Raw genomic sequence first — 144179 nt, forward strand, 5'->3', positions numbered from 1 at the left:
CCTTTTCTGTAGCTCAGTTTTTTGGGGACACTTTAAAAATATATCCTTCATATGAAATTATATATATATATAAGAGGTATGTAGCGCCGACAAAAAAGAGAATTTTGCCAGAATAGGAGTGACTGGCAGCTTAGCGAATTTCCATCCACGCAAACCTCCTGTTCCTGTCAAACATTCCAAGATAGTGCAGTTGATGTCGAATCCCTTGCCTTCAGACGGAAACGAAAAAACAGATCTCATCCGTCCAGAACATGTCACATCCGACATGGGAAGCGACTGACCGCCGCCACGTCCTTAGCAACCGTGGTTACAGCATGGCAACAAAGGGGTGGCCCCGGTGGCGCAGTCGTCATGTACTTGCCACCACTGCAGTGACAGTCGTCAAGTCCAGTGCTGATCTCTCATCTCGAGCACATGTATGCAACTCTTGAATGTAAAGTCCTCACATCTGACAGCCATTTATTTTCGGTTTTCACCTCCTTTATCATCGTTCCTTCTTTCTATCTTCCCAATACGAAATTTAGGTCTTCTTTTCCTCCGAATGTAAAATCACCGCTAGGGAAGCACGTCTCTGACATATAAACCGCACAACTATAGAGCTGTATATTATGGGGCTCGGCGCTTGTTCAGTGGTCGATTTGACAGCATTCAAAACAGAATACGTGAATGCTGATGATGCCCTATTGATGGAAATATTACATACCAAGTCTTACATGTACAGTACATAACAATGAATAAAACAATTCAGTAAATACATAACAATGCATAAGGCAATAAATTCATGTAACCTATGCATGACAGAAGTCAATAGAACACCCTGCGTGATCCAGCAGTGCCATGAATGGTAATACGAGTATGCAAAGCACACAAAATGCTCGCACAAACACAGACTGCCTGCAGTGTATTGTATTGACCAAAGCCACGTGCAAGCGTTTCCATCCAAGGTTAACATTTGTTTATTCACTGGTGAGGCCAGAGCTTGTCCTGTAGTCACAGTCACGGACGAGAGATGATGTGGAGAAGGGAAGATGACCACGCATTGTCAGAGCTTACATTTGAGTCAGTTTCGCACGAATGAGAAAATGTAGTCTATGTTCTGTATCTTCCTGACTAACAGCAGAAACTGTGCGGCTTCTACTGTTTTCTGTATTTCACGGTGGTCGCTCATTTCTTAATTAGGGCTGGGAACCTTACTTAATTAGCCATTACTTAATTTTTCGATCCATCCCTCTCCAAAAAAGAGAATATTTTTGGCCAATGTATTTTAGCATATCTCATGCATCGCAAATAAGGTTAGCGAGCACTAAATAGCTACAGAGATCTTGTTTCAAGGGACACAACTTCTAAGCTGTCGATAATATTGCCGCCTGTCACCGAGTGGTCTCCCATTACATTAATATTGACAGGATACCTATTTTATAATTACAAAATTGTTTTCTTGAGGTGTCGGGTCTGTCATCTGATAAAATCAGATGTGATGTGATTTAAGCTTTATTTTTTAACATAGAGAAATGTAATGCTCTAAGGTTATTAGAATTCGGAAAATTATATCTTTCTGCTCTTGTCTTCATAATTATAGGAAAACCATTTTTGTCGCCTTCGTGCTGCTTTTATTTTTATCAAAGATTGAATATGTTGGGGTGTTTTTTTGTTTTGTTTTTTTTGTTTTGTTTGTTTGTTTTTTTTTTTTTTTTTGTTTTCTTTTTTTTTTTTTTTGTTTGTTTGTTTGTTTGTTTTTTGTTTGTTTTTTTTTTGTGTTTTTTTTTTTTTTTTTTTTTTTGCTACAGCAAAAGTGCTGTATCTCGTTATTCCAGTCATTCAATTACATCTGCTTCTTTGGATTCGATTTTATCTTTCAAATGGTTCTAAAATGAGAAGTATGAAAGGGGAGTAATGCTGCTGTTTCTTCGTGACATTAACAGTTACCTCCCGTAGTACAGGCTGACAACTTATTGAGACATGAACGAGTGTTTGTATTTGTGTGCGCGCTCGAGTCCCGTTGATGTATGAAAACAGCCCGCAAACAAGAGAGCAGCAAACCAAGAAAATAAGATTCATTAGCAGTAATGCAAACATCAAATAGCCTAATGCTTTGCCATGTCCAGAGCAGAGGGGAATAGGAACCTATCTAAGAAATCAGCTGCCATTTCTATGTAAGGTGTCGAGTTTTTGCTTCAAAGATAAACACTCTAATCAGCAGGCTTTCCAGCTTTCCACATAATATTTAAATGGACTGGAGCAAAGCAAAGACAACTAAAAAACAAATATGAAAAACATAGCTATAAAAAGTTATACAAGAAATGAAAATAATCAATGAGAACCAGAGATCAAAGTTCAAGCCATGCAACGTGACACTAACATCAACAGCACAAGGCAAATTAGAAATGAGAAGCAAACATAAGAAAAAATTATTTCTATGAAACTAAAAATCGTGGCATAGCGATCGAAGCTGAAGGGACGAAACAGCAAAGTACCAGGCAGAGACAGAGGCAGAGACAGAGACAAAGATGTTAAGAATTACGCCCCCCCCCATATGTGTTTATTAACTTCAGAGTATTATCAATAATTTTATAGACTTCCAGAAATATAGTTAGCCATTTTTAGTGGTAGTGTCTGAATTTATATCTTCGCACACATTTCCGTATACACATCTCTATCGACAGACAAACAGACAGATAAAGTATACAAATATGTGCCAAATAAACACAGAAAACAAGATACTAAACTGTTTGCATGAGTATATTTGAATATAGGTATATATATATATAGCTTGCAGACTTAAAACAAAGAGGCAGCAAGCGACTGTAGCTGTTTCTCAGTTAATCCAGGCGTACTGGTAGAAACCATTGCTCATCCAGAACTCGCAGCGGTCCTTGATGTAGTCATCTGCCACGGATATGACGTCAGAAACGAGCGCTACACTGCGTCGGCCTTGACGCGGCTTCCGGTCAGGGACATCGAGGCGGCCGTCGTGAGCAAAGTTCACTATCATCTGACGGAGAACTTTCTGGAACTCTAGGTCCGAGGCTGAAGGGTAGAGGCCGAATGATGTGAAGGTGCCAAAGAGGGCGATGGAATCGAAGCCATGGAAGGCGTACTTGCAGGTGAATTCGCCATCCATGCTGAACGGGGTGGAGGGGAGGGCGTTGATGACCGCTCGGTACACCGGGGACGAGAAACTCTTCGCGGCAATGTCGCTGATGACGTCAGATGGACAGCTCGAGCGCAGGTCGGTGATCATGCTGGTGTACATAAGCTCCGGGGTGTGGTCGTCCCCGGTTGGATACAGTTGTATCGCTCTTTCTGCGATGCCGGGTCCGAAGGGTGACAAACGGTTTCTGACCTCCTGCTTGTAGTCAGACCAGGTCCAGTTGCCGATGTTGATATCATTGGGGTGGATGTCTGCTTCTTGAGCTGTATTGGCTGCACGGACAAAAAAGGATGAGAGCTAGCGGTAAGGACAAATCATTGGCTTCGTCACCATCGTCGTCATTGACATCATTGACATTATTTATTTATCCTACTTTACATCACCTTTGACCTTGCAATATTTGCTGTCGTTGTCAGTGTCTTCTAGAAATATATTTTTGGATTGTATTAAGGTTTTCCTAGGAAGGTATTTATAGAAAATGACATCAAGAAGAGTGACTTCAAAGATCTCAACAAATTTGTAGCCTTTCCAGAAATGAAACGCTCAAGAACATTCTACAGGCGACAAATGATGTTGTGTGAAACTAAGTGATTTTAAGTACAGAGTGTCGATAAATGTAACCACGAAACATTGGCACACTCAACTTACTAATAACAACTGGTACATCGTTGGCCAGTCCCTTTTCCCAGCTCTTGGTAAGGGAGTCAGGAAGAACGTAACCTATTACAATGAAATAAGATAATTCAAATTATCTAAACATCAGTTTGGTTTTATTCGAAAGCTTTAGTTAGAGATCATAAGAACATTAAGCACATATCTGTCTTTGCTGAAATAATGTTTCAGAACTACTAGCAGAAGTCCAAGTTTTTTTTCATATCTGAGAAAGTCAATGTGCTTCAACATTTACATGATACCCCAAGAAATTGTATAAGATACTGGTGATTATGATACTAGCGTGCCTACTGCCCTCAAAGCAGTTTTCTTCTGAATATACTTCCGTTTCCAGCCCGCTAAGAAGAACAATGAAACTGTATGAAAAATATGAAATATAGACAATTCTCTTACCGTCGACAACAATCAAGGCACCGTCTAGTCTCCCTTTCTCAGGGAGTTCCAAGAGGTCGTCCATCATCCAGTAAGGGAAGACATACCAAGGCGTGGAGCGTAAGAGCTCAAGGGGACTTAAGCCACGCAGACAGGTGACGTCACCACAACCCGTTGTGTTGAGGAAGACCAGGTTGTCCTTCGAGGCTTGCTGCATGGTTTTGTTCATGGTGGGCGAGCCACTGGCCGCCCAGGCTCTGTGGAAGAGTCCAGCAGCCAAAGGCGAGGTCAGGAGGGCGAAGATGGAGGTACCGCCTGAGCTCTGTCCAAGAAGCGTCACCTGGCAGTAGAGGATAGGTTAAAGGTCGTGTCACATATAGTATCGTTTGGATACAAACTGCAGGACTGCCTGCATGTAGAACAAAAACATTTTAACCCATATTACGTCTGAAATATTCCTTCGGAGAAATCTTTAGGACAATAGTATTTAGCTGTGAAGTTTGCTTAAACAATTTAGCAAAACCAAACTGAAAGACAATAGGCTTACTTACAGTTCATTGATGTCTGAAGCAATGGTTTTGATAAATTAAAGAATAATAGCATTTCCTACAATGAGCTATGAAAAATTAAGCTGGATTAGGCTACAGGATGAGAGCGTTTCACGATGGATGAAATATTTGGATAAATACCTTGCCAGGATCGCCACCAAAGTTTCTGATGTTGTCTCTCACCCATTCCAGCGCCAGTATCTGGTCCATCAACCCATAATTGCCGGACCTACCGTCCGGGGAGGCTTTGCTCAGCACGTCCAGCGTTAAGAAGCCAAAGGGTCCCAGTCGGTAATTAAAACTAACGAACACAGCATCCGTGTCCTTCACGAGCTCCGGGTTGGGACTGTACCCCGGATAGTGGCCATTCATGGCCAGCAAGTATCCGCCATGGATCCAGAAAATAACGGGTAGCCTTGCTCCTGGATCCAGACTCGGCGTCCAGACGTTCAGAAAGAGGCAGTCTTCGCTTCCAATGGCCGAACGAAGGGAATGGACATACTGTGAGCAGGTTTTCCCGAATGCTGTGGCATTGAAGACAGGCTCGCTCCAGCACGTGCCACGATCTCGCGAGAGTTTTTCTGGTCGAGTCCATCTTCTGTCGCCAACAGGGGGCACCGCGTAAGGAATACCCTTAAAGATGTACACCCCGTCCTCCGTGACACCTTTCACTGGTCCGCAGTGGGTTTGCACCTGTCAGACATTATTGAGCTGCTGCGTTAATGGAGGATATTGCAGAAAATAATAAAAGAAGGGTGAGGAAGGGGTTGATGGTGATAACATCTGAATGACTTAATCCCTAAAGCACGTAGTATTAGGTTAGCCTAGTGTCTAGTAAGCTCGAGTTAAGAGTATGAAGTTTATTGGGTCAAGTTTCCCTCGACACTAGCGACTGCAGAACCCCACCATCTCCTGCCAACCAAACCGGATCCACCAGGTGAGGTAAAAGATGGAATTGTATCTATGGCCGCTCGGCATTTGCTTTTCTATCCTTTCATCTAACTTTACTTTTACCGTGTATAACGAAAAAAGACAATAAGTTATAGAAATCTGGTTTATGCCTACTTTATAGCAAGTAGAAATTTTGTCCTGTCAAAAATTTATCGCTATCGCAATTCATCCTTTTATCACTCAGACAGTGGCGTAGGAAGGCGCTCGGCTTTGTTGGGGTGGTGGTGATGGTGGTGGTGGGAAAATCCATGCAGTGATCAAATTTTGTACTTGCCTTTTCAATATCTTTTTTTAGGGGGCGTCTGACCCCATACCACCTCCCCACCCCTGATTCCTACGCCACTGTTGGAGAGAGACCAGCAAGGCCTCTGTGTGGGACAACAACAGATATGAGTCTTTGTTATGCGCACCTGTGGTTCGCTAGAAGCAATGTGATCCTTGACCCCAGAATGCCGGTAAGGCAGTACCACGTACATGTAGACAACTGGAACGAAAATGGCCAAACAGCCGGCGAGGCAGAGAAAGATACTGGACGTGTAGCACGCCCAGGTCAAGGACGTAGGCCGGGGTCGCTTGCCGGGTGGGTCACTCAGCGACTCGCTGTCAATTAGCGAGTATTTAACTGCTGTCCTCATCTGTCGGGATTCGTAAGACTGACAAGCTGTTTAAACAGAAAGTGGGCCTGCAATGCTGTGCACAGTACGATGTTAAAAACGATCTTTGATGTCGTCACTGAGAAATCCGATCTGACACCTGTCCGGGCTTATCTTTCTACCTGAGATAAGATAGTGCAGTCCTCTACTGTTTGCTGGCTACAGGGTTGTGGCAGAATAGACACGACTTAGCTGCCAATGCAGAAGTGGTTTGTAGAAAGATCTAGAACATTACATGTCTCTCAGCCCGGTACAGGTACTGGACTGGTCCACATGTGCCGGACACCATCACCATTCAAAGTTTCCAGCAAGTGTCACCGTATTTGAAAAAGTTGTCGTTTCCCAGCATCCACTGCAGTTGTTAATTGTGCTTATTAAGACTTCAGTCAGAATGTTTGTCACAGACTGTCAGGTGATTCGACAACTTCCAAGAACAGGAACAACTCACAAGTCCACCTGCTGTTCGGCTCACTCACCTTCGCTGACTGTAGTTGACTGTATGGCGGCTGGCTGCACTCCCGTCTCTGGGGCAACAGGTGGCGAGTATGATTTTACTCTTCATGTATAAAGCCAATATATTGCTATCTATACACAGTTAGCAGATCAGAAAAAATAACAAATGATTCGTGGACCCTAATATTAATTATTTTTCTTTTGTATTCTCATCGATTGCAGTAGGGGATGTGCTCACCTAAATATGTGCCATCAGGAGGGTGATGGTCACTTCGAGAAAAGAACCTGAGCAAAAGAGAAGATGGGATGAAGCTCCCAAGTGCTGTGAATTAGAGATAAACGTGTTCGTACGGGAGTGTGTACGAACTGTCACTGTTTATGCAGGTGGCAGCACTGGTAAAGTCTGTGTCTGTACCACACAGTAGTCCAAATCGTGTCAAGTGTCTCAGATGTGTAAACTGCAAGAAATGTAAGTAAAAACAGCCAAAACATTTTTTTTTTAAATTTGCATTTATCTCTGTAAAAAAATCGTTGGAATAATATTTGAGTTGAGATTATTCGTGCACAGGTGTGCCTATTATTATATTCTCCTTTTTCAACCGATGCGTCACATGACGAGAAAGCTGTCTCGATGACAAGAGTTCAGCAGCTGACCCAGGCGATGGGCTGAACTGATAAAGAAATCACAACAACAGTTTTTCTATCCAAACACAACGATCGCATAATCAAAACCTTTAATGTCAACAGTCATAGGCTTCCTTTCCCAAGCTAGAGGTACGATAGAAAAGCGCATTGTATGCACTTTCACACTATATACATTATTTGTGTGAGTGTTTAACTGTCAGCGCGTATGTCTGTGTCCATGTGTTTGTGTGTGTATCAGATACTGCGTCTTATGCAGCAGGTAGAAGTTTTACCTAAAAGAAAACACCTTGGAAGAGTGTGTGTGTGGATGGGTGGGTGGTTGGGGTAATTGATATTTTGCACCCAGCCAGCATAGCAGCCATCCCTGTAAGCAAATGTCACAAGTAGAGAGAAAAAAACAAACAACTAACCCCCCCAAAAAAAAAAAAACAAAAAAAAACAAACAGTATGCCCGAGACGAGATCGGAACCCATGGCACCCAGTCCTCATTGTATTGATGACAGGCGCTAACCGTCGCGCCACCGGACCGTCTGGGGAAGTGTGAGAAAGGTTGTAAGGCTAGAACGAGTAAAGAAATGAAGGTAAGACGGAGATACAGTTTTAGTTGTTTGCGCTTCACTGAGGGCATTCCAAACATCTTCAGTCTGTTGAGCTCTAGTTGTGTTCACTTCCACTGCGAGGCAGCCCCAGCAGGTGCGACATCTTCGGTTACTGCCTACATACGTGTTGCACGTGGGATAAAGCGCCCCCGCGTGGATTACCCCTCTTGTCCGTGTGTTGGCGGTTGGGTATAGTAAGCAATGAATGTCAATGTTGTATTTATGGCCGGCCTACATCTGTCAGCGGAACTGAGATTCGAACGCTGTTAATCTCATTATGTCGGTCAGACGGTCACCACATTATTCAACACTTTCCTCCTACCTTTCTGACCTTCACTTGTTTCCTTTGAGACAATGTTAATATGATCTGACGAGTGTTCCATTGTTAATGTATGATCTATGAAACATTTACATACATTGATGACTTGATGATGCTAGCTTTTCGAATGTTTCTGATTGTCTTCTCAACCCTTAGATTACATTAATATGTTCCGATACTGCATTCGAATTTCGTTAGCAAGAGGATTTTTAATGCCGTGTTTATTATCTTTACCGGTATTAGCCCTCATCCTGGGATTTTATAACCGTTATGTCTCCAGGGGAGAAAACTGTGTATTTCTATGTTCAGGGGTTGCCGCCCTTTTGGCGAAAGCTGTGTAGCATACTGAAATTCTGCTGTAATCATGTTCCACATCGCATTATTTTTTTCTTTTGTATTAACAAAAAAAACAAAAAAACAAAAAAAACCTGAAAATGTAATTTACAATTACAATTTTAGAATAAGCAATAAGTTCAAGAAAAGCTCTTTATGTTTGGTTTGTGAAAGAACACGGACTGTCACAGACATATGAGTGCATAGAAAAGTGCACCGCGACATCAGGCAGAAAAAAAACGACCCAGACTGAACTAAAAATGGAAGGTCAATAGCTGATTACTTCTCCACTTAGTGGCTATTAAAGTAAAAGTATTAGCCGACCAACAAAGAGTCTACATCATGTCTGCAGCACAGAGTTTTAGCAAATTGAAGCAAAAGTCTCTAATGAAGATTGAACAAAAACATGAAAAACGAGGGAGACTTAGAGCAAGTAGCTATGACCATTACAATTTAAGTTCTTCAGGCACTGGGTATTATTATTATTATTATTATTATTATTATTATTATTATTATTATTATTATTATTATCATTATTATATGGTGACGAGAATCGTTATTTCTAGAACCTTCCATTGACCTTCAATACCTTTGAAAGCCTCCAGCTACAGTTGAAAAATCAGTTTGACATATTGTTCTGTCTTTTCAACTAGATGGATTTTTTTTTAAAAACTCTTCCATCAGTTTGACAAGTCTTGTTTGCCCGATTACCTCAACTAGGAAAGAGCAACAAATTAAAAACTAAGCCTTCCTGCACACTGCTTCGTGTTTTGCTCTGGTGTGGGTTGTGTGAGCCTCCGATCGTCTTTCCGTAAAAAAGTCATAAAGTATAGAAGGAAGACGATGTTACAGACACTTTGATGTACCGAAAATACCCGTGAATACTCGTAAAACCAAACTTAAAACATTCTCTAAGCTGCATCAATGAAAAATGAGCTTCATGTGATCTTGTTTACATGTCCATATCGTGATGTCTTATTACAGATGGCAAACTAATATCAGGAATACAGTTTTTTCAAATATCTTTCAGATTTTCTGATGCAATATATGCATGGCTTATCTAATTTGAATATGAGCTCCATTCTGTGTAATTTAAATTGTAAACAGTAATGCTGATAACTGAAGTGTATTTATCCAACTAAAAAGTGACAATGCTGACAGTTTAGGGTTGGAAGGAACTACTGTTAACTACACGGCGAGAAACTTTTATTCCCGCTTTCTTTAATTTTCTGTCACTCATATTAATAACACGGACAGACAGACAAAGCCAAACTGTCAGACTGGAAGAGAAAAGGACAGAGACTGAAATAGATTCTTTTAAGTTCTCTGATTCGTCATTTTTTAACGGCATTGTTGAGCTAATTTCCGTTGTGGCAGCACATCCGAGGGCCGGCCACACAGGAAACAAGCCTAAGTGCCCAATGAAAGCTTCACCTCAGGAAGGCGGAGGTGGAATATCCATGGAAATAACTGGAAACATTGCGTGGCGGCGCAGTATTCAGGCTTTGGGTGTTGGCTTCTCGCTGCCTTTCATGCCCACCGCAGTTCTCTCTGCTAATTACGCCATTCCACCACCAGACGGCGCTGTGCTGCCAGCCTTCTGAGGACCACAATGGCGCCAAGTCATCCACGGAAAACGTTGGACATGGCGTGTAACTCTGGCAGTTATGTTTTCTGGACATGATTATGTCATGAATTGCTTCCCGTAAAGGAGATTTCAAAATAGCGACCAGGGCATGGCGGTTGGAACATTACTACACGCATGCGTGATCGAAGCATGTTTGTGCTCGTGTTTCTCGCCCACAGGCGCCGTGTCCGCCATGTCCTGCGTACTTAGCAAGACCAGGACTGGGACTATTTTCTGACACGTTGTGGAGGGGCGAAACTCCGATTAAACTAAAGGCACAGAAACTTTGTGTACAACATGAAGAATTTATGCATGTAGGAAAGGAAACCTCCCTTTCAATTTGCATATGACTTGTCTGCAATTGTTAGAATACTTCCTGAACTTTCAAACTCTACTTAGTCTTATATCAGAAAGCATCACCACACGTCTGCTCATGCGGTCTCGACTGTTAGTGATAAGTAAGGAACAGTTTGTAATCTGATATACACACACACACGTCCCATAACTGTGACCAGCCGTTTGGATGGAGGGAGGGGACCTGATGAGACACAGATCAGCAATAATCACTAGAGAGAAATCTCTGGAAACAACAACAAAATTTTTTTATGAATGCCTTTCCGCTGCAACAAAATGAGAAGAACGGATTTCCAGAACAGTGACATGTTGAGCACCCTTGATTTGAAAGTGTGTAGTATCATGTCGTTTTTGTGGCCGGTGGATTTCAGTCTCCAGAAATTTTTTTTATTAGGTTGCATTAACAGTTTAAGTTGTCCAGCAACTGACGAGAGAAAATCCAAAGGGTGATGCAAGACATCAAGTTTATTACAAATCAAGGAAAGCAGTAAAACTTTCTGTACGAAAACATGTCCATGTGTGATAGAACATGATATATCCGCATAACACAACGATTAACCAGCTATCTCATAAAACAGTGATATAACAGGGAACAAAATACAGGTTGTTACCTTTTATAGACAGTCTCTCGTGTATATACACATACGTACAAACTCATACATGTATACATACAAATACACATGCATATATACACAAGCGCCCGCGCACACACACAAACACAAGGTTAGAATGATTTATGTATGCGAAGTACTTCAACACTGTCTCATTAGTGTGGAAACATTTTAGAGATGATCGCACCCCGCTCTTGTACAATTTGGATATAATAATAATAGCATATCAAATCTTTGTCTGCGCATGCGTGCGTGTGTTGCTTTGTCTCTCTGTTTATATACACATTATTTTATCAAAATATTAAAGTTATGACAAGTAATTACAAGACCCAAACAGATATCACAACACTTACAGTCATTTTAAGCTGTATTATAAATGGATTTCAGCCCGCATATGATAACAAAATATATATGTATAAATATTCTTTGACTTGCCAGTTATGTTTTAACATTTTCATGTCTCCTCTCCTGCAGGACAGAACAGTAATTTCGTGTGAAGATGGGATAGCCAAGATGTTGACAACAACAATTTTCGTCACCTTTGTAGTAGCTAGCATCTTTTTGCTTGTTTGACCGCCAGTTCTCTTCCAGAAATGTCAACAAGCCTGTCGTGATAAGGTAGGGAAAAAATGAAAATACAAACAAAATCCTCTACCACTGAAAGATATCCTTTTGGGCGAACAAAAAAGCAAGGCTACAATATAATGGTCTGGAATCTTAGATGATGCTCAGACCCTAGCAGAAGAAACCCGAGTCTGGCATTATGGCGGACAATTGCAGGCAGTGTGAGAACTTCCTTCCTGCGCCGCTACACAAATTCACTCGGTGTTTTGTGGAGTTGAGGGGACTGCCAGAAGGCTGAGGGAAGGAAGGGCTGGAAGGGTACAAATTCAGTAGAAACAAATGTCTTGTCTTACATACAAAGGAAAGCCAACACTGCAGCCATTTTCTGGGATGGATGGAACGGTTGTGACGTCACTGCAAACAACATGTCCAAGCCTCGGAATTTTAAAAAAATGTCTTGTTCAGATTTATTTACGAAAAAATGGGGGAGGGCTAAGAGAGAAGTGCTTCGTGGAGAAAAACATCTGCTGGGTGGAATGATTGGTGACTTCATTGCAAACACGTCCGACCATTTTGTTTTTTATTTTTATATTTATTTATAAAAGAAAGATGGGTGGAGCGCAAGACAGAAATGTCTGGTAGAGAAAGACACCAATGCTTTGAAATCTCACTTTGCATTTGAAGAGTGAATGTAACATTTAGTTGCCATCAGAGCGAGGCAAGACGCCCTTTTTCAACCAGTAGCTGCAGCGGTCTCTGTTGAAATGGTCCACCGGAAACACGTGATCGGATAATAGCGCCGTGCAAGAATGGAATGGCTGCCAGACAGGGGCTTCCGGCTGGCCGTCGCGAGCCAGGGTCATGACCTGCTGCCGCAGCACGCGCTGAAAGTCGAGGTCCAACTTCTCGGGAGTGAAACCCAGCGCAGCGAAGTCGCCGAAGAAAGCGAGCAGATCCCAAGAGTGGAAGGCGTAGGTGGGTCGCCATAGAGAATGCAAGACGGTGATTGGGTGGGAGGGGAATGACGTCACCACTGCCCTGTACACGGGCGCATGTGACAGGGCGGCCGCTGCGTCAGCCATGGCGTCGGTCGGGCAGGTGAAGCGGATGTCGCTGACCATGCTGGTGTACTGGTACTCAGGGGTCAGCTGGTCCTCGGGTGGGTAGAGCTCCAGCGCCGTGTCCGCCACGTCCTCGCCGAAGGGCGCCAGGCGTTTTCTGACCTCGCTTTCGTACCGCGACCAGGTCCAGTTGCGGATGTCCAGGTCAAAAGGCATCAGGTCAGCTTCTTGGGCCGTGGTTGCTGTTCACAGAATTTTTAAAAAGCCAATTACCGCTTAATAAAGGAAACAAGATATCTTATTTTTTGAAAAGGTAAGTCTTTCTGAAGCCGGGAAGTTAAACAAGATGTGTGATGACAGTTGAAGATAACGACATAGTAAGGATATTTTTAAAACTAAGTCGACATTTTGATACTTAAAATAAATAAAGGTTATAACAAACTAAGTAAAAGTATCATCAGATAAAAGTACCATCACATTTGTGTACAGAACAAAATCATTAACTTCATTTAGTAGTTTTCTTTCCAATACTAATAACATGTACCTATTGACCAGCAGACGAGGCGAGTTGTGCTAAAAAGAACCCTCCCGATTCAACCTCAAAAATGTTACTAAAAATATCAATAATCCGAAATGCCAACAGTAATGAATAGTGTTCACTCACTGAACAAAGTCGGAACGCTGTTTCCTCGCCCTCGGTGCCAGGTATCTAACGGCGATGATGTGAGAACATAACCTGCGAAACACACAAGTACATTGTGAGAAAGACACTGTCTCAACACTGAGCTTATGTGACACACCTGACCACAGGTACATTGTGAGAAAGACACTGCCTAAACACTAAGCTTATGTGACCTTTGTAAGACATTTGTAAAAGGTATCTCGCCGTGCACGAGCATCTCAGACTTTACCAGCAGTTGTCTCTCACCAGCAGTGTTCTTACAGCAAAACCTAAACTGAGTTTCTCACAAAAATAAACATCAAATTTTACACACAAGTTCTCACCATCAATAACAGGAGTGAGACCGGCGATAGGGCCCGGCTGGGGAAGGTCGAAAAGGTCCTCGGGGTCCCAGTACACCTTCCAGGGTGAAGCTCGAATAAGGTCTGAGGCGGTGAGGCTCATGAGACACTCCAGGTCAGCACAGCCGGTCTTGTTGAGAAGGACTAGGTTGTCCTGCGAGGCTGACCGCATGTCCTTCGGCAGCAATGGAAGGGGACTGGACACCCAGGTCCTGTGGAACAGGCCGGCGGCCAGGGGCGAAGCCAGCAGGGCCGAGATGGACGAGCCCCCTGAACTTTGACCGAACACTGTCACCTGCAAGCAAAGGCCCGAGAGATGAGAGGTGAGATTTCTAGGTGCCGATATCTCCACCGGTGACTGAGTCATGGCGGTCAGTTGGATTCTTGATTCGACCTGCTTCAGATGTGTGTATATTCTTGCATACGCGTGCGAACAAACACACGGACACACTACAAACACACAAACGCACGCGCGCGCTCACTCCTACTACGTTGAGGTTTCACCTGTCTTTAACTCCAGGTTGCTCTTACTAGTGATCCTGAAAGGAAGTAGTAAATAATCTCAATTCTACATTTTGGTACATAGCAGGTTCAGAATTCCCCACGGATTACTTACTCTTTCCTAATTCTGCAAGGGTGTCATGGGGCAGTTACATTCAACCTCATTACAGAAAAATGTTAGTCCCCTTTCAATGCGACACCTGCCAGCGATGATGCTCTTCTAATCCTAGAAGCGATGAAGCAGATAATCTTGACCTGTGGGTGTAGAAGTGGGTGTGGGAATGAGAAAGAGGCGAAACATCCGACAGGACCAGGACTCGGTATCGTGGTCTTTCCTCGGCTAAGGCAGGAGTCTCATAGCATCTCATCTTGTCTTTGATGTTTTCAGACGACACATGAAATAAGGGAAAGATAATTTCATCAGCTTCCGCTGTTTCCAAGTTCCCCGCTAAAACCCACATTCCAGGCAACCAGGAGAATCCGCACAAAAACATTTAAATTAAATAACCGGCTTGCAATGGCAGCGTCTGAAATCCTGATTACTTCATGTTTGCCAGCCTCTCAATGACGAGGGCGGAATATTTTACGCATCTGTGTAAATAACAAAGGTTAATATCACTCACAAACGTGATGGAAAATTAAAGGTTATCCAAAGCAGGAGTATGACTCGATTAAAAAAAAAAATCACTATAAATATTAGCGGCGATGGTGTCAACGATTGCAAGGAGGATCAGTCATTGGCGAGCTACTTTGTGTCAAATGTATCTGTGGCCCCTAACTCGTATATTTATAGAAACAGCGAAATGAAGCGAACTTCAGGCTTTGTACAAGGGATTAAAGTGACTTTTCACGGAGACCACTCAGTGATGTCTTTTCTTCCTGTCATGCCTCTTGCTGTCAGCATCCCATGACCTCAGGACTAACATCTGATCAGATTTTGCCGAAAGATGCCATGCTGGCTTCTTCGTTGAGAAAAGTTCGATATTTTGAGAAAACCCAAGCAAAACAATCTAAAAACCGACAATGTTAATGTTCGTCTTATTATTTTTACTATTATTATCTAATTTATTATTGAGAGAAAGAGAAAAGAAAACCAAGAATGAAACTTCTTCATTTTTAAGTCATCAGACATTACTGACCTTTGCATGCTTACAGCCAGTCACCAAATAACCTTTTATTTCAAAAAAAAAAAAAAAAAAAAAAAATAGGGGGTCCTCAAAAATGTAATATTCTCTCTATAACAAACGTATCATCTGACTACAAAAACAGTTATTTCTAATGGATTTCTTGTTAAGACTTTTTATAAACGGTAATGGACAATACCAATAGACTTCCTTTTGGAAGAACAATCATGCAACAGGACAATAATCACGCAGTCTGTTTTTTAATCCCAAGATATTTCAAAGGACAGTCGGCCGAGAAACACGAAAACAAAAATTTACAAAAATAATAATAAATCACAGAAGTCTGTGTCACGCTAACATGAAAGAGAATGAGCGATGGGAAAGCCAATTTTCTAGACATACTTTTTTGTAAGAAAGGGATATTATTCCCCCCTCCTCTCAGGGGAAAAAACTAAATTACCAAACATTCTGCAGGAGGACCACCAGCATGACGAACATTGCGTGTTTTATATGTCATAATAAAATTCAACCATATTGCTCCGCTTAAGTTAATACTAGTGGCGGGGCAATCAATATATCTTCCTCTCTATTTCACGGTTGAGAAGCTTGTTCCTGAATGCTTAGATGTGACCAAAATAACTAGAGGAATTCATTGTGCCTTCCCCTGTCTGGAAAAACCTTATTCCATCAATGTCATTATTTCTAGTCGATAGGAACATAACTGCTACATTTTTTGTGTTCAACAGAACGATGAAATGAATTGGCAAAAAAAAAAAAAAAATCACAAGAACTATCAACCGCTCTCCATCGCATCCAGTATGCTATTGGTGTTCACAGGAAGCAAGGTGCCGTAACCTAGTAACGAGTTAGTTATCCTCTAGCTTGCTCAGTAGTTTGAGAGGGATGTCGTACTTCAGGACTCTGAGAACTCAGGATGAGCAAATAAGATAAAGATCACAGGTTTCTCTCTCCCCTACTCCCCTGTTTGTCTTCCTCTCTCCAACATCTCAGATGAAGGTCTGTGTTAGTGACAGACGGCTAACTGCATTATCCCCACACTTCCCCTTGAATTAAGAAATATTCCTTCGTCCAAAAAACTTCTGAACACTTTCGTGAAGAAATACCATATATCAGCCAACTTGACCCCGCAAGGGTAGCAGATCAAAGGCCATGTCCTGTGGGTTTGCGCCGTCTAACGATGCAATCTTCAACAAAATTATTTGGGTTCCGGCACTCACGTACAAATAGAAAGAATTGAGTAGGGGAGACAGAGACAGAGATAAAAAAGAGAGCTTGAGAAAGATCTTAACACATCGTAGGGCTTTGAACCCGTTTTTCCAAACATTCACAATTTTTTGCCCGATCTTACATTGAAAAACAGTACACTGTACTATACAACTATTTTACAACTCCGATTACCTTATTAGGGTTGCCTCCGAAGTTCTTGATGTTGTCCCTCACCCATCGTAGTGCCAACAGCTGGTCCAGTAAACCGTAATTACCCGACCTCCTGGTGCCAGAGGCCTTGGACAGAAGGTCAAGGCTCAGAAAGCCTAAAGGCCCCAACCTGTAGTTGAAGCTGATATACACAGCGTTTGTGCTGGTGGCCAGTTCGGGGGTAGGAGAGTATCCGGGAGTGTTTCCACTAAGGTACACGAGAAAGCCGCCATGTATCCAGACCATGACGGGTAGATTGGCCAAAGGGTCCAAGGTCGGAGTCCAGATGTTGAGATACAGACAGTCTTCGTGGCCAACGATGTCCGAGTAGCTGAGGTTCCCTGCGGGATGCGGACATGGGCTGCCAAACCTCGTAGCAGAAAAGGTTCCCGACCAGCAGGTGCCTGCGGAGTGGGACATATGCAAGGGTTCCTTCCATCGCCGCTCTCCTGCAGGTGGTCTGGCATAGGGGATGCCCCTGAACACGTGCACACCTTTTTCGATGACACCGCGAACTGGTCCGCACAGTGTATGAGCCTGCAACGGGTGACAGTTGTGTTAGAGCGACAAACACGTGACCTGGTCTAAGCAAATGAATGCGCGCGCACACACACACACAGACAGCAACCCTCACCTCGGGGTAAGCGTGGTCCTGGCGGTCCACCGCTAGGCGGCCGTCCCACGACAGCACCGTGCCCTGCCAGGACGGGACGAGGACAAAGACGTAGACGAGCGAGACGAGCAGCGACACCATGCACACGACGAGGATAGAGATGACGACGGCGTAGAACTTGCACGTGCTGGGGCTGGTGTTCAGCCGGCGGCGCACGCACACATCATGGAAGGGTCCCTTCTCCTTCAGCAGCAGGTACTCCACATCACTCGACATTGTTTGCTAAGGGGCGGGGCTTCCGTGAGGGTCGGGTGGTGGTGACATGCGCAGTCCAAGGCTACTATCAACAGGGTATCAGTCCCCCAATCTGTTGAGATGATCAGGAATATTATTAGCGCCAATGCCAACTTTTGGCAGAAAGAATGTTTGCTAGTCGCAAAACCTACAAATAACACAAAGAACTAAAATTTTTATTCTGCAGGAAAGTACAGATCTTAATCAGAGACATGAGGAATATGTGACTATGACAAATACATATTTGTTGGTCATGTTTAACATATGTGGAACACTATGACTGGATCTTTCCGTGAAAGTCACAAATTCATTAATACTTGTCTGGTTAATAAGTTTCATTTTGGGACATATTTGAGAATGTGAAACTGTGAAAGCTGGGATATGGTGTGTCCAGTAAAAAGACTATTTTTTGTCCCATACGTGTGCAACATTCACATTATGTTCTCCTTGCAATTAAAGCACTATACCTAAAGAATATACAGTTTTCCCAAGTTCTGACTAAGTACCCGTTTGAAACTATCTTTCTCACAGAAGAGTGATACAAATAAAGCCGTCACTCCCACTATTTTAAAAAAAACAACATGTATTTGTAAAAGCCCGTTTGACTGCAATCTTCGGATGTGTAATCCATATTACTGAGCTCAACATTACCCAGAATTGCATTTCACGCTGATGGACCGTCCCTAATGTCCTATCCACCCGCCACATGTCATCGCCAAACCCACATGTGACGACATTAGCTACTTGCAATATGTTCCCGTCTCGAATCGCCAAAGCTCGTAAATTGGGTCTTCTTCGCAATAACAAAGACATTAAGGTCAGACGAAAAACAAATTTAGTCGTATAATCGCTCCCGAAAATGGCCGTGCTCGGTGCATCCAAATGGATTTCATTTCTGGCTGACGCTCGCCACAGAAGTAACCGTTAACCTTCGGAGGTCTCCACAAAGAGAACTTTTTTTTGCAGGCAAGAGCTGCTACTCATTCTGACAGCAGACAGGCTCATGGTAAATGGTACTGACAAGAGACACACAATCGTCAAAGCCGAGAAAGCGGTGCCCTATCGTCGAGCCGCCAGAAAAACCGAAAGGAAAAGGTGGAATGCGAGGTGAAGGAGTGCATTCTTCCTCCATTCGAGGAAAATCTGCTTTAGGAACTTTCCTGTTTCTTTTATCAAAAATGATAATAATAATAATAAATAAATAAAAATAATAAATAAACTAATAAAAAGCTTTGAAGATATTTTCTCTCACATGCACACATCTTCGCCCAGACACAATTTAATATTAAGCCACAGCCAGCGGTGCAATATGAACTGCTCTATGTCATTAGGAGGCCGAGGAAAGGAGTGTTTTTAGATAAACATGAAAGGCGAAATGATTGAAAACGGAGAAACCGAGAAACGGATTAAGGAGACGTTGAAGCAAATAACACGCAGGGTAAGAAACATTTATCCAGATATTTTAAAAAACTTCAAGAGAGTGAGTATTGCACCCAACGAGCAGCTGTGTAATGAGCAGAGCATCAGTTTATCAGACATTTTCTAGGCCACCTTCAAGAACTTCCTGTCTCGAGCTCTTAATTTTAAATGTCATGACGGCATTGGCAGTTGAAATGTTAATCCAGTTAACATAAAAAGTTCTAGTTCAGAATTTAATAGACTTAATTTGAAAACCTTAAACAATGATAACTCCACATGAGAGAAAACGCAGTCCATCCTGTCAGGCTTCGGCAGTTAGAAAACTGTCAGCAAACAAGTTACAGAACAGCGCTCGGCATTCTATTCTTTTTTTCAGCGAGCTTGGTGTGTAGTGGCCTTGTTAGTGAAATAGTCAGTCTTATTTTCGAACTGGATGAGGACACTGTCGGCGAATAGGTCATGGATCTGCACTTGACTTACTGTTGGAGGCCAACTGCAGACTGTGTGGTGTGACCTCTGACCTCATTTCTTACCATTTTCAGCTCTGGCTTTGGACACCAAGGCTTGTAAACGAGTATTCGAAATCACCTGAAAAGGTTGGAAAGAAGGGTTGGATGTTGGGCGTTCGTGTGCAAACAGATGCTGATGCGGTCAGACCACACAGTCTCTAGTGGCCTGGCAATGCAGACACAGGTGGCGCTGAGGGACTTTGCTGTGTGGGGTGTGCCAGTGCCCGCAACAAGACGCCGGTCTCGTAATGTGGCATGTCAGTCTTCATGAGAAATTCCTTTTGCCTGCTGTCCCTAAGCTCTAAGCTAGCCAATTGTATTACTATAAACGCACGCATGCACGCACGCACACACACACATACAGTTAATGAATTTTATGTATGAAAACTAGGTATAAACCCATACATTGCCAGCATTTAAATAAACAATAAATGCAACCGGTTCCCATAAAAAGTCACAAACACTGAAGTGAACTTAACATTGTCAAATATATTAGCAATACTTATAATAACAGCAATTTATTCTACGTTTCATTTTAAATGTCAGTAACTTATTTTTTATCAATGAATTCCTGTTAATTGCATCGATTAACGGATTTTAACACTAAACTTTACTTGATATTTCCATCCTTCTCGTCAGGGTTTTCATTCTGCCGATCGAACCCAAACCTAAACCGTGTATACAACAGGAAATAATAATCTTGTAGAGGTTTATGTGCTCGCTTTAACTTGTATGATTCCTCGACGGCCTCCTCCCTCCAGAATTGTAGTTCATCTTCCTGTCTGTTTGTTGTTGTTTTTTATTTTGCACCAAAATCCACATCTACTTCATCAACTCATGTAGATTCATGGAAGCCATTCCCATCCCCAGTTGTTTTTTATTCTGTTATTTTTGTCGATTTGAACCGCACGAAAAGAAAATAGCTTCTTCAACTTCTGCAAAGTGGCCAATAAGAATGGTTATAAATATGTGGCAAGACCAATGTGAGAATTTAAAATGGCCAATCAGAGCCTCTTTCTGGTTTGGTTGCGACGTTTGATTGCTCGTAAACTAACCCCAAGTCGAACTTTAAATTTCAAATCCTAACAAATGAAAACCCATCACCGCCCCTACAAAAAAGGCAGGAGAAATAAAAACTCGGATTTCCTCATTTGACAAATTCGAAAGATTGAGGACATTCAGGATTCCGTTGTCTGAAATGACGGAGGGATGGATGACCTTTCTGCCCTGTATTTTCTCTTGCTCTTTAAGCTGATGAGAACTTTCAGAAGTACACTCTTTCTCTGTATGTGTGTCCCAACTTTCCAGCTTTCACCCATGGAGATCTTCAGAAATTTAATAGAGAGGACAGCAATTGGGATATTTCATAAATCGACCTAAGTTAATAGAGACGACAGCAGGTCTTTATAAATCTCTGGAAATTTAATAGAATGAACATTAGTTTACTGGTAAATTGCGCGAAATCCATGTAGAAGAATTACACTAAGTGCACTGATGTTTTGGATGTCTGAAGCAGAAAGAATGCAGGAACTGCCAAACATGGCGTGAGTACCGTGCAGGCGGTTGTTAAGAGCAAGCTAACAGATATAAACAAGTCGTAAACTTGAAGCGATGTTGCCCAGTCGAGGAATATTGATAATCGATAACAGGATGTCGGGAAGAGACCACGGTAGTAGATCGTTAACAGAAGCCTTACCATCGGCGCAATTTTCAGGATTAAATAATACATGGGGCATTTGACGGTTAGTATGCGTTAGTACAGTGGGAGGAGCGTTTGGGGCGAGTGACAAGACAGAAAGGCATACAGAGAGAGTCTATGTATGTGTGCGTGTGTGTGTGTGTGCACTCTCATCAAGTGAAAGCAAGAGAAAACAAAGGGAAGATAAGTCGCAGTCAGCCATCCCACAGCCATTCCAGACAATTGAATCCTGAATGTCTCCTGAATTATGCATTTTCTGACACCATCGCGGCTCGGCTAAAGGCGAGGACAGGCAGAAACTATTTCTCCTGTTTGATGATAAATACAGTAGGAGCAGAGGATTAAAGGGGTGGGGAGGGAGGAGAAAAGAGGGGAAAGAATGGAGAAAACAATTCCTGCTCAATATTCCTGATCCTACCAGCACACGCGACGACTGCGGGGCACGTTTCATGCCCTCGGTGGGTGCGCGCTGTCCTCATTGAGTTCCAGAGCACGTGACACTGTACGCCACCCCGCTCTCGTGCCATGGGTCAGCCACGTGACAGTGCCGGGGCCAGGACAAGCCTTTTTGAGATGCATGCACAATTCCCCTAAAAGCTGGTCATCAAACACGCTCATTACCAAACAAATTGCAAGTTACGGATGTTACTTAAAAGCCTCAGTCATGAGTTACTTCTGTCTGCGCTTGAAAGGAAACAACTGAAATCGATCTTTGAGATTGATTCTCCTGTTTCACTTCTCTTTTTCTTTTCCCGTGCCCCCACACACGCACACACACGCTGCTTATTCAACACTTCAGGACAGAAGTCTCAACGGCCACTTTGATCACAACACCCAGAATGCCACGCGGCCGCCTGACAGTCATTCGGACAACAGGGCGATGTTTAATGATGCGATAACGGAAGACGACCAACGAGTACGCGGACAGAATGCAGACAAATGGAAGAAAGTCTGCAATTAGTACTTCACTCCTCGTTGCAAGAAGACAGATTCGGACTTAGAAGCTAGAGAGCAGGTGTCTCCATAGAAACAGTGGTGCGAGTAATGAGAAACAATTGTGCAGCCTGTTCCTTCCAGCACAAGCCCGCATTTTCTAGCGATTGCACCTGCAAGTGCCTGATAGCGCCTGCCAGTGCCTGAATGCATTTGCCTGCACCTGCACAGATACTGGATCACATTTAAACCCACACTTGAAAGTAATAAATGTAATGGACCTTTGAATACAAACAGATTAACGGTCAGGTCGAGTCGGTCTCAGTGTGGTGGTGCACAAAGAACTCTATTGCCAAGAATCGCATCTTGTTGCTATGGTAACAAGTGCCAAAACAAAATTTTCGCATTTTCGAGACAGTGCTTGTTGACGCCTGACACGCAGCACCCAACATCTTTCGCTTGCCTCGAATCTGCCACAGACCAGCAAATTACTTGCCACAAAAAAACCAAACTTCCAGATGGCAGGACGACCAGCCAATAAAATGTCCTCTGAGATCTGCTGTCCTATCGGCTAGCTATGACAAGTTTTTCGCATCATATTAAACCATGGCAATCACGAACCTCCCAGCTACCAAGCTGATAAAATCTGATTATCTCATGAAATGGAGCTTTCACAAGACAAGAAGTCGCCAAAGTATCGTGGAAGCAAATATTCCCAGAAAGAAAATTCACTTCTACAGTTAGTTAACGGTTTTTTAGCCATTTTGATATTTGTCTGATATGTATTTCATTGTGTTTATCTTGGCACCCCACAACTGACCAGCTTAGAGACTGTCATTATGTCTTTCAGGCGGTCGAGAAACAAGACCAGAAACTCACCAAACGGAGTTCGGTGGCAGCACTCGTTGGAGGAAAACGAACGGAGGGACTTTGTCATTCTACATCAGTGACAAGACAAAACGACAGCATATCATCGGCCTAGTAATGCGAATTTTTTAAAACTTTTGTTCTCAAAGCCATAAAAATGGTTTCTCTATTATTCTTCGCCCTTTTTATTAATCTTTCTTCTCCGTGGCTGAAGGAAACAGGGAGATCGCCAGATGCCTTTCAGGAAAGTCGGCAAAGTTGTTCATTCGTCTATTTTTCATCCGAACATTTTTTTTGTCTTGCTTCTCTGGCTCGCGAGGCTGAGGGTGAGTTTGCACAGGCGACAGTGTGGGTGAGACTGGTCGTACGGTGAGTTTGCACAGACAAGTTGATGCTGGACTCCAGGCATTACTGGAAATTTTTCTGATGATGGACTTGAAAAAATGTGCTAGTGATGAAGACGACTTTCAGCTGTAGTAGAGCCTTTAGTCGAGATAAACTATAAAATACAGCCTCATTATCTCACTTCCGTCCATCCAACATATTTCTCTTGTTTTATTTTTAAAAAGATATAAGACTGGTATAAAGAAAGCAGAGGATTCACGGGAGGTTGATGTATATGTATATAGAGAGAGGGGATGTGTTGGGGATGGGGGAAAACCATTCTGCCTCAAAGCAGGTGGCAAAAAGCGGGTAAAAGCGAGATTTTTTTTTTAGTTTATGTACTCGAGTAGTACAAAGCGAGATAACAAGTGAGGATTGTAAGAGTCTTCTGGTCAATTTCACTCCACACCTTCATCTGCTTGCTGACCCATCCCTTTCCGGCAGCCCCCATTTGGCCAGTTTTAACATTTCATAATTATAACACCGATCTGAATTCACGGGCTTTTCTTAAAAAAAAAAAAAAAAAAAAAAAAAAATCAAGAATTAAGTCTCTCCGGTCATGTATCACCTACTCGGTGACGACTGTAGCTTCTCTTGTCTCCTTCTAGTCTGGTGACCCTTCACCTTCCCCTAGTCGTTAGACAATCGTATTCCTCAGCTATGCTCGCTCCTCTTTCTTGTCAAGTATGCGTGTTCTTATTCCTTCGAGGGTCTCTCGAGGAATGAAGAAACATAAAGCCTAGCTAAGGCGAGGGCAAAGTCAAAGAAACATACACATCTTTACCCCTGGAACTTGACCTAACAGTTCCATCCTGTGCCTTTCACAAACTAAAAACTAAAACTATCTCCACGTGGGAGGTTCAAAACAAATCGACGTTCGACATACTTAACTGTTTTCCAAGACTATTTTTTAATATTTGTTTATTTTGTTGAGATTCCTTTTGGAAATCAGACCTAGTTCAAGGCTTTCTCTTTTTTCCTCTTCATTCTTTTTTTTTTTTCGCACCATCCCCAGCATCAAATAAACAGGAAGTCACTTCATCCTCAGAGCGAGCCTTTACAGGCAAAGAGAAAAGACCGAGGCTCCCTACCACTGCATTCGTTTCTCCGAGAAATGCAAAAGAAGGAATAAAATGCCCGTGCGCGGCTCCAATGAGAAAGATCACACATTAGTCTGCATCTCCTTATGTCTCGTGGCTCTGGTCTCGTGACCATTGTCGCCATGTTTATTGCCCTCCGCACAGTTCCCGCGTCCTCTCGAAGATCCCTTCGCGTCGTAAAGATGCCCGATGCCTCGTCTCTATTCACTCTGCACCACAGCTGCGAGCCCCCGCCAAAGCTCGACATAATGGCGATCCACAATGTGTTGTAGTCCACAGGCAAAGAGCACTTGCAAATGACTGTACTGTCTGAATCCCTTCTGTCTTCTCGGTCTACAGACACGGGTTGATACTTTATCTCGTAGTGTTCAACTTCTAAAATGTCCTTTGGTCACATGCGTGTAAGATTCTCAGAGTTCAGATATCAAAAACTTTAATTCGCTCGCGCGTGCGCGTACACACGCACACACAGAACTATGTATCGCTTATCGAGAAATGTTTTGAGGAAGGCACCGTTAGGCACTTTCAATGTTTGGTGATCATAGATTGTATTTTACACAGAGCTACATGGTATTGTTTATCATCATCATCTATTATTCATAGATGTATGTTTTTATACGACTGGCAGGCATTTCAGTACGACCAGTCGGACTACCGTTGTTTATGCGGTCTGTCCTTGCGGCTAATGACTGTTTCTTTAGTACTAAAGACAAAAGCAGAAAGACAGGAAAGAAGAAAGAACTGTGCACACACACACACTGATTGGAAGTCCGCCCGTTACGAAAGACTGGCAATGCAAACTACCCATATTGTGATAAATGCCAGCTTAGATGAGATCTCTCTTTTTTTTTCTTTTTTTTTTTTTTTTTTTTTACAAAGCACCATCAGCATTGTGGTCGATCGCAATAAGTTCCTCTTAAAACTGTCAACCCGTTTCAGTGAATCGACAGTTGGCGAATGTCAAAGGAAGCCTCCCACACACGCGGACGTGTTTCAAAAACGGGGAAATAACTCGCATCATAAATCTCAGCCTCGAAGAGAAACAGTTCCCACCACCACCACCACCACCACCACCACCACCACCACCACCACGCACTAAAAGCCTCTCCCAGATTTATTAATAATCATGGGATGACTGGTGTGAAGCTGCCAATGGAAAAGAAATTCTGTCTTTCTTTCTTGAGATTTTCCAGCTGACTTTTGAAATTATTCTTTTTTTTTTTCACGAAATGTCGAGAGGAAATGAAGGCATCGACATCTAGTTTTAGCATAAATTTAGTATGATGTTTTTGCGCAAAACATAACCGAACATTAAGATACACCATGGGTTCAGAATTTTTAAAAATGGTCGCGAGCTAAAATTCATTTGCTTCTAAGACGACTACTACTAAACACTATAGTAAGTGAGCAAAAGTATTAATAATTTATGAAACTGCAAAGAGTAATTACTGAGAAAGGGCGGAGGATAATGGAATAGATAAGGAAAGAAGAGATAGCAAGGAAGGAGATGGGAGGGAATTTGGAAACAAAAGTGAGTAAAAGAGAAATTATTGGGAAGAAATAGGAGGATGCAGGTGATGATTTGTATTATTATTTTTCTCAGGTTCAGCCCGAAATCACTCCTCACATCGAAGGAACATCGTGTGGTGCTTACTGACAACATCTCATGCACAGCAGTCCTTACAACAACTCATTTAGCTACACGGTCTGTTAGCAAAAGAGACTACGATGACACAATCAAGCAAACAGAACGACATCTTGGCAAAATACAAAAATAATCAGAACACAGAACAGACACCAGGCAAGGAAATCCTGAGAGAACTAAAAGGCAGAAAACACAATCAGACACATGGCAATCAGACAAATCACAATGACAACCACACATGACAATAACAATCAGACAAATCACAATGACAACCACACATGACAATAACAATCAGACACATCACAATGACAACCACACATGACAATAACAATCAGACAAATCACAATGACAACCACACATGACAATAACAATCAGACACATCACAATGCCCCGTCTACACACCACCAAGCACTCCTCTCCCTCAGTCCACACCACAGCTTACCTCCGATGCGCTCCACTTTGATCCTCAACCTACCACCTACTCCAAGCCCCACCTCGACCGGTAAAACAGTTCCGAAAAAATGTCCTACTACCTCGGAGACACCAGCTGTTTAAACCTCTTTGCGACCGCTGCAAGCCTCGCTTACCTTCGGGACCACGGACTCACTCCTAGTGACATCGGTGAGCAGATAACTGCAGCAGCGCCCACACAGAGTTGTGGCGCCTGTTGCAACACCAGAAAGAAGCACAAGACTGGTTGGCACTATGTAAAGCCAGGCGGCGCCAGCATCGGCCTTTTTACTGGACATGTCGCGAGCGCGCAACAATCTGTCGCTCAATATTCAGAATACAAAACAGTTTGAGAGCTAACATCATGGACCAGCAACCGCTCTGATTATGTCAGACATTATACACAAAAACACAAGGATTTTTTTTTTTAAGGGGGACAGGTCGTAAGCGCGAGATAACTGCCCGGTCTGACAAAATTACTCCCCTTGGAAAAGTTTTAACGAGTAAAGCAGAAGTTGCTCTCTTGAAACTCTTTACCATTAGAAGTTTCTTGCCCATCCTCCAAGTAAATGTGTGTTTTATTTTTTACCGCGATCCATTTTCCACAGACTGTAAAGAGTGAACAAGCTTTTACGTAAATCGACTTTTTTTCTCAGTTGCTTTCTTACTCTGAAAGAATGAAAATGGCCTCTTGTGTTGAGAGATATTCCCTTGGTACCGAACCAACGAAATGAGATGATTTGCACGCCTGCATTTGGACAGTATGTATTTTCCTGACTTACCTGCAAAGAACATGCAGGTATGTCACGCATCAGGTATCAATATTTAAACACTTGACAGCCTAATCAATCAACTCATATTTTTTTTCTCAGAAAAATCCTCATGCACCGCATGAGTAGTGGGGGATGGAGAAAGACAGAAAGTGCCAGAGTGACATCGGAAGTCGCAGTCGCGAAGTCGCACATCTCTCAGCTATTTCATACCCCGGGTATTCCCATGATAAAGGCTCTCCAAGTCTCTGGGGCTCGCCCAGTCCCACCCATTGGCTTTGATATCGCCCGGCGCCAGCTTTTTCTCACGGTGCCCAGCTAAGCTGCAATAATGAGAGAATGATGAGATTGCTGTTAAGGGCCCGGCCTCCCCCGTGGCCAGCTGGTTAAGACCGGGGCTGCAGCGAAATTTACCGCGCACCTCAAGTGGCCGGGAACAAGCGCGGACAAAGATTGCGACGAGGCGACTGGACGGGAAGTGATTAGTAAAATGACCGTAAGGTTTTCATGGACCATGGCTCTTGTGTGATGAAGATGCTGTTTTATGAGAGTCTCAAGACTGTGCTCACGCGCAAAAGCGGCAGCATGACCGATTGGTTGATTAGGATTTCCGCGAGTGATGGATAGACAAATCTTTCTGGACGTGAAAGAGGACGTGAAAGATGGAATGGTGGAAAGGGAGGATGGGGGTGATGATGGTGGCAAAATACTCAAATATTACCCCTACGAAATAAAGAGGAAATTTTTTTTTCCTACGTGAGGATATTTACTCTGTTCCAGTTAAAAATTTTAATTCGCAGGTGCCACAGTTTCCCGTAGGTGCTTCTGGAAAGCACACGACCTGTCAGTGTTCAAGTTTTTAATCCCCGGTGTCATTGTCGCATTAATCTAATTAACTTAGTATTTTTTTCTCAAAGCTACTAAAAAAAACTAGAAGTGCAGACAGCACACGAACACCCACCCTGAATAGTTTGGCAAGATGCCAGTTTGGGGCGGAGGGAGAGGGAAACTATTTTTTCCACATCTTTGACCTGCAGTTGGAGAGGGCACTTTGGCCCAACAAATACATTCAATGCAAACAGTAATATGATGACCAGGAAGTCGATTGATTCGGTTAATATTGCACACGACTGTGTGCATGCATGCCAGCATGTGTGCTGAAAGTGTGTGAGCGCGTGCGTGTGCATGTGCATGCGGGAGAGGGAGAATGAGAAAGTTCAGCAGAGGAGACGAACTAATTTTTTTCCCTCATTTTTTTTCTTCAGTTTCTCCCTCTTTTCTAGTCTTGGATTTCAAGTTTAAAGTTTATTTTTCTCCAAGGCGCGATTGAGAGGTGAAAGGCTTTCAACCATGTGACATGCTAAGTCAACAACATTCATTGCGCTGAACGATGGCAGCTCTCGTGCAGCTCTCGTGCAGCTCTCGGCAAACATGCGATGTGTCAGAGTGTTATGACGGAACTGTTCGATCTCTTTCCAGGTAGGGGAGAGCTGGCTGCTCTTGCATTATAAAACATTGGGGTTATTGACTTGCGAGCACACTGCCGCTCAGGTTAGTGCAATAAGCTCATGCTTCCTGCTGGCGGCCCCCAAAAAGTGAATGCTTCGAATTAAGTGAAAATTATAAGACCTTTAAGCCTATTGCCAATATCCTGCACTGGCCAATTTCCTTTGCTTTATTCGATCTCAGGAAAATACTTCCGCCACTGGATTGCAAACTATCGAATCTGGTTTTAAAAACAGCAGTACAATGCTGCTTAGGAAGGAAATAAAAACAAATCCTAAACAAAAGAAACGACCGACTTTGTTTTAGCCATGTAAGGGTCCGTACAAAAATTCTCCAGCGATTACAATTTTAAGGGTCTTTAAAACTTAAACAGGGAATAAAAATATGTAAATAGGCAAGTCCATGCCTACAAACATCAGTCAAGCAGGCAGGGCAAAGCATACAGGTTAAGCTTGCCTTCTTTGACAACTGCTGGCGAATGAGAGAGCTGATGATGTTCGAAAATAAGAAGAGGAATAAGGTGGGAAGAAGAGAGGAAAAAGAAGAAACGAACGAAAGGAAGATGCTGAATTTTTTCCACAATGTGGCTCTACTAAAGATTTAATGCTGGGCTAAAACTACAAGGTTGTACTAACGACTAGCTTTACTGAGATATAAGGCTAGACTAATGATATGATGTTGCACCGACATTACAGGGCTTGACTGTATGGATCTGACTGGAATGATGAAATAAGGCTCGACTGGTGATATAAGGATCTGGCTATGTTAATAATACAAAGTTTCACAAAATCCAGAAAGTACAGGAGATATGATTTCTATTCGTACACCTCGGGTACTCGCTAATAACGCTTATCTCCATCCGCCAAATGTAAAAATCCGCGTTTAGTCAAGATAAAAAAAAAATGAACAACAAAGTCTGGATCAACAAGCACTCGTCAACTGCTAAGAGTGCGACAACACAGAGAAACAAGCTTGTCTTCCGGTTGCCTGACCACGCCAATGATGCCGAAGACTCCCTGCGAAAAGCTCTGGGGACAGCCGCAACATTTTGTGTAGTTTTGGACACTTTCAGGCCTAATATCTTTTAAAACTATTTTACAAAAAGCTCCTAAGCGTGTCGAATAACACAATTATAGGAGAGGTTTTTTTTGGACGAAAATCTTCTAAATAAGATAAAACAGATTCAGCTGGACTTAACATTCCATTACAACATATTAATGTAAAATGGCGACTCTCATGGAAAAGCAGCGAAAACAAAGTTTTCCATACGAAGTGGGAGCAGAACAGCTAAATGGATTATTTGTAGAATTCAAGACAACCATAATAAAATCGCATGCGCGGGCGAGGGGAGGAACACAGTGGGTATGGCGGGATGTGAACACAGAGATCACTACACTCGACTATACAAGTCATCTTGACAACGACCAGTAGACGACCACAAAGATGGCACCACTCGATCGCTCTTTGGGCAGTCGATAATTTTTTTTTCCAAACATTCCATGGTAATGAATGCAAGTAAATGATGTGTTCTGCTATAGTTTGTAAATACAAAAATTAACCAAGATTAACAATTGATGAGCATTCAAAATGTCTCCTACTACATTTTAAAACTTTGTTGGCCTGAGCGCTGTGATATCATTTCGATTTCTTCAACAACTTTAGAGATACATTTTTGTTGAAATCCAAACCGCTCAAACAATTTGGTGTTTTATTTTATCATAGGGTGTTGTGTTTGCTTTTAAACACCTGTCCCCTAAGTTAATTGTGATATCCACAGCCATCGATGGTAAGAAAACCGTTTTAGCCTGTCTACAACAGATTTACTTCAAATTTAGAAGTGAAAACCACTATTAAACACTGCTAAAGTACTCGTTCAACGGATTTTAATCAGGTAGGAGCGATTTTTGAAAAGAATAAGGTTTCAAACAGTGCTTCTTTATAACAATTTTAAGATTTTTGGTTGAATGCAAGAAGCCTCAACGCTCCATGCATACAGACTGCATCAGGAGATAGGTATATGGTGAAACGAAGTGTCACAACTATTCTATACACCTGACCGGTAGATAGCTCCGTGAACACAGGGCTCGGGAAGTTTAGGGTAGGATGTAGAAAAGAAGTTCGGAAGCTCTTAGAAGGAAAATCGCAAGGTTGGCAGCATCTCAGCAAGACTGCTCATGCGCAAAGGAAGAGAGACGGTCCTCACCAACCTCAATCACAGAAATACTTCCGAAGGTCTACTACGTCCTCAGCAGAGCAGCCATCCTGTCCAGTCCCCAGGAGGGGCTTATTTCCACAATCAAGAGAAGGGAACTGTAGTGATATGACAGCCTTGTGACATGCGTGCCACAGCAGCCTCTTCACAACTTCCCTGCCAGGCACCTCGACAATAGGCGGAACGAGCGGGTCCCCAAATATCTCAGAATGGACTGTCTAAATGCACGCACCGCCGAGAGGACAAACACACCCTGTCATCTGTTGGGTCTGCCCCTACAAAACACAATGCGTGTGCACCGAATCCTTCTGAAATAATAACAACAGCAATATATAATCATTTTCATCAGCACTTCTACATCATCGCCATGTTTTATACTAACTGTTGGTTAGGCAGATCGGAAAACGGACAATAGCTACTGTGTGGTAAATCAATGAGAATGTTACTGACATTGACGGAGTGAAATAACATTTTAAGTGGATATTACACCCTTTATACCAGCTACACTGTTACCACAAAATCTCGAATCATTAAGTCCCGAAACCAATCTCGCTGGCCTTAAATGGAAAATTGCAGAGAAAGCCTTTCTGGAGCTGTCTGATCGGTCGGCGCTTCATCCCCTTCCTGTGACAGCCTGCAGGCCTTCCACTGGACGGCTGTCCAAACTTCTTTTTGCATAAGTAAACGACTTTCAGCGCTTTTCTCTAAATAATGCGTCCAGATTTACGATGAGAACTCCCAGGTTCCCTTGGGAACATCTCCTCAACAAGACAGCTGTCTTCGACTTGAAATCTGCCTGGATTTCGTGCGCTGCAGGACAACATGAGATGTCATCTTGCAAACTTTATCCTTTAGATGAGGGTGAAGAGCTTCTTTTGTTTTGTTTTATACTTTCTTTCCTTTTTTGGTCAAGAGAAGGGATGTTCTCCCTGTGTCTGACTTTCTCACACCAAGCTTGTAGACAGACGATTTTTTTGACTGGTTGTGGCAAAAAGAAATCTTGAAAAATAAGCCTTTCAGAAGGTCTGCAAAAACAAGTCTCATTTTCAAAAAAAAAAATCCAGTGAAATTAGGTCTCGTTTTCAAAACATTCTCTCAAAATAAATATCGCTTTCAAAACGTCCACCATCCTTGGCCATTTATTGTTACTGCTTTCAAGCGGAGAGCACAGAGGGAAGGTTGCTCTCAGTATATCTGCCAACATGGACGGTTAAAAAAAAGTCCACTTAAACAAGCCATTTATCTTCACCATAAAAAGTGCTATGGACAAAATGGAGTTGTAAATGCGCGTAGAAGGGCTGCTGGTATTAGACCCATACCACTGGAAAAAACACCAGCGAAATTGCATGCAATACTCCTCACGATCCTTCGAGAAGTCTCTGAAAATGCCAACCGGTAAAAGAATCGCTAAAGGATTTAAAAACCGCTGCTACCTCTTCTCTCTCTCGTTGACTTTCACCTCTCTCTCTCTCGCTCACCCATAAAGGTGTTTTAAGTACTTTGTGTACAAACTGAACTGTCTGAGTATCTACTGCCCTGTTTTGTCTAACCTAACAGAGACACGGTTACCGCGAAGGGGTCAATGGATCACGGAAGTTGTATCGTCTCCGTATTTATTTGCGACAGACATTCGTGATGCTGCCAGTTGTCTGCCCACCTGATGGCTATAAATCTCTTGCTTCCGTTCTTTTGCGTCGGCCATTTTGCTTTGAGGTGTGGTGGCGACAAACGTCCCGCGTTTTGATTGGTGATTGTGTTCCACAGGGCCCTCTGGTACAGATAAAGATGTATTGTATTGTATTAACACATGGTAAATGACCGGTTTCCAGTAGTTATACATCTTGTTATGTTTGAACCTTAGCGCCTTATACCTTTGTCCATGAAATGCCAGTTTATGTCTCGCAGTCTGAAATAGCAAACCTATGGTTCGATTCTTGACATAACAAATGAATCGCCTGATTTTGAAAAAGCAAACCTATGGCTCTATGCAACAGGCAAAAAAGCGAATTTCTAACTCAAGTACAGCGAAAAGAAACAGAGCAGAAAAGACTGGTGTGATGGATGCCTTTCTTGTCACGTGGTACCTCCTATTTCCCGAATTAGGATTGATTTATTTTCCTTAGTGAAAGTGTACAAAGCATGGCGGCCTTGAATAATTGGCATGTAATGTTTACATTGTAACACATCAGTGTCTATCAAGTCCAACTTGCTATTTCTGCAATCTTTTCTTTTAATATCCAAACTACGGCTTTCTCCTAGAAATAGCAAACCAGTATGGTTTGTGTCTTCACGAAACAAAAATTCTACTCAGTCAGAGATTGATATTTCGATATTTTTAAAAATATCAGATAAATAACCTAAGCACCAGATAAGCATCCATTATTCTTATTAAGCCCATCATGGATGAAACTCGGGTTCGCCGAGCCCTGAGAAATGCTTCAATAATCGCGCCAATTACCGCCCTTTCCCGAAGATGCTGTTTCGTCAGCCCACGATGAAAGGTTCATTAGACTTGGCCGACAGGTTGAGTCAATGAACCGTGCATTTGAAATTCCCCGGTTCCCACTGTAAGCTCGCAGTTTAGTGAGTTTGGCACCCGCAGTGTCTCGCACCGTCTCGCGGCACTAGACGAGAAGGTGCCAAGCAAGCAGCACAGGAGGAAGTGAGAGAGAGAGAAAATGTCGGGATGTGACTCAGCTAAGCATGCAATACCATAATGTTGTGAAACTGGCAATAAAAGATTGCGACTGTTGGAATAAATGCATCGATGGCAATGCACCCATCTGGCGCTGTATTTGCGGAAATCGGGGTCTTTCCATTTATCTCTCTTCCCAATCTCTGGTCGATCCTCTAAAAGGGCCCCTGATAAGGCAAATCGATATTCTGCTTCATGGAAATTCTTTTTAACAGAATAAAATAGCGGATAATCACCTCTTTACATAGATTCCGATAGTCGGCTTGTCTACCATGTGTACACTGCTTCGTGAGATACTTTTCATGAAACTGAAGGAGGCTTTGAATCAAGATTTTTTTTCTCACCTGTTGTTTATGTCATCCGAATGGCCACAGAAGAGGTCGATAAAAGGTCTTCCTTCCAATTCTATACTTTATCTTGATACAGCTTTTTAGCTCAGTCCTGTGTTTTCTTGCACCATATCCCACCGACAAGGCCCGTATTGGAGCAAGAAACACCACAGTTGAAGTGGGAGTTGCTATTTCCCAGCTGTAATCACAGCTGTAATCACACAGCTGTTGCGGGGTGATGTTCTGACGGACTGAGGTCTGAAAGATGCAATGAGTCTACTTCCTATGATTCATATTTGGGCGGACAGGGGCAATGCAGGAGGTATTTTTGCCTTCCTGTCCCGTAATATGAATGGATTTAGGTTTAGCAGTCAGTATCCGACACTGTGTCCATCGCTTGCGATCTCTAAACACCAATGGCTGCACAGCAAGGTTGCAGTGTCACGTGGGGGCCTTGCTGTGAAGAAAAGTTCATTTCCGCCTCCAAGGTTCCGATCAGTTCCTATGGCTCCAAGAAGACGCATTAGGCTCTCGCTTTGGGACCAGGGTACAATACGATAAAACATGAGATATCTCCAGGCCTTTGATATGAATGTTGATCTGCACCACCCAAAAGACCGATTTCCTTTCAGTCCACAGCTACTTGACCGAGGGAAATTCCCCCTATTGGTGTCCTAAACCCGTAATCGCCACACTGATGCAGAGTTTGTGAGACACAGGGCAAGCAATGAAACTGTGCTACCCGGTTATAAACTTTATTAAAAGGATTAATCAAATTTTTTCTAGTAATTAAAAAAAATGTTGAGGACAAAAAAAAAAAAAAAAAAAAAAAAAAAAAAAAAAGAGGAGTTACTGACCGCCCTCGCCATTTGCGGGTTTCGCTTCTGCGGTTCTAATTATTTGCAGGTTTTCCATCAACAATTAAATTAGTGATGTCCCTTTGCCTGTCTTGAGGGACTCCTTTTATTAACTTTTTTTTCTTTTTTGTCTCGTCTCCGGGTCTACGTCGACTTGGTGTCTCCTCCTCCTCCTCCTGTTTTGTGTGGTTTTTTTGTGTTGCATCATAACCCTGTTTTCTGTTGTTCTAGTCCTGTCCCAAGCCGTTTCCACCTGTCGACCATTCTGCCACTATAATTCTATGTAGCCGATTGTTCATCTGCACTATCTTGTTTTAATATAGGGGATTACTGTCTCCATTTTCTGCAATTCTAACTTCTTTTTTATCTACTTTCCATGCACTCTTAACATTTTCTCATCCTTGTGCTTTCGTCACTACATTTTCCATCACATAAATGAAAAGACAAGCAGAAAAAGAGAAATATTTAAGAAATTTACAATTATAAACCTTGTCAAACTGCATAAATTACTATGCGGCGGCATTCTTTCTCAATCCATTCTTTCTCACCTTGCAGGGCGCATGCAGTCAACTCGCAAAGACGATGATTATCATCGCCTTTCACTCCATTGTTTCTCCACTATGGCAAGATCAACACAAATCGTTGCAGTGCATTATAAGTAAATTCGTGCAGGTATCTACCCTGAAGCGACCTTCAATGCTTACTGCATTGAATTGGTAGATGAATGGAAACTGAACTAGAGACATAAAGGTTCACTGGGAGTCAAACCTACATCACCAGTCTTATAAAGTCGCTATTTCCCTTTCAGAATTTTTCTCTTAATTTACTGGGTTAACCTGCGGATGGGTATCACGGAGAAACTCACGCGGAATAACGCAAACACAGCTTTAAAAAAAAATTTTAAAAAACTTGTTTGCTCGTTGCTGTCTGCACTCTATCCTCACCGCTCGGCTCTGACTGCGATAGGCAGTGCAGATGAACAGGTCGCTTGCTCAAGATAATCCTCGGAGGAGCGAGGTGCCATTACTAGTTCTCCGGGCATCACACGTCCCTTTCACCTCGGCTGATCCCTTCGCGACGTCTCCAACTTCCGGTAGCAGCTTCCGCAATTTATTTTCACTGCAATGCGCAGGCGTAAATTCATGAACACGAGATCCTGATGAGAGACTCGAAGCGCCATCTACCGAATTGCATGTGCTGTTGGCATGAATGGCATGCGACATCCTAGGTCTGCGCATGCCCTAATTTTTTGGTAAGAATTATGCAGACAGACCGCAGTTCCTTATTAGATAAAAACTATAAAAGGGAGAGGAAAACCCATTGATAAAATGTCACCTCGTTACTAACTTCAAAATTCCCTTTGAAAATAGGTTAGATGTATCTGTGGCATCTGTTGATGTGTGCCTGTGCATGTGGGTGTGTGTGTGTGTGCACGTGCAGGCACACCCAGGCCAACTCCCGCAAATGAAATTCCCAGGAGAGACAGCGGTTTTATAGACACCGAAATCCACTTTACACTCAAATTTAAATTCTGCCGAGCGCTGGGAAAGAGAATAGTCTCGGTTAGAACACTGGCCTGCCTTTAATTCAGAGCACGCGTGGCCTAAGTATGAGACATTTAACTTCCATTTTATGTGTACCAAAGCCGCCGAAGCACTTACACAGCGATGACTGACCTTTACGATGACCTTTTCTGTCTCTTGTGTAAAAGATGGATTGTAATGCGAGAAGGAGACCAGGGAAAATGAAAATGTAAAATGTACTATCTGATGCAAGGGCACTTGAAGAGAGTTTGTATCTACACTGTCTACAATCACGATGACCACAAAGAGCTGTTTGCTTACAGAGATGTTCAGTGGAAAATCGATGTTCCTGACCTGAACAAACAAGTAGCTTTGTCCTGTCCTCACTGAACTACTACACAATACCGGATTTTTAAAAAAATTTCTCTCGTCATGGACACATTTTTAAAAGCCATTTTACACAGTTTATATTTTTTACTTTATTACGGTTTGCCTTCAAATAATTCTGCAAATCACCGAGTATAAAAAAAGACATTCTGAATGCAATCTGACAGCAAACTTTTCAAACATGACTTTTACTGGAAGCTTCTTGTAAAGTGAAATTATTTTGAATCCTTTTTTAAAATTAGTTTTCAAAATAATCAGCGTTAATGCTTAGTTTCCCTCGAATTTCGGCTTTGAAATGGGTCTAATAGAAAATGTCAGAGAAATACTTTTTAAAAGGCAGCTACCTTCAATTAGATTAGCGAACTTTTTTCTAATTTATCCACGCCTCTCGGCCAGTGGAGAAGGTCTGGACATAGCTGACGGATAATAACTCTTCAACATGACAAGTTTTTTCCGTGTCATTTACCTCTGCTTCGGTTCTTCACTCTAAGCACTGTCTCCTTGGGTTTTGTCTTCTGGACACTAATTGCAGTCAAATGAAGCAGAAAGCTGGAGGATGGCTTGGGCCATGAGTGCCTGCTCTTCATTTTCTGATTTAGTGGATGGGACGTTGTTCAATGCCAGATTCGTGCGAGACACAGGTCATTATTTTTATTATTATTATTTTTTTGCGAACCGCGAAAACTGGCCAAGCGAAATATTTCCTCACATTGGTTAGATGCAGGATAGCATCTGAAAAAATAAAAAAAAAAATTTCATGAACCTCTTTTTTACTAACTTACTCTGGCACAGCACACATCGATCCCCATTTGAAATCAGCGTTCTCTATATTATATCGATTCCATGAGAACCCTGAAGCTTCTGTGGCTTCAAAACATGGACAAGAACAAATAAATGTGTGTTGAGATGTGTAAGGCACCCGAGACATGAACTTTGCCTTACAGGAAACATGGAGTAAGAGGAGATTACCCAATGTGCCCCTAATGCTGCAGCTGTTCGTGTTTGTTTCCCAGGAGAGACTTAACTCTCTAAATATCAAGATTAGAGCTGCTGGCTAAAAATGAAAGATAAGTATCCGCTTAAAAACAGACATGGTCTTTTGCAAACGAGCAACTTGGCATGAGTTAAACCCAGAGTTTTCTGAAGAAAGTGTTCTTTAAACCCTCTTGAAATGGCTTCATTAATGGTCTAGTGATGCAACTTTTACCTAATAACTGGAGTGATCTTGGCACAAAATAAAATTTCCAAAACTCTGGGTGAACAGTGCCCATCTACAAACACCACTATGCACAGAAAGATATCAAATTCTCATATATGTATATAAACGACTACTCAACATTTTTGAAGATCCTCCATAGGATGAACTCTGTTTACAATCCTGATGTTTGTGTTGTTGACTTCTTTCGGTTTTGGATGTTAGTGCCTGTGTATATCTCCTTTAGAAAAAAGGAGAGGTCGTGATACACAGATTCTGGAAAGTAAAGTTTACCACTGAGCTTTACTCAGTGGATAGAAAAAAATGACCTTTAAGTCGACTAAAATGGGGTACAAAAGTAATCGACCCTGGCAGACATTTTATTTGAATTTTCTTGAAGCTGGACTAGATAATTTTTTTAAAGATTTTGAATACTCAACTCCTGATACCGAGAGCACTGTACTGTTCTACTAACGGAGCTACAATGAGTTGCACACACCATCCACCAAAACAGCAACAGCACAACGAACCAAGCACCAAGGCCTGTGATATATCATTATATCTTCTCATACCAAAAACATCTCAACTACTTGTAGTAGTACTAATTGTTTTTGTCTGTTTTTTTTTTTTTTTTTTTTTTTTTTGCAGCTGTAACCAGTACCTTTGTCAACGAATAATAAAAAAAAAACTTGTTTTGCATCGTACAGCACCTGAACTGTCTTTTACTTTTTGAAATCTCTCTTTTCCATACATCTAGATAGTTCTTTATTTTTGTATAGCCTTTCACTTCAAAGCAGAAAGGAACAAAGCAAAAATCTGAAGGATTGAAGCTGGAACAAAGATACTGTCAAAGAGGCTCTATCAGATTTTTTTCCCATTTTTTTTCCTCTGGCAGGCCAGGCCAGGCCGCTACAAGAGAAAGTGAGGGAGACAGCAGCATGGCGAGAGTAATGCAATATGATGACCACTGGGTCGAGATAACGCTTGCAGCCAAGCGACCAAAGACTGACAAAAGTTGTCCCGGCACGCGACGAGCAGACACCGCGCGTGCCCCGCACGTGCGCCTCGGCCTCCCTGCATTCAGCACGCCTACCCTCACGGCGGGGAAGGTAGGGAGGCGAGGGGAGGATAAAGTCACGTACCGTACACATGGTCACGCAAGAAAGTGGGAGACACTGTGAGAGACGGGAAAAGTCATGGCAACAATGAAAGATGAAACTTCCACAGAGAGGAAATAACGACGGAAAGAAAGCGACAAAAGTCAGGACACCTTAGTTTGGAGTTCCTCTGTTGTTCATTTTTCGCGAGACTATTTTGTCGATTTTACTGTTTCGTTCTCCCAGAATGTCTGTCTGTATGTTGTTTGATATCTCATGTACGCATTGCTCCTTTTTTTTTCTCTCTCTCTCTCTCACACACCACGCACTCTATGCACAAACACATACATACACACGCGGAGGGAGGAGAGAGAAATCGCGCGCTGGAATTGCAAAAGACAAAATCTTTTTGTCGATTTACGAGGGAAAAAAAATCTTTCTCAAGCCATTTTATTATTTTCAATTTTGACAGGACTTTAGCCGATCCAATCCATTAAATAAAAACAGTACTTTGAATGGTAAATTTAATGCATCCAAATTTCTTTTCTTGTTCGTTTATCGAGTGGTGCATTTAAGGTGGGTTTATACGGTACGACAATCTCGAAAAAAATAGGTGGCCAAGATTCAAGCCTGAGCATCTAAAACAAAAGGGTCCCTCCGATATCAGACGAACGATACCACTTGAAAACTTCTCCTCAAAGAAGTGTGAAAAGCACGTGGGAAAAGCCGGTAGCAATGACCCGAATCACCTGTCTGGCCAGTCCTTGGCCACCCGCCTCTTTATATACACCAACTGTTCAAGACTTGCCTAAGTGTCTTCATCCAGACGCTTACTCGACTTTCTTCTTCCTGTTGTTTCTTTCATCGTCAGCCATTTTGGTCCAAAGGATACCACAGTCATGTTGTGTGCACGGCTGATCTTTGAGTTCATCTCACTCAGTTCTGTTTTATGGATTTTTTTAATTTCCAAGTTCAAAAAAATTTGTAGTAGTTATTTACGAAGCCACGTGGCCGCCTTGTCGCTTCTGTTCCATCATTCTTTGCATCACTTGGTGCCCGGAGCGGTCGATAGGGACGCAGAATCGAGTATGGCGAACGAAGTTCGTAGAGGATGCAGAATGTATTCCATTGTCGTTTGAACTACTGTGATTTTGCATAAGAAAGACAAACTGTAAAGCATCTTAATGGTCTAAAATAGGACAGGGGGGTGGAGATTAGAGAGGAGGAGGTGCACTGACTTCTTAGTAAGGTGAGCCCTCGTAAAGCAGCCTGTCCTGATAATGTAAAGCCTTTTATCTCAAGGTTCCGTGCTGACCGACTTACTAACATTCTAAGCATTATTTTCAACATATATCTTTTTAACAATTCTATTTTCTTTCTCTGGAACACATCCTGCATAGTGCCAGTCTCAAAGAAAAGCCCCGCGCGACAATCGAACGATTTGCGACACATTGCTTTTTGAGACGAGGGTTTTTACAGCTAGTTCTAAGCTGCTTACAAGCCATAGGAACTCTCTTTTTTGTCACCCCCACACACATACACACACCCACACACCATCTATTTTGTTATTTACTGTTATGTAGAGGGACACACAGGAAGCGCTCGCTCTTGTTTCAAAAAGTAATAATAATAATAAGTGTTCTCTTGTATAGCGCCTTATCCTGGCAAGCAAATATAATGAAAAACATTCTAAATTTGACAGAAATTTTACCTGTCGAATACCCTTTAAAGTGTTTACACATGACTATAAAGAAAAAATACTTCCACAGCAATAAGTGCCGCTATTAACAGAAATGACAAAACCACCACACTCCACTCCTACCTCCACCAAACCTCACAGTTTTGTAGTGTACAAGTATGAATTACATAAAATTACCAAATCTGGAAAATTACTTTTATCTGCCATTACTGTTGTCAAGGAAGTCCAATGCGGTGGCTTTTGAATTTTTACATGTCTCTGTGTCTCATCCAATACAGTTTTTGTTTATTGTCACAGAAATGCCCGGTGCAAACAAGTGTCATGCTACATTATGAACTGTTTGTGGAAACTTAATACTTTTGACAGTTATCGTTAAAAAATCCTCGAAGCATAATTTCAGAGCACGCCTGAGGATAAATAATTAAAGACAACAGAATCATAAACTGTCGCAAAAGCAGCGGACGTGTCCTTTAAAACCTGACCCTCGGTGTTGAAAATTACACTCGTGGGCAGTGAGATAATGCCAGCTTTTCTCGCGTGACCTCAACCTCATGATGGAGGATTTCAAAAAATACTCAGGTTGCGTCTGACAGGGATTAGAATTTCAACAACAGCAAATTTACTGTTCTGAGTCTCTTGTCGAGTGCTGAAAATGTGCAGGACTGGGCATTAGTTTCAACAGACTTTTTTATTCACTTGTTTTGTTTAAGAAAAATAAATGTTGCGACTAGCCGTTGAAATCAGATACATCATCAGCTTCATCATCATCCCGTATAAATAAGACGCGCTCTTTAGCCTCATCATCCCACTTTCAGCTCGGGTTGCTGACAGATTTGTCGTGGCAGAAAAGTTGTGATTTCTTAGACAAAGACTATTACATGAACATGAAACGTTAAACTCAAACTTTAGTACAGTAAATGCTTCATCTGCGCATCACCTAAATGTTATTTTTAGTTATATGCCAAACATTTTTGGCATTCTTTGTGCAAAATTTTGTAAGACCCACACAAAATCACAAATCGCATCAAAGGGGAAAGCACTCAAGAGTTAATTTCAGTCACGCGTAAGACGGAAAAATAATTCTCTGCAGTGTAATATCTTCTCCCGCTCTCATGAATATCTTTTGAAGTTTTATCTTAGAACGAGAGAGTGTAGCGAAGGGAAGTAAGAACAACGAGCCTTGTCGAGTCACAGAAAGATGATCAGGACGCCAGGCGCAGGCGCACAAAGCTTTTCAGCGTGCGTCACGCGTGTACGCGGCCTGATTGGCTGACGCCACCGGTGTCTATCGTTCGTGCTCCGAATACCGTTGGAGTCCGTCCTTTTGAAAGCACCGGTCGTTTAGATGGCGCGGTCGGGGAAAATGTTTGGAAGAGACAGAAATTATAACGAAGAAGACAGCATGGAGGGCCCGCCAACAATTTGGCGGAAAGGTCGTGCTGCGAGATGTCTAGGGTCTTTTGGTGAAGATGCGCACGCATCGTGTCTGGTTGTCTTAACGAGGTGTGGCACCGACATAACACAGCCACAACACTTACAGTCAAGGTGTAGAATACTTCAGCGAGGATTAGCATGGTGTTCTGTCTTCCTCGTGGCACAAATGTAATGTACTTGCACGTGGAAAGACAGACTGCCAGAGAGAAAGGGAGACACATCAGACACTCAGTCCCTCTGACGGCTAATATCATTCAAAAAGTAAATTGCATTGCTATTTGCTACATAAAAACAAGCTTCTATACTAATAACAACTATGGTAACCAATTACTTTTCAGAAAACAAGCAGCTACACCGAAAAAAAAAGCCCAGATTACTACTAATTTACTCTGAATGTTTCCGACATTTCTGTTCTCGTCCTGATCAATAAGTCTTTAGTATTTTTTTTTCTCAGCTGAAATGAATTAATACTCATTTCAAATGCTACTTAATGTGATGAAATGAAAACAGACGGCAGGGCAAAAGTTAACCTTTGTCTCTGTGGGTGTTTAATACTAACAGTTATTATAAACATAGTAGAAACCCAAAAAAAAAAAAAAAAATTGAATGTTGTAATTCTAATTTGCGTCTGGCTATAAAACCAAGAACAGGTTAAAGAAATGTCAAGGGGCTGGGACTGCAATAAAAGTACACTAATCAACCCACTCCTAGCAGCTGTTTTCAAAATGCAGTCACGTGTGCGAGGGAGAAGACAGTTTCTGCGCTCTCCTTTCAGAAAACGACGGAAGACGCTGGCAGGATAGGATGGATTTGGGGGCAAAATTATGTCGCCAAGGTCCGTCAGCCCGCATTCAGCATCATTCCCGAACTGTACAGATTCCCATTCCGTCATATCCAGAGGCGCTCAAACAGGCCTTGATCTAATTTGTAGCAAAGATTACCCCAGGACGGCCCAGACGAGGGCCAGAAAGACACGCGCATTTACCCGCTGCGTGGAGATCAATGAGGTCGTCCACCTCCGCGGGTAGACTTCCGCTCACGGAGCTACATGCAGTGTTCAGCTCGATAATCTACAGTTCTTACTTCAAGGATTCAAGAACCCGTGCAAACGGGTGGGTGTGGGTATGTGCGAGCGCGCGCTTGTGTTCAAAGTCCCATCAACAGAACTCTCGCTAGAGCATCATGATAACAGTCACTGTAAGCTTAGCCTGGAGATGCACATCATCAGACCTGCTTTTACTTCGAGGTTTGCTGTCACAGCTCAACATCAAACAGTTTGGAGCAGTTTGAAAAAAAAAAATCAAAATCTGAAATCGAAACTGCTAATGCACAGATATAAAATCTAAGAAATGGCAAGATGGCGCAGATGTCGAAATAAAAATAAAATGGCCGAGAGAAAGACGAGAAATGGAGCAGACACAGAAATCAATGTAAGAACATAGGAAATGGCATGACAGATGAACAGATCGATGTTCGACACAAAATGTGAAGCAGATAAACGGTTAAAGACGGAAAGCGACGCCACGCTGTCCTCCTCTGGACAATTAGACAAAGGGCCATCACTCTCCAAACAATCACACATAACTATTATTACAGGAGAAGCACGTGCACTCTCATGCACTCGTGCACCCCAATCTGGCGACACGTTTCTCGTCCCTTTCATCAAACATCTTATCAAAATCCTGCCAGCAAACCACCAACGTGTAGCTGATGTCAACACTATCTGTGAGAGCGATACAGGCTTATCGTACTTGGTCATGAAGAAGTAGACACAGTGCAGCCATGCTGTTATCCGAGGACAGACCAACCCAAAGAAAGAAAAAAGGAAATATTTTAATGCAAAGCGGACTTTTTCAACTTTTAACACAGGCTTTTAAACTTTTTAATACTGGTGCAACTGTAGCAGACGCTGCAGTAAAAGCAATCAAATATTTAAAGAAAGAAAGAAAAACTGAAAGAGTTGATAGTAATCAAACCCGACAAAGCCAACAAGAACTACTTTCTCCGTCCAAGATGCTTTTTTTCTCTTGCTTCTGGCTTGTGTACTGCTACAAGAAAATGACTCCTTTTCGAATGAAAATGTCGCATTTGCTTTGATGTCCCTGTCTTTTTCTAATCATGCACTCACATTTTTTAAAGTCTAAAGGGCTGTAGAAAAAAACATACTTGCCATAAAAGACCGCCCCAAAAAAGGACCGATGTTGTTAACCTTTGATTAACCTCTTGAGGACACATTGGAGGTCATCGTTTTATTATTGTTTCCTTGATTGGTACTAACTGCTCATTAGTAAAGATAGCCCGTGCACCATGGCTGGACCAGACCACCATGTGTCCTTTCAATGTAGTGAAAGAATGTTTTATTGTGGTGTTTGGCAATGTTGGCAACCGTGCTTCGGACAGTCACTAGTCTTGAGTTCCATGTAGGAGGCTTAGACCAGTATTCTTAGGCACCTGGTGTTGAAATGGATTCGTTTTTCAATAGTAGGAAGCAGAGTCCACCTGTCGCATCCGTATAATAGGATGTGGAATACAAGCAGCTTGTAGCTGCTAGTAACCCTGACATTCCTGTTTCATCAGATTCTGTCTGTCTAGACATTGCTACTGACGATGCTGAAATCCTGATGCGGATGCCTGATGTACAGCTGCCATCTTTAGTTTCCAAGTTCTTGAACTGTTCATCTCCTCGAGCTGTACTTCACTCATGTACTCTGCCTTGCCGTGCCCGTTGGTGTTGACAATGACTTTGTTGTTGTCAGTCTTGATGTCTCACACACCAGCACTGTCCGTCAGTCAGTCTGGGAGGTCTTCGCTGGTTGTAGTCCAGCTACTTGAGTCTGTCTTCATCAGGCAGTTGTATTGGTCATTGCATTATTCAGTTCTCATCAGTTCAGTACAGAATTGCTCTTTTCGATCAATGAAGTGTTAAAAGCTTATGTCAATCTGTTTAGTGATGGTGCAGGAGAGATGCAGTAAATATGTTAATAAGATATTTTTAGCGCTGCATCTACTAGAACAAAGGCATTGGTGTCTGCTCGTTGCTGACAGACGGTTCGATTAATTATTTAGCAAAATTAGCTAATGGCATACATTGCAGAAACGAATACCACGGGGAAAGACTGCATGGAATTCACGTTCATAGCAATGTTCACATTACTTTTGTCACGGTAGACTCTCAAGCTTAGTTTATTTGTTACTTTCTTCCAGAATGAAGATTTTCGCTCTGAGCCCAGACTTCCACCTTTAACTATTTCCAGACTTCCACCTATAGCAAGCGTGAACTAACGAGCTGAATTACATGCGCCTCTTTCCTTGCACTAAAATGTCGGTAAATTTTGAAGAATGAACGGATCCAACCAAAACATTAATACAGATGAGATATCAATGCTGATGTAACTCAGCACAGAACCACTCCCTGCGGTCTTGTTGTCACTGGAACCTTAAAAGGGAAAGCAGGTCCTCGACTTCTGACACTCTACAGCCTGGTTCATAAAGCTGGTCCACCATGTGACTCATTTAAATGAACTGATGGTTGAGCTTTTTAGGGTGTATAGTGAAAAATCGGTCAAAGTTGCGTCAGGTCTTTGTCTGAAATTGGTGGAAACCAGCCCGGGTATCATGCTCCCAATGACATGCGAAGTCATGTAAAGCTAGCAAAAATTGCGGGAAAATCGCGGTCGGTGAAAGTAACAAGTTTACAAGTCTCCAGCAAAACCTGTTTTCCCTTTCAACAGAACCGATATCACTCACTGCCTTTGCGGGTTGAGCCCTCCACAAACACGCTGTGCTTTCCAATAAATTTGATCAGTCTTCCAGTGAGAAAGACCCCTACATCATCACCATCACCACTTGCCGACCCCCAGCACCTCGCCCCCCTCCAAACTCAGCTTTCGATTTCACCATCGGTCTGTCGTTTCCTTCGTTGCCGGAGGCCATCTCTTGGACAAACACATGCACCTTAGATGAACAGACATCACAGCAGGCATCACTCCTTAAGAAAAGCTGTACAGTGGAACCTCGGTTAGCGAACGCCTCGGATAGCGAATATTTCGGTTAACGAACAAAAATGTCGCTAAAAGTTTGTCTCGGATAGCGAACAAAATTTCGGATAACGAACAGCCACGTGAACCACACGTGACCGACCAGCATGTCATCATTCGCGCTAGAGACACAGTTACGATCGGTCGAGCCTTATCTGTGCGCATTCTTCTTATTTAGTGATTTTTGTGCTTTATTTTAATAAGATATTCCTCAATCATGGCTCCAAAGAAGATTAAGACCAATTAATAGTAGTGAGGTAATGACATGCAAGCGGCCAACAAATGAATTGAAAAAGGAAATGATTTCAAAGTATGAAGGTGGCATGCGTCTGTCGGATATGTGATGTCGTATTACCGCAGAGTTTTACAAAAAAAGGCAGAAGGAACAGACACTGGACAAGTTTTTTCCTTGAACCTCAAAAGGAAGTCTCCCCCGATTTTATAATGTCAGGTGTGCTCATGGAGGGGGAATCCAAGCAGTAATTCCACCCCTTCCTCCCCGCAGCTGCTTCCAACTACGCCGTAAAAACGGCAAGTTTTCTGATGTTTAAATGCTTTCGTTAATGTTTTTATGTTTATTGAACTCCATTTATATTGCATTATAACTGTTCTCACTAAAAAATACCTATATAGCCTGTAACTTTCAAATAGCGAGTCAACAGGGGCTGGGAACCAATTAAATCTATTTCCCTTATTTCTTATGGAAAAAATTGTTTCGGATAGCGAACATTTCGGATAACGAACAACTTTCCAGAACGGATTAAGTTCGTTAACCGAGGTTCCACTGTATCTCGAATGGCATAAATCGATACTTTAACTCCCCGTGTCAGTGATTTCCTTTCACTTTGTGTCTGTTTTGTCTTCGACTTTCTAGTTCACCAAATCGCTCTGCAACCATGCGCATACATCCTTGACTGACTTTTTTCTGTCTCACAGATTTCTGTTACGGTCTAATGGGGTGAATGTTTCCTATGGCTGGGTAAAGCTCGTTACAAGATATTACTTCTCCAAATCTCAACGAATGCTTCCCTCCCCCTGTCGTTCTCGAGATACAACACCAGCATGCACCACAACATCTCAGATGTCAGCATTGTGCATGGATTTACGGTTACACTGTGGAGACTTCAGCAAATAGGAGAACTTGGATCATATGTTCATTAAACATTTCTGTGAACAAAAGTTATCTCACGAGTTTGAGAATATTTCAGGCTCAACAAGTTCAAGATAATTGTATTAAAGGACACACGGAGTGAGACGCGTCAATTATCCTCCTCTTAAATTAAAAAAAGAAACCAAATAAACAAACAGCCTCAAGAAACAAAATGTGTTTGCTTAGGTCACAACTGGCATCCCTTTATCTATCCTCATCACAATTTGTTGATGCTCTGGTGGTCGCATTGCAACAGAACGACAGACATTTAACGGAACTCCTCTGGCGGAAAATCAAGTCTCGGCATGCCAGCTCTCCTGTCTCAAGCCAGTAAATATGTCTCACACATTGAAGAAAAAAATCTGACAGGAAAAACAGACAACAATGTTCCTACACACTTACACCTAATCGGGAACTTCTTTTTTCTATCGGAGATTTGCTAAATCCCAACTGACTAGAGTGTAAAAACAGTACACTGTCAAGCACAGTGATTATTACACACGGCTCGGCTGTATAGGCTTGAGAAGGGTCCATGGCATGCTACAATGACCCACTGGTGTTCCATCAAGGCCAGCTCATCCTTCTCGAGTACGACCCTCGGGAACAGAAACTATCCCACTGTCAGAAACGGGTAGGCAGTAGGACCACTGCATTCTTTGTCTGAAGGAGTCCGGCAGGTTTAAAGGCCCACCCAAGTCTGTCTCACATGAAATAAACTAAACATACTTCAATATAACACCCTGTCAAAATAGAGATATGGACAACTCTTTGGAAATGGATAGTCTCATCGTGCTATGTGTCACTGCGCCAACATTTTTAATTCTTCTAACATTTCCCTTGCTACTCATATCTAATGCCACGGATGCCTCTTGCAGCGTGTCGAAAATGATATCATGATTGCATGTCAACATGTCAACAACAACCACTTCATTATGACATGGCAAAACATGGCATCACGAGATCTCTTCGTTATTCTCCATTATATTTCTTAGGTGGCGACTTTCTGAAGTCACTTTTATTTGTCTCTTTTGTTGGTGGCTCTTATTCGATGTGGCTATGGTGAGAGTTTTGGTATATCATCGTCATCAGCGCAATCTCAGTGCCGAAAGAAGTGGATATCTCATCGATAAATGTTGGCATTATTATAATTCTGATTATTATTTATAATTTGATTCTTTTTTCGACGTGGTGATTACGTGATTCTTGTAACTTCTTTGTAAATGCGATCCAGGCGACGAAACAGATGGGTGTCTCATCGATAAATGACAAGGCTGTTGTCAGTGGCTTTGGAGACACCATACTCTCGTTAGCGAGTTCCAATAACGTGTCAGACTCCTATTTATTCATCGCCGGCTGCGCAAATGATGATTGAGTTAAGGCCGGACGAAACTAGAATCACGATAGCTACCCTGGATGTCCATCTGGCATGTTTTACCATCTCTCACACCGGCTTTCATGGAACTTGTTCTCTGATGATGTACCATCCGGTGTTCAATCAGGGTATACTCTTCAGAATAAATGAAATAATCCCCAAGGTATTTGTACCACAGGCTAATTAAAGATGTTATATAAACATATTAGATATTTGTTCCACTAGCAACTCTGTGGTAATTTTTGTGGTAATCTGGTAATGGTTTGTCACAAACACTTCTCCAACTATCCAGAAGACATACTGGCCTCTGACAACATTGGCAGTACTAAATATACCTTTGACGGTGTGACTTAGGAGTTTGACAATACTGACTACTGTATACTTGTGTTCTAAGTGTCCTGAATATTAGCGGGTTTGCACTCCAACTGTCTTTAGACCTGACGATATTGCCAAATATTAAAAAAATGCGTAGCTTTCTTCATCGAATGAGAAATTCTTTTAACACAAATCCAAGTATCCAGACTGGTGCAGCGGTAATGAATGCTGGATGAAAGCAGTGGAATGTTTAAAGGAAAAAAGATGGAAAGAAAGAAAAATAAAGCTGTGTAAGAGCGGATCCCCTTTGTAAAATGGGGAAAGGATCTCGTTTCATTCTCCTTCCTGTCCGCAATATGTCACCCCGTATTTATCCAATATCTTCTCCCAGACTTCTCTTTTTACACAAAAAAGACCTTAGTAACAGTCTAATTGACGTGGAGGCTGGAAAGGCGATGACAAATGTAGTGGAATCAAAGCCGCCGTCTGCAATATCACACACCCATGGGCTTGAATGTAATCCGACCTTTCACCAGACTCCCTCTACCCGCCGTCTGGACTATTTCCGGTCATCTTACAAATAGCCCTCTCCATATCTAGCCACACGGCACTGAACGCCTGCCTGTAACTAGGGTTCTGTGAAGCCCCAGCAAGTCTGTGGTAAGGGCCTTGCACAGGACCTAGTGCCAAGCTCCGGTTCAATTTGCCTTTGTGTTGACTCGAACACTTAGCGACTTCCTGGCAGATAGTTGTAAGAAAATGACACTAGAGGACGAAGAGAAGATAAACAGCAGCTTCTTGGAGAGATCCTGCAAGCGCCATCTGTCTCAGACCAAGTCAGACACCTTCGTCTTCAAACTAATGAAGTCAACACGAGTTCTTCAAAATACTGAGAAGATGCTACCAGATTTTCACATGTAAACAGTCACAGCTACCTTAGTGGGAAGCGAATATCCTAGTCTGCATACTAGTCGGATGGATACCCGTGTCACACGGCACACTTTCGCCAGTTGAAGGATGGTACGACTTTGAAGAAGGTTGAAGGAAACGGCAACGACCCCACAGAAAGCGAGGTGTGTACAAGTCACGGGACTAACTTTTCCATTTTCTAACACATTACACAAGAAGATGTTAGGGAGAAGGTGCATGGACTTACAGTACGATGTCGAGCAAACAGTCTAAGTCTACATCACGGTTAAGACCCGATAATTTAAACAGCCGTCCCATGCTCAGAAATAACAGTGCCCAAGACGAGATTTTAACCCGGGACAATTGAATCCTCGCTGAACTGGCGACAAGACTGTAATCGTCCTTCTACCAGACCGCCTCGCTGCATGCACTCATAGCTCTATGATAATGGATAAAAAAATTGAACAATAAACTTCATTTATGTGTTACCCATTTTCCTATGTTCTATATATACACACAGTTTCAAGGGAGCTGACTCTGGGCTATGCTGCAGGGCGTGATTACACACGCGCGAGCGCGCGCACGCATACACACACAACACTGCATAAAAATCCTTATCGCCTGCATCCACTCTTCCTACAGCCTCCACTTCACCAATGCCCCTATTCATCAGTTGTATGCCTAATGAATCAAATATTAACCGCGGAAGAATTTTCCTCGTCCCTTGCGGTTCCTCTTTTTTGTGCAGCCTCGCTTCTAATCAGCCCAGCGTGCAACGATCCCCACCAATTGGATTCAAAAGAGAACTGCTTAAGAAAACGTTGCAATTGTAATTTCCAACCTTGTCAGGAGATAGATACTGACAGGAGGTGAAGAAATGGCAGTTCAGGAGTATGGTGAGCTCTCTAGGAGTACCAGTGAGGGTTAATTGATAGCAGTGCGCTCGATCCCTGGAGAATATTGCGAAAGTGGTCTGTTACATCCACTGTTTGCTTAAAAAAAGGCCAGAGGCAGATAGATAAGGTGGCTGAACGAACCACAAGTGATAAGCATACAGACCGACAGATACACAGACACGCGAATGGTGTGTTCACACACGCACACAGTCATCTGCGCATAACATGTATCGGTGTGCTGTGATGTCCCTCCTGTATGTACACGTGGGCATTTGTGTGTAACAGGAAATCCCTACTGTTATTGTATGAAGGCACGAGACACCAGCACTGAGTCTCAACCAGATCCGCTTGCAGGCGTGTGCCTCCACTCTACCCTCCCTCTTTCCTTTCTCTCTAACATTCACGCACTCTCTACCTCATATTCATAAACAAGCGCGCGCACACACAGACACACACACGCCCCCCTTCGCTTCATTTGCGCATGCGTGAAAAAAATCCTTCGTGTTTCATCATTCTTTCCCGCGTGCCGTCTCCCTGCCACAAAAAAAAGCCACTCAGCAGCGAGTGTTTTCAGGTGGCAGAGTGATAAAATGCTCTTCCTCACCTCAATCATCAGGCCTATCATCAGGCAGCAATGAATGATAAAACGTTCTTCCTCTCCCCAATCATCGGGTCTATCATCCGCGACATCTGCGCGCGCTGCCTGCTGCTTCGCTCACATCGCCAACTTCCGGTGTGGCAAAAACTTCGCCGGACACCCGCAATCACTAGCGGCCGGCAAAAGGACTCCGCGAAGCACGCGTAATTTCACGAGGGCTTTTGGGAGGCGACCAGGCGCGCACCAACGGCTCACGTGAGCCTTCGATCTCGAATGCGAAGAGAAAACCGACAGTTGCCAAGCAGATGAAGCATTTCAGAAATTAGAACTGCCTGCCTGGCTATGTCTTATCTGGCGCTGTAGTTCTGAGAAGATCTGATGAGGATGGACAGCGGAGACAAAAGTTGCCGAGATGAGACGGGGTAGAGGTGACTGCTGTTTTAGATGGTGATACAGCAGAACAGTCCACTATTTAATTTCATTTTCCGCGCATGCGTAATACAGGATGAACCAAAAGTGGTGGCGGCAGTGTTTGCGGCAATGACAATGACAAGGACTATTTGTGGGCAGAACGGGAGGAAAAGACTTCTGTCGTGTCGCTGACACATTACATGGACAAAATCTGTAACACGCATGTAAGCAAGGGAAAGCAAATGGAAGTTTAACACAAATAATACACAGGATGTTATTTTGTAGACGCTGTCAAGTTCTTGCTGATAAGGCTATGTAGCTGTGCACAGTAGTACAAGCCTTATGTGGTTTTCCTCTAACAGAAACACTGCCATACTTATGAGTAAAGATATGTGTGCACGCACAGAACTTTCTGGTCTCCTACCCCGCGGCTGCCAGTGAAGTGTATGGGAAATGGAATGAAATACTGTTTCAAGAATGTTTATTCTTTAACATTAAAATGGTGTATGCCGTTATAAGAAGTACTCTGTATTCATCTGCAACAGCGATGTCTCTAAGCTAAGCATTGTGCATCGGGAGGGAACAGCAAAGTGTTTGCTTCACATGACTCCGTCACATCCAGGAATTTATAACGACCATCTTTCTACCCTAGAATATATATTTCACAAGCTTTTCTTGCCTCTAGAGACAGAGAAGAACGGGTTCGCACCCAAGTATACCATCTATCGCGGAATTACGAAATGGCGGAACTTAAGAGTTATGTGCCCTTCCCGTTGGCGCTTGACGGTTTAACAGATTTAATGCATGTATGTCCTCTGCTAAAAATGTTAGCTAAAGGGTTTTAAAGTTTAATAGCAGGAGAATTTCGACCACTTTATACAAGATTACAAAAAGATATTTTCACGCAGTCTACGAAATGGTCGGAGACCCGTTTGCTAATGTCAGTCATGTGGAACAGCATTACCGACAAAGTGCGCCTGCTATTTCTCGGTGCAGATGTTCATTTCTCCACACACAAAAAAAAAGTGCTGGCTGCAGAACACATCGAACAATCGAAAGTTGCAAAAATTTTCCTTTGTATTTTTACAAATTAATTCCAGACAGCCTTCTGTTTTCGTATTTCAGATTACACCATTTCTTATGGCGATCTTGTGGCGCAACGATAAGCTAAAATGTTTTGAAAAGTAAAGACATATTTTACACATACAGAACAATTAGAAAAACATAAGTGGGAAATAATTGCAATTTTTTTTTTAAGAACGCGTTTTATATTAGATAAGTATGTTCATAATAAGAAATAGTATAAGGTGGTTGGTGGGATTGGTGTTTGATGCCGCACAATGCTTGCGGATCATGGTAGCTATTATGTTCATTGCACTCAAAGCGAGCAAGAAAATTTGACCATTACAGAATTATAGCTGCTACAAAAGACTGGAGATTTAAGAATGTTCAATAATGTTGCCGAACTCGTTCTCGGTCATCTATCACTAAAAATTGTGTGCAATTGCAGTGGCTGGGCTTTAGAATCCCGATAAACCTACAGTAACCCTGAAGTTAAAAACTTCCGTGCAGTGATATATGGGTAGTTCTACGACGGCAGACTATTCAAATCCGGTTCACGGTCAGATAATTGCAACAATTTCTGTTTAAATGTCGACATTCTTCACTCATCGATCGTCACTGCACAATAAAATCCAGGGAGATCACCCGATTTCAAGACAGTTACAAGAAAATAATTCTCGACACAAAACATTTTAGAGAGAAAGACGACTATGGGTCTGCTTAATTGTGGAACATAAAACCTTCTGGTATTACCTCGGCCTCCCACAGGCACCACTAGCTCAAGTTCCCATTGCAACCACGTGACAACTATCTCCAGTCCATGTCTGTGGTAGATTTTATTTCTGCACTTGTTTTCTCTCAAAACGGCTGGAAGGATGCTAAAATGTTTCCTGTGCCTGGTGCATGTCTGGACAATCTCCAAGGGAGTCTGGCTTCAGCTGCAGACATCCCAGTAAACATCGGTTCAGGGGGCCTCTTCACAGCAGGCTGTCCACGACAGCAGCCAAATGTCAGAGAATGCTGCTGCCATCGCCGGTGGGCGGACATTCAAAAGCCCAAGATGCTCTTTTGATATTGCCGGATGGCGCTGCTTTACTTTCCTGCATTATTGATCAGATCGTGGTCACTCGTCACCCAGGCTCGGTCATAACAAATGACACACCAGCGTCTATCTGATGACCAGTCAGGTCCATTTTTGTTTTAAAGTTAACCGAAGGACCACTGAACTGAGGATTTCTCCTGAGGTAAAACGCTTGCTAGCAACAGCTCTTAAGGGGGATGGAGATAGTGTGTGATATCCTGAAGCCGCCAAAACCATCCATCACTGAGCACTTTGGGATGATGAGCCAAACGAAATGTCGCCTCCACGTCAACCACGCTCGTGGTGTGCATGTGTGTGTTATGCAAACTGAGAAATAAAAACATTTATAAAAGTTATGAACAGTTTTATTTTTAAACTGAGAGAATTAAACATGTGAAAGAAGACAGAGTTTTACACTATATTTCTGTCTGTGTACTCTGTGACAAAAGTGTGTGATCGCTTAAGATTGTAAATATTTACATTATGACGGGCAGTGATATTTTATGCCAAATAAGCAACTGTCATACCAAAACAGCTGGCTCTGTATGTAGTTGAGTGTAAACAGGTGCCACATCAGCTTGCCCAGGATCTGAACCCAATGCACAATTCTCTCTGCATGGTGATGAGCGCTTTAACCCATGAACCTCGGGGCCGACTGATTATTTCTATAGCAGCCTCTGTCTCGCTGAATAATGTGAAGTTGACTGTGCCCGTGGCATTGTGGTTGGTCGGTAAAAGTGACACCAGCAAGGGCTTTATCTATGAAAGAAATATCCTAGTCTAGATTTTAAACTGCGCACAGTTGCACTTTCAACTGTATTGACTAAATGCAGGGCAGACAATGGTGCTTTATTTCATGACCAGGGATTTCTATTGGATTACAAGCACACGTCACATGACCTATCCTCGGAGAAACGTGACAAAAACTTTTCATTTGCACCTGGGATGTCTGCTTCACTGAATGACGACTAAATTCTAAACCAAAATACAAGCATTGTGCTTCAAGGGACATTGTTTTTAATATAAAATGTCTGTTGAAGAAGAAATGCACTTAAACCTTTGGAAAGGTTTGGAAAACGAGTGTGCACACACGCATGGAGTTTTCCACAAACAACCGTTCGTATCACTTCCATCTTTCATATCACGGCTGTTACATCTTTCAAACCACCGTTGTGGGAGGCTGACCTTAAGGTCGACAAAGAAAGAACCGCCTGGCAAACATATTTTAGTGGACTGAACTTCCCCTACAGGCCAGGACCTGCTTTCTCCCGTTCTGTAAGAGAACCCTGTCACCTGCTGCATCCAGCCTCCACTAACCCACCCCACGACCAGGAAGGAACTGAATTATAATATTCACACTCAGAAATTGTAAGTATGGCTCACGAGGAATGCAATCATGTAATCTCCTTTTATCTTATACTAAAAAGAAGGTGTCTATATATGTAATACTGATGGTGGGGTCGTTTTCACAGATCTTACCCTTCCACCGACCCCAAGTTCTCTCCCCACCCCACTGTCAAACGGACATTTCCGAGAAGTGCGCCGAGGCGCTCTCAGCGTATATTTTCTGTCAAGTGTAAAGAGGTTAACGCGGGGGCTCGCGGTCCAAACTCGATTTGCGGCGGGTCGGGCGTGAATGTAGAAAGAGGGAGAGTTGACAACTCTTGACCCTTCAAAGACTGCAGCAGCTGGGACACGTTTATAGTGAGAACCAACAGTCTTGTTCTAGGAATCGGTGGTCCTGTCTATAATATGCAACCAACAGTCTTTTGGAGTACAGTACTTCAGTCGGTTTATTTTAAAATTGCACAAGCAGAAGAGAACGAGGGAGGGAGAGAAATATGGGAGAGGGGGAGAAGAATAACAAACACATCTCTGAGTAGGAAAGCAAGCTGACATTTTTCTATGTACAAGCCTCATCCTTGCTACAAAATCCAGCAGACGGCTTCTTCAATCGGACGATCGCCCACATCGATATATCGATAATTAATCAGCCAGTACCTCAAAGTGTCCAAGTATTGATCCTCTAGACTAATTACAAAGTTTACCGTTAATTCCTCGGCCTGAGCTCTTGCTGTACCACCGGCTTACGTCCCCCTGCCGCCGCTCTCTGCGGACAGTTTCCGAGAATCTTTATATATATATAAAGGTGGTAGTGGTCGTTACTCCACTTCCCGATGTTCCACCCTCCCCCGCCCACAGATGAAACAGTAGGCAAACACAGCATGGCTCGAGGCACAGGAAACAGCCCATTGTCTACAGAACTGCTGACAAACCACACGGCTGCTGCAAAGGACACAGTGTAACAATGCTGCCATTGGCGGCTACTCACAAACCTGCAGGAGTTAATTAAGTAGGATTAAAGGCTTTGTTTTCATCATGAACTGGAGAGTCACGTGTTTATTTGCCTGTCACGCCCAGGTGAATGGAGCATCCTGTCCAACAACACAAAGACTGTGCACATTTTAAAGACTGAGTTGTGCCGAGGAATAAGCTCATCAAAGGTCACAGCCAGACACGGAAAGGTGTATTGATAACTGGTTTCCTGGTCTCTGCGCAGGTGTTATGGGCACTCCTAACCTCATTCACTGCAGCACAAAACTGCTGTAAAATGTAGTCCTAGGACTATGACTCAACACTTGACTTTTTTTATTGTTCTTTTTTCGATGAGATTCTTTGAAGTTTCTTTATATGTCTCACTCGTGAAACAATAAACATCGTGTAGCTCCAAAATCAGGTCACGCCCACGTCAGACTAATGCCGAGCAATCTGAGTGCAAATTCTTTCTTTCTTTCTCTTTCTCCTCCTTAAGCCTCATTTCCTTCCTCGTTTGTGTTAATTCACAAAAGGGACCCAAGTACGTCGATAGCTAACAAAGAGGTTCATCACAATGCGACTGTTGTTGTCCGTGTACACCATGAACCCACTAACATTTGCGGAACACCCACGAGAATTAAAGAAGCCCGACAGGAAAACCGCCTTTTATTTGCATTTAGTACAGTGACCAGTGATGTAGCAAATACCGTGCTCGAGTTTCAGAAAATGGCAGATGTATAATATACCTTCAATTCTAGATTTCAACAAAATTAGTTAACGACTGAACTAAAAGGACATGCAGAGACAGGTTGTCTGCACTTTGGCGATTGCGAGTTCTTTCCCTTTCCCCAGCTTTCTCGCGTCCTTCGTTAGATAACCCTTTCACTCAGAATGTCATGCAATTTACCGTATTAAAAACTGAAAATGAAAGGCTCCTAACACTATTCTGCAGATTTCCGTTTTCCTGCATTTTTTTTTTTTTTCATCTCGATCGAGTATCAACTGAGCATCTATCTCTGGCTTTATCTCGTTTAGCAAAGTGAGCTCGCGCTTGATCAACCCGACCAAATTTAAAAAATGCATTCCAAATAAAAGAGGAATATAAATAGTTGCAAACTGAAAAATAAGGAAGGCGACACAAGATTCAAATCCCCGTAAGTGGTAGACGGCGTCCAACAAAAACTAAAATTCCAAACCATCAGCGATTGTTGAATAAATTCTTGTATTTGTCGCATTCTGTCTTCTACACCAGCATCTCAGTGAATTTCTCACACTTCCCAGTCTGCTTGCACCTTGGACATGTACATGATCTAATGCACACTACTCACTGCCAGTATGTCGTTAACTTACTATCAGTTATTGGGGACATAGCTGTGTCATCCTGCCGTCATTATTTACCGGCTTGGGCCTCAATAAATTAACAATAAAACTCAGGTTATCTAGGAAAGTAAAGTCGAAACAGAACATCAAACTTGAGAGGACATATTTGTCCTGTTCGCTGTAACAGTACTGTTGGGCGATGTCAGAAAACCATTTAGTAAGCAATAAAACGTGTTTGTCTGAAAGGAAAGTCATTTAATGAGCATTGCTCTAACCCTGCACTGGAAGATGGGAAGAAAAGACTAATAAGAAATCCAAAACGCTGTACATATAGGAGGCATCTGTTTAGTTTCTGTTTATGTTCTATTAAGCTAATTTCCAATTATAAAAAAAACAAACAAACAAAAAACTAATTCGTGATGACTGAAGATAGTGAAATCTATGTAGTGAATTATATTGTAGATGGTAAATTTCTTTGAGAGAGATATTGCAACGGGCACTGCCACTTTAAAATGTCCATATTTGTATCTGCTGTGCTGTTTCTTACAATTTTCCAACATATCGCTTTAAATACCATTGATGCAATGAAGGGCCTGACTGATTATTTATATATTACTACAGAATTATAAATATTTAAAGGCAAATATTTCGATTTGTTTGTGCAGCAACTGATATGCAAATTATTCCTTTTTATATAACCAGCCACTTTTTATGAGTATCCTACCACTGGCTCACGCCCACTCTTCTCTAAAAAATACTCTGCACATACATAATTGCTTACTGTGCTACCATTGTCTTCATTAAGCTTGTTCCTTACTCCTCGCTACATTGTGAAAGCAAAGTCTTTTATGTTTAGAACTCTGCGGTTCGCAAAGCAGCAGCATGATCCGCCAACACCATCATGTTTTAAAAATACTATCGACTGTCTCATTATCGAAAAGATGTACCTGATACACCTCGTTCAATGGAACATTGTCCATGTGAACAGAACGCCTGCTCTGCAGACAAATCAGAAGCAGCTTCAATAAACTTGAAAGTGAAGCCGCTGCCTGCGATGTTCGGGAGGGTCACATGATCGATGGGAAGTCCATGATACTATTTTACGGTACATACGAGAAATAGTCTATCATTTCTCCACTGAAGAAAGATGGTACTGGGAAAAGAAACGAAACCCAGTCTCGTGAAGCGAAACAATGGGTATATGATTAAGCAATGAAACTGGCCACCTTGATGGGATGACTCATGGATTGAGCCCACCAAAACCAGGTGTGGTCGATACCCGCTGATCATTATGAATATCTTACCCTGCTCACCCGCCTTACCTTGCTTCGTGCAGGTATTTATGACAGAATACAAACACTTTTTAAACAATTTTAACATTATCTATGCTGTCAGTGTAGTAAATCCTATTTCAACAAAAAATAGCTCCACTTACCTAACTTTGTGGCATAACAGATTTACTATAGAGTGCTGTCCATTGTTGTGGATTTATACATAGATATCTGTGTTGTGTATGGTGGTGAGACAGGCCTGTATTTTCCAGTCTGTAAATGCTTCTAAAAGTTGTTGACGACGGAAAAAAACCCAGACAACTGCCTTTCGATGTTGGGTGCGCAAAAGAAGAGCAGCTCCGACCTGAGTGACCCCGTGAAATTTTCATCAAACAACACCAGTGCCAACATCTGTTATCAACGGTTATCCTCTCCTTTCTGAGGCAATGCTGCTGCCAAACTGGTCTATTGTATGAGCAAGGATACAGCAGGCAGGAAGTCGAAAACAGAAAACTCTGTGGCGCAGAGTTGAGCTGCGAAATAGCAGTGGGTACGAACATCGCACACAGGTTCGCTTCTCTATGCAACAGCAAGCAGGCTCAACCTTCTCATTAATCAAAGAGAGTGTCCAATAAAATTAATAAAATAATATTTATTAGCACCACAGAATTTGCTTTAGTAAAATTTTCATTAACACAGATACGAACTTTGCTTCCGTGTTGATTGACGCGGCGTTCGAGGTTAGCTAAGGCCCCCCCCGCTCTTCACCGACCTAGCTGGCTAACGCGACGTAGGTGTCTGATACACTACACAGTAACCTGTACACGTTTACCTTTTACCTACATCACTGTCTTTATCCGTACAGCTCCTTTGAACTTTCTCACAACATACTATTGTGCAAGGCTTGGTTTCTCTCAATGGCATTTATTAGCTTAGGGGTCAGTCGGGGCGAGAGCTCTGTTGCCTGATTACTCGCCTGTCATCAGGTTAACATGGAGCTGTCGACTGCGGCCGGGTGCGGTGCAGAGATTGTCTGAGGAACTGAATGAACAAAGGGTTTTGTGCCATCCCGTTATTTAAAGTGGAGCCTTCGGGTATGGTTTTGCACGACCATGGAAATAACAGCTTACTAAATGAGAATGTGAGCTTTACTTGCACTACTGCAACATTGCAGCAGCATTTTTTTGTAATCAACCTTTAAAAATGATCCCTAAAAGGATGATCTCGCTTTCACTAGCAATACAAGCGGAACAAAACGTGACAATGCATGTAAACACAAGATAAGAACAAAACGAATGGCAAATCTTCAGTAAGCTGTTTGTTTTAATGCTCACCTCGACACTCCTCTTACCACAATCCTGTAGTCTTCTATTATTACCGGTAGGCTATCGTTTTCCCTACTGTCGCCATGTTACTTGTATGCGACATGGGGTCTTGAGATTATCTCGATATGACTGACAGAATACAGGGTTTCCACCTTTCAATGCCATTCCTTTACACTACTCCACCAAACGGTTTCGTAAGCATAGGTAGTTAATAAATTTATCCCTTAAAGTCACAACATTGTGCGATTAGGTGACATTATAATTTAACCTAGGACCAGCGTGACGATCACTTACCCCGCAGGCCGCAAACAACTCAGCAGCAACTTTCACACATGATAACACAAGATCGAATAGCACCAAAATTAAAGAAATCAAATAAAATTAAACACTAAACCGGTCAAACAATGGCAGAAATTTGCGTTTATAGGACTGTTCATCACAATTATAAAAAAAAAAACAACCCTGCCACAGGTAACTTTCCCCCTTCATGACGTAGTTGTTTGATGGGTGTGGACAAGGAAAGCGGTGGTGAGAAGTAGACTATGATGATTTCAAGGTGTATTTATATCAAGGCTACAGGTACTAATGGAACTCTGTAACTCACGCTCTACCATTCAGGTTAATCATACAAATTTGGCGGTTTGTGTTAAGACTTCAAGCTACTTGTTGATATGCACACGGCACACATGGCTACCATGATTCAAAAGTAACTCACAATAACTGATAAATACAGCCACTCACCTGTACACCACAGGCTTCTGTGTGTGACCGCTCCTACAGAGACTTTTGACAAGTTGTTTATAACGGATGTGAATTCACGATTGGGAGAAGAGGCAGGTTTGCTCTTACCTCAGCCGGCCGTGGAGCAGACGTGGGTTATGGCTGTGCGAGTTGCGCGCGCAATCAGTCGCTTGTCAACGATTTGCCCTCTGGCTGGGGTCACACGACTGCGGCCCAGCCTCGAGGGGGCCATCTCAAACGAGTCACCCAGAGTTTAGCTATTTTGTATCAGTTGCTTACTTATGACTACAGGTTGTAATGTTATGTCGAACTGACATGGGACAAATAGGGGCTGTGCTTGTCTTTGATTCAACTTGCGACTGTAACTAACACTTCCGCTGTATGTCTCGGTACGCACATAATATAAAGCCAGCAATCTTTTACTCTAAATGACTGGCTTGGAAATTCAAATCCTACGTTAAAAAAAAAACAAAAACAAAAAAACTATAGTAATACCATTTTTAAATGATAAAAAGGTTATTTTCGCTCTTACCAACCCCAGCAAAGATATGGTTTTTCACATATTTTTGACAGGTTTATGTTGTATACATTTACCACAATATCTTTTGATGACCCCCCATCGATTGAATTTCTAGCCACAGCAAATAAGCTATTATGCACGGAGATTAAATTGTTGTTTTACGCTTGACTACACGGGCAAATGTCTGCAGGTATACAGCGGTACATAAGGAGAGTATAACCCAAAATTCACTTTTTACTTCAAGGGGGACATCTGTGATATATTTTTGATGAGAATTCAGTCTGAAGCTGGCTGCATGTCCTGGGAACATAAGGTCATTGGATATTTCCTATAAACGGTGTTTCTGAATATGAGGTTCTCTCAATCCACCTTCCGTTAGTCCCTGAGCGCTATAGCTGCAAGATTTGCATGCCTTGCACCAGAACAATGAAAGTTGAAAACTTCCAACCACTTCTTTTTAGCAACACAAATGTCTCAACATTCAGAAGTAAAATAACTTCAAACATTAAATTACATCTGTTGATTTTCTAAAGGGCAGCAAGCGTGGCCATCTCTTTATTATACTACTAACCATTTTCAAAGAAATGAAAAATGAAAGGTTTTTGCGAAAAAGCTTATATTTGCACATCTTTGTATTACGTAGAGATGGACGTGCACAGAAATAAAAGTCTGAAATTTCTTTTTAGTTCATAGCAATGAAGACTGTATATTTTCATCTTCTCTACATCAATAGGGTGTATTCAAATAGCTACAAACGTCAATAGTTATGCTACATTTTATGTACGACAGCGCGATGAAAAAAATGAAGTGGCATCACTGGGAGTCAGCAAGACTACGCATCTGTTGAGATCAGGGGAATTTCGTTTTAAAAAAACGGAAATAAGGATCTCAAATTACATTATCAATGTGCTGTCCAAATATTTAAACAAAGGAAACAAGAATGACCATATAAAAACCTAAAAAATTTAATAACTGGAGCACTGCAATGTACAGACACCAGAAAAGCGAAATCACACAACACACCACATGGAACAGAAAACACTCCAGCTCAGGAATTTCATGACCAAGGCATTTATTTTATCTGCCCTAGCACACAATTTTTTTCCACCTGTCCTTGCTTGCAATTTAAAAGAAATATCCCAGAATCTTTCCTCCCAAGTGTTTTCTCCTGGCTTCTTCATGATCCATGATGCCGCCGGAGGTTGTCAGCACAATGTACCTGCAATATAAAAAACACAAAAGGCATCACCAACACTAATGATAAAATAATAAGAGTCTAAAGCAATCCAAACATGCATAATTCCATTATCCAAGATCGCTCACACACGGTGTACATTGTAAACTAGACACAAGTAACAGCCATGCCATTAACTCATTCAACACAGGTCACAAACAAAAGAGCAGTCGTGGAATAAAGTTATTTAAACATTCACACCTATTAACCTAAAGTAAAGACGACCACCATCAGCACACTTTTAAAATCAGTTGGAAGTATTTAAAAAATGAAATGTGACCCTCCACGAAAATTTAGTCTGAAGTCAGAAATTTGAGATTTGCCAAACTGCATATTTTTATTGCATTGAGCACACTCATGATCAGGACAGGGTCAAAGTGAATTCACAGCTCTGAAAAGGTGGCGAGAAAATTAGTGTTAAAGGCTGATAGAAAATCCATTTTAAGTGGATGGGGCAGGGTAGCAGAAAGATCCCTGCTCATGCCTTTGGACTAGCTACTGAACAGTTGACTATCTTAGCTTCTTAATAGGAGCGATGCATGCCCCATGAAAGTAAATAGTTTCTTTCCTGATATTTATCTATACACAGAACATACCACACCACCTAGTTTACACTACCTGCAAAACAAATCATGTAAAAGGATCAATAAAGCACAAAAGCATATACCAACCCAAACTGTCTGGAGGGCAGGAGATTGTTGGTCCACTTCTCTAGATCTTTAATTGGGATGTCGAATCGAGGACTAATAACCGCACACTGAAGGACAAATCAGAAATAACCTTAGTCATCTAGCAAATTTGATGCCCTCAAGCTTCCCTACAAACTTCTATGAAGGCTCAGCAAAAATACAAAATCAAACAGTGGAATGGATCTTACCACCCACTTGTCAGACGCAACTTACAAACATCATGGCCTTTGAGAATGTTTTTAGCAACTGGACAAAAGGTGATTAAAAAACCTACAGCGTGCACAAAATGTCCAGCACACAAAGAAAACTGCTAAAAAGTATCTGAGAAGCAATTTGTGCATGATGTACAGGCTGGATTGGCGTGATAAATGGCAAAGTTGTAACTAGACCCACCTTGTTCAAACGCCCTGTCAGGTTGACAATAATTTTGTCACTGCGGTGATCATTCACAATTTCGAACTCCCCAATGTATCCTGGTGACAAGGTAGCATTGCAATCTTTAAGATAACATAATCGATTAAAAGTTCTGAAAAGGAAACATCTACTAAGTACTTGCAATGCTGTGCACAACAGTCATTTATTGTGATATGACAAATGATCAGGCAACAAAAAACTTATATTCCTTCCAGTAAAGTGCCAGTTTTTATAAAAAGGAATTCTTAGGACCCAAGAAACATCACTAAAGCATAGATTTTGGTAAGTAATAACAATGGCAATTTCAGGACATACCATGCTTCATCATAACTGTTAGGAACTTGACAATAACTTTGGAGCAAGGTCTGATTTTCACCTGGCGCTTGCCACCCTCCTCTGCACGGGAAATATTCCTGAGAGCATCCGCAAGTACGTTCATACGCACCATCTTGGCTGCAACAAATATGATTAAAATTAGCATCAGTGAGCGAGATCAAGGCTATTAATGGTGAAAAGCCAAAGATTTTCATGTTCAAAATATCTCTGTAATCAAATATTAAAGCTACTTCATACAAAAATAACTTGTGGTAAGTGTGCAAACGCAATAGGTCTTGATCATTAAGTAGGAAGTATAAGAACAAAAATTCGTTATGAATTGCAATGAACTTCGTCCTGATCGTACATCAATAATAAACACTCCGAACACGTGAATCAATGCGAACACTTCGACGTTTAAAAAAAAATTTATGACTGATATCCTGAATCTTTCAGCGAATCCAGCCTTTTAATTAATGTCTTTAAGGTAAACGTAGCTTTTTAGCAACACAATTTGTCTGTGCCACACGCTGTAAAATAGCTTTTTTCGTCTTAATGGCTACCTTCGTCAGGTTTTACGATTCAAGATAACATTTTCCTCATAATCTTTATAATAAAGTAGTAACAAAATATGCACATATAAATCTTGATAAACTAAATGTAGCATAAGATAGTATTTGATACCTAACGGTAGATCTGACTACACGATTGACACCGATATTGAACGAAGCATAGAACAAGAGATACACACCTTTGAAGATGGAGTCGGAAAGAGAACGAGAGTTATGCTACTTCCGGTAAAGTAACTCTAATTCACTTCCGGTAAAATAACTCCATAGATACGGATTTGTTGTGCAAAATTGTTGTACCAGATGGAAAAACATAACAGAAAATCAAAGTAATTGGCTGAAAATAACTTTAAAGTAAGTTGAACAGCTACTTTAAACAGTTGATTCATTACTTTGGTAAGAAAATCCAATTTGCACACAACCTAGCAATCATGTCCACTCCACTTACGATTGTCCTATTCGCATAAAGCCATTGGCGAAGAGAATATAAGAAGTTTTTTTTGCTGAAATCACCTTAAAGTAAGCTATAATTTTCATGTTTGATGCCTTAATCTATGTGCATATTTATACTTTACATTTAAGTATGTGAGCGTGTATATGTGTGAGAGAAAAACTCCTTTATTTTCACATTAATTCATTTGTATGTCAAACAACTGCAAATTGCGATGTCTGATTAATGCTAGGATATGGACCATTTGTTGATACCTAAGCGCCCAGAGATTCCTCAAAGTGCGGTGATTCTTAATCAAAGTATACTGTGCTCCATCGCTCTGATCTTCTGATGAAGGAGCATGTGAGTAGCCGAACTAAATATTGCATCACAAATCTTTGCAAAAGCGTACTCCATTAAATAATTTTCACAAAGTGCATATTTTGTATGTTTACCACTTTGCACCTTACGAATGCTTCAAGGAATGTTACTGTCAGCTTGTCTTGTTATTTACTTTGAAGATCATTTGGAAATCCACAGAAAGGAGCTAATTCACTGCAAATGAACTGTATATGAGATAAAGCTATATAATCTTAAAATTGGAGGAAATACAGAAAAATGAGATAGGGGATAAAAATCAGTAGAAACAAATATATCCATTGCTTTGATATTGTCTTTATGTAGCTGTTGAAATAATTGGGTTTAATTATAATTGTTACATTATAATGTAAACAATCATGATGTGTGACAAGGAATGGAATGTTGGAATATATTAACACTGTAAATATTGATACATTTTGTAGAAAAGAAATGTGAAGAACATGCAGAAGGCTCTCAGGGTGTCTTTAAACCACCTAGAACAAGCCAGAACAAAAAGTGAGGTAGAAAAATGGACCACGGCAGCTGCAGACCTAAAAGAAAAAAGCAGAACAGATGGTTCTGATTCTACAGGTCATTTAATGGGCTTATTACTTTTAATCATACTACAATCAATCATTGTATGTTAAATATAAACTAATTTTTATTTTTCAAGATATCAGCTAGTCCCAGTTTATGTTATTGTTGAATATTATGAAACTAAAGTGCAATAATTAATTTAGCTGGACTTCATTGTTCAGTTTTCATGCATACATTTTTTCATCTTTCCTTCATCCATTGTTGTGTTTTTGATTTTTTTTTTTTTTTATATATATTCTCCCTCAGATCAATTTGGACTAAATTTACTATCTGGCATGACCCTCTTAGAAGCATTAGTTACAAATTGACTAATGCCATAGTAGCAATAGTAATTTTAATGCTGAAAGTTGTCAGTGTAGCATCCTGGCATTATATTATTATACCTATTTTGTTTATCATAATTTTAGGTTATGAACAAGCTAAATACAGAGCTGTCATATGCACGGTCGGATCTCAATGATGCTCTCTACAAAGGTGTTGGCGATATCAATGCTGCTCGCAAGAGAGTTATTTGGTTGGAAGATAAAATGGGAAAACTTTGTGGTAAAAAGAAAATCAAGGTAGGGGAACTTGCACACATAACATTTTCAGAAGCATAGAAATTTCCATATTAATAATATATGTTGACCTTTTCAGTTAGGCTTAAAGAAGTTACATTGTTAAAATTTGTTTACAGATATATATATATCTCATGCTTCAGTGGTGTATTTTAATGTCATTAATGCCATTATAAAATATCTCTTTTCTTTACAGAGTCACCTCATAAATCAGGCTGATGAAGAGTATAATTCCTTTCCAGACAACGAAACAGACATGCGTTAGACAGAACTGAAAGATTACATATAGCAGGTTCAAAAGATGCTCATTCTTTAGAACAAATTATCTGGAAATATTTGAACTCATATTATGTAGTGTCTCACTCACCAGCCTGAATAATAAATCCCCTTGTGGTATGCAATGATGAGTATCCTTTTGTCAAAATGTAGCGGTCAGGTACCATAACTCCTTCAAAAGTCGGTAGCATGTGTTTTATTTTTAGACAATCTATGAAGTTATGTTTTTGATATTACTTGATAGGATACCTTGAACATTGATAGAGATTATAACGGGATTTTTATAACATTGGTGGATATTATGAACAGGATTATTATAACATTCATTTGACAGCTGGACATTACAATTCTCTGCTGTTTTAAAATACTCTCATAGATCGCTGGCTTTCAAGTATCATTTTTTTTGCATGCAGATGAGAAGGTTACTGTTAAAGAGCCTTTGGAACAGAATGGTTGTGAAGTGATAAAGAGTACCGAAAAATCTTCATTCACGTCTTGGCATGAGGTACTTTTACTGTTTCTTAATTTCATTTAAAATCGTAGTATATGAAAAATAGAAGTAGAATCAATATTATTTAGGATAAATAGTAGCAGAATTAATCGCATTTGAGCTAGAACAGTAGAATTAAAAGGGGACTGCTCTCGGTCATTTTGTTTCATCTATGGATGTACTTAGACTTCGGGGTTTTCTGCTAATTTGCCCTTTTTTTCCATTTTCCTGTGTCTTCATTTGTTCTTTCTTTTGCCCCCTGTCAGCATCATAGTTCGCTAATGGTCTCTGCTGCCTACTCTTGATCTTGGTCATCTCATTTGAAGTTTACTTATCTTGATATCAGTGATAATTTTTTGTCTAATTTACAAACAAAGAAATCTTCACCGTTCCTAATCTACAAGACATGTACTTCATTTGTTCATTCCTTTAAAGTAAAAAGTAAACATTCTTGAATATGACATTAATTCTGAACATTAAAGGAGGATCAAGCCAAAGGACATCTGTTGCAAGAATTTGGCAGGAACCCTGAAAACTCAGAAGACACAGAATTTGGTGATGATGATGCAAAATTAGAGACAGTCATTCATCATCCAGAAAGTTTTGGGGGAAGTTTTGAGGAACAGATTAGCTTAGGAGCTGATTATGTTCAGGAAAAAGACATTGGGAAAAGAGGCAAAGATGGAGAACAAGAAGAAAACAGAGACGATGCAAGCTCAGCTTTTATCACAGAGCTTGAAGATGCAAGCCAAACAAATGAAGAGAACGTGGACACTGAGATTACCAGCAAACAAAACCAAGAGAACAGTGGTAAGATGATTTTATTTATTTATTTTAAGAATATTATTTGAGTTGTAGGTTTTAATAAATGAATCTTACAGTGAAAAAAAAACATTGTCAAATGTAAATTCATGATGACCTCAGTTCTTATACTCTAGATCAGGGGTGTCAAACATCCGGCCCGCCATGAAATTTTACCTGGCCCGCGAAATAAGTTTAGTTAATCATTGTTAATGGCCCGGCGACAAGTATAAAAGGTAAACAACAGAAAAGTTCCCGTCGAGGACAGCAAGAGATGGGATGAGTTTAGTGAAGTTTGTGCAGACCACAAACAGTGCACTGGTCAAGTTACCACCGCTCCTGTTGATGACCTGAAGGGAGGGTCAAGGCAGGGCCCATAAATCTGACCTTTGACACGGGACACACTGGCCTGAACATGGGCCGTGGGTCGAAGATTTTTAGTACCTGTTAACTTCCCTGAATCGGTCCGAGATCAAAGGGTGACTAGGCTCGAATCTTGAGAATGTTTGGCAGCACATATCTGTGTGAGCAACTTTTCTCTGTGATGAAGATCAACAAATATCACACAGGAGTCATCTTACTGATGTACACTTGCAGTCCATCCTGAGAATCTCCACAACACAGAAACTTACTCCAAACATAAACGAACTTGTTGCCAAGAAAATGTCAAACGTCCATTTCTGACAAAATAAATTAAGAAGAAAAACTGCTAAGCCTTTGTTTGTTATTACTTTAATTGTGTTTTACTGTATGATTTTGTTTACACAAAATTAATAACAAAAAGTTTAGTTTTCTACTGTTGAATAAAAAGTTATCAGCTTAAATAATAACCTTCGTCCCGCCACCTTGTGGACGATGTGAGATTTGGCCCCCTGGGTAATTGAGTTTGACACCCCTGCTCTAGATTGACTTATGCATTAACCCATTTCATTATGATGAGATAGGAAGTGTCAGCAGCTATTCAATGAAATGAGCACCAATGAACATATTGATTTTAAGGTAAAAATTTACACATGCATTTCCAAGGCCATCAGCAGCTGATTTAAGTTTTAGGCAATCATCACCATATTGTCGATGTGCACAAGAGACTTCTAGTTTGGTTCACATCTTTGGCATTTATTCTTGAAAATGCTATAAATTTAAAAACGTGTTCTTGTCGTGCACTTTGTTGCAGACCAACACCAAGAAGCTGCTTTACTTTATTGGCAGTCAGAACATCATCGCTTTGAGTATGGTGACTTCTCAAGCTCACTTTCTGAAGTGGATCCTCTGTCATACAACAGAGTGGGCCTTGCAGTTCCTGATTCTTTCCTGAAGAGAAGTAATATGTGGCATACTTTTATAAAATACAATGTGTGAGAATTGTTTTAAAAAGGAAGCAAATATAAATTATAAAAAGTATTATGGGTATTTAAAATACATGTGATTTCTCAGCCAACACAGATATATTTCTTTACCTATTTTTTAGGTTCTAGTTCTTTCATTTTTTTTTTTTTTGCTTTCATTTACCTTAAGCTGTTTGATTATGGCAGGTAATACAGACTTTACAGAACTTCCATGGAAAATGCGGCTAAAGTCAAGTGACATCAAAGATATTCATGTGAGTTAAAATTTTTGCAAACCAGGCTAGGGCTAGTCATAAACTTCTTATGGACACTAGCTTTCTCCTTTGAGCACTGTAGCAGAACTTCCTCAAAGCAGTGACAGTATGCTAGGTCTAGTGTTCTTTTATATCATTCTGGTGTGTCATTTTTTTTTTCGTGACTATATTTCATGTTGTGTTGATCCAATGTAGAGGTGAACAATTTGCCATTTGCCTGGTTCCACTTTATTTCTTCTCACACATGCCACTCTCACTAGAGAAACCTGGGACCGAGCTACCTGACCGCAGATAGTGGAGCCAGCATCACCAACTTAGCAGGTCATGGGTAGTGGATAAAGAATAACATTTCAATACAGAGGTTAGCTTTAGTATAAGTTAGGCCAGCCAGAACAAACAATTAAGCAGTTGAATTGGAATCTAACAAAACGGGGGGGAGGTAAAAAATGACACTGTTTATTACTCTGAAAATTCCCAAGCATCCAATGACGGATTCCTCGTGCAACCAAGAGCTGCATATAAGGTCCAGCCATGAGATGACAATCTCGACAAAAAGATCCTCCTCGTGCACCCGGGAAGAATAAAGAACCAGGAGCTGATGGTTGGGCAATCTGAAGGAAAAACCCAGAGTACTAGGCTAGAGTGTGCCTTCAAGCAAACCATTAAACTACTCAACCAACACTGAGCACTTCCTCCAAAAATGCCACCTGCTGAAGGCAGAGAGAGATGTGACATTGTCAACACACCTAACACCAGCCATATAGGGGCAGAAGAGACTTGGAGGACAAAAATAAAAGAACTATTGAAATTTCTGCAATAATAATTTCTAGCAGTAATATCTTAATGGTATTTCATTAGAAATTGTAATCAGATGAATAGCTGGTCAAAGAAATATTTCGTGAAACTTGAAATTAGGGAAGTAGAATCTGATAAAAAGCTAGTGTTTATGTTGTCAGCAAATTTTGATTCTTTTCAGCGTGAAGCTCTGGACAAGCTGGCTTTGAGAGTTTATAATATGCAAGACAAAATCTGTGATGCTGCCATGCTGTCAGTGTTGTATCGTCCACCACCTGATGAAGGATTGCCTAAAGCAAGCTTTTTGCAGAATCTTGACAGTAAGGGCATGCATATTTGTGTGTGCTTGTGTGTGTGAGAGAGAAAGAGATCACATGAATGTGTGTGTGTTCATGCATGTAATACTGTATAGAATATTTAATATTTAGGTACAGTGTCTAAAAGATGTAAAGAACTTGTGACGGCCTTAAAGATCTTAAAAAAAGTAGCAAATGAAAAGAGTAAAAGTTATTCTTATAAGTTAATCATGGATTACATTGATATTGAGACCATCTCATGTCATCTGTTTTGTTACAGAAACGCAAAACGAGCAAAATCTTCCTCCTGAAATGACCCCGAAGGTATCCTACTCTCAATATTACGTCTTTCATAATGTAAAGAAAAAAACTAGATTTTCAGTTTTCCTTCCTTATGCAAATTATTGATGAACAGTTTTTAACCCTTTCAATGAATTTTCATTGTTATGTTCTCTTCAAATAAGTTATTCAAAATCATCTAGATTTCAAAGGTTCATCATCATTTATCCATTATTTGGATCAGATTCAAACTCTTCTATGTTTTAACAGATTTTCTGTGCTAATTTCTTATCACTCTTTTGATTACTAATGGATGCTTTAAAATGTATATGTTTAGTCACCACAATAACTTTCAGATTATTGTGATTTTATGGTAGCTGCCTAATAGCAATAATGAACCATATTTATAGAGCAAATCCATGCCACTTGTAAGTACAAGTCAGCAAGCAGAGAGAAAAACTCCTACAAGGATCCCGAGAATGGAAAGGCTTGCTGTCAGAACTCCCGTTCGATTAGTTTTCCATCCGAAGCCCATTTCTCCTCCAAAGTTGCTGCCCCTCACACGAACAGTAAGTACTAAATTAATTTAAGATCATGGGAAAAAAAGACTGGCACTGCCATTCTTGATTAGTCTTTTTTTCCTTTTTGTTTTCTAACAGCACACAGTCGCTTGACTTATTTACGTTTAACCTTGAGTTTCTTGTGATTTTATGTTCTGTTTGATGTAAAATAAACAACTGCAGAAAGCCAGAATAGGTGCTATTCTTATGATTTCATTAATATATATAGTTATCCTTCTTTGTCTGATAGTAAAGGAAAAGAATCTCAAAAGTGTTTTTCTTTAAAAAGTTATGAAAATATGAAAATGATATAAGAGAATTAATGTAATACAGTATCAGCATGAGTAGTTGATATAGGTGAATGCAGAGAAACAAGTGATGATTTCCATCATTTGTTTGGCATTACTTCCAGCCCTACAACCACACCCAGTGTCAGTTTCTTTAATTGTCACTGCTGCTGTGTTTGTAAAGCATAACATAGTCTTGTCTATGTTAGTTTAAAAATAATTTCATATACTTAAAACCAGGGATCTGTATATAGGCTAAAAACATTTTCATCTTTCAATTTGTTCTTACTTTTGATAGCCGACTCTGGAATCTTTCAGAATCTAAACAAAGAGTTCCCACCATTTGCCAGTACCTTTGCCAATCCAGATCCTGGTCAGAGACCCCCAGCAGAAAGAATTGCAGATCAAAGAAACCTTGCTGAAGAAACAAGGCTGGTTCTGTATCGCCAGAAACCCAAGCCTAACACGCCCAAACATATTTCCATGGAAAGAAGATTTTACAAAATGATAGAATACGACCGAATGCAGAGCCCAAAAACGTCAGCGTAAGTTTTAATTTGAGATTTACTGTGTAAAATTAACAATATTCCTATCAAAGATCAGATAAAAATCAAACTTTCCTAAAAAGGCGACAACTTAAAATAAAACTAAACACAGTTTATGCAGCTTCTTATTGTACTCTGCAGCTTTGAAAGATAAGGTATGTAGATTTTGATTGAAACATCTTTGTGGGTACATTTTGTGTATGTAGATACACACATATATATCTCATATATTTCATTGCACCAACATCACTCTTTTGTTAAGCCTATTATCATGTACATCACTTATGCACAAAACACATTTTCTCTTGATTTATGAAGTCTTTCTAGAATGTAGGTGACTAAAGTCTTCATAACTGTGCTGCTTGAGAAAGCAATAATTACCTCGCCCCTCCTCCCTATGCAGGTGATTAAATCAGTGTTTTCACTTTTCAGTCCTAAGTTATCTGCTGAGCAGAGTTTCAGGTAATTTTCACAAGCTTCATTAGTAGTTCTACAGATGCAACACCCAGGAACATATATTGTGCATTATTTGCTTGATTGTAGTAAGGTGCAATGTTAGATAAGATTACTCCTAATAAGCATATGGAGGTAGGCTATAGAAAATTCAACGATGACAAATGCATATACTTTAACTTTTTTTTTTTTTTTTTTTTCAATGTAAAAATAATTCTTTAGGCAGTTTATTTCCTTGCTGTTATGAGACATTGTGCATTATTTTTACCTTGTAGTAATTGCATGTATATTTGCCTTCATGGGCTAGCTATTATTCCCAACTTTGTTTTGTAGGTGGCATATATATATATAGTTGTCATTGTGTTGTATCGTTTATTATCTGTTTCATTGAAATTGTGTGCAATATATATCGCTAGTAATTATAGCAAAAGAAAGCACTACACGTATCCTGTAATTCATAGGTAGAGTGCAGAGTTTTTGAATGCATTTAAAAAGTTTTCTTTGATAAAAGCTTTCTCTAGCATTCTGGCTCCATAAAAAATATGTTACAGGTAGAAGAGTAAGCTACTTTTTGTTGTCAGCAATTCTGTACTGTCACACTTCACGTTGGCTTGGTTAGAGACTGAAGACTAAACCTGTGCATTAGGATTCAAATAGGGTTTTTAAAACAATATAAAAGGTGTGCTTAGAAATTTCTTAGGAAATTTTCTTTTAGAGCTTAAAATTTCTAAAACAGCAATATTTTTATTGATAGTAAAAATCTCCTCTTGTTATTCTTTATATATTTCTGACATAATAATTTAATCAAGAGAAAAAAAACTTTTTCGTGGCTAAGGTAAACTTGAGAGAAATAGCCTATATTTCTAAATGTCTGATGTGAATGAAATTAGAAAAAAAAAGAGATTGCTGATTAGATTAATTTTAATTATTTTTATTTATTTTTGTTTTATAGGAAAAAAGTACTGTCTCAGGTCAAAAAAACAGCTGCAACAACAGGTAATGTCATGCAGAATGTCAAATCTTATTGCTCTATGGAAGTACACAGTGACGTTCTAAATTGTGATCTCCAAAAAGAATTGAGAATCGCTATAACTGTGCTTTGAAGTAAGACTGTAAGAACACATACATGCAGGCACTTTCACACAAAATGTACTATTATTATGCAGACAGAAATGAATGGTAATCTAGCGCCATATGCCTGGGACCACTTGACTGAGAGCAGATTTACTTTGTGTGTAGTACCAAGCACCTGGAGTCTGATAAAGCCACAGTCAAGAGGCAAGGAGTATTCAGGACTTCGATGGGAAAGAGTTAAGGTAATTGATGAAATAGTTAAGGTAGCAAATGGCTCAATTTCTTGTACAAACCTCTTATTGCAGATATTTCTCCATCTTCTTTTGGCATTATGTGAATGAAGAAATTCAGCAAGAATCTGTGTATAAATATATAAATGTTTGTGTTAATGTGTAGGGTAATGCATGCTTGTTTATGCACATATGTGAGCATTAATGAATAGAGGCATATGTACTTTTGCTAAATTTTATTTGAATTTCTAAATAACATTTTGATCTTAACTTTTTTCTTACAGTCTGTTGTCCATGAAAGCCTTATTTCACCCAGAGTAGAAGAAAGAATTGATGCAGCAAAGGTATTTCAAAAAATATTTTTTAGAAAGAAATAAAGTTGTCTTTTCTGTTAGTGGTTCAGTCTCTTCTGTTCACTCACAAATTAAAAAAATACACATGAGCGCAGATGCGTCTACATTAAGAACACATTTAATCTGCCTAGCTATAAAAATACAGTAAAAACAATCAGTTTTGAAGTTTGAACTTCAAACTCTTGAGATTGACTTGATTACATGACGATCGTCTTTCAGATGGTCTACCATCTGCATATTAAACGCTAAAATATAAATTGATTGATAAACAGTCTTGTCTGTTGTCATAGTATTTGAAAGATGCAAATCTACATAAGCTTTCATGGATTTACTTTTTGTCTAGCAACTGGGAACTCTGCGGTGCGGAGACACCATGGTGTTCTATGCGTTGAAGGAATGTTTGCACCAGGATGCCGATCAGAGAGTGAGATATGAGGCTGCCAAGTCTCTTGTTCTTCTAGGTAAATCAGATTCAGCATCTTATGTCTAACACAGTGGCTGCTGTTTTCAGTAGCTTTATTCTTAGTTTATGCTTGAGTGGCTACAGATTTCAGTGAGTTGCACAGTTTGTTACCAAAGTTTTGTGACTTTGAGGTGTGGACACTAGTGAGGTGTTAAAGTGTATGCCCTGCTATTTCACTTTTATTGATACTGACAAGGTGCAGTTTTGTTGATGAGATTTACAATGGATTTTAGCTGCTGTAGAGAATTTGGAAAGTATTGTGCAAAGACAAGAAATCCATCCTTTGAGTACCATCCTTTGTTGGTCTCAAGCAGTTGTTGTTAGGATTTGAGATTTTACAAGGGTTTCTTATCATTTCAAGCTTGATGCTGTTTTTTTTTTTTTTCATTAGTTTTTGCTTCTTTGTTTGTTTGACAAATAAAGGCTGCTGGGAGGATGAGGTGATGCAGGTGGTGCTGAAGTATTTAGTGTTGGGCAACACCGAGATACGTCTGGACCTCATCAATACTCTCACTGATGGGAAGAATGTCCAATTTGTTGACAAGGTATTTCACTCTTAGCAAGCATTACTTCAATCATTTTCAGTTGTGTATGATAGGTATCAAAGGCCATAATATAGCCTTAGTTGCCGGTACGGCATAAAACTCAAACAAAGAAAGTGTACAAAAGAGGGCAGTAGTGTCACAAAGGAGGGATATTGGGTGTGGGAGATTTTGCTTTTGCTGATCCAGGCAAAAACCAGGATCCCTTAGTATGCACTGATCATAAGTTAACAAACATATCCACTTATATTGTACAGATAATATTTGGTTTTTATGTGTCCATAGGTTTCTGCATACATATCTGTCTGATTAATGAGAATGTGAATCTGATTCTCAAATGATAACTCTGACTTTATGTCAGACAGAAATTAACATCCAGTTACATGAAGACTCACTTGTTTAAACTTTTTTGAAGTTTTCATTTGACCTGCAGTTTGGTGGCTGCTGGGATCACCGCGCATTGAGCGCATCTTTGTGATGCGGATACTGGCGCGCTATAAAACTACATCATCATCATCATCATGGTTATTTTGGTGTTTGTTTTAGGCTGACAGCTCTACCCTTTTATTTAAAAAGAAATGTTTAAAAAGTTGTTGGGTAAAACTTGTCACCTATTACTCTCCAGAGCATTCCCACATTTGTAGAATTGGTGAAGGTTTTGAGCCACTTCTGTCGCAATCCTGATCCTGATGACCAAATTGCCTTTGATGCGGCTGTACTTTTGGGTCGTTTCTGCATCCATGATGGCAACGCTGAGGCCAGGCTTATCAAAGCTCTGGAGGAGTCTAATGACACTCACACCAAGGCCAAGGTTAGATCCAGCAAGAGAGAAGACAGAAAAATAACAGTCATTTCTCTAAGTAGCTGAATGAAAACAGTTCCCAAGAAAACAAAATACAAAGAAATTGGAGTTTCCATACCATTTTACTATTGTGATGAAAGTAAAAATAGCAGTCGTAGAAACAGCAATGGAAATAACCATGTTGAAATTTATATTAGAAAGGGAAACATAAACACCTGATGTCAGTGTAAAACCATACAAAGAATTTCATTAATCATAGTCAGCACAATAAGAAATGCAATAGTTGCAATAGTAGATTTAATGGAAGAAGTAATAGGATCGCCATAGATAATGATGCATTCTGGGTTTTGGGGTTGTTTTAATTTGTTTGACCTTTCAGGCACTGGAGATTTTGGTCAGGCAGTTTGGTCATGTTAATGCCATGATCATTGGCCAGATTCTCCAGCAGCTCAAGAATTCCCCTGTGTGGCACTATAGAGTCTCAGGATCTCGCCTTCTCATTGCTCTTGGTAATGACACACGCTGCACTGTTCTAGAGATACAGTGTCCTTATAAAGCCTGTTCTAGTTCTTTCATCCTTTTTTGTTTTGGAGCTGCAGTACTAGTCAAATTTTTGCTTAAAGCTTTTTTCAGTGGAGCTATGATCCACTAGTAACACATTGTATGGTATCATAATAGTATAAATGTGATATAAATAATGGATGTATTTTTAAATAAGGGATGTATTTTGTCCCAGGACCGAATCACAAGTTTGTTAAAGATAAGATGGTGGAGATCTACAATGTCTTAAAGCAGAAGCTTTGGGATGATCCAAACAGTGTGAGTATCTTAAACTGTCAAGTTTAGTATCACATTCTGTCATGGTACCCTGAATTTCCATGCATGGTATTATGCAGTGTAGTCATGGGGGATTCTGAGCTTGCTAACCATGTGTATTTATTATGAATGTGTGTGTGTGTGTGTGCACATGCAATAACAACATATCACAAATGTCATCCAAAAGTAATTCTGCTAGACACTATTTTGATTTGTATTAAACCCATATCATTCTTCACTGTATACTTTGTTATAGAATTGTTTTATTGTCACAAACTTTATTTTTTTTACAACTGCTGTTCAATCTCCACAGGAGGTGCGATTGTCAGCAGCCAAGGCCCTGACTGCTTTGGGGATCTTCACAAAGGCCTGTGAGGAAGCTGAAGCGTGAGAAAATAATTTTTTGCAATTAATTTTTTTTATTAATGTAGTAATACATATTTTCAATTTTTTATACAGAAAATAATTTCTAGTATTTATAAAATCTTAATCTGGTATTTATTTCTCACTGTTAATGGCAGCAGATGTCTATTTCTTATTCATTCAAGTATGATCAATTTGAAGTTATCTCCCCTGACAATCGATCATACTAGAATGAATAAGAAATAGACCTCTCCTGCTATTAAAAGTGAGAAATAAATTGCTTTATATTCAAAGTCTTCTTCCCTGACATTATCATACTAGACTATGCACTGACCCAGCTTCTTTTAAACACAACCCCCCTAACCCTCCACCAACACACGCACACACTCTTCCCTCCCTTTCTTCGCTTTCACCAAAGACCTAGTGCAGACTGACAGCACTGTAGCAATGGAAATATCATGGTAACGAAAGAATGAGTTAACAGTTTGTGTGCTGCACTAGTGTTTCATTTTTATCTGCTTTACTGGCTTAGTTTGTTAATTTTGGTATGTGGCCCCAGTGGATAGCCACAGACCGCATTAAATTTTCAGAGTTCTTAGTAAAGACCATAAGACTCTGCAATTAATAAACACGTATCTTTGTTCATGTCAGAATTAGATTGCAATAAATGATTGTTTATCCATCAAAAGGTGTGCACTTCAATTTTGTTTTGGCATGTTTTTAATGACAGCCATCTTGAAGACGGTGATGAAAACTTGCGTGCAGAGGCTGTTGTTTCTGTGGTAAGAGCTGTTTGATGTGACCCCTAACTTGTGAGTGTGGAGACACTGTGAGCCATTAATTGTAAGGGTGAAGGAAACTATACTCCTGATGAGGAGGTAACTGCTAAGGATCTAGAGATGTTCTATTAGTGGACCTCAAAACAGAATCTGCCTGGGGTGTCTGAGGAATGAAAGACCAGACATGGTGAAACATAATCAGATTAAAATAATTTTTTTTCCTGTCTTCCTCATGTGCCATTAGTAACTTTTTTTCATTCATCTTGCTTATTATGTACAGGGCACTCTAGGACTGAAGAATGAACGAGTGATCCGGCTTCTGCTGGAGATGCTGGAGTTGGACTCAAGTGAATTCGTGCGTTTGATGGTGAGAACATAAACATGCACATACGTGTGCCCACATATTGGCACATAAATATGCAATTCTTATAGTGTTACTCTTTTATTTTCCTTGAGACAAGAAAGATAAAGTGCAAAAAAGCAACAGTCAATGATGTCAAACAGTGCGATTGATGATACAAGCCTAAGTCTCTGTTGTTATGTTGGTAGATCATACGCACTTTTGCCACCCTCAAGATGGTGGATCGACGCATCTTGCGTACACTGAGAGAGCGTGAAAAGCTGGAAGGACCTCTTGGCAGGTAAAAGGACTATTCTTTCTGCCCCATTCCTCATGTAGCATTCTCTAATAGTAATTATTTCCATGTACCTTTCATTATTCATCCCAACTTGAGTTCCAAATCAAACAGCCCCGACACCGCCATCTTTCTTTAATTTAAGACTCAGCTTTTGTGTGAAGTCTGTCAAGTGTTGTGTTACTAAATGTATTATGGAGTCATATGTATTTGCATGTGAGAGTTTGTGGAGGTATATTTAATGCATGCATGCAATGTGTGTTTGTGCACCTGCCATACTTAGTTGTCATTTCATTCACTGGCTTAATAAATGAAGAGGATATCTAGGAGTGTGCTAAATAGCTGCTTTATATAATCAAGAAACCCAGAAAGTAACTCAGTGAAGAGAAACCTTTTAGATAATATACAACTGCACACTACCAGTCTTTTAGAAATCAAGAATGGGCATTATACAGCAGACAGTTAATGTAGCTAGCATAAGGGTGTCCAACAATGGTGAAAAGCTTTTGTTTGAAAATGTCTACTTTATCTAAAACTATTTTGTTTGTCCAGCATATTAGTAGGAGGGCATGATGGTTATGGCTTTAAATTTTAAATTTTAATTTTGTTTAAATATTCATGTTCTTAGCAGCATTTACATCTGTCATCAACATTGTAATTGTGTTAGTAATAGGAGTAGGAGGGTGTGATGGATTGTAGCGCTTACAACACTAACGTAAATCTTGTAACACATGTAACATTGTAGTGCTCACAACACTATAGTAAACCTTGTAATACCTGTAACTAAACAGCTTCAGTACACTAGATATCTGTGTGAGCACATAACACTGAGTACAATAAACTAGTGACAGATGTATCAACTACACAGGTATTGAAACATATTGAATATGATTACCTTTCAACTGATTAGTTACCGAATTGACACTGCTGCTTTTGTCTCAAGGTTGACACACCATGTTGCTAAGGTTTGATTTAACATTTTGGGTTGATGTGTGAACCAGTGTAAATCCAGCATGTTTGGATAACTCCTTTGGCATGTTTTTATTCCCCTTCTATCGCCTCCTGCTGACACTTTTGAAATATTTTTTAAAACCCCTGTATTATTGCTTTAACCCTCTGCAGACTATTATCTTTGCTGCATTTCCTTGTGGTTTCCCCCTTTTCCTGCTGCTTTAGACCCTGGGTCTATGTGCATCAACAAGCATAAACAATCTACACTCCTTGTCTCCTGCATTCCTTGTCTTCACAGCCATTGTAAGGCTGTGACCGCCACCAATAAACAGACAACTGTATGTGTGGTTATGTAAAGCTGTTGAGCCAGCCTTGATAATCATGAATGTTCTATCATCATCATCATTTCCAAACAACACTGTGTATGCATATTGCTGTGTTGTGGTGCTTTTGTAGCAGACCTATATGAATGCAAGACATTCATAAATATAAGAGATCTTCTGAACTCCATTTCTTTTTATCTAGATGTGGTTTGTGCATTCCTCTCTCCCATCCTGAGATGTACTTCATCATCCATTTGCTTGCACACTTTTCCCTTTGTTTCTTTGTGTTTCTTAAGCCTCTCTATTTTCATCATTTGATCACCGCTGTTTAATAAGAAAACCCTGAGGTGCCAGTGATAGCGAGGAGGGATTGACATTTCTCTAGAAGTTTCTTGCTAGAGTTTGTGCAGGTAAGGAACACTACATATAGGTTGCAGAGTTGAAAATCTGGAGCCTCTTGGGAGTTTTTACAATTCCTTGATAATCCTGCATGAAGATGGACTGACTAGCTGCAACAGGGAGTGAAAGAGGAGGAGAGTAAGAAGATTGTGTGTGTTTTGGGTATGTGTACATGAATGTCGTATGTGTGTGTTTTTATGAGAATGTGCCTGCACGTCAGCTTTATGTAAATATGTAAAATAGAGTGGTGTGGACGAGAGACACACAGATGAGCAAAAAGAAATATGCTGTTCTAAACCGAAAGGAAGAGGAGACATTTTTGAAAGTTGATGGGCTCTCTATGAATAACAATATCACGGGTGCGTGAGCTCAGGTCAGCCCCAGGTCTGTGTAACTTGTAATGTCATATCAAGGACCAGCAATAATTTTATGGTAATGACCAGCTGTAAGATGATGAGTAATGCTATAGCAAGGACCAGCTGTAGAATGACGTTTGCTCTGGTAGTGAAAACCTGGAGAAGAGAGACTAGTGGTTGGCAATGTTCTCTCTCTTTTTGCAACTCCCATTTCTTGGCCTTTCACAAAAAAGTCTTTGAGCAGGCATCGCAAAATACATTCCTGTCGCAAGATGAAGGCTAGGTGAAATTAGATTTTTAAGAGTGTAGAAGCAAGGTGAGAGATAGTGAACGGGAGTGTAGACCTGAGCAGGTTGCTGTCATATGTGACATGAGGTCATCTTCTTCCCTCTACGTGACCTCTGTACCGTGCAGCGCTGCAACATGCTGCGGGAGGAGACTGTTATGTGCTCCTGTCCTCTCCTACTTCCTCCACCACCTCCCCATCCTGCTCTTGCCATCTGTAGGCAGGCGAGGCGGGATAAATGTGATTTAGAGGAACAAGCGGCAGGTCCAAATTGCGAGACCATCCACTCGAAAACTCGCTCGTTGTCTGACATTCAAAGAGCAGACAGACTTGGCCAGTCAATTAAATGTCGCTTCACTCGTAGACTTGCGGAGGTGGCAGGGGAGAGGGGTAGGCGAATCCTGGTGGTGGAGTTTAGCAGTGAAAACATACACACGAGAGAGAGAGAGACGGGGTCGGGCCCGATACGTATCTTAATCACGCTGTGGTGAGGATTACTTACCCTCAGAGGAATCACCCTTAGTGTCGACCCTCCTCCTTGTTTGTCGATAGTTCAGGGGTCGGCAGAACTGAGCGTGGGCTGTGTGTTTGATCCTCGCTACCCTGCAGTATTCTAATGAAAGATCAGGAGTGCGACTCGTCGGAGGGAAAGTCTGCGGTCTAATCACATCAAAGCACAGAGTGATTGTGACTTAGAAATGAAAAAAAAATTCATCGATAATATGGAGGATAAGAGTACATGAAATATTAGTTTTGAGACTTTGATGTGAAGATGTTCTTAAGATAAAAATTTCCATTTGAACGCGTTTGGTACTGTGGTATGTCAAAATGCTAGCTCAACATCACAACACGACTGTCATGGTTGTATAGCAGCAAACACCCGAGATATCATAACGGTTAGAATTGTAACTGTCGTACACCTCCTGACATGAAATAGTTGGATTTTGAACGAACTGGAGTGTTGCTTGTGTCTTTTCTCGGCTTGTGTTACTAAGAGATGCTCTGCCTAGCCTGCTGCCAATGGTGTTGGACCGCTGACGAAATACGAACTTGCTGTCATCTTCCACAATACCACATCAAATTCAACATCTCGTCGAAAATTGTTTCTCTAATCAGCTTTACAGACATAATCTAATATACAAACAGAAGTATTTGCTCCACAATTAGGAACACAAATCTCAGGACAACAATCTCTAGCAGACGATGATTCTCTCTCTCACAAACCAGACGGTTCGGTCGTCAGAAGTGGGGGAGGGAGGCTTTGTGAAGCCGATGATAGAAGCAATTTTGTTTAATGTTTCCAGACTAATGGTGATCTGCATCTCTAGTATCTACAAGTTATTACTGAGAAATGAGGTTGAGGATCACGAAAGATGGATATACTGTCATAGGATGGAGTATAAGTTACTAAACTAAAGCAAGGATAAAAAGTCTTCTCCCTGCCCTCCACCGCCAACATCAACCAACCCTCACCCACTGTCACGTGCCAGAGCGCATTCCACCCCCTCTCCCTAGAGTTTCTTTTACCTCTGATCTCTTACACCAAGCTGCTTTTGCACGCTGAGCTGAACTCCTCGCTGCACTTTAGTTTGAACCACTTCTGCTTGTGCCTTTTACTGCGGTCTGTCTGTCTTCTGTTGCTAAGCGATTGTATTCAGGATCATGGTGTACAGGTGTCCGACAAGACAGCAAGTACAGATCGCTCCCAAACACACCAACACACACACACGTGCGTGTATGTATATTTATAGACTTTACATATTACGCATAGATGCACATGTACCCATTGATACATTTATTCATGATTTACAGAAGGAAGAAAAATCATTCTGTGCTAGAGGTTGGAAACCTCTAGTGTGTTGCTGCATATTTGTTACTTATATAAATAGAGATGTTCCTAGTGGTACCTCTCGCCACCAGTCGTTAAACACAAATGTTATTTACCACAACAGAGACACGGGTTAAGACTATCCTGCTGTTTGGGTTTCCATTTGTGTTGCAAACTATCATTGTTGCATACCTTTTGTAGTAAAAGTGTTTTTAATTCATTCTTATGTATTAACTTCAAAACATGTTTTGTGTAGTAATGATTCCAGCTGCTGCAAGTTATAAAGCTTGCTAAAGTTCTTCTACAATTGCGCTTTTAACTTTCTGACAAGAGAAGTCATGTAACCACTAAGAACTTTATTTTAATGAGAGCTGCCCAGGGTGAGGGATGAACCCCAAAAAGCGTTAAAGTTATCTGAAATCTAGCCTTATTATTAGTGTAATATTCTGGGATACTCTATGCTTTGACTCAGTATGCATTCAGTTTATCATCTGTATTTATTGTTTTCTCCACAGAGAGTCGCAGAAAGCATTGAAGGTCTTGGACAACGTTCTCCTGACGTCGTCGTCCAGAAGCGCCAGCTCCAAAAGCCTGTCCCTTAACTCGCTGTCTTCAAAGAAAACGAGCGCCATATCCCCGATGCCCGGATGAGTGGTTGTCGTCTGGATTCTGTCTATATGCAGGCACCATATACCAGACTCAGATGTGTTAGCAGTAGCAGTGTTTAGCAACATCTCTGTGTCTCACAGACTCGCGTGATAACACGGTGAAAGCAGTGAATGTTATCTGTATCTTGCGGGGTCTCGCGTGTCCAGGAAATAATTGCCAGTGATGGAGCTCTCGGAGGAAAAAGTTGAAGAAGCGATGAGAACTCATCACAGTGACAGATTATTTTCAACTTCAGAAACAAGACAGTTCCGTAGACGGTCTTCTCCTTCGTGTTTTAACAAGACTGACACAGAAGCCATGCTTTGTTTTCCTGTTGTGGGACAGATGGGTAGAATGTAAAGGGACAAGAATGAAATTAAGGTGAAGTTTTTGTTGACGTGGAGAACAAAGAAACATGTTTGACCATAACATTCAAGTCCGCGAATGTATTTGAAGTGCAGTGTCACATCATGTTGTCGTCACTCAAGCTGTACGTGGGTTGATGATGTAGTTGAAACAATGGTCGTCTGCTTGAAAGCTTGTGACAAATTTTGAGAGACGTTCTGAGCATTTGAGTTAGAATTCCGTTGCCTCCTGCTCTACATATAGCTACGTGTTTCTATGTGATATAGTGAGATTTTTTATGTTGACCCCATAACTTCTCCTTCCCTATAGAGCAATGAATACTCTGGTATGTATTTTGACCACAGACAGCTACAATTTTGTATCGTTGTCTTTTTCTCGACCTGCCTCTGCCTTAATAATATATGGCAACTCGGCGACCAGCGCTTTCTGGAGACTTGCGTCCATTTTCCTTGACGTGTTGAGACCCTTGTCGAAGCATCTTCTCATCCGATGAAAATCAAACATGACAAGTACGAACTATTATCTCGCCGTTACTTTGCCTGGCAGGTGTCACACAAGGAACAAAGCGCCTCCTGTTCTGCGGCGGCCGCTAGCACCATCAAGGGCGCTGGGCTACACCAATGGTTTTCACTACTCCGGATAGTAGTTTCAGCTCAACCGCGAATGATTGGGTTGGTCAGACAACTCGAATCTGATCTCAGTTGACTGATCAGCTTGTTTGGTAGATCACACCAGACAGTTCAAGTTAACCTCGATGACCAGTGCTGTAGGAACAACATTTACTGTGCTGTGGGATTTTTGCACTCGAATCTGCCGCCGATCACTGAACCCTGGCTCCGACCCACTAGAGACGAAGTCAAGATAAACGAATTAACTCTTTCCTCCCTTCTTCCCCTCCCCGCCTCAGGCTTCGTCCTACATTCCTACATTGAGGTTATCACATGCTGGGGGTGCTGCTGTCCTGAGCTGAGAATCACAGAGGCAGCGCGGAAGGTTTTTAAAACCTGACGGTGACTAAAACCGTTGATCTCTGTGTTGCTTCACTGCCTTGACTGGCATATAACTGCGGTGTCTTTCGTCCTCCTGTCGGCAATAAGAAGGAAGCCTCATGACTCTGAATTCCTTTGCTTTTTGATCGGTACGCCTCAGCAAACACCAGTTGCTAAAGAAGTCCATTTTTACTACAACGACCTGAATAAATTATTGCGCTTCTTCCTTTCGTGTCAAAAATACTAGAAAAGTGTTTGGCCAACTACACCATCACTTCGCAAACCATGGCAACCATCTCAGACTAGAGCCATTTCAATCTGCTTACCCGCGAGCACCATTCCACCGAGACAGCACTGCTTTGTGTAATCAGAGATTAGCTGTCAGCCTGTGATCGGGATCGAATTTTAGTCCTGTTAATGCTTGATGCATCTGCGGCCTTTGATACCCTTGACCACAACATCCTTCTCCAGCGGCTTCATATGACTTTTGGCCTCTGGCACCGTCATGAAATGGTCCCACCCCTACCTGACAAACCGCACTCTGTGATAGTAATTCGACCTCCACCCCTGTTGCTGTGAAGTATTAGGTGCTAGAGGGCTTTTGTTTTTGGGACGAGTCTTGTCACCTATGTCCACCTACTGGGCCCTGTTATTCGTCAGTCTTGAACCCGTTAGCGCATGAACGCTGACAATCACAGTTTCTTGTGTCTGGCCCTGTTGCTGAGCTGCAGCAACTTGTTATTGTCATAGAAAGTAATGTAAACTCATCCAGGGAACAATTTGCAGTTGAGTGAAGACCAAACTGAGATTCTTGTAACCATCTCTGATTGTATTCTGATATTTACACCACCTTCAAGAAATCTTAATTCTCTAGTGCGACTAATTGCTACCAGACCCATTCATGTTTTCTGACTAGAGAACCACATTATCGCGGTTTGCGATTTTTTTTTATACTGCTTCGCATAATCAGACATATCAGATATTCAAGAGTTTCCTCCACCGAAAAGAGAACTCTTAAAACTATGCACATATTCTGTCCCAGATGGGATGCTCATGCTTACAGACTGATGGCCTTCCCAACTGATTGCTCGACAAGCTTTAGAAAGCTGCGAACAACTCAGTCGGCATTGTCTGACACAAGCACAAAACTGATCATGTGACTTCGGTCCTTCGTGAGCTGTCCGCGCCGCCATCGACTACAAGGTGGCCACACCATGCTACCGTCTCCATGGTCTTGCCTCAGGGTCTGACCAGCCCTGTCTCACCATCTGATCATGCCCACATCCTGTCTGCGCCACGTAGCTAAACGTGATACGTGCGGCCGCCCCCATGTTTTCTTTAGCCACAGTGTTTAGAATGCGTTGCCTGCAGCAACAAGTGTCACTTATGAAGATTGTAATCCACATTTGCTGGGAATACTTTCAATAGCTAGTAATGTTTACCTTCACCTACCTTACTTCCACACGCGCTGGCTGTGTTTTTGTGTAGGTGCATGAGTGTGCGCGTGTATGTCTACTGATATCTCAAGGTCATTGAGCTTGCTCCCAGCAGAATGGTGGGCTGTAGAAATTATTGTTAATAATATTATTATTTCTACTTTTCGTTTCAGGTTACTAGGTTGTATCATTGAGGAAAAGAACACTTGGATTTTTCTATTATCATTCGTCGTTATTGAGCTCTGTGTGTATATATATGCAGGTCTCTCTTCCCCTTCGCTCTCTTTCCTTATTACTGAATGTAAAGTCCGTGACTGGCGGTAAAGGCAAGGCTATATGTACGTGTAGACCGTGCTGTGTACACAGTTCTTTTGACCCTTTGCTCTCTCTGTCTTTGTGCGTGCATGCATGTGTTTTGAGGGGACAAGTGCGCTGAATGGAGTTTCCAGTTCTTTCAAACTTTATAAATTAGGAAAAGGGATTCGGCTTTCAGAAGGAAAATCAAAATACATGTTAACAACAGCATTAATAACAATAAAAACAACGCAGACAATTCCGTTTTCGTGATGGCAGAGCCGGGAAGTGTGAAAGCTTGTAAAGATCCAAGGCAGGAAAGCCCAGGCAGCACCAAACATCAAGTCCTGGTCTTCCTCGTGCAGTTCTCCACAACTGTTGGATTCGCTTCCCTGTAATCTCCGTCACATTGATTCTGCTCAAGCTCTCGAACAGCTCGGAAGTCTTCCCTGTTCAAGAAATAGTTTCACTGGCTCTGATGTTTTTAGTCGTTGTGCTAGGAGGGTTCATCGATGGGGTCTCGATTACATGCACTCATAGTGAGTCCGTGTGCCGTGTATGTGTGCACACGTGTCTTTGTATGTATTACACTGTGCGTATTTGTGTATGTATTTGTGTATTTGTTTTATGTATTTGTGTATATTTGTATTTGCTTTGTATATGTACGAAACATTATACATTTTATGTTACTTTGCCTAGCTTTAATTTTTTTTCTGGAGCACGGCGCTTAATAGTCGTCGCCGCCGCCATCATCATCATCATCCATAGACACTCCCAACCCCATTTTCTAAATATCATTCTGTATATTCCAAAGTGATAAAAGTTCATGTCCATTGATATTAATAATGCGGGAGGAGTTTTCAGTCACACAATGGCCGCCCCCCTGCTGATGGCGGTACAAGGACAGGCTGGCCCATCTTGAAGACATTTGGCATCCAATCGATGGCAGACGACTGTCGTAGCTTAGTACAAGCCAGGCACACTGCGGCGACAGGCAGAAAGTGTTCAGGTGGCTGCTAAATTAAAGCGGACCTCTGGCGGGCCGCCTCGCGCGTGGCTTTTAGCGGGACGTCAGACCTGCAGCTGGTGCTGACGCACCGCGGGGCCCGTCTCGTGCGCAGCGTGGCCGCAGCGGAGGCTGCCTAAAGCGGCTTTTGGCGATGGTGGTGTTGTTGCAGCGTCCTGGGATACAGGCTGTCGCGATCCTCGCTGGGGATAAATCACTGGAGCATCTTCCCTGGCGCTGCAAGGGGCGCGGAATAGCCTGATAACCAAAAATCACATCCCATGAATGAAAACTTGGCTGCATTTGATAATATTCTCAGCAAACGATTGGACTGTAATTTTCGGCAGCGGCAAATGATGATGATGTAGAGGAGAGGTTTGCATCAAGAAGACGCTTATTACTCATATAGAGTACTTTGATAAGCATCCAAACGACCAGAAATATAGCGTAAAACGAAAACATGTATTTGGTAGACAGTTGGACTTACAGTTGAGCTGATCTTCGAACATAGCCCTCCCCTCCCCCCCCCCCTTTAACCAACATGGCCACGAAATAAAAAAAATGTATTCACTCATTTCATATGACTGACATAATTCACAGAACTTTGTGGAGAAATCAGTGGAAGAAGAAAAAAAAAATAGAGGACCAGAGTTGACGTGCTTACAAGACACAAACACATCTGAATACATAAAATAGTTATTTCATATGCTTGAAATGTTTATAACGATAATAACAATAAGGAACATTTTTCCTCTTTTTTAAAAAATGTCCAAAAAAGCCCGCTTCTGATGGTAAGACGGAAAATGTGCTAGGAGGGGAAGCTTGCTATACTAACCATGACTGTTATAACCATTGAGGACTTTTCCCTTCCATTCCCCTTACTTCTGATAGGCAGACGATTAAGACAATAGTGTTTAGGGTTCACATCTCTCGGTTTGTCCGAGACCGTGTCTTTTAACACGATACACCATTTTTTGCATGGTCGTAATTTGGAAAAAAATGTATTGCTTTTTTTTTTATTTTTCGCTTGCTGCAAAGTTCTGGACTTATAACAAAGGAGAATTCTTTTCACATTAAAAAACAATCTTGAAGAGACTTGGGGGTAAATGAAATTATCTTTTCCTGCGTCTAGGAAAACCTTCCTGTGCGTGTACAGATCAGTAGACAAAAATAATAATAAACTATACATTTTTTAAGTTGTTAACTGTAAGCTCAGACAATGTATGGGAAGGTACGTGCACGCTCGACAGCAGTCTGGCACAGAGAAAATGTCAAAGTCATCAACTGCTGGTTTTTTTTTTTTTTCGGAGGCTGCGCCATTCATGTAAAGGATGAATGAAATCGAAGATGAGATGAAGCATCGTGAAGTATACTTTTCACATTTATTTATTTCTTGCTGAACTTAGTGGTCTGCGCGATGTTCTAATAAATCCCTTGGTGGTTATGAAGCGAGGATCTTGACAAGCCGCTCCTCATGTTATTAAGGGAGGTAAATAGAGGGGACGGGGCTGGTAGTCTGCCCTTTTCTCAACTCCTCTTTTGGAAAATAAAGAAAGCCGTGCTAATAACCAAACTTGCTAGTAAAGGACAGTTTCTTTTTCTTCTAACGCCTTTTCCTTGCTACCTCTCTCTCCCTCCCACACACACATCGTGTGAATGTATGAATATAAACATCTTTGAGGTTGAGATAGTAATAATGACAATGACGATTCTTTAATAACGAAACCAACGGTGTTTATTCATCTAACCTCGCCATAATGATGAAAAAAGGGATGAGGTAAAGGAAAGAAGAAGGAAGAGATCGATCCTAGCAGGCGTATTCTAAAAGATTTCATTGGGGAGGAGATAATTTATAGACTGCGTCACGAGCAGCGCCTCTTGGACAACAGCAGGCATTATTATTCGCCTTGGCGAGCCTCGCTCTGACAGCCCAGAATCTTTTCAGCCATGTAGCTCATCGCCATCACCTCCCTCTCAGGGAAAGTGTCCACACTTTTTGTCGCACAATTTTTTTTTTAATCCGAGGGTTTAGTTTGCTCCCCATTTTATTTCTTACTCGGCATCGGCAGTCAAGCTGTTTCCACTGCGAGGTAAAGTCATCCTGATGTTTTAACTTTTTCTCTCCTCATTTAAAAAAAATTTTTTGAAGCCGTAATGTGGTTCTTGGAGTAAGGGATCTGACTCGTTACTACTTGGATTGTTTATGGCATAAAAATTGATATGGTCCTTCTTTGGCTGACTGGTATAGCTCGGTTGGTTGGTTGGTTGGTTGGTTGGTTGGTTGGTTGGTTGGTTGGTTGGTTGTGTGGTCTGTTGGTGTGTGAGGAGTGTGCTGAAAGTTGGGGATGTCAGCGACAAAAATAAATAAATAAAAATTATTATTCATCATCTTTGTCCTCACCGTCGTGAACGCAGACTATAAATAGAGTATGTTAACTACCTGCGGGTCTGTGCACGTGATTTCGTCATAGACTTCAGTGACGCACGTGCCAGAGAAGTCATTCATTTCGGGAAGGAAGCAAAAAAGCGATTTTTACCAAAAACAGTTGGATGTGTTCCATTTAGCTACGATGAATATGCCTGGCGTGCACCTTGTTAGCGCGTTGCTGCCATGGCAACAGTTTGGGAAGTTAAGTAATTGCTCGTCCCTCAATACCTTCCAACTCTTCCTCGCTGTAGCTTTGACGTCTTGTGCTCTGACGAGCCTTCCTCGCTGAGGACATCAAGATTTTCATTTATCTTAGCCGGCGTAGCTCAGAAATTGGGTTGTACGAGTTTGATATTTTTGTAGTCCGTTGCTTTACTTTTTTTAAAAATAAAGTCGGTTATGACGTCATTGGTTCAGGTTGTCGATTATTTTTGGTCGCCGGTAGAATGGACTCATTAACGAGAAGTGAGACACATCTGACGAGTCTGTGTATGTCTATAAGGTTCAATAAAAATTGAAAAGTTTAGCATCGTTTGATTAATCGCCAGTTAGGGATTTTTCTGTATAAGCTTTGATCGTGCGATTTGCTATGCCCTACCTTACCACCACCCTAAGAGAGAAATGACTCCACTGCTTTGTGAGCAATCTTGGGGAAAATAAAGACTAATGGAGTAAACTTGTACAAAAAAGAATTATAATGCTAAACATAGTATCAGCGGGGGAAGACATTCCACGACGAGGTACCGGGGATCAATGCCCCTCCCTACCACACACGTATATACAGAACAAAAAAGGGACTGAAGAAATAAAAAAATTCCTGCTGGCTGTGACAGACACCTTAAGGGATCCTACTGTAAGCACAAGAAGGAGAAGGAAGCAAACGGCTGCGACACTCGGCTACTTTCAAAAGCTGGAGGCACAACTCGTGGCTCCATTAGACTAATGACGTGACGTGTTGTTAGCTGATGACATCACTTGCTGGCAACCGAAATGCAGCAGGAAACGGTCGCCCGGCACGGCTACGAGGCAGGACATCGGCTTTGCCCCAGCATCAGAGAAAAAAAAAAAGGTTCCCTGTTGCAGAAGTCGGAGGGTGGAAGACCGCCAGGGATGCAGGAATATCTCCGAGAGATCGCACGGAAGCCAAGTCATAAAAAGCTGAGCTGTCTTGATGTGTTAGTAAGTTAGTAAGCGCGATGTGCTAACTAGTTCTGGCTTACATAAAAGGGTAGAAATTACTATCCATGAGAGGGGGGTATCATGAGGTTTGATGAACCAAGTCGGACAGGTTGTGGTAAAGTCACGGCAGATGTCTGTGAGGAAGTCGCCGAGCGCCATTTTCACCGACTTACCACACGCACCCTGACCTTTCTCTCATTACTATTATTCTTCACCTTCGTCTATTCTTACCTCCCTCGTCTCTTTGATCTTCATGAGGATGGGTGTATTGATGTCTAGAAGGTATTTCTCCTACAGTTAAGTTGGAAAGAAAAGATTCTGACCCTTGTAGTTAAGTCCCTTTCATCTCCTCCCTATCTTCTTTTTTGCTAATTAATTTCCTTTCATGGCCATGGCCATGGCCAAAATTTTTATAGCTCGACTTAGCATCTAACTAAACATGACTAAATCTTCTAAAACCAGACTGTGAATGTTTTTGTCACCTGCCTGTCGATATGTCCACACCGGCAAAGTCTTAAGCAAAATGAGCTTGGAGCGCCGTCGGTGTTCAAAGCGGCTCAACACCGGTCAATGGCCTCAAAATACGAGAAAGCTCAGAGAATCCGACCCTGAGAAAAATAATCTTCCGGACCGAGACCTACTGACCCCCTTGGTCCTGTGTCCAGAATTTTGTTTCTTGAAATCTTTTTGTGGAATTTGCAGCCACCTCATAGGATATCAGTTTACTGAACAAGAGCTTTGCAATCATTTTAATGTAAGATTGCGGGAGCAGTAGAAACTTTAGTGTTTACATATTTTTGCATGGTGGTTGCTTATTTTTGTTTTAGTTGGGAGTGATACACGACACAGAATCACATCATGGTTTCTCATACCCGCAGAACCTTTGTTTGCTAAAGTTGAAAGATTTTGCAAGCATTCGCTCTTTACTTTTGCCTGCTCTTCTTGCCAAATGCTGTTCCCATCGTCAATCAAATGTCAGTCGCCATTGTAGATTCTTCCTATAGGTTCTTCTTGCAGAAACACATTGTTACAAGGCTGTGACATCTTTTGTCCCACGTGACCCACATCTCTTGCCACCATTGTCCAGCGCCGAGAGCAAGAGGCAGGCACTCAGACGAGAAATTCTTTCCCTCGAGAGGCGCAGCTCTTGACCTCATGTGCACATCCTGTGTATGAACAGCTTTGCCTCTGTGGTCTGTGCTTCACTGCTTGTGGTGGTGGTAGTTGATAAATGTAAAGTTAAATATTCAATTTAGGTTATGGTTTTAAAGTAGAGGAATATGTAGAAAACTTAGGTCAGACAGTGTGTGTGATGTGAATGGCTACTACAAGTCAGGAGTTGCATTGCACCTCAATGTCAAATGGTGTTTTCTTTCAGTCTGTAAAATTGTCCTACTTATTTGAATATTACTAATAGGAATTAATCATATTTGTTGTGTATTTTTTACTTCAGTAAGGTCAGGGCCGTATGTTCTGCAGGAGAAGAAAGACAGTCTGTTGGATGCAGCAGGTTTATCCAAACACTTTGCCCCCCGACACCTTCTCCAAGCAGCCTACCAGCAACAGGACTGCTTGCTTATACTGTGGACAACAAGTTATAGCCATTCCTGAATTCTCAAGATCCCACGACAATTTATCCAAACCAGCTGAAAATCAGGAGACTGTTTTACATCATGCACTTTGGAAGGGCGGGGATTCCCCCTCTTAACTGATGAATTATCAAATCCTGTACATGATTGATGTAGAAAACTTTCATCTCTTATGTTTTTTCATGACTATTTTATCAATATTTGGAATACTTAGAACAGTATTATGTATGGTCATTAATAAAACCGAACAGTATAATTTGTTTATCTATTCTTGCTGTTTTTTGACTGCCAGAGCAAAAAGACATTCTCCACAATTCTGAAGCATCATCGATCCCACCTTTCACTGAAGCAGAGGAAGAGTTGCACTGATCATCTTTAATAAAGTTTCTATACTCATAGCTACTCCTAGCTACTCCTAGCTAAATTTGCTACAAGCGTTATCGAGATAACATTTTCTCAGAAACTGTCATAAATATGACACAAACATCAGATATATATGTTTTACTAACTAAACCTGATACTAATCTGCATCATGGACACTGGAAATCTCTAGAACACAACACTGTAGAACATCATATAATGCACTTTGAAAGTTATCTCTGAGATTACAGGAAGTCTGCTTAAAGGTTTGAGAAGTTTCTCCCTTTGTCACAGCCTCTTCCTTTCCCGATGTCCGTCAGGAATTCAGGCTGAAAAAGCGTGAAAGTCGAAGCACGTGGTCGAAGTTCAAGGGGCGTTCACTCTGGCGAGGAAGAACGAGACGACTTCACGGCCTTGCTAAGTGCGTAACCTCCAAGATACAGAAGGAACCTAACAATGGCGTGAACTGTCGATCTTCTTAACAGTAGTCTAAAGGGCTTCACCTGGCCAAGTGCTGAAGTGTTCAACATCCAACGTCCCGTAAAGTCCCAATATATCCTGGCAATGTATTGACAATGTATTAGCAAACAAGTCTGGACTTAGTTTAACTATACCTGGCATTCTCTCTCAGACTACAGTTGGCAGACTTCATTGCCCTTGCTTTGAACTGCACGATCATTTGCCCCTCAAGGAAATGTCAAGCTATGTTTAAATAACGGAAAATCACGATCTTCATTGTCTTCCCTGAAAATTTCGGATTTCAAACGAATCGTTTACTTACAATCGTATCGAAAACAAAGCAACATGAAGCAACGCCTAATTACCGTCAGAACAAAGTCCCGTTTTTCCAGTTAGGTTCCCTCCCAGTTAAAAATAAACAACCGCTTTCTTCACAAACAAAAGTTCTCAGAAACAGAAAGCAAAACGTAGTTTATTAAACGAAAGTAAGCCAGTAGTTGAAAGTCAGGAGTTAAGTAGGGTACGTCCTCTACAAGACAGGCAACTCATCAGCTACTTTTTTTTTTACCCTGATCAGATTAGAAGATCATTAAGGTAACCAGCAAGATAATCTCTCGGCTAAATAAAGCTTAAGTAGATGTCTGAAAGGACCTATGTTATCTGACCTGAAGACGTCGCGGAAAGGCAGGAAATGACATCGTCCCCAAGATTTCTTGATGTCTCCCAAACTGAAGCGACCGGTGATAGGACAAGATCGGTTGTGAGATGCCAAGTGGTGCCTGGTGCTGTGCACTCGCAATCAAAATAGAACTGCTGCCTTTCTTTCGAGTGTATTCAAAATTGGAAATTAAAGAAAAGAGATAAAACGCACCGTTAATGTCGTTTTAATAAAATAGATAAGCGAAGAAAATTACTTCCTCTCAACAGGTTCACAGCAGTTCTCAGAGCCGACCTTCCCATTCAACATACAGTAGCACCAGCATCAGCAGCAGGAGTAATGCAGTAGTAACTAGTAGATTACATAGGGCATTGCGAATGGGGCTGATGATCTGACCACGCGGAGAGGGGCATGCTAGGTGGGGTGGGGACTCTGGCATAGCTTCACCACTGGGCAAGAGCACCACCACCTGATGGTTATAGACAAACCTACGTTCTTAACTGTAATATATAACAACACACACGAACACACACACGCACAAACACACACTCATACACACAAACAAGCACGCACGTACGCACAGAAAATAAAAAGACAGAAACGGGAGACAAGCTCACAAGTTAAATAGACATTCGCTAAAACCCTTATGAGGATACCACACCATAACAATTTTCTTTCAATAGAAAACAAAAGAGAATTAGGGTTTGTTTACAAGTCCTTTATTTTACAAGAATATAGGCTGTAATAAAAAAAACCCAATATATATGATTTCATTGTAAGACATCAACTAACTGCTGTTACATGCTGCCATAATGTACGGTCACTTTTCTACGGCTTCAGCGGACAAGTAAACAAATTATCTTCGGCTTACACAAAGATTGTGTACGTGAAAATCCTTGGTGCCGAGGTGTTTCTATTTCAAGGCATCCGCTGGAACGATGGCACAGGCCTCTACAGGAAGGCGTGCCCCCGGCTGATGGCGAAAGGCAGGGTCGGGGGTTCGGGCATGGCAACCCCTCCATCGCCGGGCACGGCACCCGCCCTGGCTGGAAGGCAGGGTCGGGGGTTCGGGCATGGCAACCCCTCCATCGCCGGGCACGGCACCCGCCCTGGCTGGAAAGGCAGGGTCGGGGGTTCGGGCATGGCAACCCCTCCATCGCCGGGCACGGCACCCGCCCTGGCTGGAAGGCAGGGTCGGGGGTTCGGGCATGGCAACCCCTCCATCGCCGGGCACGGCACCCGCCCTGGCTGGAAGGCAGGGTCGGGGGTTCGGGCATGGCAACCCCTCCATCGCCGGGCACGGCACCCGCCCTGGCTGGAAGGCAGGGTCGGGGGTTCGGGCATGGGCAACCCCTCCATCGCCGGGCACGGCACCCGCCCTGGCTGGAAGGCAGGGTCGGGGGTTCGGGCATGGCAACCCTCCATCGCCGGGCACGGCACCCGCCCTGGCTGGAAGGCAGGGTCGGGGTTCGGGCATGGCAACCCCTCCATCGCCGGGCACGGCACCCGCCCTGGCTGGAAGGCAGGGTCGGGGGTTCGGGCATGGCAACCCCTCCATCGCCGGGCACGGCACCCCTGGGCTGGAAGGCAGGGTCGGGGGTTCGGGCATGGCAACCCTCCATCGCCGGGCACGGCACCCGCCCTGGCTGGAAGGCAGGGTCGGGGGTTCGGGCATGGCAACCCCTCCATCGCCGGGCACGGCACCCGCCCTGGCTGGAAGGCAGGGTCGGGGGTTCGGGCATGGCAACCCCTCCATCGCCGGGCACGGCACCCGCCCTGGCTGGAAGGCAGGGTCGGGGTTCGGGCATGGCAACCCCTCCATCGCCGGGCACGGCACCCGCCCTGGCTGGAAGGCAGGGTCGGGGGTTCGGGCATGGCAACCCCTCCATCGCGGGCACGGCACCCGCCCTGGCTGGAAGGCAGGGTCGGGGGTTCGGGCATGGCAACCCCTCCATCGCCGGGCACGGCACCCGCCCTGGCTGGAAGGCAGGGTCGGGGGTTCGGGCATGGCAACCCCTCCATCGCCGGGCACGGCACCCGCCCTGGCTGGAAGGCAGGGTCGGGGGTTCGGGCATGGCAACCCCTCCATCGCCGGGCACGGCACCCGCCCTGGCTGGAAGGCAGGGTCGGGGGTTCGGGCATGGCAACCCCTCCATCGCCGGGCACGGCACCCGCCTGGCTGGAAGGCAGGGTCGGGGGTTCGGGCATGGCAACCCCTCCATCGCCGGGCACGGCACCCGCCCTGGCTGGAAGGCAGGGTCGGGGGTTCGGGCATGGCAACCCCTCCATCGCCGGGCACGGCACCCGCCCTGGCTGGAAGGCAGGGTCGGGGGTTCGGGCATGGCAACCCCTCCATCGCCGGGCACGGCACCCGCCCTGGCTGGAAGGCAGGGTCGGGGGTTCGGGCATGGCAACCCCTCCATCGCCGGGCACGGCACCCGCCCTGGCTGGAAGGCAGGGTCGGGGGTTCGGGCATGGCAACCCCTCCATCGCCGGGCACGGCACCCGCCCTGGCTGGAAGGCAGGGTCGGGGGTTCGGGCATGGCAACCCCTCCATCGCCGGGCACGGCACCCGCCCTGGCTGGAAGGCAGGGTCGGGGGGGCATTCGGGCATGGCAACCTCCATCGCCGGGCACGGCACCCGCCCTGGCTGGAAGGCAGGGTCGGGGGTTCGGGCATGGCAACCCCTCCATCGCCGGGCACGGCACCCGCCCTGGCTGGAAGGCAGGGTCGGGGGTTCGGGCATGGCAACCCCTCCATCGCCGGGCACGGCACCCGCCCTGGCTGGAAGGCAGGGTCGGGGGTTCGGGCATGGCAACCCCTCCATCGCCGGGCACGGCACCCGCCCTGGCTGGAAGGCAGGGTCGGGGGTTCGGGCATGGCAACCCCTCCATCGCCGGGCACGGCACCCGCCACTGGCTGGCATGGCATCGCGCACGGCACCCGTGGAAGGCGGGGGTTTCGGGCATGGCAACCCCTCCATCGCCGGGCACGGCACCCGCCCTGGCTGGAAGGCAGGGTCGGGGGTTCGGGCATGGCAACCTCCATCGCCGGGCACGGCACCGGGCGCCCCTGGGGCACGGCACCCGCCCTGGAAGGCAGGGTCGGGGGGTTCGGGCATGGCAACCCCTCCATCGCCGGCACGGGCTGGACAGGGTCGGGGGTCGGGCATGGCAACGACGGCACCGCCCTGGCTGGAAGGCAGGGTCGGGGGTTCGGGCATGGCAACCCCTCCATCGCGGGCACGGCACCCGCCCTGGCTGGAAGGCAGGGTCGGGGGTTCGGGCATGGCAACCCCTCCATCGCCGGGCACGGCACCCGCCCTGGCTGGAAGGCAGGGTCGGGGTTCGGGCATGGCAACCCCTCCATCGCCGGGCACGGCACCCGCCCTGGCTGGAAGGCAGGGTCGGGGGTTCGGGCATGGCAACCCCTCCATCGCCGGGCACGGCACCCGCCCTGGCTGGAAGGCAGGGTCGGGGGTTCGGCATGGCAACCCCTCCATCGCCGGGCACGGCACCCGCCCTGGCTGGAAGGCAGGGTCGGGGGTTCGGGCATGGCAACCCCTCCATCGCCGGGCACGCACCCGCCCTGGCTGGAAGGCAGGGTCGGGGTTCGGGCATGGCAACCCTCCATCGCCGGGCACGGCACCCGCCCTGGCTGGAAGGCAGGGTCGGGGGTTCGGGCATGGCAACCCCTCCATCGCGGGCACGGCACCCGCCCTGGCTGGAAGGCAGGGTCGGGGTTCGGGCATGGCAACCCCTCCATCGCCGGGCACGGCACCCGCCCTGGCTGGAAGGCAGGGTCGGGGGTTCGGGCATGGCAACCCCTCCATCGCCGGGCACGGCACCCGCCCTGGCTGGAAGGCAGGGTCGGGGGTTCGGGCATGGCAACCCCTCCATCGCCGGGCACGGCACCCGCCCTGGCTGGAAGGCAGGGTCGGGGGTTCGGGCATGGCAACCCCTCCATCGCCGGGCACGGCACCCGCCCTGGCTGGAAGGCAGGGTCGATGGCATGATGGCTGATGGCTGATGATGGCTGATGGCTGATGATGGATGATGGCTGATGATGGCTGATGATGGCTGATGATGGCTGATGATGGCTGATGATGGCTGATGATGGCTGATGATGGCTGATGATGGCTGATGATGGCTGATGATGGCTGATGATGGCTGATGATGGGCTGATGATGGCTGATGATGGCTGATGATGGCTGATGATGGCTGATGATGGCTGATGATGGCTGATGATGGCTGATGATGGCTGATGATGGCTGATGATGGCTGATGATGGCTGATGATGGCTGATGATGGCTGATGATGGCTGATGATGGCTGATGATGGCTGATGATGGCTGATGATTGATGGCTGATGATGGCTGATGATGGCTGATGATGGCTGATGATGGCTGATGATGGCTGATGATGGCTGATGATGGCTGATGATGGCTGATGATGGCTGATGATGGCTGATGATGGCTGATGATGGCTGATGATGGCTGATGATGGCTGATGATGGCTGATGATGCTGATGATGGCTGATGATGGCTGATGATGGCTGATGATGGCTGATGATGGCTGATGATGGCTGATGATGGCTGATGATGGCTGATGATGGCTGATGATGGCTGATGATGGCTGATGATGGCTGATGATGGCTGATGATGGCTGATGATGGCTGATGATGGCTGATGATGATGATGGCTGATGATGGCTGATGATGGCTGATGATGGCTGATGATGGCTGATGATGGCTGATGATGGCTGATGATGGCTGATGATGGCTGATGATGGCTGATGATGGCTGATGATGGATGGCTGATGATGGCTGATGATGGCTGATGATGGCTGATGATGGCTGATGATGGCTGATGATGGTGATGATGGCTGATGATGGCTGATGATGGCTGATGATGGCTGATGATGGCTGATGATGGCTGATGATGGCTGATGATGGCTGATGATGGCTGATGATGGCTGATGATGGCTGATGATGGCTGATGATGGCTGATGATGGCTGATGATGGCTGATGATGGCTGATGATGGCTGATGATGGCTGATGATGGCTGATGATGATGATGGCTGATGGCTGATGATGGCTGATGATGGCTGATGATGGCTGATGATGGCTGATGATGGCTGATGATGGCTGATGATGGCTGATGATGGCTGATGATGGCTGATGATGGCTGATGATGGCTGATGATGGCTGATGATGGCTGATGATGGCTGATGATGGCTGATGATGATGGCTGATGATGGCTGATGATGGCTGATGATGGCTGATGATGGCTGATGATGGCTGATGATGGCTGATGGCTGATGGCTGATGGCTGTCAACCCGCAAAACATCATCAACAACAACCAGCATAAACGACTATCACCATTCACCCCCAACCAACCACCTTCAATCAACAATCATCATCAGTCATCAACAACAGTCATAATAAATAAATTCAACATCACTCATTAACAACAATCACAATCAATTATCATCATCAACAATCATTATCATTCATGAACCATCATCCATCAATCATCATCCATCATTCCTTATCATCATCCCTCATCATCCATCGTGATCAACCATCATCATCATCATAATCATCATCAACCATCAACCATCAACAACAACCATCAACATTTATCATCAACAGTCATCATCACTAATCATCATTATCATCATTATCAATCATCAACAACAATCATCATCAACCATCAACAATAACCATCAGCAACTATCAACAATTTTCATCAACAATTATCATCAAGAACTATTAACAACTTTCAACAATTAACAACATTTATTATTAACAAGTAACAATTTTCTCAGTTTCCGCTTTCTTGGCAATGTCTAAGCTGTCCTCTTGTTTCTTTGCTCAACTTTCCCCATTTCTGTCATAACGATCGATACTCTGCATTATGTATGTAGTCACAGCTTTACCTTCTAGTCCTGTCATTTCGTCTTCTTTCTTACATGTGATCACATCAAATACTAGTGGGGGGGTCCATGTTGAACACAAAGACAGCAAATAATAATAAAATAAAATCACCTAAAATTATCTCACAAATACAGTCGGGATAGAAATGTAATCACAGCATCAAAATGTGTCTTCACAATGATTCGCAAAGTGAAAGAAGGAATAAAAATTCCTAAGTCAACTACAGCTGTAAACACTTCAAGGTGTAAGTCCTAGTTCAAGCAAGACAAGTCAGGAAACAACTATAATCATCAGCATCAAGGTTTAAAGTTCAATAGGTTTGAGGAACAGAGAAAAAAAAATTTCTTAAAATAAAATGGAGAAGCTAATGGGGAGATAATCACACGCTCAGACACTACCAGGCTTCTTCCAATAAAAGCAACACTCAGGGTAAGGTGAAGGTAGCAGGGAAAGAAAGACAGAATACAGTAGAGACAGAGGCTAAGTCCTTACTATGGATAAAACTTTACAGACCCGTAGACCTCTGGAGCTGGAGACGGGGAATAAAATGTTAAAATTAACTATAAACATCAACAGAAAGACCATGATGGCTGATGACCGCACACCCACACACCCGCACACCCACCCCATAAATAACATAGAGATGATTTTCAAATTCTCTATCATTCAGTTTAGTTAGACAACTTTTTTAATAGTTTTTAAAATTGTTACGGTTTGGACTACGTCCACGGACGTTAACACTTACACACATATACACTTCCTTGAATAACTTTTCTTGAAAACTCTTCTAAGCTGGGGCCGCTGGGTTGACGAAGCGAACACCTCCCCCCAACCCCGGGCTTACGATGTTTTTATCCCTAGGCGGGATTAGGCGGACACACCTGTGTACGAGATACACACTAGCAAACTCGAAAATGCTTACTTTCGTATTGAACTTTATCACTATTATAATAATAAACACAAAAACACTTTTCCTTTAATAATCAACTATACACACATTGAATAATTTGACACCATTCTGTCTCCTATATGAAGATAGCCAAAAGCAATTACAGAAGCGCCCGCTGTCTACTTTTCTGTTCTTTTCTTCTTATCTGTTATCTTGTTTACGGTGGTTGTGGTCTGGTGACAATAACACAAACACTCTGCAGCCACACACAGTCTAAACACCAAATAATTTGACTGAGACAACTCGCACAGAGAAAAACTCAATGCTAACTTGTCACTGCTCGGGTGGCACTGCAATATGCTCGCACCAGACAAGTACCCGTTCTTTCAAAAAAAAACAACAACAAACAAACAAACAAAAACACACAAAACCTGACTGTCCAAATAATGTTAAGTGACTCAGGACTTGACACACTACATCATACATAAGTATAAATAATCATTCGCCTCAGCCACTAAGCTCTATTGGCGAAACACAGATAAATAAAGCTACAATAATTCATCCACAGTTTACAAGGCAAAAAGTTCCAACTCTATTATCTATATAATCTATTATCTTATTGTTTATATAGTTGCACAAGCAGTTTTGAAAGACTTGAATACTTACAGTTCGCCGCTCTTCACAGGCATCGTCAACAGGAATCCAAAGATATGAATAACACACACTGGCGTACACACTGGCGTACACACTGGCCGTACACACTGGCCGTACACACTGGCGTACATATTGGCTGTACACACTGGTCGTACACACTGGCCGTACACACTGGCCGTACACACTGGCGTACATATTGGCTGTACACACCGGCCGTACATATTGGCTGTACACACTGGCGTACACACTGGCCGTACACACTGGCCGCATGCACCGGTCACAGTGACGTCACGTAGCGCCTAGCTGACGTCTGCTGAATACGGAGCCAAAAAAACCGTTGATCCAGGAATGCCCCTGAGATGCGATCCTTCTTTCCAGTAGAACTCCTGCTCTTGCAGTCCATACTCTTAAAAACCTGTAACTCAAAGCTACACTATACTTCTATTTTCAACCATATTTTCTAATCCACACAACTTCCGAGACAATACGGTCGTTCTTTAAAATTTACATGAGTTGTATTACCATTCCATAAACAAAAACCCAACAAAAAGTTGTCATACCTCGTCTAGGGGGGGCTACTCCATAAACGGGTGGGTACCGCGCCGTATCTACCCTTTACTTTACAATAATCTCACTCGGGAGATGAACACTCGTCACTCACCACTTCTTTCTTTCTCTGTATCTTTGGCTGAGTAACATTCTACAGCTCTGTCTGGCCAAACCTACTGTGAACAGTGTTCACTATACACCTTGTCATATTTTCAACCTTTTTCAGTCTAATAGTCTCATACATTCCATACACACGCGACAAACACGTTTAATCACTGAGCCACCAAGGGGTTAAACATTACGAAAAACACAGAAGTACGGATTGGTCATTGACATAACTATAGCCTCTCGCACTTCTCAGTTCCACCCTAAGAATCTCAAGTTTCTTAAACTTGTTCTCGCGTCTGTCTATGTGCTAATCAGAAGATTAGGATGACATCATGGAACTATGTCCGATGACTAGTGGCCACACTGAAAAATTAGACAATAGAAGATAACACTTACCGTTCCCGTCAGTCCGTGGTCTTCCGATGTACGATGCTCTCACAAATATCAGCGCCAGGAATGGTCTTCCTCCACCCAGTCACTGCCAGGCAGGTGAACTGTCACACTAGCAATCGCACTGACACGCCACTGCACATGTTGCCATGGAAACACCAATGCTGGTAGACACTTCCAGACTCTTTGATCAGGACATTAGTGGAAACGTCGACAGGATGCTGGAATCCTCGGCGACCGACGAGGGAAGAAACTCCAGGGCTACCCGGATCGGTTCGAGCTACCCAGTCCTGCCTCGGTTGACAGTCGCGCCTGGGTGGGTCCGGTGTAGGAAGAAGGCTCTCAGGCCCTCCTGTAGTTAGGATCCGTTTCAGCGGGTCTTCCTTAGCTGTTCCTCCACATTAGTTCCTGTAACTTAATTACTAATGAGACTCTACCATACACTGCTACTATTAGTCTCCCTGAATTAAACTCATCACCACATTAGTTCCTGTAACTTAATTACTAATGAGACTACCATTCACTGCTACTATTAGTCTCCCTGAGTTAAACTCATCACGTGATTTCTTATTGAACGTTAAGATTTTTCTCATTTTTCTCATTAACAATACTTTTGCCGTGAAACCAGAATTTAGAATTCAGGACATTATGAAAAAAAATTTGTTTACCTTGACTGGGCAAGCAACTAAATGCGCAGATTCCCCTGTCTGTATTCACACCTGTACAGGTAAGACCAACCGTCTCGGCGGCTGCGTTGGGAATGTCACACACTGCTCACTGAGCGAAAAACGTGGAGGTGAACTGTCGTCACTAGTGTCACGTGTCATCAGTGATGTTATGCTCCCGCACGGGGTTTACTAATTACACCCTTTTTTTCATTCTCATGGGGTAGGCACTCGCGCACACTCGCTCACACTTTCGTGAACTACGCTTACACGGGAAATAAGACATTTCCCTGACACACAACATGATCCTTATCTTGTAATCACCTTGTAACTAGCACTTGTTTGCTTAGTTTAATTTTTACTCTTTTATTTATTTTTGTAGGTGAACACACTTGTTAGTATCCCTGCAAGATGAAAAGCGTTTAAGGTATATTGTCATTCCAAAATACATCAACAAATACTGTCGCCAGAGAAACACTCATGATGTCCAGGACATCTGCAATCACGATCACAAGGGTCAAACTAGTGCAACGAAGATGGCGATGATGAGTGTCGCAGCCAGCGGTGACCACACATCAACAACGAACCAAGTCACGAGCTGCACGGAGATCATCCAGAGTTTGAGAAAGTACATCGACAAAACAGTCGGCGCCATCTTGCCAGACATCATCACAATCAAACATTGTGACCAAACCTCAAGACGACCTCTCATGACCTCACACTGGTGTCACTAAGTGTAGGAAGCTCCATCCCTACTGTGTGTCCGCAGACCACTTCGTTCTTTCCGTAGATCGAACTGATGGTAGACGGCAGTTGCCATGGTAACAAAGCAGAGCGCTGTCGCATTACACCGGGAATAACTTGCAAAACGACGAAACTTTACAGAGAAAATTGCTCAAGATAACGATGGCGATGACAACAACAGGCTCCAGCCAAACCTTGGACACTAAAAGCTAAAGGAAACTCATTAAAACTTACAATGGCAGAGAATTAATCCATCCAAACCAGGAAGGCAGAAAGATTAAAGATTCTAACTTATTCTTAGGATATAAATACTACAAAACCAACCCCTCCCCTAGAAAAAGTCGTTATTCAACAGATAATTTCGTGCCAAAAAAAACATGTTTACGAAAAATTTGAAAGAAAGTCTGATCGACACAAATAGACACAAATTAATTGGACAAGAATAATTGGTCAAGAACTAAGGTAATAACAGAGAAGGGGAAAGAAAATGGAAGAAATGTAGAAAAATGGGAGAGGGAGAGTGAGTGGGGCGAGTTGAATGTCGAGGACACAAAACACTGGAGTAAAGTACATCATCCAGGAAAAGGGAAAAAGAAGACGAGATGGAGAGAGGGGCGATAAATGGTAAAATAATAATGTTTAATAATGATTTTCAGGAAACTTTAGTGTTTGCTGAGAGTAATCCTAGAACATCACTTGATATTTAAAAAAAATCATCACAAGCTATACGTACACATCAACTAAACTGGTGAAGAAATGAAATCAAAGGATGGAAGTGACAGAAAAAATTAAAAGAGAAGAAAATAATTAAGAGAATAGAAAGAGTGAATTTAAAGGGGTGGAAGAGGATATGAGAGTAAAATTAGTCACGAAAGCGGGAATCAGTACTATTATGGGATATGTGGAAGGTAGTAAAGCAGGGTGTAAACAGACGAGAAAAATAAGATTCAGGGAGAAGTGTGTAGGGGAGGGGGACAGAAAGAACTAAACGAGGAAAATAGTCGGGTCAAAAATAGAATGAAAGAAAAGACAAACAAACTCAAGTAAAGAGAGGATTACTAAGTAGTGAGCTGACTGGACACAGGAGAGAGATTTAAGAAGACGAAGACAAAGAAAGTTGACCAAAGCAGCATCAGGGCGATTAAAGACACTTGGAACGAAGGATCAAAGAGAGTGGCTGAAGAAGATATAAAAAAATAAATAAATTAGAGGGAAATGAACATCACAAACACAGCACAACCTACAAAAACAGTTCATATAATTTGAAACAGACTTTTTTCACTGCTAAATTGTAGAAAGAGTGAATCATAAGACAATAATATTATAAATTATAGGGTCGAAGGTCCTTGAGTCGGAGTTCACGTGCAGAAGTCGACATCACGGACACTTCGGTTCACAGGAGGCGTGCGTGTGGTTTTATTTGCTCCTGCAAGACAACATAGGTCAGCCAAAATAAAAAGTTGAAAAGTAGGAAAAAAAGCAAGAAACTGGGAACGATAGAGGAGCGGCGACTTTCTTAAGAAAACCATTCCTGATTAAGTAATAGGCAAAAAATGTAAACAGTCACTGAACACAAGAATAATAAAAAAAAAAGCTTCAGTTACAATGCTGTTGTTTTACCAGATATCGTTACTGGTGCTGATAATATTTTTATTTTTTATGTTCCTGTCTGTTTGTATCGTCAAATTTATATTTCTCTATAAGTTGTGTCTGTACAACTTACATGGTATATCCTTGCGTGTGTGTGTGTGTCTGTGTGCGAGCGCGCGCGTGTAAATGAGCGAGACAGAGAAACTCCTGTGTCCACTCAACCCTGAATCACAACAGTCAGCACAAACACAACTACTCAGCTTCTAGTGCTTTCTCGCAAATTGACAAGTGACTAGAGGATGCGTCCTCATTAGGAGAAAGATGCTTTACTCCAAAGGTCAAGTACTGCGGCTGGTGTGTCCCTCGGAGAGACACTGAAGCTCTCGGGTGAGTGAGTGCGCCCAGTCTGTGTTTATCTTCGAAGTTTGTTTATCAGTCCTTGCACGTAAACACTATTGCTAGTCACGTGCCAGGAAGTTTTTTCGTCATTTCAAGCACAGAGCTCTCGGTTTGTCTGTCCACCTGTAGACAAGTGAACGTCCCCAGCCTTCAGATACTCAGCATGTCTGCTCACATCCCCGCCATCCCAGTTTTGTCCACTGGCAGGACCAACAGTACTAACCCCCTCATACATTCCAAGCCTGCACTCTGACCTCTTTTGGGTCAGAAAACAAATCACTTCCGGTCCGTTCGTGACGTAGAGGCTGGCGGCAGAAAACCGGCGCGAACCCGGTCCTCCATTGTCGTAAAATCTTTGTGAAGGTGACAAAGCTGAAACAAGAGCTGCTGTCTCATTTTTCACAGCTTCAGCCGTTAGCAAGAAGCTAATAGCGGCTGCCTCGAGCCCAGTGTGGGATGTGAAGACCGGCGTTAGATGCCCGCCACTCCACAAAGTCTAATTCCCTTCTATTTCTGTCTTGGCTGTCGCAGACGCTCCTGTCTGCAACAAAAGCGTGTCGTGTCCACCGTGTGGAGGCTTTACATCGGGATACCAGACTTGGATGCTTCTAAACCTTGGTGGCAATCTGAGGTTCAGCCAAGGCGAGACTGCCGTAAGCATTAGACAAAGTCCGTCCTGCGTCTTCTGCCTGTGGTAGGTATTTGCCTAGTGCCTGGCCATCGACTTTTAAGCACTCTGTACAAGCAGAAGCGACAGACGGGGGAAATGCAATGAAGACGACTGTTTGTGGGCAAATAAAGATAAATAAAATAAAGAGAATGCGGACACGATCAGTTGACAATGAGGGAAACCGCACGTGTTCACAAAGAGGAAGCACTTGTCTTGGGACGGTGTGAACAAGCCTTTGAGAGTCGTTAACAGACAGAGAGGGCGATAATGAGTGGATTAGAGTGCAGACGGGTCAGTGAGGTAGTGGATGCTCAATCAATAAGACAAGCAGAATAATCTATTTCTTAAAATTATGAATCTGTTTTGATGGAGATACGAGAATGGGATGTGTAGCTTACAGCTTCCCATGAACAGGCACATTCGTCTCAAATTTCAATCTTTTCTGCCAGTCTGAAAGCTCCCTTTTCTCGACATATAGACAATAGGAAAACGAGTGATTAACTATCGAGACAAAAATAAACAGAATAATAAAGAAGATTGCCATAAGAATATATAACCGAAATAGAAATGCCTTTATACTTTCAAGAATCCTGATCATTTATGTGAAGTTGCATTTCCATACATGGGGATTACAAGGATATAGGGCTATACACTGTATTTTGATGGATGTATGATGATACATGATGATTTGATGAAGATATAGCTAAAGGAGGACAAAGAGAGTCACCAAGATAAAAATACTGAAAGGCACAGGAGTAGAGACTGAGACAGAGAGACAAAGAGGCTCTTTACCTTTAATCGCAAAAGCTTCTTGGAAGGATATTAAATCTTCCCAAACCTCAGAATAGTACAAGAAATAAAAAGCCAGACCCGATCAGGCATCATATCGATAATTCTGTTTCCTCCTACACTCCTGGCCCGCTCCTGAGTGTCTTCCGACAGCTACTTACCCTGCCCGGCTACCAAAAATATTTTCCAGGAAACAAAAAAAAAGATTCTGCTGAAAGGGTCTGATTGAATAAAAAATCCATTTTCAGATTTATTAAAGAAAATCCTAATTTTAAACATGAATCTTATTCGGCTTATCTCCTCACTAAGTGGGTGTCAGTAGGGGACAGAAAAGGAAGCAAAAGGGACTTAACTGTGATGAGCGGTACTGAGTCCATTTCCATCTGTCCTGGTGGCGCTGCTGTCACAGGTTCTTCCTCCTGGTCGCCTGGCAGACATTTCACATTTATTACTGTTTATTCACCGTTCACCTCGTTAGGGTCGCTCTTAACAAGAGAAGTAAGGACGAAGGTTTGACGAAGTTTGGGAAAGGTTTTTCATGATGTTACATACACTTTTACATGATGTTTATATATACAAACCTTGACATGATGTTACATACACTTTTACATGATGTTTATATACAAATCTTGACACGATGGTTACATACACTTTTACATGATGTTTATATATACAAACCTTGACATGATGTTACATACACTTTTACATGATGTTTATATATACAAACCTTGACATGATGGTTACATACACGTTTACATTATGTTTATATACAAACCTTGACATGATGGTTACAAGCACACTTTTCATACTTGGTCAAACCTTCGTCTTTGACAAAGGATTTACATAATGGCTACAACAGATTTTCCAAAATTGGTCAAAACTTTGTCCATATTTGTACTGTTAGGAACAACCTCCGGTAGCTGCAACCACTATTAAGTATGAAAACTACAGTAAACTAACTTGTAATGTCTTTCACATTGCATCTGAATAACCCAGAAATAGCAAGGAAGAACTTTTCTGTCCGCTTAGAAATTTTCTTCTGGCGTATTTGGGTACTACTGCTCTTTTTTAGGTGATCCAATTTTCTAACATGAACACAGCTCGCTGCCCTTCAAACGACTAATGCCCACTGGTGTGTAAAATAAGAATGACAGAAAGGTTTCGAAATATCAAACTTTTAATACACGAAGATGTTAAGGAAATAGCGGGATCCCTTTTACAAATGAATAAGCACCGTGCCCTTAACGGCCGCTCTTGGCATATGGAAACAGCCCCTGGTCCTTGAGGGACTCGTAAGCTCTGGCGCGTGAAAAAACAAGCTTTTAAAAAATTAAATTTGTAATACACGAAGATGACGATAGTAAAGAAATAGCAGGAGAGTTTATTACCTTTTTACTAGTAAATAAGAATCATGTCCCTGCTTGCGCTTGTAATGGTGGCCACTGAATCAAAGGGTTTCGTCAATGTTTCCAAATAAGCAGTAAATAGCGAAATCTGATAAGGACTAGTGGCGCCATTGCCTAACTGGTGCTACAGGACTATCAGATTCCACAAGCTGCGATGGTTTGAACAGCAGACGAGATATATCTCAGGTTAGAGGTCACTGACAGCAGACGACAATGCTGTCGACCCTATCACACGATGCGATCGGAAAATCGAACTTTCATCGGTTGTTATCAATCATGGCAACCACTGCCAGTCTCATAACAGAGAAAGTCTTACATAAAAGTCTGTAACTTTCAAACTGAAAGAAATCCTGATGATTCTTTAAAAAAAAAATACTCCACTTCATGAATGTAGCACAGTAATATCATGGATATGGACAATGTTTTCGAAATGATTTTTAGAAGACATGAGGATGCACTTGGGATCAGCTCAAGGGCTGCAAGAACAGTCTATACCGATACTCATCACAATATCCCTCCATGCCGACTGTTTTGGAGCAAATATTTAAAATAAAATGTTGACAGAATGTACTCGTATGCCCAAATAATAATCAAGTTATTTCATACCTTGAAGTGTTAGTTCGTTTGTCTACCTTATGTCATGCAGCAATGCAGGGATCAAAAATAATAAGACATTACTTCAGTGGTTTAAAAAAATACAATAAAAAAAGTTTTGTGATATTTTAACAAATGTTTTGGGTTTTTTTATGCACAGTCAACGGTTCCTTTTATTTTATTTTCTGTCTCCATCAGCAAATGCTCAACACGGACGCACGGACACACACCCCCGCAGCACGCACACACGCATAATGAGAACGATGCCTCTGGTTAAGAAAAACACAATTTGTTGAGAAGTTATTTTTGAACAGCTTATAAGGATGCTGGTGAGGGCCTTAAGTCGGGTATCATCGATTCCTCAGGCGATGGTAAACAAGCTTTGATGCTTTATGTTGTACAGGGGCATTGCGTGGTGGGTGTTACGCTCAGAATATTGCACATACATCACGTGATCTGTCAGCTAATGGTAGCCGTTCAAACGAACACTTAAATGCCAAAGTCTTTGTGCAAATGTTTTCTGCTTGCACTGTGTGGCTTCTGAGTGGCTTGTTGTTTGGAACCGTTTCGTACCGTTGGTCTGATTTACGAACAGTAATTTTGCTTAACTATCATCTAAGTATTATATTTTACAGAAAGAAGTATTCTGCCGCATTCCGGTTCAAATGAGTAATGTGTGCAATGTTTTGAAGTTTGAAACTGAAAGGATCCAGAGAGATTTTCAAGCTAATTGAAATTTCAGCTGCTTGATCACAGAAATATTTTGTGGAAAATAGTTTGTAGACATTTGACTGGTTATCTTTGACACTGGGACTCTATTTGAGATGTAAGTGTTCCTTGCATTGTACTGTATGGCCGTCCAGTGCCCTTGTTATTGCCATCATAAATCATTTGGTCGACTGGAGGAACAGGAATAAAGTTTTCAGACGCTGACCCCAAGTTGCACTGACAGCCGGACAAGCCATCCCGCTTGGCAACTAAAACAACAACTTTATCATAAAATCTTTCAACGCCTTCTTTTAATTTCTTTAATAGCTGACAATAATGAGCTCCCATAACATGCACCATCTGACACATAATCACAATGACTATCTCTCGATCTTGAACTTCAAGATGGCGGCAGATGGAGGTCGTCTGGTCATGTTTTGTCTTCCTGCAGCGTTTAAGCCATTAGTTTTATGTTTCTTTTCATTTCCTTCATAAAGATAAACCTAAGATAAAGAGCTCCTTAGCCACAATGCCCTAGGGGCAGTCAGCCCTGAGAGCTTTACCATGTCTTGGGCAGATGTAGACGGAACTCGGCACTATTTTTCCAGACAAATTATACCCCTTGCTAGTGGGTTGGCGAGTGAACTTGTCTTGTTTTCTGGATGAGCCTTAATCAGACGATCTTTTGCTCTGAAGTCGAACCCTCTGACCATTAAGCAGTGGAGTCTCAATTACATTCATTGAAGTCTTTAAAAAATTCGTTCTACATTTCTGTCTTCAGGCATGTCTGGTGTCTGGTGTCGCCAAGGGGAATAACTCGCAACAAGTAGAGACCTTCGATGAGAGTAACCTGAACGTGGCCGTACTCTGGCAAAGGCTGTCAGGGGCGTGAGCATAGTCATTCTAGATGGCTGTTTGCGACTAGAAGTTAGCCAGGCTGCTAGTATTTTAGCAGTATTTTAAATACTGCTTGAGGTAGCACTCACAGACATAAACTGCGCACCCGCTCTCTCCTCACTTACACCTTCTAAATGACCATCACTACCACCACCCGCCTGTCAAACCTCTTCACTTTTCGTTTCTTGGAAACCTTTTCTGCATCCTACAGTTACCGAATGGCTGAGAGCAGGTCTGTACCCGTTAACTGAAACCCGCTTTCTTGACTCAAAGCCATCCACCCTTGTGAGAACACAAAAGATCATCCTACACTCGTGATCACCATGGTGATCACCAACGTGGTTTAAGATCCCCAAAAGAGGTATACTCTAATTTTATTCATTCATTATTTTTTTTATTCGCTTGTTCATTCATTTCTATTTGTTTTAATTTTTGGTGTTCGAAGGTGGCTGGTTGTTAATTTTCTCCTTTAACGTTTGAGTACATTTACAACTTTTTCCCATTCAGTATTTCTTCATGTACCGATGTGTTCATAACACAAACATAAACAGCGATGGAACTGTTGCTGCAATGCAGACTTTCACTGACACAAACATAAATGAAGCTTGTTTTCGAAATCTTTTTCCCCTCCCACGCAAACGAGTTTGCAATTGTTTGTTCTAATGCTCTGGAAGCTTCGGTGCATGTAACTAAAATGTTTCTGGTACATGGACATCAAGAGAAAATTCAAAGCTAAATGTGTGTGCTCAACAAAATGATTCATGCAGGAAATCGTGCAATCCTCGCATTCACATGGCGAGCTGTAATCACACGATAATTCAATCACGATCTCAGATCGGCGATCTCGTGTTCGAATCTCACTCTCGGGCACAGTGTCTCGATCGGTGTTCGCTTAGTCTGTGAGGAACAGTTTTGCTCCTTAATTTGGTTAGTATATTAAAATTTTGATTTTCTGTCTACAATTGATTTACCTAGGTTTAAATTTTTTGAAGGGGTTCTTATAACTGAATATTACTGTGTGAATGATCGTATCTCGTATCTAAGCCTGAACCATGAATGCATGAGAGTTGAGTCGGTTCATCGGATTTGAATATATTGTGGTATTGTTGTTTTCTTGTCGTGCTTCCATATTGAATTGTTTCTAATTGACCTCTTGTATAAATGAAGTTTTATCTGATCTTCTTTAAAATATTTTTAACGTGTTTTGTTGTATTTATTTAAATATTTTCTGCGTTATATTCTAGTTTGTACAAACTAGAAATAGACTTTTTTAAGGCGCTTTTCATTGTTCCCCATCTCAAGGTTTGGAGATATTTTCAATCAGAGATCGGCCCTCAAGTTTGTTCATTACAGAACCGCACAAGGATCGTCGAGAAGCTTGTTTTTATCATCTGAGGACGACCTAAGGACGCTGACAAACCGCCCCAGGGGACAGTTGGCCAAGCAAGTCTATTTTCCATCACCCAACAATGTTTGTTTGCGTCAAGATCAGAATGTCTTTTTATTCGATTAACCCGCTGGCAGCACACTTGAAATTTATTTCCATATGACTGGCAGAACGAGGGCGAGTCGTGGGAGGACACTTGTTGTCGGCCTTGTAAAGTCTGGCAAACTTTCTTTACACGTCCTTCTTACACTCTCCTTTCTTGTGGTGGGGCCTGATTGGGGTATCGCCAAGCAACACTTCACAACCTCAGAAGCGCTACATAAATAGATAAGCGCTATATTCTGAAAATAAAGAGTAAACGAAATAGAAAAAATAATGCATCAAAAATAACTCCGTCTAAGAAGAAAGAAACATTGAAAAACAACAACTGTTTAAAAAACAAGAAACAAAACAAAGCTAAATATTAGAAAAAAAATTTTTATTAAAAACGACGCTATATTTTAGTAAAACAATATCATTACATCAAGAAGAAAAATAAAATTTAGAAACCAGTTCACTTTATTTGTCTGCATTTGTTTTTATCTTTTCTCTGTCTCCTTGCTTACTGAAGGATCATGTTTGCAAGACTATATGATCTGAAAATGTGCGTGGGCCACTTTAGTCGGTGTCTTGTCACCGTGGACCACTTATTGTAGGGATTCTCCTACCTCCGTATCGGTGATTGTGGTCTTTGTAGAAGATAGGAAGAATCCCCATACAGCATCTCATTTCCATGGTCCATGGAAGTGGAAGTCTTGTGGAAATATGCTTTCAGTGTCCATGTATCGCTCGTGTAGAGAACGACGGCGATGACCAGGCAAGCATTAGTCTGGTTCTGAAGTGGACATCGAGATGTTGTCAGATCAGATGTTCTCTTAGTTTAGCGAGGTCTGGTGTTGTCTGCCAACCTGGAGAGTACTTGTGGCTTTGCGCCTTCGTCTGAGATACAAATACGTGCAAAATCGAACGCCAGCAGCGGAGAGAGAGACAGGTAACCATGGCAACCTAAACCTGGGATGCAGCTTAAAGTCAGCTCCTTGCTGGCTCAAATCCGCCACAACAAAACATGAGCACCACCTCGAGAATTATTTTACGTTCGCAGAGAAGCAGTCGGAGTCAACTGAAGCCCTCGGACAGAGTAATAACACGAGGCCTGTCACCTGTCACACCCACGACAAAACATTTGAACCTCGTTATATCCTCGGGTAAGGAGACCAGCTCCAAAGTATCTCACATGCTAGACATAACATTCACAACAAAACAATATTTATATGGTGCTTTCACAGTATAGAGAAAAAATTCCACAATGAATATTTATTTATTGTAATCTTCATTCGGCGGGCTTAATAAGCGTTAGGAAATGACACTGTGCTTTAAATTATTTTCTCTTAATTGGCAGAGGTTTTTGTTTTCTGCCAATTATTATTCTTTATTGCGAAACGCAGATACTTTCCTTTGTTTTAAGTCTTTAATTGGGTGTTGTGCTCACTTTCCTATCTTAAGATATTTTTTTCTGTGGAGACCAACTGTTTGTTGTTGTCAGTTATTCAGTCTATTTTTTTAAAAAATATTTAACAGTCGACTTCGCCATTACACTGATTCCAGAGCCAGTTTTTATCTTAGTTATTTTCTTAACAACATTGTTTCTTGTGTTATCTTATTATCTAACATCATTGTCTGATCTGTTATCTAATCTTATTATCTAATCTTGTTATCTAATCTTATCTAATCTTATTATCTAATTTCCTACATTTTGTGTCTCCCGAGAATCGCTCTCTCCGACTTGTTTATCGGTCTTTATTCTCGAAGTGAACGTGGTTTGATATCATCCATGTTTGTTTACACTGACAGAGAATGCTTGTCACCTCTGTCTGTACCACAACACAGTTGTTACTGTTCACTCCACGTGTTAGTGATAAGCATACTAACTTTTCTTTGAAGAATTGCTTGACATGTTTAATTTGTGTTATAATCTTATTGTCTTTTCTAACTGTTGATAAACAGCACTGCCTAACATATTTTCTGATTTCTTCTCGATGTAAGTATCCGAAACTTGTCGCGATCTCACTAATCAATGTAGTTCTCCTGCCTTCCTGAATGCATTCACTTCTGAACACGCTTGAGTCCCTTCAGAATCCTCCACCATACTTACTGTTCACTCCACCCACTAACACAAGCAAACGTCAAAGAAGCCATTCTCATCGCTAAACCAACTACTAGCTTTGCTGGATCCTGTTCTCATTACCCTTGTGGTTGAGAGTATTGACCAACGTGTGCCTCCTCTCACCAAAATTAGTAGTAACAGCCTATCATCCAGCTTCCTTCCTCCATCATTCACGTCTGCAGTGGCAAGACCACTCCTTCCAGAAAATGACTCCAGACCAAAACATCCTCAGGAATCGACTCTCTCCCTCATCTCGTAATCTTAGAAAAGCTCGTCCATACACAGCTCGTTGCATACTTGAATGATTACTCTTTGCTGTCGTCTCAACCGTCAGCAAACCGTCCATCACATCACGGAGACTGCACTACTGCAAGTTACAGATGACATCTTGATCGTGGAGCTCTGTCTGTCTGTCTGTCTGTACTATGTGTGCTGCTTCTGCAACATTTGATATTGTTGATCACAGAATTCGTTTTGACTCTCTCAAACCCCGAGTATACTAGGAAGTGTTCTGTCAGTCTGAAGAGTGACTGGTGGCATTCACTCAATTGTAATCAACGATGTTTCAGTTGTTTCTCCAGTTGGTGTAGATGATGAAAAGGACTGGCCCAAGAATACCAGAACTTCAAAGACCACTCAGTCTCTTGTTCACAGTCATGTCGTTTGCTCTTTACTCGCTGGTTGTCCACACGAGGTGATGACAGACTACAGAGTTCACACCTCCACCACCCGCCATGTTCTCAAGTCAAGAAAGTCTGGAATGTCTCATTTGTTTGTATGCTCCACTGGCTGCTTCAAGCCTGAGTTGATGACAAGCTGACCGTGATATTCCATAACTTTATCTGTGGCCTCTGCATTTCTAATCCGCTTTTTCATGGATGAACTGCTGTTTGTATACAATGCCGATTTCTCCATATCCCACGGGGAGGTAAATGAATAAAAAAATGTTTAACGTCTTATGTCTACTCTTCATTGAAAAACAATTCTTCAGCAGACCATCTTGTCCTACACTTGCCAAACATTTGTACCAAAAGGTTTGGCGAGTTATGCTTCTGTGAAGCTGGATACAAACGATGGAACTCACTGACATTCTTAGTTGGAGTCTACTTCAAGTTTCAAGAGAGCTTCGGGGGAAGGGAGGAGGGTAAGAGTGATAGGAGGAAATGGATAGATACAGCGGCTGTCTAAGCTCGGCACCGACAGCTGTCTTGAGCGAAGGTGAGCCTGGATGAAGCTGGGAGTAGTCAAGCCACGGAGGATAACATCTATCACAATAGACCTGTAATTTAAAAACATACCATGGACGTTAGATAAATTATTCTCTTCATCATCGCACATATCGTTTGCACTTTGAGTATCGTCAATATTCACATCACTGACGGCAGCAACAACACGAGATACCCGGATGTGCCAATCGAAAGCGAAACGGGACTTAGCATCTGAAGGCATGAAAGAGTCCGACACGGTTTGCCTTCGTCTGGTTCTTCCACCTTCTTCTGTCCGCTACTTCTATCGTCAACACTTTCTTCACGAGTGAGGGGAACTACACGGGAGGAGGTTTAATAATCGTAAGGACTTACAATAAAGAACTAGTGTTAAACAACAATAATATGCGGAGTTATTTCTTTGCGTTTGCACATTTATCAGGCTGTCTTCTCCAACTGTTATTTTGTGATTTGTGTCTGATGCATGCTACCTTCTCCAAGTCTGGCAAAGATGTTGGAGCTGTAAGCAGTTGTGTTGCATGCACTTGAAGCACCGACTAGTTTGTACTGCGCATGCGCTGCCGGAAGAACGGTAAATCACCAGTAAGTACACCCAGGACTAACTATAATAGAAGAGCAAAATTCTCGTTCTGTGAGCACATGAAAAGAATGAAAGAAAAGAAAAAATCCAGGTTAGCTACAATAATTAGGATTATTAAGGCTGTAATCAACCTTTCATCATTCTACATTTACAGCTAAAGAAGCGTGTAACTACAGTGATTTTTAAATTTTTTTTTTTTTTTTTTAACCTCGCGAACTTTATTTTCTCTCTAATTTTGTTTTAAATAACAAAATCAGGAGTTATCTTTCCCAGCATAAAGAATTTTGTTCGTTCTCCGATACAATGCGAATTCAGTTACTTAGTTAGGAAACCCCATACTTTGCTTTGAGAAAGATCGAATTTCCTGTACCGGAAAAGATTTGATCCCGTCCTCCTAGGAATGCTTCCTTTCACTTTGCATTAATTTAGCAGACATCTCTGTGCTTTTCTTCTTCAATCTGAACGCCGCCGACTGACCCGGGAGGTCTTCGAGGACATCTCGAAAGCCAGCAGGGTGAGGATCTACAAGAGTGCTTCTTCTGGAAATGTTCAATCAAAATTTATACAACCAAGCCCACATATCTTCATTTTCGCAAGCTAAGCCAGCACTTCCTGCCTGCTATCCCCAAAAGCTTTAAAGGGGGAGAGTCACGTGTTCCACATTTCTTCAAATATCTGGATGTCCTTGAAATGTTATAAAGTATTTCAGAAATCCTTGGCCCTTGCCATCACAGTTAACTTCCCTTGCCTGATCTTGCTTTAAGCGTGGATTTATCTGGATGAACATAACATTTCTGAAATGAGCTTCCCTAGATGGGAATTAGCCTTATTTTAGTATTCTGAAGTTCACAGAGATTATCCCCAAGGCGTCTGGTCATAAGACTTTGAGATCCCTTAGTGCAAAAGACTTACCATCGGAGACAGACACATTACTCTCTGTAGGACATTATCATATCAATGCACTTTTCACCTTATATTCGTGGAGCTCTGCAGGATCAGCCATCCCCAGCCTTTCTTAACAGTCGATTCTTTGAAATTTTTTTTTTTTTTACTTTGTCCAAGGAAGACATTGACAACTAATGAGTTCTATTTACTGGTCCTCACAATACTTGATTGACGAGCTTCATAAAGTTTAGAACAATGCTGTTCACATTTTATTTTTTTCAGAAAATTTAGAACAAACAACCACAGATTTAGGACAAGCAACAACAGATTCAAGACAAACAACAGGTTAAGGACAAACAACAGATTCAGGACAAACAACAGATTCAGGACAAACAACATGTTGTGACCCCCGTGAGTTGCTCTGGCGGCTGCTTCATCGTCGCACCGACTCCAGAATCGCTTTGTCGTGCTGCTGGGTGTCCTGATGGTCATGCCCCAGACACCAGATACCTTATCAGCCAGATAGGTCCCTTAGCTCATCTCTGTACCAAGCATTGGCCTCAGACATCTCTGGCATTGCCTTTATCTTTGTCGAGTCTCAATGTTTGAGACTCCTTGGTCCAGTATTTTCGTGGTATGTAGAGGTTCGTTAGGTTCTATAAAAGGATTTCCTTGAAAACTTTGTTTATTATCTCTCTTTCATTGACCTTCTCCTCTCTCATCTCCCCTTTCTCTCTCATCGCACAGCCTCCAACCTTTTGGTCGTTGGAGAGTAAGGGATTAGAATGTCTGGTAATTTGCTGTTGTTACAGTATTCAATGTACAGTGACACTTTCATAATGTGTGGTCTTGATCAGTAATAAATAACGAGTTTCTGCTGTTTTTCTGCTGCCAAGGAGCAAAGCCTGCGAACATCTTCAGAAGATGGGAGAGGAGGAAGGGAGAAGGAAGAAAATACCCATGACACCGTGAAACCCAAATCGAGCTTAGACTCTGTGCAGGTCAGCTCTTCTCAACATCCAAGGAGAATATTATATGGTCACTGGCGCCCACAGAGACCCTCCCACCTCCCTGCTTCCACCACCGCCTCCACCACCGCCCTACACTCGCTCCGTCCCCCTGATAGGTTCTCGACTTTCTGATTGTCTTGGATAAACCGAGGCAGTCGCAGATTGACGCTGCAATTCATGTCACTAAGCACTCGACCAAAATCCTTTTCTTGTAAACTAGGGGCCGGGGCATGGCTTGCTGGAGGCTGGCAATGAGATTACACTAAAGACATCGTTGTATGCACAGGCCGGCCGGGGGCTGCGGAAGATGGTGTCGCTGCTGTCGCCTGACCCCCGCCTGCCTGACCGGGGTTCACCGCACCAAATCTGTCTGCCACGTGTGTACATTAGTGGGTTTGATGTTTGGACATGCCTTGTCCACCACAAAGAGTAGATTCCATTCCTGGCGATTTGGGATTGGGAGGAAACAGTTGAAATGTTTCTCTCTCACTCAACAAGTCCACACAAAGGCCGTGACAAGTTGTCAGACAAAGCAAAGATTTTTTCTTAATAAACAACATTTTTTAAATTTTCTTGTGTTTTTTGCTTCGGATCCTCTGTGGATATGTTTGTGGTAGTTCAGGGTATCTTCGTGGTCACCCTTCCTTGAATTTACATTCAAACATTCGTTTTCAGTTTCACATCCTAACTCCTGTGAGATGCATTCTTAATGCAATGGTTCAATAAACTGAGGAGGGTCACGTGTTTTTACAGTTTACCGAGAATATTTATAGATTCTAATGCCACTTCTCATGTCGATCTCAAACATAGTCATATCTACCACTCTCCTCTATATCAGGTCTTATCTCCGCCACAAAGTAGTTCTGTCGAAATCGCATTTCTCCTTCCTCCTTTGATGCTGATGAAATGGAAAGATCCATCTTTATTATGCAAGTGAAGTGTCTTACTGAAACAAAAAAAAATTGATGTCTGTAAATAACAGTCTCACGGGAAATAAAACAAGAGAGCGGTTCTTCTGTCGTCATCAAAGTCGTTATCATCAATATCATCAGCAGCAGGATGTGTGCGTATTCTGATATTTATTTTTCTTGTGTGTCTCTTTTTATGCATGTCTATCTGTGTGTGTGTGTGCATGCGCCTTAAGCTGCTCTGGCAAGAGTGAACACTTTGCAAATTCTTCTTCAAACTGATTTCAGTAAATACGACCTGCTGACGAAAGAAACTAATGTTTGTACTTCCATTTGTGCCTACGCAGCCGCCATCAGATTGTCCAAGCTGTTTTGCAGATTCAACAAAGACTCAGCTTTCTGCAAAAAATAAGTGACATCCGTTAGAAAATATCTTCTCGACTCTTTTTTAATTCTTTTCTTTTTACTATTTATATGTCACTAACGCTAACAAATGGTTTTCGGAAATAAAAACCGAAAATCAGTCCAAGTCCGGTTCCGTGTAATGGATAACATCGAATGTGAGGTGGCTTGTGGGTAGTCTCTGATGCTACATGATTCACAGGAAGATCATATTGTTTCAAAAGACTTTCTCATCTACCCGCTCTTCTTGTGTTCTCAATATTCCACAGGAAGCAGCACCTTACAGAGCCTGTCTGTCCATGGCAGACTCCATTTCCCTTTGTGAAGTCTTAAAATTCGTTCAGATGGGCAAAAACCTTCTGGCCTATCACATCACATCTCTCCGCCCACGGAAGGTGGAGCAGAAAAACACATACAGAGATAAAAGGCAGAAGCTAATACCCGAAGACACCTCGGATATCTGTGCTCTAAGTACAAAAAAATAAATTTTACAATTATATTAAGTGTTATGTTTTGTTAGTTTGCGTGCGTGCGTGCGTGTGAACACATTTTCAACTTGAAAAGAAACCTAGTCATCTGTGGACGACATTAGGTGAGGTAGGGGAACCCGGATGGACCAAACATTAATGTGAGCTGCGAGGAGGAACCCACTTGGCCACCTCTTGGACAGCTCACGCTAGCGACTTCCTATGCTAATTATCTTCCCTGCCTTTAATTTCTAGTTAATAATAGCTCTTACTTGATCTTTGTAAAACAGAGAGGATAGGAAACATCAATGAAACCTCTGTCTCACTTGTGTAGGCGTACAGAGAGAGAGAGACAGAGAGGATAAAAACACGGTTTCTATAATCAGCGATTTCTACCTTTTTACAACATGGTGGCTAATTGACTGAACAAAACTTGTATTACGAAAGTGTATCATGAACTGCGATCCCACTCTAATGTTCTGTATCACGTGATTGAAAAGAAACTTTTTACGTTCATAAAGACATTTCCCGTTTGGACACCATTCTTATACCTCTCCCCTTTCTCACTCTCTATTTTACCCTTCCTTCCTTTCTTCCTTTATTCTCTTTTCTTTACATCTTTAATCCCATTCTCTCTTCATCCTTCTTTTCTGTCTCCTCTTCTGTCTGTTCTTTATTATCTTATCACGTCGAATGAATGACGAAAGAGCGCTGGCTTTCAGCCTGGAGAATTACCTCCCCTTTAAACGCACTCTCGAGCGCGTAAAAAAAACACACACACACTTAGTCTTTTGTTCCACACTTTAGTCCGTGAGTTCTCAGAGAGCCAGTGTCATCTCCCATATTGAATATGCACGGTGAGATTTCCTTGCCCAGCAGTGGTCTTCGATCTTGGCTTGCCTGGTCTCGGCGCCAGTCCGTGTTTGTCACGGTCAGCCTCGAAGTGTGAGGGAAGACAACTCCAGGAGTTGCAGTGGCTTAGCCCCGGGTGGTCGTGCCCCACAGTATGAGCGCCGTCTGGAAACAAAACCCTCAGGTCACGTGACAAGCACTTTCTCAGCGTGAAAGTCGTGTTTCCTTTCATCTTTAGTGTCATTTCAACCAAAATGTCCTCGACAGACTTTCAGATCTTAGAGGGAAAAAAATGGTGAGGAGAAGGAAATGTTGAGAAATAAAGTCACGCAAGATCCAAAACGAGGATGTTCAATGTCAGATGAAGGTGATCAAATCTGCATATTTGTTCCTGATTATATGTGATTTTTGTAATTTATGTAGCTCGACATGTCAGCGAGAGAAGGAAACCCTTTGCGGAGCTAAATTTAATTATTTAATTAAAATTCTCAAAGTTTCTTGAAGGCTTGTAAGCGGTTGCTGCATTTGTTTAGGTTCAAACGACCCACGTTTTACTTTTTCCCCCTGTATTTTTGTTTTTACTTTGTTTTATTTTAAATGCACGACACGTGACATGCACCAACATATAAATTAAAATTATTAAAGTACTCAAAGTTAGTCAAACACTCATGAAAGCTTACTGCATTTTTGTGCAGGAGAAACGCACTCCGATTTTTGTTTTTGTTTTTTTTATTGAAAAAGATGAGAGAAAGACCTTAATTTCATGTTCTTCTGCGTAGAAGGAGGCAAAGGTTTCGAAGGTGCGAGGTTCTTTCCGCCTCTGCCTTCTCACGAAGTTTTGGCGAGCCTAATGAGCCTATTCATTGGCCAGGCAGTGACAGGACTTGAAAACCGCAAAACGAAGGACTGCTTCCGCCTTCTTGTGGGGGCCATCAGGCCAGATGCATGATCACGCAACATGGCTCCCACATTACACTCAGCAATACGGATGAAGAGATTACAAAAAAATAAAGCTCGTAAGATGTCTTGAACTTATTGTGGGTCGACAGACAGTTCCCTGACAGATAAATACTGTGTTGATATCAGCGGCATGGTTCAAGACATCCTGTAAGATGTGATAGGAATATGAATGAGTATATATATATACCTTGAATATCTCAATACCCTTTAGAGGGGGATACATTAATAAATAATCTAGAATCTTGTCTACATGCTCAGGAATCATTCGAACAACGGAGCAGGCAGGAGAGTTGAGCAAAACATGGTTACTCTTTGATAAATACTAACAACCTTGGGCAGGTCTCATGATTTTCAAAACAGACACAGGGGGTTGGGAAACACCAGAAGGTCCATGGTCAGACCAGCTGTAGGAAGTCCTCATTCTGACCTGCTTCATCCTCGAGCTGAGACACTGGAGGTCAAAACGCCGGGGAAACAACACCAGCTGCGGCTTCTCTACTTAATCCTTTGTCAGACAAATTAAGAATGAAATGTTGTTTTTTTTCTGAAAGAGTTACAGCAGGTTTAGTTAAGCTGGATGGGAAAAAAATAACAATCCTGAGGGAAATTAAAAATTTTAAGAATTTCAAATGTTGTCAAAGGAAAACCACTGATGATAGAGATTTTGCTGTAGAGCCTTATGAGCCAGATTAGTATACAGAGTTCCAAAATAACATAGCGTGTATTATTTGTGCCAAACTTTCTGATTTGTTTTTCATCAGAAACGGAAGTAAAATGGATTGCAAAGTGGAGAAATTTCCTCAAACCCGGGTGTGTGCCAGTTCGATACCCGTCTAGCGACGAAAACTTTTCCCAGTCAATCCTGTCTGGAATGAGAATTTCACATTATCGAGGGTTGGGGAAGATAAGTCAGCGAGGGAAAGGATCTGGGAGGAGACCTCATTAAAAAAAGAACTTGCTAAGAGAAAAGTTAGGTTTCTAACACTTCTCTCCCCAGCGATCGAAAGAAAAGAGTAGTTTGAGGAGTGGGGGAGACTATTTTCACCCTTTTTTATCTGTCATCATTATCAGCATACCAACATCATCGCATCACTTCCCGTGGTTCCATGTAAATGCTACTCCACTAGTACCTGCAAATTATCCGCAAGTGGCTCCTACATTTGCCCGTCTGTCTACTTTGTACGATGGGCATGCTGGTCTTTCTCGGTATGTCCCCTTGTATACAAGATCGACTAGATTGTCAGGACACAGTCGGCCTAGAACCACCACTCCTGTTTCTCTTACCCTCTTGGACACAATGAAGAACGTGGACATCAAGTTGTTCGCCGATAACAAACCACACAAGCTTGCGGTAACAACAGCGATGCCAGTTTGCACCCAGACTAGCTCAAATCTCGCGAACTACCCCGAATAAAAAAAAAATACCCATTTAAATTCTATTTTTTCTCAAAAGGGAGATTTTTCTAGTGGCTTACGTACCAGTTAGCAGACGACATGTGGAAAACGCGGCTGTCTCCTGCCAGGTATCGCGCGTCGGGAGGGGGAAATGAGGCTAGTTTTCTCCCTTCTTTTTTCGATCAGAGTAATATTCCGTGAACCTTGCATTTACGGGAATAAGATTTTGTAGAAATGGCGAGCGGGGCCGCATTTTATTCATGAATGCAAAATGAATCGTTGAAGTTTTGGGGAAAGGCTTCTTGAAATTGGTTTGGAGGTATCGCGAGAGAGACGGGGTGGGCGAGACTCAGGAACTATCAAAATGCAAAACAGATTCTGAGACAAACTCTCAAATGGATGAAAGGGACCGAGGGTTAGCAGACGTGAGAGAAAAAGGGAGACTGTCTTCTCTATTTTTTTTTCAACTGCTTGAGATCGAGGACTGTCAGCAAGATATTTCTGAATTCAAACGCGTTTGCTTATAGCTTTTTGGTGGTGGGTAGAACACACTTCACGACACACCAACCAACGCGGAATTTGTTCCCCTTTTAGAAAAAATAAAATCAGCGAAATTTAAAACTGTTTTAGTTTATAATGAAAATGTAAGTTTTCAAGAACTTTCATTACAACAGAGGTTAAAACAAGGTGTACCTCATTTAGTTACAAGGGTGTACCTTGAGTTTTAAGTAGTAAACAAGCTTTCTGTCATTCTCACTGATCTTTGGTCCAGTTCTCCTTAGCTGCCTTCATCTTTCCTAATGTCGCCATTGAATGCTTTGTACTTTGAAAACTGCTTTGATGTTGCTGTTCCTCTCTTTTTCAAGCTTTACTTTGGTCAGAGACATCTAGTATATTATTTGTGACCAGGTTTGCTTTCTTCTTCCTGTCTCATTAGCAGTTCTTGGGCTTCAAGTGAGGGTGTCTACGGCACCGTCCACCATTTTCAGAGCAACAAATCATCCTCCATCATAAGTCTTGAAGATGTCCTCAACGTTTGATCTTACACCTTCTCCAAGTTAAAGTGAAGTCGGGGGTTAGTTCAGCAGCCTTTTGACTTCGGCTTCAATTTTGTTATCGTGAGGACAATGGCCACTGCCTATGTTGGCTCCTGGATATGACCTTATGTTAGTATTAATATGTTGGATTTGGAAAGCCTAAGAAGAAGTGTGATTATGAACCAAAGCATCTGGAGATTGCCGAGTTTCGTCCTGAGTTCTTGTGGGGGATGAACGATTATAACTAAGGTGAGTCGACAGCTCTGTGCAGACTCTACTCGTGTCACTGGTCTCACATAGGCAAGATTTACCTACTGTTCCTGCCTATTGGTTGGCATCTGAACTGGCTTTTCAGTCACCGAGTAGAACAGTTTTTTCTAAGTGCTGTAGTCATGACTCCTTGAAGCTGTTATTATAATCTTCACTTCTTTTTCTGGTCTCAGCACATCACAGAGTGAACTTGACAATGATGACATCGGGTGGCTTACCCGAGATGCAGGAAAATGGTGCTGATGACAGCTCTGACTACTTCTTCACGTGCCACCAGTCCCTCATGCCAGTGTCAGATTACCTCCCACTGTACCAGAGCCTGTAGCCTCCTTACTTGCCTTGAATACTCATGAATATGAATGCAATACCATCTGGGGCGACACCAGAGATAACTCCTGTAGCTTTCAGCCACCGCCCCTTCAACCATACCCCACCACCACGAAAGTTGTCTGCTCCAGGACCTGGACATCTGACCTCTGACATCCCACAATCCAACAGGTATCATTCTATGTCCGTCGTGAGTTTTCTCTTGCCACACCGGCGAAGTGTAGAATGCGCCACGTACTCGTGAATATTCTTTCTCTTAGCTTTGTAGCTGGTTGGGCTGCAGAAACACACTTTACTGGATCCGATGGGGAAAGAAGTTCTCCTATGTTGTAAGTGATCATCATCATCGTCGTCATCGTCTTCGTATCTTTGTCCTACTGGCCACGCTCTGATCACATGCCCTCGCTGTCTGTAACATTCTGTATCATTCTCTGTGATCTGTTGAATCATGGGTGATAACATCGGAAATAGTCCCGCCTCCTTGACAGTCTTGACGATGAGGACGTGAGTCTGGAGACGAGGCACGTAACGTGCGCCGAGAAACCGTTGGTTAGTTTTGCTGTGATGTCTAATGTTGCCGATGAGCCATTGCCGGTCATATTATGTCAGAAATATGTCTTTGTACAATCCCTGTTATCTTGTTTGTTTATAGCTTAAAATATTTAAAATGTTTATCCATGTGTTTCGAGTATCAGGACTTTGAGATAGCTAGTCAAGATAAATAGGTTCGTCAGGAAGCAGCCTAAACACACTTAAAGCAATCTGTCATCATTATCCACTGATATTGCATTATAAGCACCTCCGTCTGACTCATTCAAAATCAAATATTTCTCTGACAGCAAATCTGATGATACACATCAAGGTGGATGATACACAGCTCATGCAGAGAGAGAGAGAGCAGCAATAGCTAGGATGAGTGAAAATAATACATCTCATTTCTGGACTTCTAAAGACTTTTAGCAACATCACGTGACATCTGGATGGCATGAAGCATAGTTACACAACAATAATGGAAGCAAAACATTTGCTAAGTCTACAGGCTTACCACTCCCTATTGAAACTCGAGTCCATCATGGACGTAAAATGAATTTTTTTCTTGTCCAACATCCCAGCGCAGCTTGCCATAAGCTTCGCAAACACTGCACATTAACAGCAACTTGCAACAACAAACTTAATTGTCAAATTAGCTCAGATATCTAAACACAATCAGTAGAACTACTTTGGCAGTAACTAAAATTATCCTGACATTAGCTAGAACACACAGGACTTGGGTGCAGTTGCTCTTTTGAATGAGTCCCAAAGTGATACTGTTGTTTTCAATGGAGTGGAGATAGAGACATGAGATTTTTACAGAGCATTTACATTGATTTCACCGATATTTTAATTGATTCTTTTCAAGTTTTGCTTACAGAGGGTAGATAAAAAAAAATGAGCCAACAGGCCAAGCTTTGTTTCTCAAGTTTTTTTTTGTTTGTTTTCAAATTTCGAAATTACGGCTTTCCCTCTCTTTCTTTCTTCTATTCAAACATCTCCTGTTTCTTTAACAGCCTGTTGAGGCCAAGACTTACTTGGGGATCATGGAAATTAATCTTGAATGACGCAGTTCAAGCATCTCCCTGTGAGCACTCAAAGTATAACAAGCCCCCCGACCGCTGGTCAATCCTCCCTTGCAGTTTCCAGGGATGTGAAAGTCCTGTCTTTCATTTTTATTTCTCAGTCGCTCCCCATGTTCCCAGCTGTACCTCCTGGAAATGAAGTCGATAAATGTCGCCGTTTCTGGACAAAAGAAGAGAAAAGCTAAAAGAAGATGCAACTGTACACGTCTTGCAATTATTCGAGAAGTTTCTTCTTCGAGAAAAGTTCTCGGTACATGAAGGAAGGAACTTTTTTTGGTCAGACTAGCTTGGCCTCACAACGCACCAATCACCTCGCAGCATTGCGCGCAGGACAAGAAGTGCGGGATGGAGGATGAGTTGGGTGAGGGTGGATGTTGATTGATTTACCGAGCAGGAAGGAGTTTCTCTACGTGCCACGTGTCACACATACAGCAAAAGCTAGTTTTTTGTTGATGTTGCGTGACAAGAAACATCAGTAATGATACAAAGCCTCCGTCTGTAAGTGCAACAAAAAGTGTTTACTTCTCTGTTTGGCAGGCGCTATCCAGGGCAAAACAACACAGTTTTCCATTTATTGGTTTTAAATCGAACATGTTCACTCAAAGTTTAAAAAATATTATTAAGATAGGAAGAATAAGAATGACAAGTATGATTAAAGTCCAAACATTTCAGAGAACTGGTCACAAAGGACAAACACATTTACAGAAGGAATATACCAACTCGTGTTAGCAACAAGAGGTTTTGATAGGCGATAGGAGACTGCAGGAGACTGAATGTATACAAGATACTTTTTTGCAGCAAATTGTTTTTAATGAAGTCATCGAATGAAACGCCGTTTAAACAGAATAAATAGGACTTGCTTATTCACTTACATAAACATTTGTAGTTTGTTGTAAAGTGTTTACAGTATTCGCATACACATATGTTTTATTAGACAAAGATGCATTATCCGATACAAACATAAACATACCCACGAACATCCAAACATACAGACCTACATGTCTTATGCAACAATCTCCTCCACCCACAGAAGTTTTTTTCGCTCCTCACTCTCCCTCCTCTCCACTCCAAGAAGAGTTCATGTCCAGAGCTTTTAAACTCAACCAATTTCACATTTTTCAAAAAATACATACACAAAAATCATCGTCGTTATGAAATCTTCTCATTTTTTTCTTATTTTTACAGGGTCTGTCTCTAGCGTCGAGTTGGCAGCGGTCGTCTTGCAGGAAGGATGGAGCTCTACAGGCAGCGGATGAATAAAGGCTTCTGTCATTCGGTTACATCGGTTTCTCAATACATAGCCATTCTGTCGTAGCCTGGCTGTGTACAGTCTGCCAAGATTGGGCGTCCCAAACTTACTAAATGTTTAGACAGAAAGGGATGTGTTTGCTGGCTGTTCGTTCATTGTGACACAGGGTTGCATGCCACGTGCGTGTCTGTGTGTGTGTGTCTGTGTGTTTGTGTGTGTGTCTTCTTGACTCTGAATTCAATGCTGTTATTGTAGAAGACAACATTGAGAGCATTTTATTTCTACTGAATTGCTGGTTTTATTTTAAGGTTAGATTTCTGGATGTCAGGAAGTAGGTTCCAATGTCCTTTTTTGTCTTCCACTTTCTTTCCACTCTCTCTCTCTCAGACTCTCTTAAACACACTCAAAAATACACAAATGCACGCGCGCACTTTTTCTAAAAGGCTTGAATTAGAATTCTCAATGTCGAGATGCAGGATCTTCTATTTTGTTTTCTTACAAGATAGTGTGGACACTCACAGGTATATCAATGGCACATGTACAATTCTCTTGTGTCTCTAATCATCTCTTAAGATGCACACTGATTTTAAACGAATTTCAAGAAAAGAGAAATAAGATATTTTCCAATTTAACTATCTGCTTTGGAAAGAAAAATTTTAATAGAGAAAGCATTTTATTTCAGAGGCATACAGGTTAATTTATAGACCTGAAACTTGTTTCATGTTCTTATGTGATTCATTCAGTAGACAGACTGCTCACGACGATTTAAAATGTCTCTGAAACACTGAACCCTTTACATGAATTTGTGCTCTGGTGGTGTTTTTTTTTTAAAGAATGATGCTTTCATTCTTTGATTTTATAAATAATTTTAATTTCTGTTTTTCATTTTGAGGATTTTTCTCCATTCTTACTTTGCTGCTCCGCCTACCTTCTTCGTAAACTCCAGAAAGTACAGAATGGCAAAGTTGACTTCACTCTTTCTTAGACACTAACAGCGGGAAGTAGGCGTGTGACAAATATTGTGGCCTCATAACACCAAGAGATTAATGTTTACCCTTTTACTTAAATCGAACGGTAAAAAAAAGTCTGGAAGATTTCTACCTGTAACAGCAGCAGGTGAGTGGATACTGTAACAGTCACGTGGTTACACAGACAGGCAGTCCACACTGTGGTCCCAGACACACAGACTAACATGTGATAGTCACAGAAAGATAGGTTAACCTGCGATGGTCATAGAGAGAAAGCTAACTATGAGATGGTCACAATCTTTCAGGTAATGAGATGTTTGGGATGGCTAGTTGTTAGTCTGGTGGTCATAACAGAGTTTGAAAACACGGATAGCTTGAGAATCGCAGTTTATTATTGTAAAGGTGTTAGACAGTCCATAGCCTGACAGTCGAATAGTCTCCCTTTACATCAAATAAACTCCCTTTCGACGCCAGTTACTAAACGACATATACCACCATTTAGGATAATTTATTTAAGCCTTCTTAATTAGCATTCCTAATTTTTGTTAGAGATACTTCTCGACTTCAGGACCCTTGTAAATATTTGTTCTATACCCTACTTTTGTACATATTCACTTTCCACTCTCTTTTGATGTTATATTGTGTTTATTATTAGTTATTTTATTAGCAATGGGTTAACTACTTTGCCCAGCAACCATCCTCGTTAATAAAGAATTGTCATTCTCTCTCTCTCTCACACACACACGCACACATGCGCGCGCACAATCCTCATACACACACTCAAACATAAACAAATACGCGCGAACACTCTTTTTAAAAGACTAGAATTAAACATAATTAGTATTAGAACTCTGAATGTTGAGATGTAATTTTTTGTTTAAATTCTCTCTTACAAACTAATGTGCACACACACCACACACACCCACACACGCCCACACACAGGTATATTTATACTGCAGACATAGAAATACAATTCTCTTGTATCTATGATCACCTCTTAAGATGCACTCTAATTTAAACACATTTTTTAAAATTAAATATTTCCCAGTTTAGCTTTCCGCCTTAGACAGAAAAATTTAAGTAGACGGAAAACAAAGTAAGTCTGTTGATTAGAAGATATTTTATTCCAGAAGACTTAAGTTGCAGACCTTAGTGAAATGGTTTCATTTTCTGATTTTATCATTTTTGTGAAACACTACCTTCCCATTTCTTGTCATTTGCATCAAAATCGTTAGATATTGTCTTCCTACGACAATTTAAAATTTCTCCCTGAAATACCAAAGCCTTTACAGGAATTTGTTATCTTTGAAATACTATTTTCCTTCTTTGCTTTTCTTTAAAATATCGTTTTCCCTTTTTTCCAATGTGATTATTTTGTTCTATGCCTACTTTTTATTTGTCTTATTTTTCTTACTTTGTACCCTTTCTTTCTTGTCTGTCAATCTTTCTTTCTTTTTCATTTTTTTTTCTTTGCAAGAAACGGCTATATTTAAACAGACACCTTTAGATGACGGGCAACAGTGGTGTGAACTGTCAGTCATGTGGTTTAAAAACATCCGGTTGTTTACTCTACTTGCTGCTGAACAACAACACTTTGTTCATAATTCACTGTATTTTCTTGACTTTGATTTCAACTTTAAAAATATAATGTTTTGCACTCTAGAAAAAGACTTCCCCCAAATGCTGGCTGCGATTGGTTGATTTGATTTCTCAGCCTCCTGACGTCAGACACCTCAGTCATCTGTCACCAACTTCCTTCTTCACCAGACACAACTTTCTGAGTAACAAAAACATATTGGGTTTTGTCTCTCTTGTGATATTAGAAGACCTCGGTCTGACACCAGCCTCTGACTCGAGGCTTACAAACATAAAATAAATGGAGAAAAACACTTAAATGGGGTTTTCTCAAACCTCAAGGGTCTTATCTATCATCGGCAAGCGAGGAGTTTCTTTAATACGAATCCTGGCAAATGAGTCTGAGCCTCAGACAAGTCCGCTTTGAGTGAAGATAACAGGATGAAAGATTTAAAAACACAGAAAAAATTATTTTGTCGCAGCAGGAGACACTGATATAAGCTGGACAGATGCTGATTAAGTATGGAGGAGTTCACTCTTTCTTGGACACTAACAGCGGGAAATAGGAGTGTGACAAATATTGTGGCCTCATAACACCAAGAGATTAATGTTTATTCTTTTTCTTAAGCCTCCACGGGGCTTTACATTAAGACGATGACGACAATAAAGAAAGGATGAATACATTGGACAAAGAAAGACAATGGATGAATATATGAATGGGACAAAGAAAACAAGAAAAGGGAAGGAAAGAAAGATGTAGACAAAAATTGGAAGGAAAAAAAGCGAAAGAAAGAAGAAAAAAGTAAAGACAAAAATAACCAAAGAAATAATAATGAAAAGAGCTAATTTTTACTGGACAATTTCCCGCCAGTGAGAATGAGCTCAATATTCTTGAACATCAAACATAAACTATTTTTAGTCGTGTACTAACCTCACTTTTGGCGATAAGCGAGAGATGAAAGATATTTAAGAGGAATGGGTAGTTATCTCGGAAACCTGCCAGTCCTCTAAACTGAGGCCAATGTGGACCCTATCATGTGACCAGGATCTGAGCACGTGGACAGGATCTTAGCATGTGGACAGGATCTCAGACAAAACGTGGACACAGACAGGATCTGAGGGCAACGTGGACAAGTACATGCACCTTCCTTCCCGGGTCGAATCCCTGGCGGTTGAAGCCAGACCTTTAATTAAAGCTCGACCCTGTGGCGACTTGCTACCAAAGACGTTTAACGAACAAATATTGCGGCCCGTGAGGTGCATAACCATGACTACAAGCATTCCTCATTTTCAAAGCAGCAGTGGAGTTGTCTTTAATGGAGGAAAACAACTGGGAAGAGCGGCGCGCCACCATAAAACAGCGTGTGTGCTCCTCCGGCATTCCCAGAGAAATGGCTACAAATCCATTTGGTCTCATCTTTCCCAGGACTTGTACCTTTGATATCGTAAATCCACATTCGTGCTGTTGGAGTTTTATCCCATTTCTGTGATCTTTATAATCTTGATTCTGTATAATGGAAGTGAGAGATGGTTGTTTACATAGACGCTAGCAAACAGCTCCTGATCCTTGTATAAGAAAAACTGAAAAACAAAGTCAAAGGAATGAACTATGCTTGAGAAAAAAGTTATCGTTGCCTTCTTTTTTTTTCCTGGTTGGTTGAACCTGTTAATAGAGCAGCAAATATATCAATGCCAAGATAGTCCCAACGGGAATTCTTATAAAGCAGTTTTTCATGTCGAACATTTTTCACAGAAAATCGAAAGTTTCAAAGAGTGCTGAAGCTCCGTACCTGTAACAAAAGCAGGCGAGCGGAGACTCTGACAGTCACGTGACGTGGAAGGTTGAAAAATGTCAAGGGGATGTGTAGAATGCTATTACAAATTAAAAAAGTGTAGACCAAAGCGATATCCGACCATGTTGGTCGCAGAGAAATAGTTCACGGTGTGATAGTCATAGGAAGACAGATATTGATGTGATGGTCATAGAGAGAAGGTCCTCCCTGGGATCGTCAGAATGTTTTGTATATGTGTAGCTTGGCTCCATTTCTTTTAGATGAATATTTATGTCGGTGGAGCTCCAGGACAATCTGTTTGTGTGTGGTCTGTGTCTACAGTTCTGGCTGAATGTCTTGTACCATTATCTTGTCAGAATGTAACCAGAATATTTCTCCTGCTCAATCATAGTGACAGGCAGGTGGCTTTTGGCAGGTACTCATGGTGAACACCGTGTGCTAATGTGTGTCAAGCTAAGACAAATCACAACCACTCATAATTATGGTATTATGTATTATTGCATTATTATAGTATTTATATATTACTTTGAAAGCCCACTTCTAACTAGCATTTAATAAAAATCTCTCTGTAAGCTTCTTTGCTCGGGTATCTCTCTCTCTCCTGCCTGCGATCCCCCCTCACTCAGCAATGAGACAAAAAGTTTAAAGATCAGTTTCCATTGCTCCGCCTACATACCCCGATTTAGACATTAGTTTTCATATGGCTGGTACAGTGAAGCTTTTCGTCTTACAAAAATATCAATTAAAGATTTATTTCCGTTCGTCCTCCGACAGGAAAACATCCGCTGGAAGCAGGCGCCGTGACCTGGTCACCTCAACCACACCGTGAGCCTGGTCAGTGCAGGCAACGCGAGCCTGGTCCAAACCTCATAGCGAGCCTGTTCACATCAGGGGTAGCCACCCTTGTCAAAAAGAGAGACAACTGGCAGAACAACCTTCGCCGTCGGCAGGCGGCAAAAAAGTTTTCTTCGTCGAAAGGATTTCTGGGACCAAGAGAAACTATTTCTACTGAAATTATTGCCACAATTTTTTAAAATATTTCTTTGATGTCCCAAAGCACTCAATTTTACATAAATTCACAGATTTCCTTTGACTTCCACCTCAGCAAAATTTAAAAATAATAAACTTTTAGTATTCGGAATGGTTCATCTTGGTCATCGAAAACGCTTGTACACAACGCCCCTAAGATACCCGTATGTTGGTGTTGACGAGTGAGCGGGTGGGATCATCTAAGTTCTTAGAAGAAGTGAAAGAAGGAATGAACGTTGATGAGGAGGCAAGTGGCCTGTGAGTGCAGCAGGCGAGCGCGCGGAGACTGGCAGAGCCCACTGGCTGCTAGGGTCCTACGTCACCATGGCAACAGGGGGAGGTAGCACAGCACGCAGGGGCGGCAACTCGGCAAGAAGTGATGGTCAGTGTGTCGTTAGTCGCCGTTCCAGCTCTCTGCCCAGCGCCGGCTGTACCACAAGCCTGGGAGTTGCTAGAAAGGCCAGTAAACTTACTTTTTTTTTATCACTTTTCATTTTCATTTCAATATTTTTTCTTCTTTCAAGCATAAATATCCATAATTTGGACCTCGCTTAAGCCGATGCACAGCCTGAGTTGACACCAACTATTGCAAGCCAAGACATCCGGACAACACTGCTGTTCTAATTATATATCTGTCATGATATTTGTTTTTGTTTCTTGTTCTATATGCTTGAAACAGCGCAATGCCGTGCACAAACATGTATTCATTTCCGAACGAGTGTCAACGGCACTCCCTATGATTTAAATTGATATTGCTGAAGCAGTAAGTTAAAAACTGCATTTTTCACAAAGTTAACCTACGGGAGACGGGGCAATGAACCGGCCTCCATCTGAAGATACAAATACATTATCCATCATTTGCTGGAATAATGTGGAGGCTGCACTCGTAAAGATGATAGCGACTATCACTAACGATACTCCTCTGAATAAATACTCCAATTACACCAACACAGATCCGTCGACGGAGCGCACTCCATCAGCAATAACACCAACCCTAGTACGTAACAAGTAAACGATCTTACACTACCGAATCACTAGTGTGCCCTCATCAAAACTAGAGGACTCACACACATGCTGGCGCTTCTCGTTCAAGTTGACGAACACATGCCGCTCTCCACTAATTTAGAAAAATATTTTGCTTCATACTGCTAAATATTTTATCTCTCTATTCCCTCTCATTTTCTGCTCTCTATGCTCCGCCACCATAACGGCATCCGCGCGCGGATCCAGCCGTCAAGACACCACACTATGTATAGTTGCGTTTAGATCATATATGTATATGGCGACCGCAGCACTCTCCGCACCAGAGCATATCGTCATCATCGTCAAGAAGAACTACACTTCACAAATGCTCAGCACCGATCCTCCAAACTACCGATCCTCCAATTACACTTTATATTATTGTATATTGTCGCAATCATTATTTTTTAAAACCTGTGTTTAATGATACACAAGAGCGTTTAGCTTTAATCAATCGATAAGGGGAGAGGTATGGAATACACAATCTATGGCAAAAATACAGCATACCTCAATGAAGACAGCTGGCTATCAAGAGAACAGATCACACCAGACACAGACCGAGAAGCCTACGTGTTAGTCTGTCCAAAACTGACAGAAAACGGAGCATAACTTCCAAGCGTCCGCAGACTACAATGCAAACCCTCAATTGATCTCTCGCAAGCAAGTGCTACAACTTCTATTCGACACTCCCACCGTCAGCCCCCGCACTATCAATCACCATCCACACACAGTCATCGACCATTTTCATGTGTCCAATGGAATTAGCAAGCGGAGAACTTCCACAAGCAACACAATCACAAACATACCACACCGTCTGAATAACGACACTCCTCAGATCAAACATCAAGCACTTTCTCATGAAAATTTAGTCGCACCCCGAGTCGAAAGTCCAACATTGTCGTTGTTACTATCACACCAATTACAGTTGTCTTAATGGATTAGTTGTGAACCCCGTCGAGTTAAAAAAACCCCTATGTCTTCTTTATAGTACTCATCGCACCGACTTGGTCACTTCATTCTCGTCGGAGCCAAGCCAATAATTGCAGATCCATGTAATGACAAAACGCAACATCTTCCGCACGCGCGCGTATGTGGGATTCCTAACTCTTCAGGTCCTGCCGTATTCGCACAAGGCACTTATCCTCGTCGTCTACTCACTGCTCTCAACATACATCCAGAGAACACCGTACGCTCGTGGCTCACGCAGGCTCCTAGGTTCCAAATACTGGCTGATGTTTACACCAACTTCCTCGAGTGTACTTGGCGAGACTTGCCATCCTCTCTCTAAGCCAAATTTATCCTTTCACTGAAGCGCAGCACACGATCTACGGCTGTCTGCGGAAAACTACCTCACAGATACCCTCTCTCACACTACCACTCTCTTTTCTCCTATCTCTTTCACCCCCATCCTTGCGAGTAAAGAGAACACGACATAAATGTCACTTCCACGAGACCTCGTAATCCCATCCACTAAGTTTAACCTTTTTCCCTCACTCGTTCTATCAATCAAATGGCGCGTCTGTCTGGAAGCAGCTCAATGGCTGTGCGAGCAAGGATGGACATTACTCGACATGACTTCATTTTAATTAATAAAAAACTGTCTGTTAGTGTTTTTTTAATGCACACGTTAGTGAAGTGACGAAAGTAAGCTAATCACTCCTTAGCCTTACTTGAAGTAATAAAAAAAATCAAAAAGCCCCTTAATTAAATCCATTATTACTACTACTATTATTTTGGTTAGCAGAGCAACAAGACAGTTTTCAATTACAAAATATATGGAGAACAGGAAAAACATCTTCATCCTCTCCTTAAAACAGAACACCAGTCTTTAGGGAAAAAACACTTTTTCCTTCACATACTTTTTAAGCGCATACTAAGTTTGCGTCACAGTCACTCAGCACTTTACAAAAGACCGCAGCCAGAAAAATGTTACATTTCTTTTACAACACCTACCAGCTGTAAGGTATCCGACTTCCATGATGGCTAAGATAGACTATTTGTTTCCACGCAGAGACGAGATATGAATGAAGTGCTACCGTATAATCCTGCTCTTTCGAAAGGTTAAACCGATTCGTGGTCCTGTGCTGCATCCCGATCACGTACCGTCCCTCTAACTCGCGCTACCGTACTGGTCTTGCCTCTTCTGTCTGTATGACATACATCGTCTGTGTCTGTTCTGTCTGTGTCTGGCTGTCTGTCTGTCTGTCTGTCTGTCCAACACCTTAACTATTTCTGTTTCAACTCCCAACATGATCTAATCAGTGAGTTTCTTTTCTCCGCCCCATTTCGATCTCGACATTCTGCGATGTGACCTGAATACAACATATGAATCAAAAACAGCAGCCCATCGTTTGCTCAAAGAGGGCACCATCAGGACTGAGGTCGAACATTCGTTTTGAACACTATCCAACTATCTACCTAAATCCCCATCAAAAGACTCATAAAATATTCCTCAAAACCTGCAGATCGAGTGTGTGTTCTAAATCAACCTCCCAAAGATGCCGCAATCCTCGAGCAAATACTACATCCTTCTGCGATTATATTTCGAAAATCTATAAACGAGAAACCTAATTAACACGACACGGCTTGACATCGATCATCACTCACTCGTTGTGGAAAGCGTCATCAGGTGCCCCGAACGGCCCGATCCGCTTTTTATCGTCAAATGAACTTATTAGACTTACAATCGACTAGCAAGACTTCTGAGATGCGCTTTGTGCTCAACATCCAACTACGTGCCTAAACTCTTTTCCGAGCTAGCAATTATCTTGAACACAGTAACGCAGTGAGAGGATTCTTTGCTAATGAACACCCTAGTAGCGTGGCCTCACGCTCTATCTACCATCCACGCGCGAGATAATATTATATCCTAGGTGGGTTAATATACGAATAAGTATCTCAATGCCCCCGACCGATTCTCTGAAATTGCATGTGTTACTCTATTTCTGCCGAGTACGGAGACAGGTGTTATTATTAAATAAAAACCATATCATATTCAGAGTCCACTCACAAAACCACGCTTTAAGATGTTCGTAATTAGACTTTGAGCAGGTGGCGAAAGGTGAGGATTGCTTGCCACCTCTCACCTGAGGCCTGGATGCGTGGGTTAAACAGTTAAAACATTTTGATTGTGATTTTGAGAGGAAATTGCTGTCAACACAAATTTCATTGAAAGGTGAAGCTGAACACACAGGGTCTACTTCACGATTGCTAAATCACTAATAAAATCAATTCTCGAGATGTTCAACACCAGCAGCAACAGCAGTTGACTTACTTGACTTACTTGGCTGCTCGTGGAGGGGTAGCCCACCCGATGTGATCCCACCTCGTCGCACTCACAGAATTCGCGTCACTACCTCGTGCACCCTTGACCCTGACGGAGAGTGGGATTTGCGAGAGCGGTCGAGGGCGCGGGCGAGCTTCTAGCACAGGCACCAAAGGTCTCATCTGCACTATAATCGAATTACTCGACTCACCCACGACAACATGTGACCTACTTACACAAGCATACTTGTGTGACAAGATGTGATCTTCCATCCATCTGGCATTTCCGCCTCAACATGCGCGTATCCGATGCGATGCACACTCTGTTGGTGTGGTTGTGTGTGGAGAGAGACATAAGGAACGTGACGCCAACGGCATTATGTGTCGCTGTAACAGACGACGAATCCTCCGCTCTCATCTAACAACTACACCAGAGTATCTGAGTTCATCCTACCTGAAGGACAATTATACGTCTAGTGACAGCTCGAGACGCGAGCAACCCAGTCACGATCGATTTGATCGATCCGCGCTCCGCAGTTCTCAGTTATGGCCCCTTAGGCAGTTTTATCCGGCACCCTGCCCGCCTACATATACAACATGGACCTTGCCGTAACCTTCCATACTCAACACGTCGCAAACGTAGACATCGGGAAAGAATCGAACCCCCGACCACGAGATCTTAACACAACCCGGCCCATGTTTTACATACAACCTGTTTTATCTCCTCCCTAAATGACTTTTAGACCTTTCACGGAAAGAAGTGAATAACAAGAATCAAAGAAGGCCAGAGCACACAGCATCCATTGCATGATATGACTAACATCGACTTCAGTCGGCCGGTCGAATATTTTTTTTTCACTTTTTTTTTGTCCTACTCTGACTCGAATGCTCTTCACGCGCTGTTGTAAAGATCGCAAGACAATATTTGTTAGCTCTGCCGCTCGATCGGGGCATCGACCACTAAACAAAAATATTTTCAAATTGTATGGGAGCAGGTCGATGCCCTGTGTCTTTCCAATGAACACGGAGCTTGCATCATGTAGCGAGACGTGACGTTGCTGTGAGCAGGACGACAACGACGATGGTGAATGAAAGAATGAAAGGAGGAGGTCTGTCAACGACAGTTGAAGATAATTTGTAAAACAGTCTCTGTATCGCGCGTAGTACTTATCCTCTGGTGAAATGTTTCTTGTCAAGTCAGTGCGTGCGTGCGTGCGTGTGCGTGTGTGCACGCATAATAACAGGATCGATGTCTGTAGCAGAGGAAATCAGGAATTTCTCCTCCAAGCTATAATAGAAGGCGCTGGAGCTGCCAATTCAGTCCCGTGGGCCATTGCAACGGGTTCCAAACATTTCCTAAACGACAATGTTCCTCTCCTCACAATGCATTAACTCCGGCACGAAGCCTCACTCTGTCGTATGAAGACTGATCACATGCATCAGAGTAAATCATTTTCATGGCTAGACCCTTGGACATCTTGCTGTCAGTGTTCTAGGGTGACTTGGCCACACCCTCTCCCTGTCACCTTATTGAGGGGTAATGACTTCATTGTCATCATCTGTCCTTTCTCCTCTCAAATATGTCGTTTGTAGAAAACTTAAAAAAATCGTTAAAAAAGAATGCTGAAAAAAAGCTTCTGGAACAACCCACCGCTCCCAAGTTTTTAGGCCAAGCCTTCTTGGAAGTATGGTCAGAGACTTCTGTGCATTATGTATTACAGGAAGACTTTCTTGGAGTTTAAATACCAGAGCAAGCTCCTCTAAGAGGAACACTAAGTCTCTCCATTTGGATGGGAAAAAAAACAAAAGCTCCAAAGATTAGGAAGCCTTCTCTCAACGAGATAGGTTTGATGGTCAGAACCCGTCTGCAGTGGAATCTTTCACATCTTCATCCCTCATCATCCTCGTGAAGCAAAACATCTTATGGGTGTGTTGTCATCACAAGCAGAGACACACTAGCATGATCCCATGAATAAAGTAAACTTGAAAAAAAATCTATGAAGTTCTGGGAACAATTTTGTATATTTATCAATACTGTTACATTTTTTGTTGTCTAAGGCAGTTTCATTTGGTTACAGAGAAATCTACGTCCAGTGGATTAGGGGAAAGGGTTTTGAGAGAAATTTAGTTTTTTTCACTGAATAATATAGGTTACTGAAGACATTCCAGTCTACGATTTTTTTTTTCAATTTTCATATTTTGTTAACATGCTCACCAGCTCCCTTCATAGACTAATTCCAACCCCTAGTTGGAACTGGGAAAAACGAGTCGCAAAGTGGAATATACTTCAACCGATGAGACTAAAACTTCGAGTTTGATGGAAGACTTCTAAGTCAGTGCTTCTGATTTTTTTTTCTGTTCCTTTTGTTTGTTTGTTTCGTTTCGTTCATTTTGTTCATTTTGTTTGTTTTTTTTTTTTGTTTTGTTTTGTGTTTTTGATTGAAGGGTACTTTTTATTTTTTTCATTTTGAGCAGGAAAGTAATCCAATATTGCTGTCTACTGCTTTATTTCTTTTGTCTGGTTTACCTTACAAAAAATCTTTTTGTTGGCAGCGAGAAAAATCTTTCAATCAAAGTATCCAGTTATATTTCTTTTACTGTGCAAAAACGGACCACTGCACACTTGTTTTCTAAAATATTTCTCAAAAAACTTTCCGCAAGACACTGGAGTTCAAAGCAGCACTACACGACTCTAACCGCCGGCATTGTCTTCCGTGCATCGGATGAAAAGACTGGGTTACAGATGATATGCCGGCAATGAGGCCCACAAAAAGCCTGCAGCCAAATCAAATGTCTTCTCAATAAGATCGGTGTTCTTTACAGGAGACTTTTTGCCGTGCGGGGACACGGAATGGGATAATGGGCTCCATCTCCAATACCTGGAATGTTCCAGACACATTTGCGCCGAAACATCGCTGCCAGGATCGAAAAAAAAAGTCAGTCCGTTGTTTGCGGTTGAAGTTTGCTGTCGGGTGAAATAAATATATCTAATCTGAAAGTGGCAACCTAAAGTTTGTCAAACATTTGGGAGAGTTGGTACACGTCCAGTAATTTTAATTACCTTACGAAATCAATGTCCTTTAATAGAGCTTCCGAACAAACCCAAGTGACTCAGCCTGCAACATCCATTAGAGACTGGTTTTTGGGCCGAGCATGGCGTGAAAGGGTTAATTTAGGACCCTGTGCCTGTGGCTAGAGCTCATTTCTTGAAATACGATAGAGGCTGTGTGATAGTGAGGGAGTGTGTGTGTTTGTGTGTGTGGTGTCAGTGTGTGTGTGTGCGTGTTCTCAGCAGTTTTCAGTTAGTATGTTTAGCTGTTACACAGAATGCAGGAAGTATTATAGTAAATAACGCACGGTGTTCAATATACTCTTAGTATGTACTCACCACCTGAATCTTCCTTGACCACTGTGATGTCAGAAGAGGATGAGCAGACGGAGTATCTGTGATTCCTTGACTGCTGATGTTTTTGGTCTTCAAAGCAGGTCTCAGTCTCGGTTCTGTCGCCGTTGCCATTCCATCAGTGGTCATGCGACTGTCCCCCTCCCGCTCCTTTGGGACCGTTTGATAATCACTTGTGAGTGGAGTACAGTAGTTAATCCTCCAGACGGGAAGATGACCGAAAGGAAATTGTAGACTTATGTTTTGTTTGTAATCAGGCTGACACAAGGTCACCAACTGCAATCTACTGGCTGAGCAAGACAGACATGGCGATAAGTTCATGACCTGTGGATGGAGGGCAAGGCCTTGTCCTTGTGGTCACTTGCAGTAACCATATTTAAAGCCATCACTTTTCAGATTAACAATTATTTGCAAAAGTTTCATTTAATGAGGTTCCCTTGAATCAGACACGTGGGTACATGTGCATTAACACACACATAGTGTTTAGCAGCATCTTGCAGACTGAATTCTGCGAGGTTTTTTACTGTCTAGCAGCCACTTTCAGTCGCCGAAAGAATTTGCTGAAATAATTGTCTTCGTTTGATGATGAAATAAAAGTAAAGGGTTCATTTCTGCTTTTTATGGTAATAGGTTAATGTCTCTTTTATGGTAATGGGTTAATTTCTGTGTTTGTAGCTCCATGACATGGTTGTGCAGTTCCACTAACAGCGCTTGCTGGTTCAAGTTCTTCTCGGGCCTTTAACTTTTCTTACAACCCACCACACCGAAAAATTTTACCCGATCATCCGGAAAGATAAAAATGATGAAAGGAGGGGGTTGGACTCTACTTGTCATGACCTAGCTACGTTGAACCACCTACATTATTAACCCACGGCTTCTAGACAAAGAGTGTGTGAGGCTAGATTGGAAGATTGCAATTTAATTTGTCACAACTTTTCTTATCTCCAACGCATTTTAAACAAAAGAGGACAGGCAGTGTAAGTGGAATTCTGTTTTCTGACATTAAGAGTGTTAAGTGGAAAAGGGAAGGGTGCTTCGAGTATTTTTAAGGGATGAACAGTTTACCAAGGTCCATATATTTAGGGCATACAAAGGGAAAGTACTGTTCAGTTTCCATTGTGTCTAGAGACAGATTGTATCTCTTCAGAGATTATGAATATCATTAAGTCGTCATGTGACGTGCGTACTTCTCCTTTGCTTTATTTATTTTTTAATCTCATGTTTTCCTGTTTAGTAATAACCAATTTATTGCACCTCTAGATTATGATAATTCTTCCATCGAGCATGAAGCCTTAACAGTTCTAGAGTTAATATCTCTTAACAAAGAAGAAAGACGACTGGAAAAAAGAAAGCTTCTAATCTGAAATCAGGACAGAACCGTGTCAGACTGAGCCTAGTAAGCTGCCATATTCCTACTCAATCCCTTTCCCCACACACATACACATGACAAACATTTATACAAAAATGTTATTCTTAGCTGTGAAAGCAGTGCGACAAGAAGACGGCTTCTCTTGAGGATGAACTTTACTTCGGTCTCGCAAAAATAAAATAACAAATCAAAATAATAATAACTTCAAAGGTTTCTGGAGAGTATCTCTCGGGTGGACTGACTGTGCTGGCTTAGATCGTGGAGTTATCCGCCCGATGAGCAGCTCCGAGCGATTACCGGAACTGAGGTCAAAGCCCCGCCTGAAGGGAGCAAACTCTCCCGCCAGCCACCGTTAGCGTGTAGTGTTGAGGGGAGCAAACTCTACCCGACCATTAGCGTGCAGTGATGAGGTGATGGCTGAGTGATGGCTGATACTGGCCTGCCTCAAGTCGATTAGTGGCCTCAGGGCCTCGGCACTGGAGTCAAAGAGAAATTATTCAATATAAACACGGTTAATTGTCAGTAATATTGGGTAGGTCACGTGTAAGACAAGATATACAGCAAACAACATGTGACAGAATGTTTCTCTTCTCTATATATATATGTGTGTGTGTCGGCCCTATGCTCCACTGTGGGGGATTAGGAACAAGAAGAATATATGTGTGGATATGTGTGGAGAGAGAGAGAACCAGTTACATTATATAAGTCGACATGAAAGATACAATTTTTAAATATTTATCCATATGCTCTTATTGTTTCTAAAAAAATAATTTTGATATCGAAGAATCCACTAACCAAGCGAAATAAAATCACTTTTTGTATTTTTCACGTCTTTTTCTGCAATAAATGTACTTCTCTTACTTTCCTTTCTTCTTTCTTTTTTTTTTCCTCTCCCC

General features: G+C 42.0%; 4 protein-coding genes across 6 annotated transcripts; 1 reads left to right on the plus strand and 3 right to left on the minus strand.

Annotated features, from left to right (window-relative positions):
• Window positions 1-2721: 2721 nt before the first annotated feature.
• Window positions 2722-6853, minus strand: LOC112565568 (para-nitrobenzyl esterase-like). The gene is made up of 5 exons (XM_025241086.1): window positions 6105-6853; window positions 4885-5436; window positions 4217-4535; window positions 3800-3871; window positions 2722-3423 (listed from the first exon to the last, which is right to left on the minus strand). Exons 1-5 carry the CDS (start codon window positions 6327-6329, stop codon window positions 2816-2818), a joined length of 1776 nt encoding a protein of 591 aa, XP_025096871.1. The 5' UTR covers window positions 6330-6853; the 3' UTR covers window positions 2722-2815.
• Window positions 6854-11123: 4270 nt separating this feature from the next.
• Window positions 11124-61631, minus strand: LOC112565554 (para-nitrobenzyl esterase-like). Of its 2 annotated transcripts, none has more exons than XM_025241075.1 (6): window positions 61528-61631; window positions 17633-17978; window positions 16981-17535; window positions 13919-14231; window positions 13578-13649; window positions 11124-13155 (listed from the first exon to the last, which is right to left on the minus strand). In XM_025241075.1, exons 2-6 carry the CDS (start codon window positions 17885-17887, stop codon window positions 12551-12553), a joined length of 1800 nt encoding a protein of 599 aa, XP_025096860.1. In that variant the 5' UTR covers window positions 17888-17978; window positions 61528-61631; the 3' UTR covers window positions 11124-12550. The 2 variants fall into 2 exon arrangements, with proteins under 2 accessions (XP_025096860.1, XP_025096851.1); XM_025241066.1 differs by having other exon boundaries at window positions 61420-61584.
• A 1367-nt stretch (window positions 61632-62998) lies between these two features.
• Window positions 62999-65441, minus strand: LOC112566503 (40S ribosomal protein S15Aa). 2 transcript variants are annotated; one of them, XM_025242731.1, is made up of 5 exons: window positions 65343-65441; window positions 64592-64729; window positions 64256-64335; window positions 63845-63930; window positions 63065-63158 (listed from the first exon to the last, which is right to left on the minus strand). In XM_025242731.1, the coding sequence occupies exons 2-5, from the start codon at window positions 64722-64724 to the stop codon at window positions 63065-63067; spliced, it is 393 nt and encodes a 130-aa protein (XP_025098516.1). In that variant the 5' UTR covers window positions 64725-64729; window positions 65343-65441. The 2 variants fall into 2 exon arrangements, with proteins under 2 accessions (XP_025098510.1, XP_025098516.1); XM_025242725.1 differs by lacking the exon at window positions 65343-65441 and having other exon boundaries at window positions 62999-63158; window positions 64592-64724.
• Window positions 65442-65846: 405 nt separating this feature from the next.
• LOC112561343 lies at window positions 65847-88009 on the plus strand. Its single transcript, XM_025233763.1, has 26 exons — window positions 65847-65910; window positions 66394-66466; window positions 67347-67396; window positions 67794-67885; window positions 68353-68680; window positions 69846-69992; window positions 70204-70271; window positions 71248-71386; window positions 71643-71686; window positions 72052-72210; window positions 72807-73033; window positions 73466-73495; window positions 74439-74482; window positions 74726-74802; window positions 75075-75134; window positions 75487-75604; window positions 76030-76151; window positions 76774-76959; window positions 77330-77459; window positions 77687-77769; window positions 78080-78153; window positions 78860-78911; window positions 79189-79275; window positions 79458-79549; window positions 80487-80508; window positions 84202-88009. The coding sequence occupies exons 1-26, from the start codon at window positions 65847-65849 to the stop codon at window positions 84286-84288; spliced, it is 2655 nt and encodes an 884-aa protein (XP_025089548.1). The 3' UTR covers window positions 84289-88009.
• Window positions 88010-144179: the final 56170 nt, after the last annotated feature.

The sequence above is a fragment of the Pomacea canaliculata genome, linkage group LG1, assembly GCF_003073045.1.
Source record: "Pomacea canaliculata isolate SZHN2017 linkage group LG1, ASM307304v1, whole genome shotgun sequence".
NCBI classification, from domain to species: domain Eukaryota; kingdom Metazoa; phylum Mollusca; class Gastropoda; order Architaenioglossa; family Ampullariidae; genus Pomacea; species Pomacea canaliculata.

Bases quoted from the DNA above. Each gene is read 5' to 3' on its own strand.
- LOC112565568 (XM_025241086.1), bottom strand. From the start codon at position 6,329: ATGAGGACAGCAGTTAAATACTCGCTAATTGACAGCGAGTCGCTGAGT. The intron at 5,437-6,104 runs GTGCGCATAACA...AATGTCTGACAG, and splicing joins TTGCTTCTAGCGAACCACAG to GTGCAAACCCACTGCGGACC. The intron at 3,872-4,216 runs GTAAGAGAATTG...TCATTGTAATAG, and splicing joins TGCCTTGATTGTTGTCGACG to GTTACGTTCTTCCTGACTCC.
- LOC112561343 (XM_025233763.1), top strand. From the start codon at position 65,847: ATGGACCATTTGTTGATACCTAAGCGCCCAGAGATTCCTCAAAGTGCG. The intron at 71,687-72,051 runs GTATCCTACTCT...CCATATTTATAG, and splicing joins CTCCTGAAATGACCCCGAAG to AGCAAATCCATGCCACTTGT. The intron at 72,211-72,806 runs GTAAGTACTAAA...GGAATCTTTCAG, and splicing joins TGCTGCCCCTCACACGAACA to AATCTAAACAAAGAGTTCCC.
- LOC112565554 (XM_025241075.1), bottom strand. From the start codon at position 17,887: ATGTCGAGTGATGTGGAGTACCTGCTGCTGAAGGAGAAGGGACCCTTC. The intron at 17,536-17,632 runs GTGAGGGTTGCT...CACCCGTTGCAG, and splicing joins AGGACCACGCTTACCCCGAG to GCTCATACACTGTGCGGACC. The intron at 13,650-13,918 runs GTGAGAACTTGT...TGTGTTTCGCAG, and splicing joins TCTCACTCCTGTTATTGATG to GTTATGTTCTCACATCATCG.
- LOC112566503 (XM_025242725.1), bottom strand. From the start codon at position 64,724: ATGGTGCGTATGAACGTACTTGCGGATGCTCTCAGGAATATTTCCCGT. The intron at 64,336-64,591 runs GTATGTCCTGAA...CCTTGTCACCAG, and splicing joins AACAGTTATGATGAAGCATG to GATACATTGGGGAGTTCGAA. The intron at 63,931-64,255 runs GTGGGTCTAGTT...TTTGTCCTTCAG, and splicing joins TGACAGGGCGTTTGAACAAG to TGTGCGGTTATTAGTCCTCG.